This window comes from Falco cherrug, chromosome 7 (assembly GCF_023634085.1).
Source record: "Falco cherrug isolate bFalChe1 chromosome 7, bFalChe1.pri, whole genome shotgun sequence".
Classification (NCBI taxonomy): Eukaryota; Metazoa; Chordata; class Aves; order Falconiformes; family Falconidae; genus Falco; species Falco cherrug.
In genome coordinates, this window is record NC_073703.1 from 35,983,581 (window position 1) to 36,092,210 (window position 108,630).

General features: G+C 42.8%; 3 protein-coding genes across 29 annotated transcripts; 2 read left to right on the forward strand and 1 right to left on the reverse strand.

Moving 5' to 3' along the window:
- The first annotated feature begins 2,122 nt into the window (after nt 1–2,122).
- On the forward strand, nt 2,123–10,322 carry CKB (creatine kinase B). Of its 2 annotated transcripts, none has more exons than XM_055715421.1 (8): nt 2,123–2,260; nt 3,136–3,348; nt 4,478–4,632; nt 5,513–5,645; nt 6,558–6,729; nt 8,335–8,458; nt 9,182–9,371; nt 9,956–10,322. In XM_055715421.1, exons 2-8 carry the CDS (start codon nt 3,156–3,158, stop codon nt 10,132–10,134), a joined length of 1,146 nt encoding a protein of 381 aa, XP_055571396.1. In that variant the 5' UTR covers nt 2,123–2,260; nt 3,136–3,155; the 3' UTR covers nt 10,135–10,322. The 2 variants fall into 2 exon arrangements, with proteins under 2 accessions (XP_055571396.1, XP_055571397.1); XM_055715422.1 differs by lacking the exon at nt 3,136–3,348 and adding an exon at nt 3,813–4,000 and having other exon boundaries at nt 2,129–2,260.
- A 21,883-nt stretch (nt 10,323–32,205) lies between these two features.
- Nucleotides 32,206–95,773, reverse strand: MARK3 (microtubule affinity regulating kinase 3). Of its 17 annotated transcripts, none has more exons than XM_055717301.1 (20): nt 95,632–95,768; nt 87,379–87,417; nt 82,685–82,876; nt 76,806–76,859; nt 69,345–69,393; nt 68,542–68,607; nt 65,967–66,037; nt 60,454–60,510; nt 59,306–59,542; nt 59,099–59,218; nt 58,312–58,411; nt 57,941–58,053; nt 57,000–57,153; nt 55,325–55,542; nt 49,928–50,031; nt 45,072–45,173; nt 44,098–44,355; nt 41,745–41,771; nt 36,938–36,982; nt 32,206–34,714 (listed from the first exon to the last, which is right to left on the reverse strand). In XM_055717301.1, exons 1-20 carry the CDS (start codon nt 95,680–95,682, stop codon nt 34,369–34,371), a joined length of 2,403 nt encoding a protein of 800 aa, XP_055573276.1. In that variant the 5' UTR covers nt 95,683–95,768; the 3' UTR covers nt 32,206–34,368. The 17 variants fall into 17 exon arrangements, with proteins under 17 accessions (XP_055573276.1, XP_055573280.1, XP_055573272.1 ...); XM_055717305.1 differs by having other exon boundaries at nt 44,098–44,271; nt 45,072–45,236; XM_055717297.1 differs by having other exon boundaries at nt 45,072–45,236.
- Nucleotides 95,774–95,796: 23 nt separating this feature from the next.
- Nucleotides 95,797–104,354, forward strand: LOC114015518 (translation initiation factor IF-2-like). 10 transcript variants are annotated; one of them, XM_055717316.1, is made up of 7 exons: nt 95,797–96,719; nt 97,347–97,434; nt 97,553–98,332; nt 99,485–100,438; nt 101,994–102,177; nt 102,412–102,503; nt 104,039–104,354. In XM_055717316.1, the coding sequence occupies exon 1, from the start codon at nt 95,797–95,799 to the stop codon at nt 96,706–96,708; it is 912 nt and encodes a 303-aa protein (XP_055573291.1). In that variant the 3' UTR covers nt 96,709–96,719; nt 97,347–97,434; nt 97,553–98,332; nt 99,485–100,438; nt 101,994–102,177; nt 102,412–102,503; nt 104,039–104,354. The 10 variants fall into 10 exon arrangements, with proteins under 10 accessions (XP_055573291.1, XP_055573300.1, XP_055573293.1 ...); XM_055717325.1 differs by having other exon boundaries at nt 98,268–98,332; XM_055717318.1 differs by lacking the exon at nt 99,485–100,438.
- The last annotated feature ends 4,276 nt before the right edge of the window (nt 104,355–108,630 follow it).

Sequence of the window (108,630 nt, forward strand, 5' to 3'; positions counted from 1 at the left end):
AAAACTCAGTGAGGTAATAGCCACTTCTGACTTACTGCATGCTAGAAATTTGTCAAATAGTGGTAAGGAAAAGGGGGTGGTGGGTCCACTGTTTATTAAACATGTAAATTGGATGTATTTTGGTTTTGAGCCTGTGACTCTCTTTCCGTGTCTTCTTTTCAGAAAAAAGTTTTGTGAAGAAGAGGTGTCTGTTTGTGTCGGAAGTGCTGTAATGAATGGCACATTGAGACTACTACCAGCTTATAATAATGACTGGTATTCCCTGTTCTGCAAGACTGGGAGGGAAAGAGCATACCCAATGAATAGAAATAGATCCTTGGATTTTGGTTTTTGACGTGACCTTGACTCCGTGAATTTACAGAACAATTATATTACAGAGCAGTTGGTTGCTTCTGTGTTTGTGTGGCAATAGATTATGAAATAAGACAAAAGGAGCCTTCAGTACTGACCCTGATTTGCTTTTTTTTTTTTTTTTTGTGAAGAAAAACACCACAAAAGTATGGTGTAATATAATCAAATGCTCTAAGTTTTCTTTCTATTGTTCTAAATTAAAAATAAAACCTGAATGTTTTGCATTAAAAAAAACCCCAAACCAGAACTCTGTTTGCATCTGAGGTCATCCAGCAATATTACGTGTATTTTGAGGACTCTGGGTATGATTTTACACTTCCATTCATTTAATACTTGCTTAGTGATGGCATTATTTGCAGTTTACACTGTTCTGAAGCAAGAGCATTGTGTGAAACCAGTAAAACGTACGGGAAGATTTTGTGAGGTTAAAAAGACAAAAGAGACCTAGAGAAAGGATTTGTTCTTTGATCCGGGAGCTAAGAGACCGGACTTGCACAGATGCCGAGCCCGTGGCTTCTACTGAAGATCTGTGTACTCAGCATCTCAGACTATCAGACCTGGAATAACTTGGAAATCTGGACGGCAGCCAAACACAACACATTTTTATTTGAAGCAGCCTGTGCTTTTTATTTTCTAATTATTTCCTCTATATCTGTTTTACTTTTTTTAAATCCTAAGCAGTTCTGTAAAGTGCACACTTCTTGTTGTTGGGGTAAGGGTACTGGTTGTGGTGCTGAAAGAGTTGTGGTGGGAGTTTCAACCGATGTCTCCTGACATTCACGACTGGTGTCAAAGAGAGCAACCCTGTGACTCAGATCCGTGTCCACACGGGTAAGTACAGTGTTTGGACAGGAGGATAAACTTGGGTTCTGTTGTGAGAAATACACGTCAGAGAAAGATAAAGAAACCATTATGTAAAGGTGAAAGTCAGATCAAGATAGTCACGTCGTTAATGTATTTATTTCTGCAAACAATGGGATTCTCAGCTGCATCTTAGCTTTGCGACAAGCCCAGCTCATCCATTCAAAGAGACCAGTGGAAGTCACTGTTTTCGTGAATTGCAGGTGAGCTTTAAATGGGTCAATTCCCAACCTTCCTGCTTTTGTCGTCAGGGAGAAATTGGCCACTCTCCACTCTTAAAAACATTTTTTTTTGGCACATGAGGAGGAGACTCACTGTGCCTTACTCAACCACCCTATGTCCTTTCAAATTAAACTGTAAATTGAGCTCGTGGCTTCCCAGGCACTGGAGGCGAGGCACAGGGCGAGGGGCTGGCCCCTCCTCTGCCGAACAAGGCGCCGCTCTCCGGTGCCGCGGCCCAAGCACCTGATCCACAGCCATGTCGGTGGCTTCTGCTGAGCCAACTCGAGGACAGTTAATCGCTCACGCAACTCAGGGTGTGCCAGCTCCGACAACACAAAGCCCTTATTTTCAGGACAGCTGGTTATTGCTCCCGTTGCTGACTCCTCATCCAAGGTGCGATGCCTGAATGGCACCAGGCCGCACGCCTGCGTCACTGCGCAAAGGCACCGCCACCTGTGGACAGGCCTTGGCCGATGGCACGCAGGGACGTATTTCCGCAAGCATGTCCGCATTCAATGAAGCCACCGAGGTCGCCGTCGCCGCTCGGCTGCAGGGGGCTGCCCCGGCGGAGCGCCACGCCGTCCTGCCTCCCCGAGGCCAAGCAAAATGGCGGCAAGTCTCGGCCCTGCCGGCGGCGGAGCGCTCGCCCCGCCCTCCCGCGCCTGGCCCAATGGAATGAATGGCCTATAAATAGCGGCCAATGGGGCGGCGGGTCGCGCTCTATATAAAAGAGGCGCGGCAGCAGTACCGCGGCTCCACTTCGGCTAGGGCAGCAGCGGGTCGCTGAGCGGGCGCGGAGGTCCTTGCTTTAGCTGCGGAGCCCTCGGTAAGTCCCGGGGCAGCCGAGCCTTCCTGCAGCTTTCAATAAGATTATTTTTTTAATTATTATTATTTTTCTGCTACGTGGGGTGGAGCCGGTCCGGCTGAGGAGGGGGAGCGGGGGTGCGGTGGGGGGGGGGGGCAGTGCGGGGCAGGGGCGCCCGGCGTGCAGCCGGAGCTGGGGACGGGGTGCAGGTGCTTACCAGGCTTGCCCCCAGCTGAAGCGGGCCCCGCTCTAAAACCAGATTAACCCGGTATTTAGCAGGGTAGTTACATATGCTCCCCCCAACCAGGTCCCCTGAGGGAGCCGTCTGTTGTGTAATGGCTTGTTGGATGCTTCCCACCCCTCCATTCCTAAGTCTGGGAGCAGCCGGGGCTCCGCGGGCGCGGAGGGCGCCGGGCGCTACCGCTGCTGGGGCCGAGGCGGGGCACCCCCAGCCCCGGCACGGCAGCGGCGGGAGGAGGCGCGACAGCACACCGAGGGCATCGCGGTGCCGCCCCGCTCACCTGCCACCCGGCCCGGGGTCCCCCCCCGGCCGCCCCCCCCGCCCCAGAGCCGCCGGCGGGGTCTGCCCGGCGCTACCGCGGCCGCTCCGTGCGACCTTGGGCGCGTCCCTTGATCCGGGCGGTGCCGCGGAGGAGCGGGGAGAGCCCCTGCCCTTGTGGCGGGGATGTTTAAGGACGGGGCAAGGCTGGTGGAGGTGAAGAACTTTTTTCTTTCCTCCTTCCTGGCTCATGTGGGAGGTGGTGTAGCAGCAGAGGTGTGAAAGGCACGGGTGGAACGACAGCCAAGGTGACCTTGCCTGGGTGCCTGGCTTTCCCCCGAACGGTGTGGAGGCCTGCGGAGCCCCCAGTGATAGGCTTCCCCTCTTTCTCCCCTAGTGACTGCGGTAGGGTCAGACATGCCCTTCTCAAACAGCCACAACCTCCTGAAGATGAAGTACTCTGCTGATGATGAGTTCCCTGACCTGAGTGTTCACAACAATCACATGGCCAAGGTGCTGACCCTGGACCTGTACAAGAAGCTGAGGGATAAACAGACTTCCAGTGGATTTACGCTGGATGATGTCATCCAGACTGGGGTAGACAACCCAGGTAATGGCTGGGGACCGTTAGATGTGCGTGACAATCTGTTCTCCCTCCTTCCTGGAAGTGCTTCTTGACAATGGCACCCAAAGCTCTTGAGCTGCTGAGAGGCAAATCTCATAAAGCATTGAGAGACGGCTCTGAATGTGTGACTGTGTAAAAAGAGGCCTGGTTCTATCAAGCCATGTTCTGTGCTGTGATCTGACATATCAATTCCCAGACGCTTCAATTATGTAACTGCTCTGCTAAATACTTTCAGTCTAAAAAAAAAAAAAAAGAGGGGGTAAAAAAAAAACCCAAACCAAATGCATTCTAATTATAACACAACCCGGGGGGGGGGGGAAATATAATGTTGGCTGTTCTGGTCTATTCCTATTCCAAACTGGTTATGTGATGTTCTGTAGCACTTCTATGAAAAAAGGGGGAGCAGACGTGTTTACATGTTAACATTACAGTATTTATTTTTACTCTAGCAATATCAAAATGGCCCAACTAAATAATCAGAGACTGCCTCCTGATGAGGAGTACCCGGACCTGAGCACCCACAACAACCACATGGCTAAAGTTCTAACCCTGGATTTATACAAGAAACTGAGAGACAGAGTCACGCCCAGTGGCTTCACCCTGGATGATGTCATTCAGACTGGGGTTGATAATCCTGGTAAAATGCGTTGAGAATATTCTGTGTGAGCCAGCTGAAGTAACTGGTGCTTTTGAATATGGTGACTTAAAACTAATCATGTGGAGGTGGTATTTGAGCATGCTACAGCAATGCAGCTCTGTAGCAGAAGGAACAAAAAGTGAAGCATGCTTGCTTACAGCAAAGCATGATTGTTTAGACATAGTTTTATCTGGTGGTCTAAATTAGCTAGTGAAGTTGGATGTGCTGTGCAGATCTGTCCTAAACAAAGCCTGACAAATGAGTGTGGTTTAATGGCAACAGCTGTGGGTTTCCATAGTACTGCGTTTGACTAACTGGATGAAGTGTAAAATGTAGGGTCTTTCCAAATCTTTTTATGTAAGAATGCATTTCTAAGTGACTAGACCTACCACTGGAGAACTTGCTTGGTTAGTGCTGTGCTGGAGTACAGCCAAACATCACCCAAACTTAGCTCTTCTGACTTTATTACCACTCCAGGCCATCCCTTCATAATGACAGTAGGATGCGTAGCCGGTGATGAAGAATCCTATGATGTGTTTAAAGAACTCTTTGATCCAGTTATTGAAGACAGGCATGGTGGCTACAAACCAACTGATGAGCATAAGACCGACCTGAATGCTGATAACCTGCAGGTACAAACTCTTCATCAATTACTGATGCCTACTGGTCTGAGGAGTGGATAAAGTTGTTGACAGCTGCCTAAACTGATTGCTCAGGCTCTGGCCCCTTCACTTGCATGCGGCACAGATACATGGGCTGTGTGTCCAGTGCAATCGGGCTTGAGCTTGCTGCTGTAGGGTGTTAGCACCTGGATAGAACAGGGCAGCTGGCACCCAGGAGGAGCTTGCTCCGTGTGCTGCTGCTGCAACGTGGGCCATGAGCTGTAGGTTGTAGTAGTAAAGCTGTCCTAGGAGTGAAGGACTGTCATAAACTTAACGGTTTCCACTATCTGATCTTTGACCTTAAATATCAGTTGGTGGTATCATACTATAGAATAGCCATTGTTATGGCTAGGAGTAGGGGGTTCTGCATATTTCATGGATTGCAAATGTTACTGTAGACTCTAGGAATTCCTAATGCCATGTTGATTGGCTAGGCGTAGCTTGTCTTGAAAATAAGAGACTCTAGATGACAGTAGTGAATAATTCTAATTTGCAAGAGTAAACACCTACCTGAAAAACAAGCACTTGCCTTGTGTTAATACCTCTAGATTGCAGATTGGAAGGGGTAACAGAAGCCCAGACCGTACTCTGAAGTGAACAGAAAACTAATGGTCAGGTGGTACCCCTGTTTTCTAGCACTACTTAGTTGCCTTAGCCTCAAAACAAGGGTTGTGTTACACAGATACTTGAGCTACTGCTGAAGAAAGTAGCCCTGGAGTAAGACACTGGCTTACAGACCAAGTAGTCAATATCAAAGTATAAGGTGCACACTGAAATGCATGGGAGCTATATGTGTTCAGAGTAGGTATCTTGGCAGCAGTGTTGTACTCACTGGTTTCCTAATTTTTAGGGAGGTGATGACCTGGATCCCAATTACGTGCTAAGTTCCCGTGTCAGAACGGGTAGAAGCATCCGTGGATTCTGTCTTCCCCCGCACTGTAGTCGAGGAGAGAGGCGGGCTATTGAAAAGCTCTCTGTTGAAGGTAAAGTGAGAACTTGGTGCCTTTGGGGAACTGAAGTCCTTTGCGCAAGCGCTGTTCTTTGCAGTTTGGAAATGGAGGCAGTTGGCAAAAGCTGCCTCCCTCAAGACTTGGTCTGAACATAGAGCCTTCCCTGAAAAAGGCTCATTACGTTACAGCTGCCTCAGCACTGCAGTTTGTAGCTGAGAGCAAGAGCGCATGTCAGAGGGAAGCTGGACTGCATTAAGTTGACCTTTGCTGATCTTGAAAGCTTCTTCATATGTGTGTGGGGAAAGAGGTTGGTTCATCATATTTCGAACCTGAAATGTAACAGGTATGTGGCAACTTCAGGGCTTGAGTCATGGTTGCAGTATTTTGTGGCTGTTTTTTAATTGACTTTCATTAATGTTCAGCTTAGAGGTGTAGTCTTGCTCCAAATGTGCAGTTGACTAGAGTGAGATTTAGTTTTCAGTGGAACTCCTCAGCTGCGGGGTTTTTTTTATTGCCTCCCAAATTCATCAAGTGAAAGGAAAGGATACACTCAAGGTGCAGTTCTGCGGACTTTATAGAGTGTAGTTCCAAAACCTGTCAAGGACTGTTAACTTGCCCTTGAGTAGAATAATACTGTTTGTTATATTCATGACCTTGATTCTCCTTGGAAGAAAGCACTCGACTTCTACAGTTAAGCAGCACTAATGATTCTATACTGCATGTAAGGGAACAAAGGCTACTTGTATAAGCCTGGAAGGTGCAGACAAATCATCTGATACTGCCTTAAGTTCTGTAATGCCACAAAGGCATTGCCGTTGCAGATGAAAGCAAGGGAGGAACCAAACCCAGCAGATCAGACATTGCTGTACTTTGTATGTGGTCTCTAAAGTGCTGGGAATGTCTAGCCCCTTTGGTCCCATCCTAAAAAGTGACTCTCTCTTTCAGCTCTGGGTAGTCTGGAAGGTGATCTCAAGGGGAAGTATTATGCTCTGAGGAACATGACTGATGCAGAGCAGCAGCAGCTGATTGATGATCACTTCTTGTTTGACAAGCCAGTTTCTCCTCTTCTGTTGGCATCTGGGATGGCACGAGATTGGCCTGATGCCAGAGGTATCTGGTAAGTATGTCTGGAAGTAAGGAATCATATGAAATGCCTGCAAAAAAATCTTGTAGTTTTGGCTTGTACTGTTGGGCAGAATGGCAGCTTTTGAATTCATATTATTGAATCTAATGAGAAACTTGTGTGATATCCTCTGGGGAAGTTGCATCTAAACCAGCATAACTTGGACAAGTGTTACCATGCACCACATAGGGCTGGTAGGAGGATCAAGCCAGTTTGGCTAGCCTGTAACCAGAGGCTACCCATCCAGCACAGGTTAGCGAAGCACCAGACAATAATTGAATCAGCTTATGAAAGTAGATCACTTCTGAAGGACTAGTTGTGCCACTACATTCAGCTCTTGTCTTGGGAGCTTAATGTAAACTGAAAAAAAAAAAAACCCAAACCAAAAGAACCCACCAAAACAAAAAATAAAAACCCACACACAACGCTACAACACTGGCTTAGCTCAAGCTGGATACTGGATGCATAGCTGTTCCCTTGTAGTCTCATCACTTCTGCTTGCAGAAACTCGCTGATGCTGGACTAGTATGGCTTCACCTGTACTAGTGATAAGATTTTCACCCCCTGCCCTCGGAGACTAGGTGACATGAGTTGACTGATGCAGACATGTGGAATAGAAGGATTCTGCTTGTCAGATGTAGGTCTCCTGTATAAAACGCTGCATCTCAGGAGCTTCTGTAGCATATTTAACTTGCTCCCTTGTAAGCTAAGGGCTAGGTTTTTATCAGCTGGTATCTTATTACTGCAGCTGCTTCAATACAGCCCAGAGGAAGCATGCTTTGTTTCTGTAGGTCACCTTTAAGATTGCATCATTTACCTGCAGATTGCCAGCACTAGATAGCGCTGTCATATGAGCATGACTAATCTACAGGCTTGAAGTGTAAAGTCTCGGTGTTGCCTGCATAAATAACTTTCCCCAGGTACTGGTTAATTTTTGATCCTAATCAAGCTGAGAAATTATCAGCATGACAAATATTGGTGATAGTACTTGCTGCCAGCTGCAAGCTAGGACAAGAGGGGCTCATTGGTGTTCAGAGATTTTTACAGCATCTCTGAAAAGCCTGATTGATCTAAAATTAATAGTGAAAACTCAACTTAGTTCTCTAAGGTACAATGTATTGTTTAACAAAATCTGACAAAATTCTGATAAAAGGCTTTGCTGTACATTGTCAGCTTGGTGTCATTATGAACATCACTGTACAGGGCTGCTTTGAAGTCTGTACCAATCACTCTTCTGCAAACTCTGTCAAACAGATGAAATCTCTTAAATTTGTAAACTTGGGCCACAAGTGAGCTAGGGGGATGACTGGATTTTACAGTTCAATGCTGTAAGGCTGGCTAATGTCATGTTATTACTACTTCTGACCTGTTTAGATGCAGGCCAATTCAAACTACCGCTTGAAAAGAGCAAGGTAGAGACTACTAGTTGAACTCTATTAGGTCCTGTGTGGACAAAAGAAGTAAGATTAATTGCTTTGAAGAAGCAACTAAGCGAGCCTCTTGAAATAAAAGCTTCAGTGATGAGTAATTTGGTGCTATTACAATTATCTTGAAAATGTCAGGTGGGACAGACAGCAAGCTGTGTATCTTGTCTCCTAGGCACAATGATAACAAGACTTTCCTTGTCTGGATCAATGAGGAGGATCACCTTAGAGTTATTTCCATGCAGAAAGGTGGCAACATGAAGGAAGTATTTACCCGCTTCTGTACTGGGCTAACACAGGTAAATCAATATTGCCTGAGCTGTAGGTTCACATGGCACATATTTCTCTGGTTAGAGCTGAGAATGCAAACTTTCATGACCCTCTGGAGTCCTGCATAGTGGAGCTTCATAGCCTGGGTCTCTGGGAATACTCTGATGAGGTCCAGAGCTTGTGAAGGTTCTGAAACAGCTATACTGGCAAAACATTGTGGCTGTGAAATCTAGAAAAATCCTCTGATGTGGCACCCTTATCCAAGAGTCTAAACTGTACTTAAAGGATTTCTGCATGGTTCTATAAATCAAGCACTGTGATACCCTGGGTGGGAGGAGAAGTTGCTCAAATGTAGATGGGCAAAGCTGGACTGAAGTTTCTAGGTTGAATGCTTTTCCTCACCTTCTAGTCTTGATATGAACTTGAGCCTTACCAGCCCCTTCCTTAATCCTAATGGACGTGCCAGCTCGACATGTACTAAATCGAGCTTCCCAACAGATAGTGACTTCATATTTTGTAGTGTAGCTTAATCTTGCTCCTAGCAGTCAGACAGGCTAAATTTAAGGCCTTAAAAGCCCCTTGTTAGTGGCCCTTTTTTCCTAAAGGGAGGGGACTTATGTGACTGACTTAAATAGCTGTTCAAACTGTTGTGCCTGTTGCTACGTAACTGAAGCTGTAAATGAGTACTAATGGATGACCTACATCCTTCAGGCAGAGAACAATCTCTAAACATCCATTCTCTCTATTTATAGATAGAAACTCTCTTCAAGTCTAAAAACTATGAGTTCATGTGGAATCCACACTTGGGCTACATCCTGACCTGCCCATCCAACCTTGGAACAGGGCTCCGTGCTGGTGTGCACATCAAGCTACCAAACCTTGGGAAGCATGAGAAGTTTGGAGAAGTCCTCAAGAGGCTTCGGCTGCAGAAACGAGGCACAGGTGACAGATGATACAGTGATGCCCTAGTCAGCCTGCCCTAAGACACCAGCAGATGCCTGGCTATAGCCAGAGCCATGTCTGGTTCACATGGTGCAGAGCCTGTCAGACCATCCCAAGGGTACCCTTGTAAAGCACATGGAAAGAACCAAGCCTTAAAATCATATCCTGGAGGAGCTGAGGATGCCAGTGCTCTGCTTATACCTTACTGTATCTGGCTATCTACATGTGTCCTATGTGGTATTTTGAGTGCCAGATAAGGTAGACCTGGTGGCAGCTGTCCCATCCCTGCTTACAACAGGAAATCCTGATTCAGCTTCTGGCTAGAAAATAGCTACAGCAGGTGCTTCTGACCATGGGTTAGATTGCTCATGGGTTAAAAGAATAAAGAGCTGGCCTAAAGCCATCCTCAGTAGCTCGTGTTGGCAACCACGTGCAGCTTTATCTCCCTACATGTAGGAGGAGGCAGCAGTGGCAACTTGTAGAGAATTGTCTTGCTGTGTTCCCACCTCAGGCTAGTGAGGGAAGAAAGGTAGGCTGACCTGCTCCAGCAGTGGTCAATGTACTAACTAAATCTCTTGCTCCAGGTGGTGTGGACACAGCTGCTGTTGGAGGAGTGTTTGATGTCTCCAATGCTGATCGTCTTGGCTTCTCAGAGGTGGAGCTGGTGCAGATGGTGGTGGATGGTGTGAAGCTGCTCATTGAAATGGAAAAACGCCTTGAAAAAGGCCAGTCCATTGATGACCTCATACCAGCTCAGAAATAAAGCACTTTATTCTCATGCTTCCTAACTTATTGGATGAATAATAAAATGTCACTCCAATTCAAGCCCCTGGGGTCAGAGCCCACTTAGTTACACTGTAGAGAAGTCTTCCATCCATCTGTGTTAGAGTTTATTTTTTTGATGGCTGAGATGTTGCTGAAAATGAAATAAACTATTGTTTTGGCCTGAGATGTCTTAGATGTGTTAACTGAATGTCTTTGAGATTTAAGTGACTTGAGTTTTTTTTTCTTTGTTATGCTAGAAGTGGTAGTGGACAAAACCAACCCATCTTCCTGCCTGTGCTGCTGTAGCCTGCTTGAGTTTGTGTGGTTAAAGCAGTGTCAAAAGTGAACCTTTAACTTGATTGCAGTTGCTGTAAACCTGAGAAGTAGTGTTAAATATGAGTCACTGCACACATGCCCTACCTGCAAGGCTTTGACTTGTGCATCTGCTCATGGCAACTGTAAACTGTCATTATCCTGACTACAGCAAACCAGGCTGACTCCTGTACAGGGAGGGGAGACAGATCTGGGTACAAAGGATGACTGTTCTCAGATGGGTCCTCCTGGGGCTGCAGGGCAATGCTCTGAGGTTAGATTTCTGCCCATAATAATACTGACACTGAGCTAGTTTGTGTGGAGAAGATCACATCTTTAATCTGGAGATGTGTAGCTAGTTGGTGTAAACAACTAATTGTTCTTCTGGGGGTAAGGAGTGAGGTGAAACCAATTAAATCCATGCTTCTCTCTAAGCGGGTTTCAGCTCAGCCAGGGAAGAGATGAGGGCTGTAAGCTGCCAGTTACAGGAAAATACCAGATAACGAGCTTTCTTCAGCTGGCCCTTGGCCCATGTACCAGTTGTCCTGTGAACCTGAAAAGAAGCAGTGTAGTCAATTAAAACATGCAAAGTAGTTAGGGTTTTTTTCCACACTGGGTCTGGCTTGCAAGCTCAAGCTGTTCTCTGGGTGTGAGCTTACGGGGTTGTATCAAGCAGGTCTGTTCTCCAGAACGGCTGTAGTCAGCATACACGTGTGTTTGCTGTATGGAAGCATTACGTTATTAACCTACAAGAGCAATGTTTTCCAGAAATACTGATAGCTAGGAACATCAGACCCTTAGTAACAACACCTTCTGCAGCCCATGCAACCTGGGAAACAGCACCTGGTCAACAGCTCTACCCGCTGCTAAAACCTGGCTTTTATGGAGGGAGCACAATGAGAGGCTGATACATAGCTTCACAGCGTGTAGCTTTATATAGGTTTGAGCAGATAACTGAAGCTTTCTTTTGTAGAGGCTGTGATATTTCTAAGGCTGTGATTGCAGGCTGTCACTTAGCTGAAGTGATGATTCTAGTTGGGGTAAGCTAATTAAATTTTGGAGAGGGAAAAGCTGAGTGAACATCTCCAATCAGATTTATTTTTTTTAATGTAGCTTTCTATATGATTCAGATTTAACTGGGTGGGAGAGAGGAGATCACATGTAAGAGTTTTGTTCTGTGCTGAATGATGTTCCTGTACTTGAGTTAATCAGCACAGGGATTTTTCTGTGTGAGGCTTGTGAGAGCAGGGAAGGGAAAACGGTGCAAGAGGCAACCGGTTGGTTCTGTATATTCTTTAGATCCCCCTTGCTGTGCTTTGTGTCACTGTTCACAGACGCTTGGCAAATAGCTGGTGCTGCATCTTGTAATCAGAGAATGTTCATTTAGTGGTGCCTTTCCTCAACACGGTGTCATTACTGCACTCACAGCAATTAATGGAAGGAGATTCCTGAAAACTTACCTATTTTTTTGAGCTAAATCAGCTGAACTAATAAAAACATCTCTTTCCCTATGCATCTTGTTTCTCCTGTGTACTTAGCACATCAGAGCTACATCTGTGTTGTTTTAGCCCCTGGGTCCCTGCAGTCTGAGGCAGGACCTGCAGCTGGCCAAAAAATTACGGTCAAAGCAGCAAGCTAGTCTTTAATGCTTGCATCCATCTAGAAAATATTTCTTTTTAATTGGTTTCCCTTCCCAGCCACCACCTTTGCTATGTTCCCTCCTGTTGCTGCCACAAGGAATAACACGACTGTGCTTTTGCTTCAGCTTGTACAAAGCAATTGAAAATATTTCAGAGAATGAACCTGTCACGGCAAAAGGCTGGACACAGCCACCTACCCCAGCTGGGACTTGTTAAAAACCTGTGATCAAGAGAGAAATTAAACCTCCGATCCGCTTGCCTCAAAAGCTTTGGTTTGATTCTCAGCGTTACTTACCGTCGCGCCCTGGGCACCGCAGGTCACTCAGATACTGCGGCCATACGAGGTAGCTTGCATGGACCAGCTGCTCGCTCATGCCTTGGGCGCCTGAGGTGGTGCTGGGCAATGGCGAGCCGCCGTGGCTCCGGGGTGCCTCAGCCTTAAACTGAAGGGACGACCCGGAGGCCATCAGCCGCTGCTGTGCTTTATACGGGGGCACGGCAATTAGCCTTGCCAGCAGAGCCACCCGTGTCACGTAGCTTCTGGGAAGGATGTGGGAGCTGGCACGGCCGGAGGAGCCTTCTGGGTGGGTGACTTCATGTGCTGCATCACACCCAGTGGTGACGGTGCTGCTGCCCGGGCCAGGAGCGGTGCATGGGCTCCTCCATCGGCCGAGGGTGCTGACGATGGGTGCAGGCTGTGGGAGGAGAGAGGTCAGGAAGCCCTTCAGGCCAAGTGGAGTGTGTTGCATCTCTGGGCTTTCCAGCGACATTTCAGCCTCTACATTTCAGTCACACAGAGGTTCAGGAGCTATGATGGCTGCTGCTTGGGCAGGGAGAGCAGCCAAGCTCCGCCGGCCATATGTGGGCCTTGTGGTGGTGGCCACCTCTGCGCACCCTGCCTCCACAGCCGCCATGCTGTTCCCCGGCTGCCGGCTTGTCACTCAAAACACGCTCTGTCCTGATAACATTTTCAAGGGGAATTTCTTTTTGTCTTTTTGCTCTGAACATTTCCGCTTTCCTCCGGGGAGCAGCCACCTGGCCCCAGCCTGCATGCGATGCCTGTGCGGGGCCATGCCCGTGCCAGCAGCACCCAGCCAGCCCGGTCCCCTTCCCTTGTGGCACAGGCATCGCCCTGCTTGCTGGGACCCTGGTGTCCTTAGTCAAGAAACCAAGATTCTTGTGAAACCTTTTGGCTCTCACATTACACTTAACCAGCAACAGACTGCCTGTAAATGCTCCTCGTTCCACTTCCGTGCTATCTGCTGGGAAATTATTCATGGTCTTTCACCCGCTTGCAGACTAAGCCACACAAAGGCTGGTGGTAAGCCCAGCGTTATGGCGCGGACCCTGGGCACCCCGCCACGCCGTGGGAAGCTCCCCGGCCTGAGTGAAGTGGTCAGGCTCCCCATACACCCCCTTGCACCCCCAGCCAGGCAAGAGGACGGGGCAGCTGCTTCCCGAGGAGGTCTGGGTGCACCAGGGAGGCTCCTGCTTCCCAGGATGATGTGGCCAAACCCTGCGATTCCTCTCTCATGAAAACAAAGTGTGGAGCAAAGTGGCTTTGCCTGCTGGCTGCCCGGTGAGAGTGCTGCCTGGGGCGTGGGAGGCTGCTGCTCCAGTCCTGCTGTCCACCGGGGATCCTCACCTCGCTCCGCTCGGCTCGGCCCAGGGCAGGGCAATGCCGTCCACCGGCTTTCCACCTTGCCTACCACAATTCATCCATCACTAGGCCAAGAAGAAAAAGGAAGGTGCTATTGCCTAATGTCTCCGGCACCTATCTGGGAGGGAGGAGGTTTAGGCTCCAGCCTGTCCTCAGGTGAACATTACCATATTTTTTGCGCAACATGAAATAGCTTGAGCAGGAGAGTTTGAGTGATTTTTTTTTTTGGTTTTTTTTTGGTGTTGTTTGTTTTTGCTCCACCCACCCACCCACACACAAAAACTGCGGTAGCGTGGTGGGCGGGCATGCTTCGGAGAAGGCAGACGGCATCACAGCCTTTTCATCTCCTGTTTGCTTTGTTTTTTCCCCTGGGGAAGCAGCCTGCCAGCAGGCTCCTTTGGCTGCTCCACGTTTCTCTGGCTAGTCTGCCTTCCCACCTCCCCTAAAAAAATCATAGTTACAAAGCTGGAAATAGCCCGGGTGACCGCCTGGCCCAGCCCTCCACTTCTGTCAGATTTTATTTGTCTGTCCCTCCCAGCGAAGGGGGAGCCAAGCCCAGTGATGGAGGAGGACACCCCACAGCCCGAGATGCTTAGATGAGAGGTTAATCAGGACCAGTTCTCTTGCATCGCTTGCCCCTTTCCCACTGGTTTTAATGCGTTAGGATCTATTTTCTTACACAGAAATTACACTCCTGATCAGCTCCGTTCCAAGCCATGGCCTGCTTGCCCTGCGTTCCTGGCCCCACGGCACCTCTGCCTCATGGGCTGCGAGCTGCTGGCCACCACATGGGAAAACTGGTGGTCAGGGGTGTCCTTGGGCTGCAGAAGCATTCATAGGTGAAGGCACTGGGTTTCCCCTGCCTTTTGAAAAACCATCTCTTTTTTTTGTCCTGTCCTCCTGCACGGAGCCAGGTTGAGTGTGCCAGGTGAGAAGCTGTATCTAGTACACCCACAGCGTGGGTCTAGTAATTCAGTTGGCAGCATGGGCTCCCACTGGGATCGACAATTAACGGGGAAAATCTGCATTACCAGACAGGGTAAAAATAAAGAGAGATGCATCCAAACCTACAAAAGATTTTTGTTTTCTTCCCCCAGACAGTAAGTAAGACTATGAGAAACCATATAATACATATACATGTGTATATTTATATATAATGTTTGGTTTTATATATAAAAGTGTGTGTGTGTGTGTGTATGAATACAAACTTTCAAAGGGCAAAATGTCTCATGCTCAACACCTGACAAAATGGATAGAAAGGGTAACACTTAGAAAAATGTGAATGTTGAGGTTTTTAATGAATGTCAAAAGCTTTAGCTAAAAATATGGAATGGGCAACCCCAAGCTTTCTATGGTGCAATTACAGAATAAAACCAGAATTGAAGATTAATTTGACAGGCGCATGTGCAAGCCCCAGATCTATGTAAAGACCTCGGTTTCTCACTGTGTTTAGTTCTGTCCAATTGCTCTTTCCAGATCCATTATTGATGACTAGAGAGTAAAACAGAATAACCTGTGCTGAGGAGACCTTGGAAGTGTCAGCTTATAATTTTGCAGTGACTTATCATGATGGTGTTTTATGGTAGTACTCGAGCACAGCAAAGCTTTCCTGGATTACTTGGGAATGAGTGACACTGGAAAATAAGTGAATTAACTCAACTAAACCAGCATGTTCTTTAGCCTGGTCGGGCAGAGCAGTTAGTGCATACATTGGGGACAGGGGTTTTTGCGTGTAAATAGTGGCTGTTTGCAGTTCAAATGCTGCTGCACGTTCAAAGCACAGTGAAACTGGAGGGAAGACCAAGAGCAGGTTCAGTGCTGGTGCCAGCCCTGCCCATGGGAACCGACGGAGGTTGTGCACCAGCTTCAGCACAGAGGGGATTTCTCCTGCTTCGCTGCCCCAGCTGGCCAGGGACAAGCTGGAAGTGACCACAACAGTGAGACACAAATGAGATGGCTTTAGGGCACTGGGTGGTGAAGTCATCTTGGGCAGGAAAGCTGGTGTTTCAGTAAGCGTGGGCCAGGCTGTGTCCTTGCTGCCTGCCTGCAGAAACTGGCTGGTCTCCCTCCACGGCTGTGGTGAAATGCCCTGAATCATCACTACTCACCGCTCAGGCTGCTGATGTTCCCGGGCTGCTGGGCAGAGCACGCCTGCCATTGCCGGGAAGCCAGCAGAGCCGTCCTGTGCTGTGCTGGTGGTGCCAAACCAGAGGGCCATGCCAAGAGTGAGTGACTGAACATGTCCAGGTGGGCATGAGAGGCGAGAACTCCAGTGGGAATGGACACCAGGAGGTCTGTGGGACCATGCTGCTCCATGAGTGGGCTATCTTCAGCAAAGGGCATCAGGATACCATCGGATCGGATCGCTGCCGTAACAGCCTCCGAGTTGGGACTTGTCTGGGGAGAGACGGCTCCAGGGATACCCGTGGGAACTTCTCTCATGCACAAGAAGAGGATTGCAATGGACGGGAGTATTCCAGGCCCCCAGAGCGTCAGCTCCTTGCCATGGAAGAGTGATGAATGGCTGGGTTTTTTTATAAGTCATTGTTTTAAGGCAAAGCATCGCTGAGCATCTTGAGGATGCTCTTTCCTCAGGAGCTGGAATAATGGAATAAATTCCTTACTCCCTTCCCTCTGCCTCTGGGATGTGGCCTCTGCCCAGCCAAGGGGACACACTGATGCCAGCACCGCTTCCTTTCCTCTGTCTAGTGGGTGGCACGGGGTGCTCTTTGCTCCCATGGAAGGGTGATTGGTGGGGCCCCAGCAGTGCCCCCAAACTTGCATCTACCTAGAGGGTGGAAAGGACCATGAGAAACCAACAGCTCAGCTACTCCCACTGCTGAAAGCCTCAGGAGAGGCTTGAGTATTTCTTACAGCTGTCCTGGAGGCCAGAGGAAAGCAGAGGAGGGAATGCAAGGCCAGGCATGCACGAATGCATGTGCAAGTGCTTCCATGTACCCATCTGCCCCTGGCACTCAGCCTCAGAGTCCACCGGGTGCTCTGGGCACGTCCCCATTCTGCCTGTGGCTCTCTGGAGGCTGATCCCCAGCCTGCACTGGCTCTCACAGCATCCCAGAAGGTCCATCCTTCACCTCTATCAAACCCTTGTGACGCTTCATCCCAGCAGCAGGAGGTAAGTGCTGGGGAAGTGTACGCTTCCCCGCCGCAGTGATGTCCCAAAGGGCCGTGTCCTGGCAGTGTCCCTGGCCACCGGTGACCATACAGACCATTTCTCACTGCAAGGCACCTCCTGATTGCATTAACGTGGAAGAGAGTCAGGTTGATAGCATCTTGGAGGTGAGAAAGTAGGGGTTGCACCAGCTGGCTCTCCGCAGGGCTGTGTGAGAAGCACCCACTGCAGCAGCTGGTGTGTATCGCACCTTGCATCTGAGCATCAGCCAACCTTGTGCAACAGCTGAACTGCCCACTAGTTATCTTACCAAAGCGCTCGCTCTGACTTACTCATTCTGTGGGGTGCTATGAAGTGGGGCAGGGCTGAGGGCTTATCTAGGCAAAAGGCTGAGCTAACCTCACAGCCAGCAAGCGGGGGACAGACCAATAGAGTTGTAAGCTTTATTTTCTGTGACTTGGTGGTTTGGCTTTTTTTGGAGCTCTTTTTTTTTTTTTTTTGGTGGTTTTCATTTTCAGTGAGCCCTGTGGTTTGCAAAGAGACTTGTCAGCAGGGTGGAGACTGTGCAGCTTAACACGGAGGGAGCTGCCTGCTTCGGTTTGCAGGCAACAGCCTGTGTCACTGCTGAGCCAGAACAAGGTGATGAGGACAACAAGGGGACAGAGAAGGTCTGTCTCCACTGGACCTGCCACTTGCTGCTGTGGGGCAGCACCCCTCAGCATGGGGGCTGGTTTCCAAGTATGTCAGAGGGGAAGGATCCCTGAGGCAGCACAGAGCTCTGCCTTGGTGCCTGTGCCTCACTTCCCAGCTGAAACACAAATTTTGGATAAAACCAGGCCCCAGTCCCAGTGGGGAATTGTCAGTCTGGCCCCAGCAGCTGCCCCTAGAGCATCCAGCCTCTTCCCCACCCAGCAGTCGCAGATGCTTGGCAGCATTTCATCCCGGTGGTTACTTGTGTCCTCACACAGGCAACAGGATTGCATGTTTCGGGATCTAGCCCTGGGCTGCTACCCAATGCTGAGAGATGCCACGTCCCACTCCTTTCCTGGGGGGACCAGGATGTCTCCAGGGGCTGAGCACCCCTCCCTGCAGCCCCTTCCTGCTCCCCTCGAAATGCCTTTGCATTGATTTGGGTGGTCCTGATGCCTGGACATGACAGCCCTGAAGGCATGGCTGGGAAGACCCTTGCACGTAGGTTAAAAGACAGTTTTAAAAGCAGACAAAAGTTCTATTTTGTTTTTCCTCACAAGGAATAAGAGGCCCTTGAGCAGTATTTATGAGCAATGACACCAAGCGGAGGGTCACCTGGAGCCCCTGAAGAGCTATAAGACAGCAGATGGCCAGTGTATCTTTTCCAAATACTTTTATATAATCACCGTCAAAGCCAGCAATGGCATGTCTTTGTGGTTAGTCTATGTGCCCTTTCAGCCTTTACTTTCCTGTGTACCTGTACACCATCCATCTTTTTTGAGATCATTTCCATTTCGCTTGCCATTGATGTGGCCACATTGGGATTTTTCATTCAACTTAGTTCAAGAGTGAAGCCTCCATCAAGAACAAGAACTCTAGAGAGACATCATCTCATATAGGAGTTGTTTAAATGCCCGGCTGATGGGCCTTTCGGCTCAGTTTATTCACCTTTGGCTAAAGCCAGCCTTGAGCGAGATTACACAGATTACCTAAAAGGGATTTGGAATAAACACATCGAAAAAGATATAGAGAAACAGTGAAATACATTTATAAATGCAAGAGCTATTGGAGGCTGAATGGGCATAGGAACAGTTACTAAAAAGACTCGCAAAACTAGGAAGCAAGGCAAAAATTTTTAAGATACTAAGAAACATCTCCACATGGGTACCTGTGAGGGGGGAAACACTTTGTTGTTTGCCAGTTCTCTTAGTCCCATGACACTTTCAAACACAAACATCCACCATTAAACCCTTATTAATCCTCCCTTCTGTTTTCTGTGCGGGTCATTTCGCATTACTTAATACTGAGCTGAGGGGAAAACCTAATAAGACAACCACTAATCTTTGAACTTGGCACATAATTCTCTGTTTGCTGTTTCTCAGCGTGTTCTTTCTTGTCGTTCCACCCCACTGAGAAAAGCCCTGGCGTGCCAGCAGGGGTACCTGTGGGCAGCAGCAGCCAGCTGCCGGCAGCGGCCAGCCTGTGCTCCCACCGGGACACGGTGGCTGTGGCCGAGGGGCTGCAGTTTCCAAACGAGCTGTTGTGGGAGATATTTTGGGACCTGGAAATGAGCCTCTCGGGAAAGGTAACTGGTGGTGAGAGACTATTATCAAGCTGCACTAAGACTGTGGGATCCTTGGAAAATAAGACAAGAAAATTAAAGACTTATATATTTATTTTAAGCAATGGCACTTACACTCTGCGTGAAGCGTGCAGCTTAATCATATTTTAGAAACAGCTAAAAGCTTGGCAGTATTTTCTTTCCTTTCGAAAGCAGAAAAGCCTCCTGCCACCCCTCAGGCAAGGGAACACGATGCTAAGCTGGCAGAAGGAAACCTCCAGGGCTGGGCTTTGGGGGCTCCAACAACAGTGAAACCCCAGACTCTGATATGGAAAAGGAAACAGGATCACTCCTTCAGCTTACTCCGGGTTTGTGCTAACACTACTTTGCACTTGTACGATGTTGCATTTAGCAAAGCATCATGCAGGCTTTTATCATTAGCCCCATTTTACAGCATGGAGGAAGCAGCTTTGCTGAGGCTGGGGACAGGGTGGCCAAGGTGGCTCTTGGACATAGCCCTCTGCCTTCCCACTCACCCTCCCCAGAGATGAGGGTTAGCCTGGTCACTCTTCTTCTCCAAATGGAATATAGGAAGAAAAAAAACCCCTGGTTTGAGGTGGTGATTCCTCCCTTAGCTGAGTTCTCTCTCACATACAAACTCACTCACTGCCCTGAGCAAGGATTTCAACCAAGTATTTTTGTCCCAGCTAGCTGGATTGTATTTATGCCGCTTTTAGTCTGTTCCTTCCTCAAGATTAAAGAAACCACCACAACAACAAAAGTAAAAATAAAGTACAAAGGTCTCAAGAGCTCAACCTTTCCTCTCCCTGCTGCCTCTCCTGCACAAACAGAAAATTCCTGCAGAATTTCTCTTGGGAATGGAAAAGGCTGTAAAAAGCACGTTAATGGAGGTAAAGATTCCAATGGTCCACTTGCAGCCGGAGACCCTGCTCCCCCCTACGGGTCACCTCCCACCAGTGTGGGGAGGGCACCAAAGGGGACATCACCTTCCAACCCAGCTCAGGGCAGACCCTTGTGCCAACCCAGCCTCTGGCAGCAATAAACCCCTGCAGCAGATGTGGCCAACTCCTGGTCCTCAGCCCCACAACTCCTTGTGCCAAGCTTTGCCCCCCAAGTTTTGGCCAATTTGGAGTGTGGGCCGCCTTGTGCCCTACGCCCTGGGATGCAGGATGGGTCTGTGCCACCCCAGGTAGGCTCGGAGGGCTTGTGGGGCAGCAGGAGGCATTGCAGAGAGCAGGGACCACAGCGAGGGTCCACCTGAAGGAGCCCAAACAAGGAAAGGGGGTAAAAGCAGGGAAGAGCCAGGGAGAAATCTCCTTGCAGGGTAAAACCAGGGCTGGGAAGCCTGGCAGGCTGCATTCCCTTGTTCTCATGGAAACAGGAGCGATGCCCTCCAGCTTGGTTGTTTTCTTAGTTTATTTTTAAGGGCGGCTCCTGTTTATGTTGGCGAGCGTTTCAGCAGCCCCCTTCCTGGGGGCTCCCCCCGGCAGGACCCCTGGGTGGCCTTCGAGGAGCAAGGCAATGGGGCGGCATAGGAGGGAGGGTGCCCCTGCGCTGGGCAAGCGCTATCTAATCAGGGTGATGGCCGGAGCCCCATGAATGGCAGCGCTGGCAAGCCCCAGCCCGCGCGCCGAGGAGGTTCTGACGAGATGGTATTAACTCCTGTATCTGTTGCAGGTCTAAGTCACACTCGGCAGAGGCCAGGAGTGAGAGCTGGTGTCTTCTGACTTCCCCTCTGTGCTGAGCAGGCAAGGAATCTTCTAAAAAAACCTCCCTTGGCCCAACCGCAGGAAATAGCCGCTTTTCGAGTAGTCGGGTTGAGCAAGAGACTTCCAAATCAGGGCATCTCGGTCCCCCCACAGCCTTGCACCACCTGCGCGTGAGCTCTGAATGGGGAAAGCTCTTTTCTCCCTGTGCTAGAAACAGGTGCCTGTCTGTTCTATTAAAGGATATTGTTTAATCTCCAGCTGGGCTGATGTTCATGCAAGCTGGAAGCTGCAGCCCAGCAGAAATCCTTGGCAAATATCATTGGGACCTCAGGTCTGTTTCGGGATGCTCGTGTTTTTGTGAAGGGTGCAGCTCTGAAATGCAGCAGGGTGTTGCTGCAGAGCTGATGGGTCCTGGGGACTGAGCCCCCCTCCCAGTGCTTGGGTGGTGCTTCCACGGGGCAGCCCCCCACAGGTGGGGGCTTTCAAGCTCAGGAAAGGGGGACATGGCAGCAGCCCCTTGAGGTCCTGCTGGACAGCCTCCACCACGGAGGATGGACAGGTCAAGTGAGCACCCACCAGACACAAGGAGCTGGCAGCAGGGGACTGTGCTGCTTGCAGTGAGCAGGGTCACAGCACACAAGTGCACCTACCACTGGGAACCCCAGCAGCCGGCTGGATTTGGGCTAGGCTCAGGGACACTTAGCCTAGCAGGTGGTGAAGGCTGCCACCACCATTAGCCATGACCGAATGCTGCCAGCAGGCCAGGCACAGCCCTCTGTCCAGGATTTGGTTACTTCCAACGCCATTGTCCTCCAAACCCAGGCGGAGTCCACAGCAGTGGTGTGCAGAGGGGTCTCCACTCACCTTTGGAGCTGTATTTCCAGGCCATCCATCTGCAGGCGACAAACCCAGGGCTACCACAGGTTGCTGTGGTTTGGGGCTGACCTGTTTTAAACCACAGATTGTCCTTAGCATCACTTCAGAGCTGACCATGCTGAATGGGGCCAAACCTGACATGATGTTTCCTGCAAAGCATTAGGGTTTCTGCTGACATGTTCACCCTACTGAGGTTCATCTTGGCCCACAGGTTCACAAAAGCCATAGCTGACATCGTCCAGGAGCAGTCAGCAGGGAAAAGAGCTCCCTTGCTTTTTCCTACATGCACAACAAAGCATTGAGCTTTGCCTTTAGCTCAGACATGGGCAGGTCTGGCTGCCAGCATGCTGAGCCACCTCTGTCCCTCCTGTCTTCTCCTCCCAGCTCCTCAAAGGCAAGGAGAGGCACAGGCTCATCACAGCAGCAGATTACTTTTTCCACAGAAACAGAGGACTGCTTCAGCCGACGCACTGTCATTGTGTTGAGCTCAATCCCATCTGATCTGATTGTCACTGTTGTTATTTCCATAACAGTTTTTCCTCCAGACTTCCAACATGTTCCTGTTCTGGGAACACATTACTTCAGCCCTGCCTGCTCCTGGGGCTCAGAGGTTTCAAAAGGCATCTGAGAGACCTGTCCTTCCTGGTAAGGAGTGCTCCTACCCTTGGATCCTCCTGGGACGTCATCTGCAGCATGTCTTACGTGGGGAGGAGCTGCCTAAGGGAGCAGGACCCTGGCAGGGGCCATGGTAGGAGGCATGGCCCATCGGTGGCCAGCCCAGGAACCGCTTGGGCTGGGGCAGGAGGGAAAGTTCAGCTCCTGGGTAGCACTGAACCAGAGGGTGGCTTCACTCCTCTGCCAAGGGAGAAAACTTTGCTGGAATTCAAGCATATGACAGTCTAAGCAAGCGCCAGTGCTCAAGGTTTTCCTGGGTTGAGCAGGCTAAGAGATTCACAAACCAGCTTGCTGCTTCCTTCAGCGGTGGCGGTGAGATGGTCACAGTTATCCAGCCAGGGAGGCTTCAGCGTACATCCCCCAGCTCCCTCCCTGGGATGTGCACAGGACATCTCTGGTCCAGCTGGCACAGGTGGCCACCCTTTGGCCATAGCCAGGGCTGTCAGTGAGCTGGACAGCCTTTTTCAGCACTGCTTCAAACAGATACCAGCTCCTCACAGTGAGGATCCGAGAGGCTCTCTGGGTCCCCAGAGACATCACTGGCAGACCATCTCCCTGAGTTGACTCTGAATATTTATGACATCCAGAAAGGATAGCAGCATCTTGTACACAGACAAATAACAACGGAATTGATGCGTTGTGCCTCCTCCTAGTTCTTTGCTGAGCTGTATGACTATAATACAAGCTTGAAGGTCCTCCTGATAGTGTCCTTGGCTGCTGTGAACCCCTTCCCTTTGCCTTCTCCAGGAGGGAAAGTTTCAGCAAAGTTCACAAAACACTGAAAAATTATTGCTTTGCTGAGAAAAAAATTTGGGACTTTCTCAAACTACTCTGCTTACATCTACCAACAGAGAGCTTTTGTTGTCCTACACGTCAGCCTACCCACACTCATTGCGGCGGCCAGGAAGAGATCTAACTTGAGACTTGGGAAAGTCTGACTCCTACTCTTCCTGCCTTGTGACAGACACTTGCACAAGCTGCACCACTCCCCGTGTGCGAGGCCAGGACCTTCCCTTCCCTTCCTCTTTCGCACAGGGTCTAGGCTGGGACACAGGGAAGGTCCTTCTGAGGAGTGGCCAGAAGAGCCCCCAGCCAGGCAAAGGAGAAGTTGATCTAGCAGCTAGACAAGAAACCAGGGCTAGGAAGCATCCCAGACCCAACCCAGCCTGGATTCAGGCCAGAACAGAGAAATGAAAGCAGCCGAGATAGGAAGAGGCTTTTTGTTATGATTAGGCAGCAGCTTGTCCTTCACCCGCCGCCTTGCCTTTGTCCTGGGGCAGCATCTGCCCTGCCAGCCACAGCTACTGCGATGTAGGGTAAGACAGCAGCAGACCAGGGTGTTCTTTTGTGGAGAACCATTACTAGAGAAGGATGTGCCACTGGATGATCTTATTTCTTTGGGTACTCCCCCACACATCCCAGGCCGGACCCTTGCTGCGGGCAAGCAGCAGTGACCACTGGTGACCATGCACTGGTTGCACAGGGATTGCCCCAGTGGGGTGCAGCGGGGTGCAGCGGGGGGGGGGGGCCTGTTGCAAGCACTAGACAGGGATGTGGAACAAGCAACTGTCCTAAAAACTGACCCAATCCTCCAGCACTGCCTGGTAGGAGGGTGTCGAGGGAAGGAACTGCTGCTAGAACATTTTAAAATCCATTGATCTATCATAACTACCTGAACACAGAATAGAGGCAGAGATCAGATCGCTCCAGCCTTTCCCTCTTCTGGACTCTGCTCCACTTCTGCTCGGCCTCCTGCTTTGGGAGATGGCCTAGTTAGGGAGCCCCGACACCCGCAAAAACAGATTTTAGTACCTTTTCCTGATTCTCAGCCCACTCCGGGATTTTCCACACGGCAGCTGGTGAGTGGGATTGCTGGCAGGCCTTTTTGTCTCCGATGGCATCAAGGCTGAGCAGGGCTGCGTTCTAGCTTCTACTGGGTTTAACACCTCATTTCCTTTGCTGTCTGCCCCAGAAAGGTGGGGAAAGGAGGCTACGTGCCCTTTAGGCTCAACAGCAAATTGTACAGCACCATGCAAGCACAGGCAGTTTGCCGTGCTACAAACCGAAGAACTGGTTTGGGAGCTCAGAGTTGTTGGTGACTGCGTTTTCTTTGTGCATATGCCGATTTCTAAATGGGCACAAGCTGCTCATCAGCACACCAGAGAGCTGGCGGAGGTCCTCTTAAGCTGCACAAAGTGGCTGCTCATGCCTCAGCCCTTTGCTCTTGCACCAGAAGCCAAGCTGGAGGGTGCTCTGCAGCCAGGGTGGGTGTCAGGTACCCCTTGGAAAAAAGGCTGAGGCCTGGGTCTCCTCTCATCTCGGTACAAGCATGAATGTCAGGTACTCCAGCACAGGCAGTCACCACCAGGACTGGTGATGCCTCCTCTCTTGCACTGCACTTACACAACTGTAGAGCCTAGCTTTATAGCATAGGAGGTATCCAGAAAATCCTCTGGCACAGCAAGTTCAACATGGCCAATACTGCACAAGAGGTCCTTGCCAGCATGACCCACATGTTGGAGACGTCCCCAGTCAGTACACCTGTCTACATGGTGATTAAAGAAAAGGCAAGTTACAGCAATGAGCATTGGTGGTGCATGGCTCAGTTTGCTGTAATTTTCAGAGCTGTCTCCAGCACTAAAGTAATTTCATTTGAAAAGACTGACTGACACTATTGCTTCCAAGACATTGCTGTGGACATGGAGAAGTGGAAGCTCCAGGATTTGCCACCCTGGCAGGCTGCAGGGTGCTTAGGCTGGGTAGAGGCCATGGCTTCAGGTATCCCAGCCCCACCACTGGGGTTCAATAAACATTTGGATGTCATACCAAAAGTACACACGAATTTGAGCAGATGTTGGTAAAAAGGTTTGAGCTGTTGGAAAAGCGATACTGAACTCCTAACAGAGATGGCCCAGCACAGCTTCCCCCCTGCCCCTCCTTCCTTAGTCCTCTTCCCGTATTTGGTGGGAAGCCACTTTCGAACTGAATCAAGGTCTCCCACCTCTCAGGCCATGGGGCTTCTGCAGGTTAAAGCCGTGTAGAAGTGGATCTCTCCAGAGCTCTGGCTGGAGCAGGCCAGTGTAGCTTAGACTTGCTAAATAAAGGCAAGAAACTACCATTTTCTGTCTCCAGGCATATATAATCCTTGCTCTAATAAGCTGCGAAGGTTGAGCCCTGCTGGCAGGAGCAGAGTCCCAGCAGTGTCCCGCACAGCCCTTGAGAGTCAGTAGGGGGGAATCAGACCCCTTCAGAGGCCAGAATTGAGCCCACAAACTCTGCAGTACCCTGCCCACGAGGTTACTCTATCACCAGTGAATTGAGTAGCATAAACCCCCATTTTCTGCAACCAGCTGATCCTGCAGAAGAGGTGACTGCCACCATGGTCCATATCCCCAGCCAGGACACTTGCACTTGCCGTAAGTAAAGACAAAAGGGCCTGTTACAGCAGCGAGCAATTAGCATAACCACAAATTTCAATGCAATACCATGCTGATCCAGAGCTTTACCTCCCAGGATTTTGGTCTTCCATTTAGCAGCATGTCTATCTTTGGTTCAGTCCAAATTTAGGACGTGTTTCCATCGCCTGCCTTCCCTGAACTCAGCTGCTAAATCAATGTAACTCAGCTTTGCAGTGAGATGCTGAATGCTACTGCTTCCGAGACAGAAAACTGGGAAAAGGCATCATCCAAGTGACAAAACAAGGCAAGGATGAAACATTCTTTTTTCTCACATGTTGTTGTAGGACAGAAGGGGAGGGTAAGGTAGAGGTAACAGTAAGTTAATGAGAGATACTGGCTGCTGGTTAAACAAACAGCATGCCTCCCCATAAACCTTGGCTCTCATCCCTCTGCTTTACTTTTATCCTTGACAAATGCTTTTGTCACTGCCTTTACTTTTACTGCTTTGCAAAGGTGGTTCCACATTTCCCTGCTTCTTCAGCGAAATCAAACAGATGTGAAATAGTCAAGAAAGAAAAAAAATGTGTCTTACATCATGCAACACTCACCCTGGCAGACCCAGCTAATAATGTCAGGAACAGAAAGAAAATTGGAGAACTATCTTTGGTCTTTTAAATTACCCAAGCTATTAGGTGCACAAACTAGAGCCCAGCTCTCCTTTGTGCCTAGCAGAATTCACCCCTATTCCATCAGGATTCACCCCAAGTGTGGCTCTGACTTAAAAGTGACCTTTTAAGGACAGCTGCCTCTTGACGGGCAGATCTGGTCCCTGCTGTGAACTGTCATGGTTTTAGGCTGGTTTCCCAGAGAAACAAGCCTTATGTAGCCATGCACTGTGTGCGAGCGCCTGTGCTTGTGCACGCTCAATCTGTTCTCCCTGTAGCTGTCGAACCTGCAAACCAGCTTCCACGAGGGCTGGTGGGCAGATCAGAGAGAAACATCCCTGCAAGTGTCCCGCAGGCAGAGCTTGGAGGAGGAACGGCCCTTTCATACAGCCCCTGCGAGCTGCAGCTTCGCCCCTAGAGCTGTTTGCACCCACGAATACAGTGCAAGACAATATGGGAAACGGCACGCTGAGCCCCAGACGCAAATCCGTGTGAGCCAGGGGCCACCTGAGGTGGTGCTCACCGAGCTCCTCTTCTGCCACCAGCAAGCTCCCACCACCTATCCCTTTACACCTTGCAGTATTCCTTGTAATGCCTCTCCTAAGCAGAACCACAGCAACACAACTGGGACAAGCTTTTCCTCCCACTTATGGAGGCCTCCCAGTGAGAGCAGGCTGCTCCTTGAAAAGCCACAGCAACGGGACACTCCTGCCCCTGGTCATTCGCACATCCAGCCCACAGAGCAGTCTGGAAAGCACCTAGGAACTGAAGTCACCCAGAAGAGATGACTGTCCTTCCTCCTCATGCTGGAGACTGCTCTGAATTCAACCATTCGTTACAGCTTTGCACTTACTGGAGCTAAACTGCTCTCCAGGTCTGCAGAATCGCTTCAGCAACTGAACACTGGGGAGCTTTGCCATGCTCTGTACCACAGACCAGCGCTGAGACACTTCAGGGGCCCTGGAGCACTTGTACTCTTTCCCCAGCTGGAAGAGCACTTACAGACCCAACGGGCAGGGATTCGCAGAGCTCCAACACTGCAGGAGACCTCAAAAAGGGACCGTCCTTCGAATTGAGACTAGCTCAAAGAAATGTTCAGCCAGAAGGGTTCAGCCAAGGCTCATCTCTGGAGATAAGGAGAAAGCAACAAGATGCCAGGGACAAAGAGGTTCATGAAGGGGTCAGTTAGATAAAACTACTGAAATATATATATATATATATGTATATGATCCAACAAATTTGCTCTGGTGGCTGCTCCCAGACTGGTAACGAGAAACAGAGCTTCCCAACAGCAAAATTCTGCTCTTGCTGCTACTACCTACCACACAGCCATGCACGAAGTGCTGACCCTGCACATGCTGCTCGGCACGACTCCACTGCAACCAGTGCTTTAGGGCATCGCCTTGGGAGGCACAGGAAAGGGCTCGGCAGTAGCCGATGGGTCTGGCACCGCAGGATGGAGGGGACAAGTCACAGGGCTCCATCACACACAGAACACAGAACACAGAGCAGCCCGAGACTGACCAAAACAAACAGCTTCTCCATTTCTACTCACCAAATCCAAACACCCCAGCAATAAACGTTAGTACCAGTCACTATTAATCCCCCAGTGACAACACTTTGGTTATAATAAAAGTGAAATCTGCACCAGAATATACCTTTTGTAAAAAAATAAAATACCCTGAGCAAGTAAGGATGTTTCACTTGCCTACTTGAAGCACAAGCAACAAGATTTGTTTGGAGATTCAAACAGACTGCAGGCACGGAAAATGCCAAGCATAAAGCTTTACAGTGTTGCTTAATACAGTGAAATATAAATGGCAAGTGACCCCAGATTATTTTAGAAAAGGCTGGCTGCAATTTACAGCCTTGATTAGACTGATTACTAAAGGATGAACAGCAAAATAGTTTCAGTAATCAAATTTCTGAACAGGAAAATGCAGATTCTTACTCTTTAAAAGGCTGGAAATGAATTTAAATATTCCGTATGACTTTTGCCCTTCGCAGCAGAAAAGCCTTCTGCCCAACACGGTAATTTTCTAGGAACAGAGATGGAACAAGGCTTGAAAAAGAAGTGGAAAAGGGTTTTGCAGCCCTACAGGTCTTCCATGGTGAAGCTAAGGGTTATTTAACTACACCTTATCCTCAAAAGCGATAAACCATAATGTAAAGTTAAATGTAGCATTAGGGTATTTTTCAACCCGAAAGACAGGCGACTTCCATCAATACCTTGTGGCGCATTTTTCCCCCTACTGCGTGTATAACAATAAGTCAAAGTTGTCTGAGCGGATGGTAGCACAGATAACCGATGTGAAATCACTGCTCTGCATAGAGCAAGCAATCCTCGGAGCTCTTTTCTAAAAATACTCCGGATGAACACCAACCAGAGCAGCGTTTCTGCATTTGGGAGACATCCTGTGGCCGCCGCTGACACTGCAAGGTCCCCCTGCAGCTCGCCCTCCCTTGCAGAAGCGGCCAGCCAGCCCACCCGCCCGGGCCATGCAAACACCTGCTCCCCAGTGTCCCCGGGCTCCAACCGGCAGGGTGTTTTTCCCATCTGTGTGGAAACACGTGTGAAAGCACTTCATTTCATGCCTCTTGGCTGGGTAAGCTGGGGGGTGGAAATAATTTTGTGCTTAGGAAGACTGTGTTGTTTGTAGTTGGCTAGAGCGCTCCCGCTGTGCTCGTCTCCGTAAGAGATGCCTCCAAGCAAACAGGACTTTACCTTGATAGGCAAATGATTGAACCAGTATTCTACTTCCCATTTTTGCACCCCCGTATGTTTTAACACAATTCTTTCCGTGGTATTTCATTATCTGATTTTATTCACCTAATACATTCAGTGTGCTCAGCAGCTACAAGGAAACATGGAACTGTATGAGTATTCTGGTTTTATGCCCTGCATTGCATAAGGCTAAGCCTGTAACATAAGGGTATTAATGGGATGAGAACAACATTTCTATGCCTTGAAATTCAATGCTGCGGTTCCCACAGCAACCCTAACCATGGCCACTCTGCATGAATTTTACATCAGAGGCTCGGAACACACAGCTCCCAATACTCAACACACAAGCGAAAACCAAGCAAAAGCACTTTTCCCGCCTGTGGCAGATACCTGCTAAGTCACAACACTACAAGGTGTTAATGGCACTTGTCGGTGAAGATGAACTCCCAGCAACTGGCGATTAACGCCCTGAACACGGCTCCCATGCAGATACTTACGGGATTCATAGTGCTGGTATTAAAGCAGCTTCTGTTTCCCGTTATTGCTGGACCAGGAGTCCGGTGTTTGTACCAAAGGTTCAAACATTCATAGAAGGCTAAAAAAGACCAGTTAAGGGTCTTTCAAATTCTTTCGCTTCACATACCGTACTGTCTCAACTTCAGAAGCATTGGGTGAAGAGACAAGTCCTCCATGGTTTTGCTCATTTTACCCTGCCCTGGTGCTTGGAGGCAGTGCCTGGTCGTACATTAAGAAGTGTCCAGCAGAAACGGGAACATGAAAACCATCGAGTTATCCAAGTTTAAAGGTTGGCTTTTTCCTGCTCTTGTCAGAAGAAGCACACACACGGAGAACAATTACTGTATCTGCCTTGTGTTTCTTGGGTTTCTCTAAGCATTCACTGTCACTGCGACCAGGCCACTGACAGGCCTTTGGTATGAACATATGTAAATTAAAAAAAAATATAAATCTTACCAATTGCACTAGGTTGAGCTTTTATTCAGAGCTTATGCCCCTTCCTGCTGCGTAACAGTTGTGGTATTTTTTCTGAAGCGATGGAGTAATGGGCAGTGGTAAAATCCAGAAAACAATTCACTGCTACCAGAGGGAAAAATTCCAGTCAAGGGTGGAATTTTCACAACCACACTTCATCAATGTCAGATCAAGGGGTTAATCAGCAGCACCGGTGAGTTGTAATAATGTGAGCCTATCATTACATGAAAACTCCAGGGCTTTTCTATGAATACGTATAGAAATGAGATTGTATTGACAGTTGGAAATGGGGGAAATTTGCAAATCAACGTTTAAAATTACACATCAATTTACAGTGGGATCAGCTCTCCAAAACTGTATTTAGGCTGCAATGTGAATTAGAAAACAAAAATTTTACATTAGTACGACTCCCTCAAACAGCAGAAATACCATCTACGACCATGATTCTCTAAATATTTAACTCTTAGGCTACCAAGAAAAGACACTGTCTTCGATAGCTGATCGCAGACTGCACAGCAAGAAATACCCAACCACCCCACCCTTGAAATACGAAGAATAGTCCAGCAGGACACCGCGTGAGGCACCCGAGCCCATCAGGAACCGAAACCAGCCCAGCCAAGAGGGTTTTAACTCGAAGTAGCCATGATTAGAGCTGCTGCTCCAGACCAGGGCTTAACAGAGAAAATGGTTCCCAGGGCTGGCTGCAGTCCTAATTAAACTGCAATCCACCACACGGTGTGTGACACAGCAGCTGTGGGAAAGGCTGATTAAAAGCGTCTACACATTATCCCAATAGGCCCATGGATGTCTGAGCTTTTAACCAAATTGGTGTCTATTTAAAATTCCAGATCTGCTTCAGTCTTTCCATATGACTAGAAGGACTCACTGAAGCTCTGACTTAATTTAACATAAAGTGTTGGGTTTTTTTTAAATAATCTTGACAAAAAAATGCAGCAATTAAAAAAAAACTGGGGTAGGGTATCCCACTATATTTGATCTTGAAATTTCACTGTAATACACGAGAAAAAGGTGAACCTTGCCCAAATCTGTACTAAAAACCTTTGAACCCAGAACTAGCTGTTCCACTGACCTACCTTTCTCCACTTCTTCTCAACATGGTCAAGGACCTTAGAACTTGTAAAGAGGTCAGATTGAAGTGTTTCAAGAAAGCCCAAATACAGGGAAGGCTTGCATGAGGAAAAAGTTTATCTGAATTTGTTTGTAGCTGCTTGGTATTATTTTTTTCTAATGCACCTATCTTTATAAACACTTGTTTAAAGCAGTCAACCCCCTGCAACCCCAACTCTTAAGATATTTTTCTCTGCCAGACCCTGCAACCAAAAGACATAGTCAGAGCTGGATGACGTGGGTTTTAGCGATGCAAATCTTTAGTCGCAAGCCCATTACAAACACCCCCGAACACACCATTGGGACCACACATTCCATGACGCCAGTCATGCCATTACATAAAATCACTTCTCAGTTGCTAGACGCACATCTCAAAATGCCTAGGCCTGCTGCTATCTCATCACCGTGCACTGACCTCTATTTGGTTTTAAGATTTGTCTCTTAAGGACAGAAAAGACAGCTGTAGTTCTGCAGAGTCATAGCAGCAGCAGTGCTGATAAACCTACACAGATTCCCAAGGAAGATGCGCAAGTAAAAGGCCTGTGTTCAGGAAGAAGTTCATCCCCGGTTTGGCGATCCGAAGAAAGCAGTCTTCCTTTCCAGACATCTTCTAGAGGCTTGAACAGTAAGTGTGGCAGTATGCTAAAGAAACACGGGTATATTCTTGCAACTTGGTAATTTTACAAGGCATTTGGGAAGTTAGCTGTTAAAAACCTGTTTCTGATTATAAGTAATTTTTTTTTAATGCCTCAAATACAGACTTACTCCTAAAGAACCTTTTGAGAACACTAAGAAAAATACTTAAGTACAATCTTTAAATATCCAAAGTATGATACTGGTGGACTTTTTAGAAACAATTACATACTTAACAGGTGAAGTAGGAAGAGAGTATTTCAGAAAACATTTAATATGAAACCTTTTGGAACTTCCATCGAATACAGATTTACATCATTTTATCAGAACACTTTTTCAGTTCAGACAACAAAGTGCACTGCTGGGTGAAAAAAATACATTTGGAGGAGTGCTTAAAACAAAGGAAGTGAAAGGATAGGTGACCATTCACCTGAGAAAGTACAATGACTGCCCTGAAATGTCTTATTGCTATTACAAAATGGAGTTTTCATGGAAAAAACCATACTGAGCAGCACAGGCATGGGCAGAGCACTGAAAGCCAAATGAACTCCGGTAGCACCTGGAGTTCTCAAGCCATGGTATGATACAGAATATACAGAGAATAAAATGCAAATTCAGGAACATCTACTACATTTAACAACTATGATTACCCTTTAAACTAGCATAATCAATACCAATGCTTAGGGGGGAAATGAGGGGAAGTCTGCTGCCTTCACAGACTACAGATCACAAGAACTAACTTGCAAAATGCTAAGGATTTTGCGTTTTCACCTCGGGTCAAATCTGAACTGTGTACTATGAATAACTATTAGCTCACTGCAAATTTAAAATGCAAATTTAGGCTCCAGTTTAAAGCACATGTTAAGTACATGCTTAAGTGCTTCACTGAAATATAACCATAAAACATCAATACAAAAAGTCAAGTAGATAATGCAGGATATTATCTACAGAAGTCCTCGATGAAATAAACAAGTATCACTAGGAAACAACGCATAAGAAATCTCTTTGTTCTAGTTTGCAAAATCAAATCTGGCTCACCACAGCGACTGTTAAAAAGTGGGGACCATCCCAGAGTAGCTTCGCGTCCTACAGAAAGCTAGCTGGCCATCAGAGAGTTCATCAAGGGAAGTTTTCCACACTGCATGTTAAAAGAGCGACAGTGGACTCCCTCTGCAGCAGAAGCTACAGACACGACTGGCACAAAGCCATAAAAAGCAATACAACCAGAGCCAAGTGGAAGCAGGCTGGAAGAGAGCTGCAAGGAAAAGTTTTAACCGCTACTGCCTATGGCTGTAGTTTAGCAAGTTGGATGTTAACGATAAAGGAGTTAAGTAGCCAATTTGATTCCCACTTTTGGGTTTAAATACTGTGTGCGCCCAGAACACAAAGGACAGTGCTGCCACACGTGCAGCAATACCTCAGACGGCACAGACTTGGACGTGGCGACTTGCCTCAAAATACGGTCATTATTTGAGAATCCTTTTGTGCTTTCTATCAGTCTGACCTCACCTAATGTGGAGAACTTGGTCTGAAAGAAAAAGTCACTAGTCAGCATTTAGCACATCCTGCTCATTCTGTAGAGGAACAGTGGAACAACAGAGAAGTGTTCTTAGCTGCAATCAATACTCATAAGCCAAAAGGACAAAGATACAATTTTAGTAGTTGAGCAGAAGCAGAAGAATGGAAGCGTTTACCCAAATTTTAATGCACAAATCAACTACACTTTTAAAATTTGATTCAGACTTAAATAATAAATAGCTGGGCAAAATATAATGCAAGACTTACTCAGTAAAAGTGAATTTTTAATAATCTCATGAGTTCTACTTAGAAAACAGGACTAATAATGTTCACAACCGTAAATCCAAACCCTTCACACACTGGTGGTTTTTTTGTTGTTTTTTTTTTGCTTAACACAGCAGTGAACTGTAAACCTGCATTTACTGGTTATCGCTTCAGTTATTTTAAATATTAACTCAAGTGTTTCCTCCTTGGCCATTTCAATTTTTAGCACCAAAATTAGCCCAAAAAGAGGTACTGGTACAGCTTGATGTTGTAAATGGATTGTTTACATATAATACTTTATATATTATACACACATACTGTACATTCACACGTCCACACAAACAGGAGGCATATTTAAATGAATATATTCTGTGTTTCAATTTATGTCAAAGACTTAGGAGCAATGGAAATAAAGCAGAAGGGGTAATATTTTACATAGTAGGCAACTTTAATGCTGTAGTGCACTTATAAAAAAGTCCAACTCTCCCTCCCAGCTCAGCAGCTTTTTTTTTTTTTAATATCACTATTCAGAAGGATGCAGAAGTTATTGCCTAAATGTTATTCTATACATTTCCATCGGAATTCTCAAAAACACTTGAAATTGCTAACTAATTTACAACTTAACTATTTTTTCCTGTTACAGCTTTAACTCATTGGCAATTTTGGAAGCAATGTTTTTAAAAGCTATGGATGTTCCTGATATCCGCTTAAAGCGAACTCCATTCAGGGACAGTCTTGGCAGTTTACACACCTCCATCTCCCACTGTACAAGGTTTTCCGCATGCCCATCCCCATGGACACAGAAAAGCAAGAAACGCTCTCTTTGTTCATAGTCACAATTATTGGCATCCAAGACCTTTCGTATTTCCCTCATCATATCATTGGGATCCATGGAGCTGGTGGTTTTCATGCTCCAGGTAAAACGCAGTGACCGGGGCTTGGCTTCCTTGTTCTCATCCTTCTGATCCACAGCTACATTGCGGCTGAAAGACAGGAATTTATTAGTTAGCAGGGCCAGCTACCTTCTCCACGCTTCATGTTAGTAAAGCAAACTAAAACTCAATGCACACTACCAGTATTAGAGCAGCATCTAGAGGCTCCGGCTGCGAGCAATGCCCCACTTTCCTAGCTGCTGTACACACAAGGTAAAGCATTAGCTGCTGGGGCCGAAACAAAGGTATGGTACAACGCATGACACAACTGGAAGTCACTGGAGTCAGGAGCACAAGGGGAAGGACCTACGTGCATTACCTATGAATTGATTTTAAGGCAGGTTCTGCTCAAACCCCTATTCTTGGGCCACACGGACAGCTGAAACACCTGTTCTGTGCTAGAAGTTTCTGGAACATTCAAACAGTGGCGACTTGCACCAAAAGGGTGCTTAGCCCAGGTCATGGGAGTGCCAGGCCATGGGAGATGCCCGCTCAAGCCCGTGCAGAAAGATCCTAGGGGTTCCTCTGTGTTGCGACGGAGGGAAGACACAGTCACTCAATATGAGTGATCAGCAGACTTCCCTCTGTGGCAACACCTCTGCACCTCCTCCTGTGCAGCATGTTGCAGACCAAGCACTGGGAGGGCCCGCGGAGTTGCACAGTAGTTAGCTGCAAGCAGGAGGAAGGACAGCAGGACCAGGGGCCCATGCCAGGGGTCACCCACCTCCTGCCCCAAGGTCAGCAATACGCTGCCCAGTTCTGAGCTGGTTCAGTTTCACTCTGGCTTTTCTGAACTTGTACATGTTTGAGAGGATCACCACACCATAGGCTACTGGGGTTACCTTCAACAGGGAGGAAATACTTTATCTCTAAGTTGGTCAGTAACTTGTTTAATACCAACAACCACCAGAAGTAAAGTGATGAAATCTTGCTGCTACAAGCTATGCAGCTCAGTGCCTTTGAGGCTGCAATGTGGGAAGGAGAGTTTGAAGTCACTATCAGACACCTCCTCAACCTTGCTGGTAAAGACAGCGAATTAGAGGGTTACGATTACTGTCACATTTCTAAAAGATAAAGCAAAAAACATTGAGGCTGCATTTCCCAAGTCTGCAACTTTTTTTTTTTTTTTTACTAAAAAAACCCCCTCTTCCTTTGGTAATGACAGTTACACAGAAATGTTCCAGAAATTTCTAATTTGCAATGGCTCTTCTACTTCAGTTAAAATCAGTGGTCACGGAGCTGAAGAATAAGGAACTACATTTGGATCGCCAGAGAAAAAATGTGACAGATTTGCTCTATGAATATTGGCGTGCTGTCAGTCACCTCTTCAAATTCACTTGTCCTCAGAAAAGAGAATGTCATGCTTAAGCATTTTCGGAAAATGCTTAATCTAACTGACCCCAAACCACGCAGTTTAGGTCTCACATTGAGCTTCGAAGTTCATTTTACAATATTAAGTCAAGCTGCTCTTTACAACAGTTGGCAATGAATTTCTGGTTACACAATGCTTTTGTTCTACCACCATTAAGGAGGCAATTATGAAGAAAAATAAAAAGTGATAACAAGGTCAAAACTAAATATATTTCTCAAAGATAAACCTATTTCATAATTTTACGTTCTATTAGAAAGACTGCCAGTAACTGCAAGTCACAGGATTATGATGTCAAATTCAGCTATGTGATTTGCCAGATGTTATAAAATTCAGCAAGCGAATTAGAGTGCTTTGTTTTAACTTTAAGTTTTTATTTTAATAAGGCCGTAATGGGAGAACATCAGCTTTTATTCAATGCTCATTTTATTTTTGAAAGCTTTTTCTACTTGAAAACAGCTGCCAAAACCAGCACAATTTTGATAATTTCTACTAATTTTTTTGATATGCAGATTTTGGAAGAAGAGTATAACATGAAAAATACCGTTTAACTAGCTGTGATTTTGGAGATGAGAAGTATCTTACCACACTTCAATGGTTATTCCACATGTTTGCAGCCTCACTAGAGACCACTTACCTACACATCTACAAGACAACAGCAAATTTTAACAACTAAAATGCAAAAACCACACCACACAAGGGAAAAGGCAAGAGGAAAGATGAAAGTTTAGAACCAAGTCAGTCAGTGCTTTACTAGCCGTCTTGCAGACAGAAATGCTTCTTTGTTAATTTCAAAGCCTTACACAAAACAAAAGCTGCTGCCTGAAGCCACTATGCCACATAATCAAGGGGGGAAAGGTTCAAACTCACCTAAGGAACATTTTAAACAAAAATTTTACCCTCACCTTGAGCCCTCAAATCTCCCGTTCCTCTCATATTCAGTCGGGAGCCTCATTGAAAAGAATGCAGAAGCAAAAGGAAGTGGGAAAGAGAAGACAAATCTTACACTACAATATACAATATCTGAGTAGTTGCTAAAAGATACTGCAATCATACCACAGGTGTGTTAAAATACAAAGCGACAAAGATGTAAAGAACTTCATGGGTTAGACCAAACTCAGAATGTAACACATTGCCAAACCAAATGGAAGTCTAAACGCTACAGTTTTTAAGATGACCATAACTCACTCTTACAGGGTGTGTTTATATATATTAATACTGTAGAATTCAATGAACAAAGTTTAACTTCTAAAAGCAGAAAATGTGAAACAAAAGTTACAAAGCATATTGAAGTTATTGCATTATTTAGTAAGTACCTCCTAGAAGAGGAATAACTCCCAATTATTTTTAGGCTAATGATCTTTAGAAGTTTTATTTGGGAATACAATATACTTTTGAAAAAAATACTTAATTTACAGACAAGTCTGGTCACCCTGCATGCACATCAGATCTGAGGTATTAGGTGTTTAAACAATACCAAATACCTTAATGCAAAAAGAACAAGAAGCATATACATTTTAACAAAAGTTTAGAGGCAAATCCAGGATTCTTGAGCTGTGGTAACTCCATGCTGTTAATTCCCACACCGATGCATCTTCCGCATCCAAGAGTAAGCTTAAACTTTCTGTCTTCTTGCATCGCTTAAAGCCACATTGCTGATCACTACCATTTTTTAACAGCCCAGTATCAAGCAGAATTAAGGGGAAAATAATCTTCCTCTACCTTCCCATTATTGCGGTACCATGGTTCAACATCTCAGTGTTAATTCTGCTCAGAGGGAAGCTGCCTTTGTAAGACTCTTACCAAGACTACTCTAAGCTAGTACACAGCTTAACTGAATAACGTGAATTATTAAAGCACTTTGATTGACAAGTGTCTAGGGACAGGAATGTAAGACAGCTTATTTTTTTGATGCACAGCAGTATTTACACGAGGGTGTGTGGAGCATTACCAGACTTAATTTCCTCCTTTCCTTCCTTTTGAGGGTCATGGTGAGGGACCAGGATTGCGAGATGACCCTGTGCAGTCCCTGCCACCAGGAAAGACACTGTGGCAGTGCTGTGAGGAACGTGGTGGCAGCACTTGCTGCATAGGCTATGGAGCCTGCTCCTTGTTCAAAATTCACACTGCTATTGCAATAGAATTCAGTTAAGAAAGTGGTAAGTCACACAACTATGAGCTGCTTGTCACAACAGCATCTAATCAGAACCCTCCCTCTGAGGAACTGCACAGCGCAGTACGACAGGGTCTCTGCTAGGAAATGTTCACCACTGACTAACGAACAGCTGTCACAAACAAAAAGGGTAAGGGAAGCAAGAAGAAAACAACTGACAAGTCCTCAACTAATTCACAGTGGGGTTTTAATGGTGGTTATATTCATGAGATCTTGTGCTACTTGCCTATGGAGGATACAGGAGAAGGTAGAAAAAGATTTTAAGGCCTGCATATACAATCCATGAACAACTCAGCAACTCTGTAGGACCAAGAAGGTGGGATGGGAAAACCATCACGTGTACCAGCTGAACAAATCCATGCCTTTCAGATGATCTGGGCAAGGCTTGTTTTACTGGGCAAAGCAAGCAACTAGTTCAAAGACACTGCTCAACCGAAAAATTGAGAGTACTTGAATTTTGAAGAGCCTACTGTGTTCCTACGAAGTGAAAGATGACAGCTTTGTTAAGAGCTGCAAGCATTTAGGGATTTCTGGGTTTTGTGTGGGTTTTTGTGTTGTTTTTTAAACTTGCCAAAGGTTGTAGAGAAACAGAAGCATAACCAGTTGCCCCAACAATTAAGCCATACTGTTGACTGGAATCTGTCCAGAAACGTCTGCGAGGAAAAATCCCTGATGATGTTCTTAGACCCTTTTTAGGTTGAAATTCAGCCAAACTGTTCAGTTTTTAAACCACTATACTCTCAATCTAAGAAAGGTCATTATTTACCAAATACCTGCCACTTTCAAATAATAAACACTCTTTCACAGAAGCCTCTCAGAATATCCTTACTTTTCCCATGTTTTTCCATGCATCAATGTTCCATTCATTTAGCACAAGAAACTGCATTTGGTGACGTGCATCTTCAAATATGAGCCATCATGCCAAGCTTTGGAGGGCTGTACCAGTCTCTCTAGATGCTCCTTTCTTCACAAAGGACATGGTTATGGTCCAGTTCCACAGCCCAGCACTGGTGCTTTGGGAACTGTTACTCACTGTACTGCCAGTATTGTTTTGGTAGCTCTGCAAGTCAGATGCAGCCCGAGGCTTCCTCACTGCTAATACAACCCTCACTTCTGCGGGAGCTGCAACTGGCTACTTTATGCTCTAGATGTTCTGCTTTTGCTTGTATGTTTACGTAAATTAATTTTATGAACCAAGATGCTCCTTGGTCTTGAGAATGGAACAAATATATAGGAAAGTTATGTTTTCACTTGTCATGCAATGCCTACACACTACCTCATTTATGGTTTGTGAAAGGCTTTCAAAAATAAGAATGTTTCCATACATCTGAGTCATGCAGTGTTTTCTGTTCTTTACATCTTTGTACACTCTGTGTTAAAAATCCAAGTAGATACAAAGAAAACTGTCTAAAAAAGATGTGGAAAAACAGCAAAAAGTGGAAGATGCTAAAATAAGATCAATTTATGGAAATGGAGTGAAGGTGCTACAATAAAATTCAGATCACAGAAATTGATTTTTGCTGTCAGAAAAGAAGTTACACTTCCACGATATGCAGAATGGCAAGCACAGGGCATGGTGCAAGATATATATATATTTTATACCTCTGAGTACCAAGTACAGTATTAGAACTCAGTAGTTTAAAAAAAAAAAAGAGCGAAAGATTATCTACTTTTGTTCAGCTCCCTAGAATGATGCTGCAGTACTATATATACACATGCTGTTGAGTTACAGTAGTTCTTTCAGTATCAGTGACAGTGAGCTTAGGTAAGATTCACAGCATATAACACAAGAAGAAACTGTCAAAACTCCCAACATTTTCAATTTCATTTTGTACCTACATGCAGATCAAGTATGGAGGGATACCACACACGCTTAAAACAGAATTTAAAAAGCACAGTCTAGTCCTGTGTAGGTGGTGTAAGCCTTAGCAAATCTCTTATTCAAAGACATATTCATGGAAGCTATAGCAGCTATTTCCACAAGAGTCTAAGATTCCTGGCCTCAAGTCAAAGGAAAATGTTGAAAAACATCAAAATATTAGCTTTAAGTCTCAAATTTGAACAATAACTTTCTAGCTTAATATTGTACTCATACTAGCATTTTCCATCTTTCTTCAGAGCAGCAGTGTAACAAACTTACATGCATCCAGTTGCGGAGATTGCACAGATCACAATCCCTTTTTTAAAAGCAACGTGACTACAGAGGCTCAAAAGCTCCCCCTCACAAAGCAGTACGTATCCACAGCTCACGATGCACGATAGGTTAAAACTATTGCTACTGCTCAGTTTCATCTGTATGCTGTGTTGGATGGTTTCTTTCCTTAAACTAACAGTTGGTGCATGTTCCTTTTCTCAAGTAAGCTTGTGACAATGCCAGCCAACCCAACCAACACCAGTTCTAAACAGTCATTTTTGGAAGAGCTCCGATTATTGTTGTTATTCTTCTTCTTGTGGTATGGAATTTACTTGTTTAGTTGGGTAGGGACATTTAGACTCAGACTGTACACAATAAACCCAAATTCAGTCAGCAATTTACATATCTTGGGTCTCCCTAATCTAAGTATTTCCTTGAAATGGTCTGACAAACTTCAAACCATAATCACATGCACAGACTTGCATTTTCAAAGTTAAAACAGACGTCTGTTTTTTGGTACTGTCTCCCTATTTTTGATCAGTAGTTGGAAAATGGAAGTACCATCCCCTTTAAGAAACTCCGAGATATGATACAAATAAATAGAGTATTACAAAGTTATACTGGAAAATCTACCTGCAGATCAAAATTGCATAACCAACTTTCATGAGTCATAGCGAATTAACGAGATATATAGCAAGCTGAATCATTCTCAAATTGTAAAACTAAATTCAATCTTTTGGGCGTGAAATGTGAATCAGACTTCTGAGCTTTTCCCTTTTGTTAACAAATTTGCATAGACGTTATACTTTTTGTTTATAACTGAAGTGCTCTATTTGCAGTTCACTTGTAATTCACTTCAGCAAAGGCATCCCATTTTAAAATACACAGCCACTACTGCACCTTCATTCAGTCTTTCATGCAAAACTCTTGAGATTCACAACTCTGTTCAGTTTGCTTTCCATTGTATCAACTGCAGAAAACACTTCAGACTGATTTTTACAAAATATCATAAAACAAAAAGATAGAGAATGTAAATTTAGCATCACTTACCTTTATTTGCTTGCAACCTTATGTTTTGTTTATACTTTCATCATTGTTATCAAACACCTCATTCTTCAAACATAAGCATGCTAAGTGTATTAGTACAGAGAACAGAATTACTTTGGCACTACCAACTCTATCAAAGAAAGAAGAATTCACAAGGCATGCTTAGCATCTTGTTATACAGGTGCCACAGATTCTTAAGTATCATCATGAGTTAATGGATTTATTCTATGCTTTCCTCTCAAGAGAGAAAGTATTTAGTCCTCAGCAGAAAGTTTAGTTTTCAGAAAACCAAGGCTAGAAAGCCAAATCTGTTGTTAATTGCAGGAGCCACTTTTTTTTAAATATAAATAAATCCTACCTTTTGATAAACCTGAATGACATGTTTCTAAAAGAAATTAAGCCAAAATAATAATTAACAAAAAGTTTTGTACAAAATAAATTGAAAAAGCCATTTAGAGCGAAACATGCAAAAAGATCTCATTTAAAATGCACAATGAAATTACACTACATACATTCTGAGATTAGGCAGATGATTTAGGGTCTAAAGAGTCAAACTCTTAGCATTGCTACTTCCAAACTTAATTTTTCTGGGAAACATGGCACCAATAGTTATTAGGAATTAAAATACGTACTGGTGTCGAAACACAAACTCACAATCTACAAGGTCACATAAAAATATGTTTGGATCTTCTTCATATATTCCAAAGAGAAAGCAAAAATCAGTAACTCTTCTATAATTAGATCTTGAGTATCTTCAGTTAGGTTTCTTCCTTCACAACATTAGGTCAGCCATGTTGTGCCAAAAACTGCCTTAAGTATTTAGTTAATTTAGTGCAGAAGCTGTTAACAATGGCCTACACCAGAACATAAGTAGTTCATAATCAAAAGGATTCTGATTCCCCACAGAGAATGCTAGAATAAATTAACAGGTTTTACGGGTTTTTTAAAAAAAATATTTAAAAAGAAACATAACCATGTCCTCTGATGGCACTATCCACCTCCTTACTAGTTTGTACAGCACCTAGCGTAACAGAGCCCCAACTGTAAGAAGTCCTCCAAGTGCAAACTTAACCATCTGTAACAGTGCTATTGTGTTACAACTGTATGTTATTTAATCAAGTCCAGATGGAATTTAAACTATTGTCAAAAGCAGTGCGGAAAAACTTCAAGAAAACCACATTGCACTGTGAAAGCTGAAACACTGAGGTAATGGTAGAAGTTTGAATGCAGCCTAAACAAGTGAGCGAAAAGCTTGCAAGTTCACAGTTTGAGCGTCCACATTTGGAACATCAGACAGAAAATTCAGTCAGGATATTACGAACAAAAGCACAGACAGAAAGATGTGCCAAAAGGATCTGTCTGATTAAGACTTCATTTGAGAAAAAGCAGATGACTTAATTCTTACAAATACCAAAATTATTCTTTTATCTGTCCCTATGTTTTAATTTCTTATCTGTTATAATTTCATATAGCACAGTATTCCCAAGGAAGCGTTAGCTAGAAGACAGCTGAGCAGGGTAAAACATTTACCAAAGGCTAGTCTTCGCGTTATTGCTTTTCACAGAAAAAAAATCTCACATTTTAAATAAATTCATTCCCTAAATTGAAATCAGCCAGTTGTGAAAAACTAGAGTTTGGTTTAGCATTATTTTATAGGAATGGAAGACTATGAAGAGGATGCTGAGAGGGAGGCATGTATAGTCACAGAACAGACAGGAAGGAAATGGCTTGGTGCTGATGTGACATAAAACTTAAAAGAAAAGCAAGCAGGCCAAGATTACAATAATGTATTTCAAAAAAGTTCACATGATGAGAAGGATACAAAAGCATGGAGATTACCTTAAGAAAAACAAAGCCTCACTTCTGCAAACACAAGCTGTGGATATCAGAGTGGTCTGAACTACACAGTATGTGAACTGACAAATTTTAAATGTAGAAGAAAAAGGTGGTTTTCAAGTTTAGGGTTTGTAGGAACTAATTTAAATCATACATGGATTTGAAACTAGAAGTCCAATTAGAATAAAAACTTAGTGCAGGAACACCTGCTTAAGCTAGGCTTTGGCTAGACCAACATACCTGCACACCGAAACCCGAATCTGCACATGAACTAAAGGTCAAAATAGGAGTCAGTTTCTCAAGGTTTGACCAGACTCCTGTCTAAACTGAAACCATACTCCTGCCACTATTTTAATTATGACCTATGCTAGCACTGCTGCCAAAAGAAGCTTTTGTCTCCTGCCTCTACTCTTTCACCTGCAGTATTTGTGTACTGCCATTGTCCACTGGCAGCCTAAGTTATCAGAAAACATAAGCTGAGCTTCTAATGAGCTTCTATGTCAAATATCAAGACTGGAATCCTAGTTTATGCTGTCTACTGATAGACTGTACAGTAAGGGTGAGCAGCTTTTGAACTGGAGTTGAAATGTTCAGCTCTGCAGCATTTGTATCTCAGACATGAGAATGAAGAGCACAAAGGAAACAGCACAAACTGTCTCGCTTTTTATCCCGTTTGATTCAACTGCTAAAAACAAATGGTTTCTGTAACCAAAAAGACCTACAAAAAAAAATTGTAAGCCAGTGCATTTTAAGCTGCAGAATTTGTTAAGCCATTAATCAGAGAATATGGATAAAACCACCTAAGCAATCAGCTACTAGGTATTTCCACCACCCGATGACAAGGAGATGTTGCATTACCATTTCAAGAGACTTACCTTCTTGTTAGTTTTGAAGTTAGTTTACTAAACAGGTTAGTGGAACCCCTGGTTCGAGTCTGTGAGAGCGGTGTTGCTTCATGGGACAGACTGGGGGAGGCTGGCGGTCCATTGTAGGTAGCAGTACGTCGCTCCCTGAGCTGGCCGTGGAAAGTGCTCCGACTAGCCGTTCCTCTGGGGAAACGAATACGATCAGGTGTGGTTGCACTGCTAATGCTGTGAGTTGAAGCAACAGGAGTTCTTTGATCGGGAATAGTGCTAGAGCAGAAAACAAAAAACAATGCTAGAACTTCTTTACAGAAGCACTACGGTTCCGCAGGAAACACAAAACACTACTACAGTAAAGCATAAACAGACACTTTTATATAGGCCAGGGTTGGAATATCAACGCTATTACAGCACTGTATGGAATCAAAACTTGTAAGAAGTTAGGATTAAAAGGCTGCCGAAACAGAAACCTACATAGGCAGAAAAATGGAACAGGAGTGTCCTGGAAAAGACCAGATAAACTAGGCATACAATGTTTCACTGAGAAGACTGATAAAAGAATAGACGAGTAAAGTTTCCTCCCAGGAAAGAGAAGCAATAGGTAACTTTAGTGTCTCTCCCTCCACATTCTATATATACATCTTTGAAAATCTTACTAATTTGAAATCCTACACAAAATTTTCTACAAGCAAACCACTCCGAGTAGCGAAGTCCTTCAGGATACACAGTTAAAGTCTCCAACAGACTATGACAATAGGGAATGTCCAATACTCCTAACACTAGGAAAAAATTAAGGTTCATTATTGCAGGATTATGTCACAGACAGCCTGACACACCACAAGACAAATGTAAACAAGACTGAAAAGATGAGGAAACACACATCTTGTGGGCAATGTATACTAGAACAATCTAGGACTAAAATTCCACAGCACAAAGTTAAGAAGCAGTGGGTATAAGTTAGTTTCACAACGATTTCAGATTCTTACATAGGCCTGAAGTTATCTGCGCCATTGTCTATTGGAGGCAACATCATCTTCGTGTGCACAGAGGCTGACATGGACATCGACTTCTGATGTCGCAGCCGAACACTGGAGAAGGATGTAGTACAAACTGAAGCAGGGCTAGCTGCGTAAGCGAACATTTCTGTCAGGCTGTGAGGGGGTTTGGGTTCAGGCAGAGGCAGAAAGAAGAGCATGATGGACCAACAACAAACTACTGCATAGAAAAAAAGCAAACTTTTCCTTCTATTAACTGATTTATCAAAGAACACGAACTCTAACAGCCCTCCTTGATGTAAAGAGCAGTAACTACCCTACGCTCCCCTTAAAAAGCATCCTTACTATAGCACTTGACATCTATGAAGTGATCATGCTCTTACCATTAGCATTAATTTGGTGTGATACCCTCCTTGATGTACAGAACCTGAATAACCCAGTATTCTGTCCCAAAGAGTAGTATAAAGCACTGATGTAACTCATACTGGTCTTAACATTAAAAAAATGCATTAAAAAACCCCACCAATTGCACTTTCCACAAGACTGATGATGGCTTCATTACTGCAGCGAAACACTTTGTTTTCAGAATGTGTCCATGTTAGAAGGAATTGCTGTAAGGTGGGCAAGCTGTCAAATTTCGATCTACATCTGATAACTGAGGGACTTCACAGGCACAATTGAAAACAACAATATCATGATCTTTAACAAGTCCAGAGAGGCCCAAACAAAAAGGCTACTATTAATCAACCTGTACATGTAGGAGGCAATGAATAACACTTGGTGATCTCTAGAGAAAGAGCTATGACTGCTGAAAAGCATTTCATATTGCTTGGCCATGGACCTTAAATTCTCTAAATTACCATTCAGGCTTTGAAGGAAGGTATACAGTGCTGTCTTAGCAGAGCGGCCAGTAAGCTGCCAGCTGTATAATATGTTAAAATAGAAGCATGAAATCTTTTTCTTTCTTTGGGACACAATAGTCTTTGCAGCCTTCACACTATCTGATAATGGTAAGTATGGAAGAAAACTGAGAGGCCACAAGATGTATTTGGCCTTTCAGCCTACACCACCATGTGTCATTCATCTTAAGTTCACTTTAAAAGTATGGCAATTCTAATTCAAAAATATTGTTTGAGGTTAAGAAATCAGTGATTGTCAGTGACAGTTTCATGACACTGCATGTTCACTTCCAAGCTACTTCATGGTTACACATACTGAAATTCGAGTCCTGTTATCTCATTTTGGTATGTCAGACTTTGGAGAGGAGAATGTCAGTCCAGCTACAAGTATCAGCTGACCCACTTCTCAGGCTTAGCTCTCACAAAGCACTAGCAGAAAAAACACCTTGCAGTTCAGACATCAGAACTGCTGGCTAAAACGGTTAGCAAAATCTACTTTCTGTTTTGAACTTCTCAGAATCTAGAGAACTTCATCTGAGTCATGCATGCATCTCCTTACAATGCTGAATCAAGCAGGCTGCCAACTACAAGCACTACTACAACAAATCCTGCAACACAGCCCAGCTTTCACATTGCACCCGGGTATTGAGAAATTGTAAGGAAATGAACACTCATCTAAAAAGCAATACCCCAAAATGAAGTAATCCCCAAATAATTGGTCACTAGCCTCTCAAGCACTTCTAGCTCCTCTCCTCTCAATTTGTTGTAAAAGATAAAGAATCTAGTTTCACAACACATTAGACCCACGTTCCATTTAGTCATTTGCCTCCAAAGATGTAATAACTAAAGGTTTCAATAAGGCAGGAGAGCACATATTAAAGCATTTATATATCTTACTCTAAAGCCTTGCTAGAAATCATCTTCCTTGGATTACTAGCCTGGGAACACAGAAACAGCGTGCTAACATTCACCAATTAGTGCCAAGGCTTATTAAAAATCTGAGGCTGTTGTAAATCATGTGTTACAAATGATTTCAAGCAATTGCCTATCATTATGAAGAGCGTTTCACGAGTCCCCAAGTGCGTTAATTAATGCTCAGACTTTGGAGGAAAGCCAACCGAGTCATCTCCTGCAGAATGCCTGTGTCAGCCACACAATATGCTGAAGTAGGGATGTGAGACTTAAAAACCCTTTGCTTCTACCAATCTGGCACGGGGTCTTCAAAACTACTTTCTCCAACATCAAGTCCACTACCTGGACTATTGATTCTTCAAAAGCTTCCTTAGTTTCAGAAATAGTGCCTTCTCAGAATTCAATGTGCAACATAGAAACTAACACTTTCTCTATGGAAAGTAGACTTCAAATGCACGCATCTTGCACGCATCGTCTCCCAAGTTTTCACTGGGTCACAGCTACAGGAAACCTAAAATCCAGTCTCTATAATTACTCCTGCCTTTAACACGTCACCAACAGACATTTCAAAAGCAGAAAAAGCATTTTTAACAAAACTCTGGATTTATACAAAGCCCAGGTTCTATTTCAGATCTTGTAACCTTGACAAGTTTCTGAAGTTACTTTCTGCCAAGTTGGGTGTATAATTAGGGATACTACAGAGACACCTGAAGGCAGGCAGAATTCATTCTGAAGAGCCAGTCCCATCAACAGCCATGTTGATTTAGCCTGCATTAAAGGTCCCTGCATTTCATGTGATCAGTTAAGCCTTTGTCCAGTTACAGCAACAAAATATATTCAGATGTAAATTCTGAATTCTGTGCCAAATCACAGTAATTCTGAAACTGTGCCAAAACAAATGTGCAGTTTAGTGTTGAAGCATTTCAGACAATGAGAAGTCTCCCAACTGTAAAACAATTAACAATGCATTCTTATTAACTTTTCTCATTTTAACCCTCTATAAAGACTAACAAAGTAGTAATCAAAAGTATGCAATAAAAAGCCATGAAGATTTTTTTTTCCCTGACAGTGAGAATACAAATGCTCAGACATTTCAAATGACCCAAACAGAGGGCGAGTCTGTAGGACAAGTAAATGAAGTTTAGATACCATATTGACAATAAAAGGTAAAATAACGATAAGCAATTATGGATATAAAATAGAATGAATATAGTTGCCAAGTAACACTCAATATTAACTTTGAGCTTCATGCCCATATGTGACAAAAAGCAGAAAGGCAATAGTTTGAGAAACTCAAAGCTGAGGGGAAAAAAATAACTTCAAAAGACATCTTCTTAGGAATATGAAGTTACTCCTAAATTAAGGGGACATCTGTATCTCAAGCATTCCTAGTAAGCAATATCTAACTTTAAAAAATGTAATAAAGAAATTGTAGACAAGATAGTGCTAAGATATTAGTTTAAAGATGAACAAATATGTTATTAAAACAAGAAATCAAGTGATCAAATCTGACCAAAACTATTTTGGACAGAAAGATTCATTTTCCAAAGAGAGCTTGGAAAGAAAAAAGCTATTAACATATCAAATCAAAGAAAGGATGATGAGCTTTAATCTAAACAAACTTGGTAACATTAACAAGGACTAACCAATGAAGGCTGAGACAGACACACTAAAAGACAGTACCAAATAGCCGTGCTGTACTTCACAAGACAGTTGACTGCAGGCCCAGGTGGCCAGCTAGACTTTTGGCACTCTTCAAACTTATACTTGACTTTTTCCTTAATCACTTTCAGTTTGCAGAAAGCTAGGAGGAAGAGACAGGGTCAAAGTCATGTTCTTTATCCCTAGGCTCCAGGAGTCAAACAAGGGACAAAACAGACTTTCCATTCAACATCACAACTTCATCACTCTTCCTTATAAACTGCTGAGAGGATGAGGAAAAATTCTGTGCAAAAATGGCAGATCTTTCACCAACTTCAATACGAGCTAGAAGAAAAGTATTTTCTTCCCACCCTTTACAGTATATCACAAAATTAGGAAGGGGTGGAGAAAATCAGGAAGAGTAGGAGGGAGGTACACATTCCTCCAAGCTTAAGCATTTTTATTAAGTACTAGCTATCTGGGTACTCTCCTGGCAATGGTCAGCTACTTAATCATTGCCAGCTTTCAAGACCAGTAAAACTCCGTGAACAACAGTTGGTTGGATCTTAAAACACCTCAGCCAGCCAGGAAATTCATTGCTATTCCTCACAATTGTTACTCTATACCTAATGTCTACATTCACAATTATATTTATTTTCTACAGCTCTCCTCGATCTTTGTTACACAGGGAGGAAGAATGGCACTAGATGTTGCTACGGTACTAACCCATGAATGGTTAACTCCAATTCCACTGCATGCTGCAGTCAGGCTCTCATTCAGCAAAGTAAGAAGAAACCTGTTATTCCTCTGACTGTTTTCACTCAGAATATGGAGATATTAGTGCTTCCCTTCTCAAGATGAGTTCTGTAAATACTGGGAAGCAGACTACAAGAATATCAGTAAGGAACGTTATTAGTCCAAGACAATGGCCTATCACAGTTTCACCTTTGCTCAGGAAAAAAAAAAAAAAAAAAAAAAAAAAAATCGACTTTCTCCCTGAGACTTAATCCCAAAGTATAGATTAGAGTGAAATGTAAAAAGAGAATGGCCCAAGAACGATGGACTTTGTAGTTTGACCTGAATAAGCCTCTTCTACAAGCGTATGTTGTTTGGCCACAGCAGTTAACAACTGATTTAAGATGAAGGCTGTACAAATATGACATGTACTTAATCAGAAATTAGGAACTTCCTTTTACATTCTAAGTATAAAGACTGTATGAATTAAGTATAGAAAAAAAAATCCCAACATACTTACAAGTGCTCCATAACCAAACATCTGTACTCACCTTTCATTAAGAATTACACTAGAATATTACCGATTTTTAAATTAGACATTACAACTTTTTGGAAGTGTGAAGACGAGGGACAGACACCATAGGAAGACATTTCATATACCTGTTCTCCTTGCCATTTTGTATCACTGAATGTCTATCAGCAGTGGTTCTTTCACTACAAACGTAAGTGTTGCGCCGCGTCATTGCTCCAGGGGCAGTATTATTCTACAATTAAAAAACATAGGCTTGTTATTCCCCACAAAAGGCTTTTCTGGGGTTAAGTTTACATACAGTTGAAGTCTGTTTTACTTCATGCTAGTTCTACATAGTTATAAAACTTACAATAATTAAATAAGTTAATACACAGACACTTTCCAGTATTTTTAAGCAATAATGGAATCAGAAAAAATAATTCTAACAAGCTGTTCTTCTCTTATGTTGATGGCTCAAAATTAATTTTGCTCAAAGTTTTTAATTACCAATGTTCTAAATTACAAATTCTCAGCACGTATAGCATTCATCTACGTCTGGATAACTTATGTCTTTATGGTCTATTTTTTAAATACTTTACCACTTGTAGATTGTAGAATTTTCCTTTAGTTAAAATCATACCCTTAAACAAGACAGGAAAAGCAAAGACTGAAGAAACAAATGTGGTAAAATTCAGTGGGAAGGTAAACATGGACTTTTTAGTATTAAAATACTATAAAACTACACAATTTTTAAAAACAGGGAAGAATAAGTCAAATTAAAGAGACAAATTGCAGAGAATTTTAATAAGACATTTTAAAAAATATACATCTAAATACAAGCATAATACATTGAGGACAAGTGAACCAGGGGAATTTAAAACTACAGACCTTACTTTAGAGGGGAGAAAAGAAATAGAATTACTTTGCCTCTGTCTTTACAGAGAAAGAGGGTGGAGATATGCCCAAGTTGGCGGTCAATTTTCCAGGAACGACTGAGAAGCTGGGTAATTCACAGATAACAGAATTATAAAACGTTAGATGCAATTACTGTAGGAAAAGCATGGTGGTCCAGATAAACATGCACCCCCAGGTTGTAGAGGAAGTAAAAGCCGGCAAGCCTTATATTTTTTCTTCCCACCCCAAGAACATAACACAGGTAACTGCATATGGTTGGAAAGTGGAGAAAACCTTTAAAACTTTTCTTTAAAGAAAAGGATCACGGGGCAAAGCAGGAAGCAAAATAGACTATTAACTTTAAACATCACTGCTGGGGAAAGTCTTGGAGGAGGCTAGCTTAAGGGAACAACTGGTCAGCACCTGGATAAGCACATGTTGAGTAAGGATGGCCACTAAGAATCAGGCAGGGGACATCATGCTCAACTAACCTTTTGGAGCTCTTTGAAGAATTACTGCTATGACAGACAAGGGAAATTCAGCTGATTTTAAAAATAGCATTAAGAAAAGGTTTCACATAAATGGTCACAGTAGAGAATCATGGGAAGGATAAAAAAAAAAAAAAAAAAGGAAAAAGTAGTTCAAGCACAAAAGGAGAGTAGCCAAACCTTTTTTGTTTCTGAACCTGAAATAAAACTGTTAAAGTGGAGTATTCTCAATAACCAGCAAAAGCTCTTCCAGTGCCGTAAGGCACAATATCTGCTATATGGGGTGTCTCAACTAACATGATCCCTGAGCTGCAGATTTGACAATGAAGCCATCTTGTCTGTTTAAAAGATTGGTGGCCAGTCACGCATCTTTACATGAATATACAAATAAAAATGAGAAAGTCGACTGTGCAACCTTCTGGCGTTAAAAAGTACAAAGAGTATCAAGAGTATTGTAGATTATCAGAACTATTAATTAAATCATAAGATGTAAGTAGCTGTTTTGTGGGTTCTCAGGTATTCTTCACTGGATATTCCTTAGGGACAGGCACGTGCCAAGCATGAACAGAAGTCCTTTTAGCCCCTTCTTTGTACCTCACTCCTCACACATCCCTGCCTTCGAGTGTGTTTATTTAAAAAACCCCGTAACCACATCATCCCTGATTCTTCTACTTTCCTCTGACATTTGTCATTGTACAAACTCTCCTCTCTTTACTAAACTTGCCAGCAATGAAAGCTGTGCACCTAAGGTGAAGTTTTGTTTATATGTTCTTGAGAGGTCACACTGCAAACCAATGGTACATTGAAGTACTGCATGTTAATATTTGCAGATCATTTTGTCCTGTGTTTCTGAACATATTAAGAGAATGAAGCACCTAGAATATCTGGCAGTTTTTCTGGTGAGAAACACACAATAATGGGTGGCTTCCTTCTTTCCACCTGCTCCCTTAGAACATCAGGTATTTGTTTCCCTTGAGAAGATACCACATAACTTTAAAATGTACTGTGATGTTATACGTCAAGAAAGACAAGATGACAATCTGTGCTGGATCAAGCTTTGAAGACTATGCGTTTTCAGCTTTGGGAGTGGACAAGTTTGGGTATTCATATCTGAAATCAGAGGACTCTAAAGATGCACTTTCCCAACTCCTTCTGGAATGCAAAGAAGTATCAGTATACATTTTTTTATGTTTGGCTCAGATTTCAGAGGTTGTGAAAGGAGATCTAAGCATTTCAAGCTCTCAAGTTTCAGTTTTAGGAAGAATACAGCCTTTGTACTGGGGCCTTTACACTTTTTAGCGTAAGACCTTTCATGATGCATCAAGGAAGTTCTTCAGCTACAACTTTTTTGTTCAGCCAATCTACAGACTATTAATCTCTGGACATGACTAAGTTGCACAGGTGCACAGCACAGGAAGCCCCAAACTGGTGTCAAACAGCACTACAGACCCTGATGGAATGACAACCCTTAGGGTCAGGGCTAGCTGCATAAGTTCAATCCTCCTGCCGTCATCTGCCTTCTTTGCAGGTGGTGTTGACACTTGCAAAAGCACATGTTGAGACTTCTGAGCACATGCACAAGGTTCAATCACGGCACAAAGGATGAATTTGTGGTACAGAGTCCTCCTCTTTCCTAGTTTTGTGTCCACTTTTAGGCAAGGCTATATTCACATTAAGAGAGATACCAAGGTGAGGACTGATCAAAGACTTTCAAAGAATCAGCTTCGGACTTACAATAATGAACCAATCTATTTACTTAAGAGCACTAGTATGTTTTTTCGTCCCAAATGATTTTCCAAACATACCATCTGTTCCCCTATTCCAGTTTTCTTAAAGCTATACTAAGGGCTCTGGGCAGCCTTATTACAAGCATTGAGGAAAAATCCAAAGCTGTGACTATTAAACAAGGAGTTATTTGTTGCTGCTAACTATGCAACCCCTGTAGCAGGTTTTGATTATGGATTTGATATTTGCCTGACAAACTTGAGGTTTTTGACATGCACTTGTTTAGCTTGCAGAACTAGTTTGCAAGAGTTTAAATGCTCTGTCAACTTTAGAAGTACAGCTTAGAATCCCTTACTTCAAACCCAGACTTGGCTATCTGCTCTAAAATCACAATACTTATCCTTAAGTGCATGCTTGTAAGCTTTGTTATTTTATAAGAGTGGCACGCAACTGGCTAAGGGTCTCCAGTGAGGACCAGTTCTACTACTTTTGCTGTATCTGTCAAAGTAATAATTCATTTTAAACAGTATTTTTCTACCTCTTCAGTGATTTTTTTTCTCATCATATCACTGATTTTAGGACTGTGCTCAGTGAGAACACAAACTCATTCCACCTCAAACTTTCTTCAACTTCAGGACAATATGGTAACTTCAACATTCTTTTTTTCCTTCTAGATGCATGCCAACACTGTAAGAAATAAAACTCCCTAGTAAGTTCCAGGAATTGTGTAAGAAGTCAGTGCTTCCCTCCATCCCCAAACGTCAGAAAGCAAAAGACTATATCCAGCAGGGAAAAAAAAAAACCAAACAAAAAGGTAAAAAACAATCAAACAGCTTCCACTGTCTGACAGGAAGAGCTATAAACAGAGAATTTTAAACATTGACTGAATGACATGACAAGTTTGATTCCATCTTCACCACCTTGTACCACTGTTTGCAAAAGATCACTTGGATCACTGTGCACTGCATCAGAAGAGAGAAGTATCCTATGGTTATAAGCTCAAATTTTATTGCAGCTATAGTAGTTTGAAATTTGAAGTAAGGCTACTGGAGTAAATCCCCAGGATTTGGGCGTGATGTAGAATAACAGATCAAAATGCTAAAGGTACTAAAGGTAAAGAATGTTGTAACTGTGATATGAGGCTCTTGAATAAAGCACTACACAGTACTGAAGTCCAATGTAGGACAAAACTGATTTGATTATCCTATCATGTAAGTATAAACAAAATCTGAATGGTTTCTGGACTGATCAAAAACCAAGGGAAAAGGCAGGGGACCACAAAAATCAGAGAAGGGTCCCCCACAATCATGAGCTTTTGTTCACATTTATGAGTAACAGCTGCTACCATAGAAGATGTGTCTTCACATGTAATCTCTCTGCCAAAACCCTCCAGCCAAGTCACTATCAGCCACTGAACCAACTGACAATACAGTGCCAATAAAGTAAAACAAATCTTATTTTACTTCTTTTGCTTCAGGTTGTTAAAAAGCTGTGAGCTCAGAAAGTTCTAAGTAATGGTGCTAAGTATATGACCAAATATTACAGCTTTGTGGGATAAATTGTTTTTTTTAAAAAAAAAAAAAAATCACTCCATTGTAAGTTGAATAAAGGACTGGGAGGTTATTTCTTCTGAAAAGGACTTTTTTCAATACAAAATCCTGACGTTTTAGAAATTAAATGTTACACGATGAGAGTTAATGAAATCTGCTTATGAAAACAGATTTCCAGCTTTGCCTCAGAGGGAGGCACCACAGAGTATACAAGTTAAAGCCAAACTGTACAAAGGATTTTCCTTCTTTTGGCACACTGCCTACTGCTCAACCCTGTAAATTTACTAGTTATGCACCTTGTTTTTGTTGTTTCTGAGGTTTAGGGGCTGGCGGAAAAAGCCCACAAGGACAAAAGGCAGACACTGCTTTTAAAAATGGGTTGAAATACACTTTGACAGGTTTTAGAGCTACATTTCTTTGATAATCTTAACATACACTAACTATGACCTGGAATAGCATGTTGAGAACAAAGATTAGGTGGCTTCTTATACACATGAAACTATAAAAGAGGATAATGAAATTAGAGATTTCACTCTTCTGTACAAAGGCCACAGAAGAGTAATTGGTGATATCACAACAACTCATATGAAATTTCAGGGGACAGCCTTTGGGTTCAGTTTCTTTTTTTCTTTTTTTTTAATTGATCTTTAAATACCCAAATTATCTCTGTTCACTAACAGATATCCTACTAACTACTTCAGGAATATAAAAGAGGTAACTTGAGTAGCTGACTGATGCAGGGGAAAAAAAAAAAAGCAGCAGTATAAGATATTTACATTTACTCTTGATGAATGAGAAGTAAAATCAGCACCACTAATAAATCAACGGTTTGACACTTTTTCACCCTTCAAAAACATGTAACTTTTGATAAATAAGTGTTTCTACTTACACTAGGAACCGCTGAACTTTTCTTACGTTCAGGAATATCAGCCTTATTGGGATTGCTGGCATTTCCAAGCATTGGACTAGCCGGTGCAATTCCTCTTCCTGCAACAGCACTACTGCTGGATTTTCTTGACTGAATTCCTTCCTCTTTGAGGTCACTGTCTGTAGTACTAGTCTGGCTTCTTTTGGGATATGCCACTACTGAGGGGATGGATGGTCCAGCTTAACATACAAACAAAAGAAACAAGTTCAGTAGCTGTTTTTCACTACAATACAAATGTATTCACACATGAGAATCAATGTAATTAACACTGGGAATCAGAGCTGCAGAAGCTCATTACTGAAGTTATCGAAATACTGTATTTTAGAAGACAGTAAATACTACTTCATTCCCATGAAATAATTAAGAATTTAATGGAGGTTTCTGGTGTTTTGAGTACTGACACTGGTTTGGCCTGCTAGGGAACACCCTTTAGAGTCATCTCTAAGAGACTTAAGTAATTACCCACTCATTCAAATCAGATGATCCTTCATTAACATGAAGCTGGCACATGCCATTCAAACCAATTTCTGATAGAACTGGGCTCCTCAGACAGGTACCTGGTGACACAACCCTTGATCACCACCAGCACTAATGGCCAGCTGACAGTGCCCCTGTAACAGCCCAGAAGCAAGGGCAATTTGCCACCAGCCTCCCTGGGTGTGCTGGGAACAAAAAACTGCTCCAGCATACCTGAGAATGAGGCAGTCCCTTCAACAGTCCCGAGCTCTCTCTTGCTTTAATAGGCTCCTGAACACTGGGAAAAGCCTGTGGGGATGTCAGGATTGTGTTTTCTGCTGTCAGTTACACTTCCTCAGAAGAGGATACATCAAGATACATCAACTTCGTAGTTAGTGTTTTAATAAAAATGAATCAAAAAGTGCATACATATATACGCACACACACATATAAAAATACAAAAATATATAAAAGCATCACAAAAAAACAGCAACCGTCATCCCAGGAGAATCCCCCAAGGAAAGCAACCTCTGAATGCACTTGAGGTATTTAAAAGTAGGCCTAAACAGGCTCCTTTTATGAGTTAGCATCTGAGCAGGAAAATGTTTAAGATAATTAGAAAACCCTGAGCTACTACCTTGCACACTCATTAAAGAGAAGAGTTCTAAGTTTGTCTGAGTCACTATTCTTCAGAAATTTAATTCCTGCAGAATTAAGTAGTCAAGTGACACTACCCTCAGGAAACAGGAAACAAGAAATATTGGCAAACTGACATTTCTTCAAGTTTTAGACACAAGCTGACCTACTAGTGTCAAAAGAAACAAAAGCTGAACAGACATACAAGAGCATGGGGGAGGAGTGCTGTGCTTTTCATGAAAAAGGGGGTTGCCACATTCTCTTCAATTTGTGAAACAAGAGTTTCCCAGTGTGGTCAGGAATGCAAGGGGCAACACAAGGCAGAATAAGAGAATTAAGTTGGTGTATTCAGCATTCCATTTTGAATGCTTTATTACATAACCAATTTTAAAAAAAATCAGTTCTTCAGTAAATTATTTAACCACCATGCTGTGAGCTACGCTGTTGTCATCCTCCTTACCTTTGGGGGATGGAGACAAATGCAGAAACCAAACAGAACTGGAAGTCACTATATTCTGCAACACTGAAAACAAGAATTGCTCACCATGATCACTGTACCGCCGCTGTTTCTGGCTAGAAGATATGCTTCTCTGAACTTTGTGATGAGGAGATTGTCCAGTGCTATTATTGAGATCACTACTTGGCCTAACTTTGGCAAGTGAAAGATTGCTGCTGGAGCTTGAATCACTCGCATCCAACTACAATACAAATGAGAATATTAAAACAAGAAGTTCACACAAAACAAATCAAACGTCCACCACATTACGGAAGCAGTAACAGGGAGGCAGAAGGAAGATGGCTCTGGTACACAGGAAAATTTGTGACAGCAAGGAAGTTGCTTAGAGGTCCCAACTTCTCTAAAGATTCTTGTGTAACTGTCCTAGGTAAAAACTCAGTAGAATTTGCAGTAGTGGTCCTCAAAAGACCACCAGAAAATGAAAATTCATCTCTACTTTCAGTACTCTCTCCTCAGAGTTCTCTAAGATTTTAACAGAAGGAGAGGATACTTTTCATAGAAACCACCACACCAACTCCTCAAGCAAAGAAACCAAGAGCAGGTTACTGATGCCAAGCCCTCTCAGCATCCTTTGGAAAGGTAATCTGCAATGCAAGACCTTTTTTTAGCTTGACTGGTCCTGCTCTTTGGTTCTCTCAAAATATTTACAGCTGGCTTATTCACACTTGAGCTCCTAGACTAGACAGGACAGTAACTGGCATACGAAGTCCTTCAGAGGACTAACTGCTGAGCAAGCAGAGTAGTTTTGGGGAGCCTAAAGGCAAGAGCTTATTAAATCAGATCAGGGTGAGAAGAAACACAGCATCATTAGGACAGTTGACACTGATGATTAGATTAATGTGCTTTTAAGTGTAATGGGACTTTGTGCAGGAATGCAATGCCTATAGTTACTGACTTAATTTTTGCTTCTAACTTTGCTAAGGACACCAATTCCTTTGTTTCTTTGCATTTGTAAGAATGACACTTACTTCTGATGATTTCCTTCCTAGCAGTAAGTATGTAGCTGTAATTTCATCATACTTCATTTTACTAAGGGATTCTTGAATTTCTTCTTGAGAATATCCCATTCCTACCATAATATCTAAAAACAAACACACATTCTGTAAGTAATAGAAACACTCAGATGTTTAGGCTGGCTAAGTTCAAGAGAAAGAATGGAACATTTAAAGAATTAAACAAAACAATTAAGTGTCAGAACATAAGCCTGATGAAATATCAATATTAGAAGATTAGTTACTTATTCCAAACAGCAAACAAATAAAGAGTGATGGAAGAAAAAAAACTACCAACCCACCCACATCATGCAAACAGCATCATATTTTGAAAAATACTCAATTACCTATTCTTTTCTGGTCCGAGATGTCTAGTTCTGGTTCAACGAAAGGTTTAAGTTCATCCTCCTCATGCCCTGCGTTGATCCACCTGTCCTTCATAATTTGCTATAAAAGAAAGGCTTTTTAGTACAATACACGTAGCAGCAAACAAAAGGAGCTAATGAAAGAATTCCCTTATCTACCAAACACTAAGGCCTTTTCTAATTTTTCCTTTCTAGAACAGGCCCCAACACCTACTCAGTTTTGTTTTGCTCCAGTCAGAAGAATCAACTTTGCACATCAACCCAAGCTGCTTCCCAGTCAGCTGTATTCTAGCACACAGCTGAAAGCTAAAAGCCACACAGACCAGAAGCAGCGCGACAATTCTGACAAGTAGCAGGTCTGGCTTTTCTCCTCCATGATGGTACAAAATGCAGGCAAAAGTCAACCACATCATAACTTAGTAGCCAATACTTCCAGTTAACATTTGAAAATGCAGAAAGTGTGGAAATCATCCTGATGGATCATCCATTAATGCAGGAATCCACAAGGTAACCACGAGGAAAAGTTATATGACATACGCAGTGTACTTTCATATTCATTTTGATAATAGCTGTGGAGTCAGGTGTCTTGTAACCCAAATAAACATAATCTTAAAAAGAAATCATATGCTTCACTCAACAACCTCCCCTTCCCAAACGAACTCCAAATAAACTGTTCAGGAATGCTATGACAGTAATAAGTTACAGCTCAAAAATACAGTTTGCAAAATAGAAGACTTAGCTTTCTGATGCACCTTATTTGTGCCATTACCTCTAGAGTGCCTCTTTTTGTTGGGTTTAGCACCAGGAAACGTTTGAGGAGGTTTTCACAGTCTGTGGACATGTAGAAAGGAATCCTGTATTTTCCCCTTAGCACTCTTTCTCTAAGTTCCTTGGTAACAGAAGAACAAACAGTAAGTTGTAAGCAGCAAATCAATTAATACTACATAAACATGCCCAACGTCCTACAAAAACGCACCTTTAAGTTCTGTCCATCGAAAGGAAGAGATCCACTCACAAGAGTATAAAGAATAACACCTAAACTCCAAACATCTACTTCAGGTCCATCGTATTTCTTCCCTTGAAAAAGCTCTGGAGCAGCATATGGTGGGCTGCCACAAAAGGTGTCCAGTTTATTTCCGACTGTAAACTCATTGCTAAAACCAAAGTCAGCTATTTTAATGTTCATATCTGCATCTAGCAATAGATTTTCAGCCTGGAAGAGAAAGAATGGTTTGCAAAATGAACTTAAAATACTTGATTTACAATGCTATTGTCCATTTTTACTCATTCTTAAAAGGCAAAAAGCTGAAATATCTGTTAACATTCCCTTCCTTCCAAGGTCTTTAGGTATATCCCTTAGTTCAAAAATCTCTCTACAACAGCGTCAGGCTGTGGAAGCTGTTACGCTGCCTGAAAACTGTGTTATTACCATCTATCTGTTTTCTCCACAGAAACGCGTCCCGAGTTATTTTAACTTATATTTTGATCTATTAAGATGGAAAGATGTAGTTGTGCTAGCCGTATTTAATGTGGCATTTTTCCAAAAGCTTGGTAATATACATAATCTTTAAACTTTTTTCAAGTTCTTTTTTTTAATTGGTGGTGTTTTATCTGTGGTTTGTTGGCTTTGAATTACAAAGCTATGATATATTGAACAAGTTATTTGGCATTGCTATTAATATGAAAGGCACAGTTTAATGAAGGGATATACCATTTCATGCCAAGCTACAAAGAAGCCATACTTCAGCTTCATCATCACAACTGGTAATTCGTTTTGTTTGAGACCAAAACTTGTCATATCTCTATGAAAATAATTTAAAAAAAAAAAAAAAAAAAAAAAAGATCTCATAGCTTAACACTGACTTGCATGGGATTTTAATCTGACCACAGGGTGAGAAGCTATCTTTCAGCAGCCATTAAATTTCTGTATTTAAAAGCCTTACAAATCCTCTCCCCTTTATTTGAAGTTGTTCTATACTATAAACATTCCCCAAAACTTGTTATAATACATGCAAGAAAAAATAAATCAGAAAGCTTAATATACACTACATTTTATCAGCACAAATATTACACCCACAGGTACAGAAGCTGACACACACACTTCACACACTTTTTCCTACTCACCTTGAGATCTCTATGAACAATATGCTTTTGATGGCAATACTGCACTGCAGATACTATCTGGATAGAAAACAAACCCAATTATATAAGTGACATCTCAAAGAAACAGGAGTTTTAATCAAAAGTTCAATATTTACTACTAAAGTTGACATGTACTTATCCACTCAGAACTACTTAACCAACTACTACAGTGACCAGCATATTTGGGGAAAAGCTGCTAAATAACTTGGGTGTTTGTTATTTGATCTATTTGTTTTCTACTACACTTGAAAGAGGATTTTGTTTTTCCTGTGTGGCTAATTATAGACCAGTAGAAGCAATGACTTTCAGAAAGGTTACTGAAGTCTCTCCATACCAATGCTGTATACAGCTATAAAAGCTTTCCCTCTAGACTGAAGTTTTCCAGTTCCTCTCCAAAGGTGATTTTTCATGCTGCAGCATGGAGAGAAAAAGGTAAGAAACGGTCTGGAGAAACTACTGGGAAACAGATTGTTTATCAAAATTTATGCAGTGTGAAGCAACTATGCATCTGACTGAGGTCTGCTGTCTGAGTGCATATCGTTTATTGTATTTTGTACTGCACAGGAGCAGCAAGCACAATGGAAAAAAAATCTGTGTCTCTCAAGTGTAACAATTTCTTCAATCATAATTTGTAAATATCATTAAGTTTTTCCTGCTTTATACAGCAAATTATACAAGCTACTCACATAGCACAATGTCCTAGTACACTGCTTTAATCATAAGCACTGCTGAACTCTATGTCTTATTGTCACATGACTGCAAATGTGGTCAAATACATTTTACTGTCATGCATATGTGGTCAGAATTGAGGCAGATGCTATGACTTCTTAAAAATAAGTGGAACTGTACATAATTTACTGTAATAACTATGCTTAATGATTGTATTTCCATTCTTTGTTAAAGATCAAGATGATTTCCAACATAGAAAGATAAGGTATCACTACTGTTACAAAAATAACTCATGATCAGACTGACCAGCTTAGCATAACGATCTTCCTGTACTGTTAAGAAGCGATGGCTCTCTCTCCCAGCATTTTGGACAGGTCAAAGCAAGATTCTGGTGGGTCAAAGAACTGACCTACCAGTCAGTTTTACATTTGAAACTTGAGCACCAGTGTTACGATCTTTGTGCCCCTGTATTATTGAATCATTCACATGCAAAACGCCACTTTAGAAACCAAACAGTCTATGACAAGTTGAAATATTTCCACTCTCTACACTTTCATTCTGTTTTTACTTGTTCCTTTATGTATTGGCTCCCTCTTTCAGACTCCCAAGTTCAGCTTTTTACAGTTACTGAAACTGTGAAAGTGCTCCCATGTCACCACTTGTATCACCCTTTCAATTTTCCTTCCTTTCTTCTCTGCTACAACTACTTCAGCACCAGTCACAAGCTCACTCTGCAGGGGCTTCCAAGGCTGACAGCATGACAAACACCTCAAGCTTTATTCGGGACTGCAGAGACTCAGCACTATACCACTCGCTCCTAAACTCCTTTCACTTTGACTGTCTAAGGGTTGAAGGTCTAGCGGATGATCAATCAGTAGTTTCCTTTGGAGGCGCTTTTGAACTACTCTGCATTGCAAAAAGATAGCACAGATTGCAGAAGTGAGTCCAACCTAAATGGAAGGGAAATAATGCAACATGTATGACATCAATAATTGAAGAACAGCAGTCAAAAACTGAATAAACAACAGCACAAAGCATGGCTGCACTGGATTGACTCCCTTGTCTTCCACCTTCCACCACTTCCCATCGACAGCCCCCTACCCCCAACCTACTTGAGCATGAGAAGTTTGCTGGTGCTTGGCAGGTGAGCAGAAGAGAAGAAACGGAACACCTTTTTGCTAGAGGTGACAATTGGCACATTAACATACATTTCTTGGGAGGGATTTAAAAAAAAAAAGGTATAATCACACGTTTTAAAAAACAAGTTAGAACAAGTTACCTCTAGACAGAGAAACAATTCTTCATAAGGATTAAGTGACAAGAGGATAGAGAAATGACCTCTCAAGGTCCCTTCCACACTGCCACAAGTATTTTGTTACTTAATTGCAACATACAAGACTGACTTTGTGGACTTTTTTATTCTCCAAGATCTGTCCTAACATCTACCAGTATTAAAAATTCTAGTTTCTGCAAGGAAACAGGGGAAGACTGAAGGAGGCTGGGTCTTACTGGCTGCAGTGAAGGAACAGAGGGAACTCATACACATGAATTTTGGGAGGCCCTCTACACTGAGTCTTGGCTTCCCATTTTTGCATTAATTTTTATCCAGACAGGCAGATTTTTATATGGAAAAAGGATGGTAGGATGGAATCAGAACTGCTTGGAAGCCTGCACTAAGGGAAGAGAAACGAAGTGACATTAAGAATGCAAAATGTTCTGGATTTGAATTTCTCACACATGGCTGCACAAAAGGAGTTTGAAATGGAGAACTGCAGAGCACAGCTACATTTTCAGTGTTTGTACCCTCTCTCGTGTTACTTGTCAAGCATGACTGGAATAATGCGATCACTGTCTTTTACGTTCTTTTTTCCTGCTAAAACCCTTAAGTATGCATAACAAAATGGACCAAAAACGCAGTATTTTTTTTAACAAGCAAGGAGGGGAGAATTACCAAATTCTGTTCTTTGCCTGCTAGAGAGGAAGTACCTCCTCAGACAAAACACAAGTGTTTGATCCAGAAATCACATCTACTGAAAGAAGAAACATGATCTGAAAACAAGATATAATACAACCTATTGTAAGAACTAAGTTCAATATCATGGCACAACTGTTTCTTCAGTTTGAAGAGAGCCACCGTCTGTTAAACCAGTTAGCAAATTAAAAAAAAAAATCCCTATTATGTCATGTCTCTATCTAACATAAGAACAGCTGCATTGAATCAGATAAAAGGTCTACAGAGACCATTCTCCCTCCAACAATGGCTAAAAGCTGTAAGAAGCTATTTGGGGACTACAGTAAGATGAAATTAATATTATGACCTGTAAACCCAGTACGATCTAGTTTCCTTTAACTGTCCCACAGCCAGAGTCCTAGTGCCTTATAAATCCCAAGCTCTGATCAAAACTGCCTGATTTCTGTTCTCTGTGCATCCCCTTCTCTCTAGCAAAGTGCAATGAGCTTGTGGTATAGTTTCTCTTGTCAGGTTATTACTAGAATTACTGGGTTCTTTTCCCCCCCAGGCAGTCATGCTTTTGAAGCTCTCAAGAACCACCCATTTTTGAGATCAAGATCCTCTAAAATTGGTTGAACTTACTAGGTGGGAAGTCAGCTGCTGAGGGAGGACAGAACACAGCTGCCTATGCTACGAGACAAGACTTACAAGAAGAAACTGAAAACACTTATGTGTATTCCAGTGATTCAAATGAGGTCCCTGTATTACAAACAGCATTTTAGTCTACTAAAGTACAAAAAAAAATTTCAAGCTGAGAATCTGAAGTACATAAAATCAACTCTTGATAGGTCAAATACCCAGCTCAGCAGATAACTACATTTTAAATTCATTCCCTTCATATTGCTTTTCAAAAACAAAGTTAGACATATCCTGTTTTACCCATATTATCCCATAAAATTAAGCACTAAGTGTACCTGTAAAACTTGTTTGACTTGTTTTCACTTAAAGAGGAGTCAAATTGTTTCGAAAAAAATAGGTAACTATTGAACAAATGCACAATTTCAATGGAATTACTGCAAGATCTTTTTCCACACAGCTCCTGATAAAAGAAACTGAGGACACAGAGCAGAGCACTGTACCAGTAGGAGTTTTCAGTATTGACATCTGAGAGAGAACAGCAAATCCTCTCAAGTTACTCTTGAAGCTCTTCAAGTGACATTACAAACAGCAAGGCAACAGTCTAAGATTTAGAAGAGATGGCTGAAACAGGAATGATCGCTCCACAGCCCATCATATCTACTCCAACACAGCAGAGAAACATATCAGAAACCCTCAATCATAAAGGAAAGTTCTCTACCCGCCAGAGTATGCAAGGGAGGGAAGCAGCTCTAAAGAGACATGTAAGATTTTGTTGAAGATGAAGAAAAATTTTCCTTACTATCAAGCTGCAGAACTCCAGTAATCACAAATCATTGCTGGGGATATAAAGTCTGCAGCAGCTTTTTTTGGATTGCTTGGGTTTTTGGTTGTTTTGTTTTGGTTGCAGTTTTATTTTTCTCCTCCCCCAAAAACGATTAAAGAGGGTAAATAAAAGATTTGAAGACAAAACAAAGGAACAAGGATTTTACAGAAATACTTTTGTTGCCTCCTTACATTGGGTTAAATACATATCTGTTTTTCTTTACTTTCATTGCTACTTTTGAGCTTATTGCCTATATTGCTTTCACACAATTCTTACTACATGAGACAGCGGGAGCAAAACAGTTGTGGCAGTTTCCTAGTTCCCACATTTTTCCTTTTGGTCACACTACCCACACCACAGAAGTATGAAAAGTTTTCTTTACAAAACATTTTGTGAAAGTCATTAATGAATTTGCTGCAGATCTATTACGTTAAATTTCTTCTACTTTTGTATGGCTATGCCTAAGAAGTGAAGCTATCAGAGCCTCCCCTTCCAACAGTGAAACTGACTTGACAGTGTTGCAATTCACCTGTTTAAAACCCCTACATATCATTTAATAAAACACTCTTTGTCTCTATTCATTATTTTAAAGTGTCATTAAGCAGGAGCATAATTTTTATATTTATTATTTTTCACAACATTATCTAGGTTATCCAAGTGACCAAAGGGACGGAAATAATGTAGGCATTTACAAACTGCTGCACAAAAGCAGAAAGAGTACCTCAGACCAGTCAGACCTGCAAATAAAACTCTAGATGCTACAAGAGCAGATATTTGGATTTAAATTAGTTACACAAAAATATTTGGTTATATTTAATACTGCTTTACTGTAGAATAGAAATGCTTTTTATGCATCAATGAAATTACAACATCTTTGCAGGGCCAGTTTATCCATCATAAAGAAAGCTAAACTAACAAGATATTACTTTTCTGGGATTTTTTAGGACAATTATTAAAACTCCATCTTTTCATGGAAGTGGATGGATATGAACAGATCCCTGTTATATGCCCTGCCTGCATTTTGAAACTGGCCCGTTTGTTGCCTGTTACATTTGAGTGACTTCCAAAAATGTTACAAACCAGCTGAACCAAGGATATATGAAATCAGCCCAGAGGAATTGCATTTCAAAATGGAATACACTTCCAAACCAAGCAGCCACTGTGTTCTTGCACTCCTGGACACCCTGGCACACTGCACTAAGGAAACGAGCACCACTGAATGGACTAACCCCTTCAAAGTACTACTGTAACCCAATTTTTTCCTCATTCAAGGGCTACAAGTCCACAACATGCTGAACACTGCTAGAAGTCAAGCGCAAAGGACAGCTGTTTTAGTCATTTCAGCATTAAAAACTGGGGGGGAGGCGGGAGGGGTGGGGGGATAAGGTTGATGTTTAGGAATGTTATACATACCTGTCTAAATTTAGCTCTAGCCTCCTTTTCCTTCATTCTTCCATGTGCGACCAGATAGTCAAACACTTCTCCTACAATTCAATAACGAGATACATTAATGTCAATTTCAGAATCTAGAGATTCCTGCCTAGCAGTTGCCCACAGCAGCTTCACTGGAATGACTGTACTTCAAGCTTATGATTACAGGTTAGCCCAACAGACCAAGGCACAATTGCCATGTAATTTACTACACCATCATCTCTTATACAAGAAAATAATGAATGACTGGATATAGGCAAAAAACCAAAACCATTTCCTAGCAGTTCTTTATGATAGAAACTGAGCAGCATACTTCTGTTTTATAAATAAAGATGACATGCACCACTTCACAGACTTTCTCACAAGGGTTTCTTTCTTTTGCCCCACAAAAAGTTTCATATATGAGAACACCTGATGATGTTTCTCAGTATTGTCACACCAGCACTAGAATTTTTCATTGTGCATGTGTATAAAATTGTTCTAACCAAAAACAGAAATCTTAGCTTTAACCTAGCCTTGGAAGAAGTACCCACAAGGAAGGTCACAATAATAAGCGTAGCAGGACACACTGATGTAATCCATCACACAACCACCAGATCTATAAGATACACTCAGAAGGATTGCTCCTGAACAAGCCCAATGTTGTCTAGCTGTGAATGACTAAAGAAGATTATTGAAGTAGTACTTAAAGCAGTACTAAAGACCTGTTGCATTTTGCTTTTTTTCCCTTTAACCAATCCAGCCATTTCGAAGCACATCAATACAGACTACAACATTTGAGCTTTAGGTGCAGCCAACTGGCCCATGGAACACTGACAGGTTTGAGACAGCACAGATTTTCTTTACTTAAAGCCAATAGTCACATACATAAGAAATCTTACAAACACAGACTGGTACACGGTTTCAAGAACTCTGCTAATATACAAAATAAAAAACGTAGAAGTGGATCAAATATCTAAATATTCTCTACTGAGGAAGAAAACATTGCTTTGCAGACAGCCACCTCACAAGGGAAGAGTTGAGTAACTTCACATTTATTTTTGAAAAGAAGCAACTCCACCAAATTGGAGGAAAAACCCCAGAGTCATACAACAGGAAAAGCAACAACTGAGCAATCTGAGGCAATATCAGAACTTTCCTAACAGCTTTATTTCCCTCTGTAGTGTATTATTTAATACTCAGCTTGGCTAGCTCTCAGCTGTATGTCACAGCTGTTTCTTCAAAAACCTTGAAGGAAAAAACCTGAACACTTCTCCATAATTCAGGGAGAATGGCACCAAATTTATCCCATTTATGCAAAGTGTTGCAGTTGTAGCAACAGTTTCTTTCATCCTGTAGCCACAGAGTTCATACGTATCATGTGCAACCAGTATCTTGATAAAGAGGAAATCTGGGAAACTGATGCCTGCCACTGAGATGACCAGCCATTCCTGTCTTGCACAGCACTGCACAGGCAAAGGGTACTACTCACAGTATCCCTCCACTACCCTAAGAAAGATCCTCACTGCTTTAAAGAATCTCTGGCCTTCTTCCTCCTAGAAGCTAATCACTAGATGGCAACAGGACTTCACTTTTAAGTCCATCAAACAGCCCCACAGATGCCTCCAAAACCACCTGTATAACCAATATTTTAAGAGTATTCTACCAACTCTGTTTCTGTTTAGATAAATCTTGGCTGAGCATTTAGGGAGCTGCTAGAAGAAAAGATAGGCAGGTAGAGAATCATTACTTAGTTCGCTGAACTTCAGGTAATCTAACATCAGAGTCAGAATTCAATGCTGATTTTCTCTGAAAAGAAGTCTCCGTGCCTCCCTCCCAAAACTAAAGAAAAGCCACAACTATGTGAGATTCCCAGCTGCTGATGCTAAAGGGTCACACTGACAAACTGAGCATTATTAGGTTTTAGTCAGCAAGGAGTAACTTAAGCCCAAATACCTTAATTCTAGCCCTGGTGAAAATACCTGACACTGCATGATGCATGCTTCCCACCTTTCTCAGCAATCAGCAATAAATGTTTGTTCCTCCTAGAATGGCATAAGGCTAAGCCTAACAATTCTTGGCGGCAGAAGGTCTGTGATTAATATATATCAAATGTTATCAATATCTAAAAAACAGAAGTTGCAGTGCTCATGCTTTTGAAAGCAACATTTAAAGAAACACAGAAATGTTTCACCCGAACATATTTTTGCTAAATATATGAAATAGGATGCCAGAGGTAGGGAGTGGAATGCAATAAATTGAGAAGGTTGGCATTTGTGATGGACAGGAACAATCAATGGCTGAATAAAGATTTCCATTACATTTGAGTTGTGAAAACAACCCAAATGTTACTAATTTGCAGTAAGTTCAGAAGCTGGTTTTACAAATTATAATTACTTATGATGCCCGAAGAAGCTCTAGAGAACACTAAAGATTTTGCTTAATATTTTACACTACCATTACATCAATATTTGCTGAAAAAGAAAGCAAAACTTTAAAGAAAACTTTAAAGAAAGCAAGTGCTTTTTCCCACTTGGCAATTTGTTTGTACGTGTCATCACAGCAGAGAGGTACTTACCTCCACTTGCATATTCCATTATTAAATAGAGAGTTTTTTCTGTTTCAATGACTTCAAAAAGCTTCACTAGAAAAGAAAGCCATTTATTAATCATTTAACTAGCTGCAGAGGTATCATGTTAACCCCACAGAGAATTCTGTCAGAGAAAAAAACCCCAAACTATTTGCTTGTTGCTTGACAATATCAGACTACTCCTCTAAAGAAGCTTTTCCCATCTAATGTTCCTAAATGGGAAATACTGTAACACATTTAGTCAACTCATACAGAGCACTCTGTCAAGAAAAAACACTTTGCTTCTGTTACATGAGAAAAGCAACTAAATTAAGCAGAACGTCCATGGATTTGATCATCAGCAATAGCCATTTTTATGCACTGAACTGGCACACATGATGACAAATGAGCTTTCAGTCAGTTTGCTGACAGTCCTTGAACAGTACTACATCATTTAAATGTACAATCCTGAACATTTTCTTGACCACTTCTTGGCTTTGTAATGTACTTATTTTTAATGACAGCCTGATTTCAGTCAAAACCAGTATTATATTCAAAAGGAACAAAATTAACAGTTAGTTATGCAAATAACTGTTTTGTGCAATGGGACCAAAAAAGAGTTGGGTTTTTTTGGTTGTTGGTTTTTTTTTTTAAAACACAGCTCTGAAAAAGTATTTATTTTACAGTATTTACTTTACAGTAAATTGACACCCTAGTGCAGAATCATCTTTTAAACTCATACCTCAACAATTGTTAACAGTGAAAAAGCTAAAATTTCTCCAGCTGGAAATTATGTGAAAGAAACAAGGTACCTATATTTGGATGATTTAAGATCTTCATTATTCTTACTTCTCTAAAGAGCTGAAATAAACATAAAACATGAAATAAGTTAACAAAATAGGTTCTTCCTAAAACCTGGTCATTTTGATATACTTATTTAAAGACAAAAGGCAAACATTACTATTAGCATTTCAATGCAGTTCATGAAATAAGCACTTATTTGGAGGGAAGAGTTAAGTGCCTGCTTCTTTTAACACCTCTCCCAAAGCAAGTCAACCCTCAAAAACCTGAGAACATCCACAAAGCTCAGGAGAGAAGTGATCCTAGTTCTGTGGTGTGCAGACTTTTCGGGCCAGAAAACCGTTACGAGTCCACACAGCTTCTTGCTGGCCAGAACATCTCAGGTGATCTTTCACCCCCTTCACAGAAAATACTGTTTCCAAAGTTTTGTGAACCCTCACCAGAGCACCTTTTGAAGACCACTGCGGAATGTTACCAGTATAAATTCAACATTCTTTGGTACTTCATTACAGCCATGGAACTACTGTGCTACAACCGGAACTCACAGGTGAGAAACCAGCGGCTTATATCACACAAAAAGTGTGTCACCCAACTACATCAGCAAGGAGCAAGTTTTAAGGAGAGGTGGGGAGGCAAGGCTCCCCTCCACCCCCGGCTCTTCAGAAGCATTCCTGCAAGGTGACTGAGGCACAGTAGCATGTAGTCCTGGGTCTGTCACCACAGCTCCACTGACTCATCGCCAGACATCCAGCCTCCAAGCCTGCTCAGCCAGTACAACACGCTGAACATACTTGCCAAAATTAATAGGGCAGAACGCAAAGAGTGTTTTCCTGACCCCAGCAGAGAGAAGAAACACCATTACTTCAGTGGTACAGTCTCAAAGGGATCAGCCTGCTCCCACCCTCTTCACCATCCACCTTCTGATGCAACAGGATGGTACTGCTTCCCTTTATGCAAGCACTGGTGTTAACCCAGACTGACACACAAGGTCCAGAAATGAATTTAACAGAAAAATCTCACGAAACACAACTTACCCGAATAAAACCTTCATCTCTAAGTCTTTTGTGAGAAGCTCCCTTGCCCACCCCAGCACATCTGTTTTGGCAGGATGGATGACAACTGCCCATTTCAAGCTGCAGCATGATGTCACATCATCGGTGCTGCATCCAGAGACTACGTACCGACAGAAAGGATCTTGCTCCCCGCCCCAACACTAACACTCATGTGAAGAGGGTTTTGCTTGAGTAGAGATTTGCAAAGAGTTCAACACTGCCTGTCACACTGAGTAAATTTTGCCCTCCTACAACTGGATGACAATATAGGAATGGCAAATGAAACTGGTCTATTACTGATGAGCTGTTAATTATTTTCACCTCTAAAAACTCTTATGCAAAAAAGACAAAAAGACAAGTTAATTCTAAAAATGCCATTGATGTTTCTACTGCAATATAAAAGATTGCTTTTAATGAAGTTGGTTAAAAACAGATGAAGTAAAAGTAGTCCCACTTCCCCCAGAAAAGACCCAAGATAAAAAATTATTATAAAACAACCTTTTAAGTGCAAATACTATTGTATTTGGAAAACCCAAAGAATTCTAGGCAATACGCTGTAAGGCTGTCAAACATGTAGCTGTTCTCCCTCTGCAGCTCCCCCCATGCCAGCCCAAGACTCCAGAGGGCTGATGTTCTTAAGCCTTGATTATTTTTTAACAGCATGCTTCAAAATGCAGAAGTAATCAAGAGGTTTTATAATAAACCTAACATCAACTTCTACAGGCATACCAGTAACGTTAACAGATCATATTGAATTTAGTATAAAGAGACTGAAGCAGAACAAGAGTCCACAGCAACACAGACATGGGAGACAAGAAAGAGTTTTGTAAATAAGAGACAACAGCATTGTTATTAAGAGTAAGGAAGCAAAAAGTGCTGCTGCGAGACTTGCCTCAGGTCAGATTTCAGATAAAATGAAGACATTTAATATGTCTACATGTATTACTAACGACTCAAAAATCTGTAGGTGTACTTAATAAAAGCAAAAAAAAAAAAGTGAAACATTGGAAACAAAGAAAACAACCAAAGATTCAACAAAACTAAATCCTTGTGCCTTTGTCTTTTAACAAAACAAAATGCAGAGGGTGGGAGTTAAATAAATAAAGGGGAGTTGGTGGTGTCACAATTTGGAGACCAGCTGTTCTAAGCATTCTCTGCTTTCTGATGTTTCTAGAAAGGCTAAGATTTGGGGAGTAAACCTCACTGCACTGCCCAACAGCCCTTCCCCCCCATGCTACAGCCACACCTGTGAATGGTACACTACCTGAACACAGAGTAAAATCAAAGTTTTCCAAATGCTTTTAAAAATCTTATTATCATTATCTAGGTTTGCCTGACACTTCACCAGATGACAAGCTGCTTCAATGCAATCAGGATTCATCAAGTGAGCTTTTGGCCATGCAAAATAAGTTTCAAAAACTGTGCATGCGTGTTTCCCTCTTCCCCCAGAGAAGTAAGTAAATTGCCTTTTTCTTTTTTTTTTTTTTTTAAAAAAAACTATGTTATTTCTGGAGCTTTTTCATATGTTATTATACAAGGTAGACTACTTCACCATCTCTCTCAATCATCAGAAATTTAAAAGCACCTGAATCCATAGCATTTTTCTTACTCTTCATTCAGTTAATCTGAACTGGTCTACAATATATTCTGAATTCTCCATTAATACTTTTAATCACAGTTTATATAACTGAAAGCCTCTGGTCAGCTTTTAAATTTCTGAAGACAGTTTGCTTAATTCACTCTCAATTGATTGTTGATATCTTCCACTCCAATACTCAGATAAAGCCTATTGGTTTAGATTCTCACCAAGGGCAACTCCACTGCTGCACAGGTAAAGACCTTGGCTGTTATTCAGCCGTTAGCCTATTTATCATCATGTCACACACACCCCAAAAAAAGATGCATTCACAGGATTAAGTATGGGAATACAGGCAGTCATAATTAATGCCACCAAACAAGAACAGTCAGCTAAGGGTAATACAGAATAAGACAGTAAAAACGAGGCTAAAATTCACAGTATCATCATCATGTAAATGAATATATTCACTCCCTTTTTTTTAATAAATTATGCTGACTTGGCTGGAGCTACCTACTTCCTCTATTATACACTGTACATTCTGATGGTCTAACGTGATAAAGGATCTAAATATAACATTTGTCCACAAGATGACTACTCTGCATTACTGACATAAATGAAGCATGTCAAAACGTAGCTTCTACATATAAGCCATTTGTTGAAGTGAGTGACAAGAAAACAAGCTTTTTAAGAAAAGACTATTTTTGTCTCAGAGGAAATTAAAAACATAAATACTTGAGAATAGGATATAACCACCAACAAATTCTTTATTACACTTTTAGTTAAGATAAATACACTTCAGACTGTGCTCCCCTCATCAGTTTAAATGTTGTGTGGCACTTTTGACACAGGCAGCAACTTCCACAGGGGTATCTGGAAATGCTCGACATTGTATTATGTATTATAATCTATTTCTGATAGAGGAATAAAATGTGAACATCATACAACTTTCACACAGTATGCTGAAAAACAGTTTCCCAGATTTCATTCCCCCCAAATATCATGTGCATCAACTTCTAGCAAATGAAGTAGTAATTATCATCATACAGTAAAACTCACTGCAAACAGCCAGGTATGATAAAAGCCCACACATGTGCAGTTCTCTGCCACAGAAATGCAGAAGTAGGTGTAACATCAGAAGAGGCAATGTGAAGGTTCTCAGTACAGAACATTTTCATACTTTTAGGAACCTGCTTGTCATAATGAGACCATAAAGGCAGACAGGCAACTGAAAACAATGCTTATCGGTTTAATTTCTAATATTGAGCTTAAAACCTACTCCAAATTTGTTGAACATCTCATTTTCCATCAACAGGAGCTCTACAAGTGTTTCTAGGCAAAGACAAAGATCCTTAGTCTGCCAGACAAATGGCGTTCAGCTTTGTTGTGGTCTGTCCTGCGACTGTAAGCTGTGTTAGATATGGGGAAAGAATCACGTTTGTTTAATTCTGCTAGCCAACAAATTGAGGACAAAAACCCCACAAACCAGCAATGGAAGCACAGACACATACTGAGTAATAACCTTGAATCAATTTTACTTGAACTTTATTATGCTCACACATCCAAAACAATAAAGGAGTAGGGGGAAAAAAGCACACATCTTTTAAGCCAGCTCTCTTCGAACAAAGCAAAAGACAGATTAAAAGTGTTCCTCCATTAGCTATTGCAAGGGTTTCAGTAATAAATTATTTTAAAAATACCAAAAAAAATCTGCTAGAAAAGCAAGTCAGTACACTTGTCAGATGCAGAGCACCAGCATATCCTGGCCTCCTCCCCCCAAAGGGGAGGCTTTCACGAGGTGTCCCAAGCCAGCTCAAGCTAGACCTCTGTATTGGGTTCCTCCTGATAAAACTGCTCACTGAAATATGCTCTACATAGAATTAGGAGCCTCAAGCAGAAAGCCTTTAGACAATACAAGTTTGCCTCAGACAAACCACAACTTGAAAGCAGAAAAAAATACCTTCACAACAGAAAAGCCTGGGCATTTTAAATATCACCCTTCTCTTGCAGCTTTTAAAATACTGATTAACCCACGATCAGAATGGATATAGTCCATGTCAAAACTGATGTTTAAGAACTCTAAAAAGCATTAGCAAAAAAATGGCCCAAACAAGTGGGAAAACTTTCGTGCATAATAAACAAAAATATTTGGCTGAGGAGCTAAGTTCTAAAAGAAAAAAAAAAAAGAAAAATGAGAAGTGATTTAGTGCTATTACATGGGCTTGGTAAAAAAAACCTTGCATATAATGGAATTGCTAATTCAAAAGAAAAAAACGAAACTTTTTTTTTTTGTCTAGAGGGATGTGAACTACTGTAGCATCAGCATTTGTTTCCACTGAGACCAATATTCACTGGAACTGACTACACAAGTAGATTTGTGGAGAACTGTGATTATGACTAACACCACCAACATGGGAAAAAAACTCTAAGAATTCCCTTTTCTTTCAAAGCAGGGAAGTACCAGTCACAATTTCCTCTTCACTAAGCATGAGCAGCAGAGTAGTAATTAGGTCCTAAAACAACAGTTAAGAGTAGCTGCACGTGGCTACCACTGACTTCCTCAGCAGCAGACAAGAAACCTGACTCTTCTGAAGAGCTGCGCTGCTGAATATCGAGCTGTCAGGACTGCAGCCGCCTGTAGCTTACTGTGAGGGCATACCACGAATTACTGCTCCAGAAAGCAAAGCAAGTCTTTAACAAGGTTAACTTCTTCCCTGCAGCTGAAGTATCACTACTGAAGATGTAATACAAAGAAATCAGAACCAGCACCCTTAATCACCATTTGTTTCCCCACCTAAGGCTGACTAGGGTATGCAGCTACACTGCAGCTGAAACACTATATACCACACCCTCTTCTCAGCACAGCCACCATACCTCAAATATTTTATCGCTCTCTCCAGAAGTGCAAGATCAGAAGCATTTCCATCTTAGCTTCCCCTGCATCTACAGCTCGCACGAGCAGTGGGCTTCAAATGCACCGAGGCTACAGCACTGCTGACAACATCAGGGGGAAAAGGGGCAAGGGTTTGCAAAAAAAGCCTTGATCAAGCAAAATTGGTAAGTAATACACTGTGCATTCACTGCTATGACAAACAGGCACTTAATTTTAAGAATATACTTTCGAGTTGAGAACACTGAAATATCCTGCTAATTTTTTTCTGTGCTCATTTAACAAACGAGCTTAGAGAAGAGAGCCCATGAGCAATCTCACTCCCCAAATCTGATCTGACTTCTACCCTGCTATTTCATACTATTCTTCCAGAGTCCCATTTAAGAAACAAGTGGTAGACAAGACCAATTTAGAAATTACACTTCATAGTCTAGTTACATAAATTGTAAATAAAAATGAAGTTACAATGGAGACACGAGTGGGCACTGAGCAGGCTGAAACCCAGAAACCAAAAGGCCAACAAAGCACACTTCCAGCTTGTGGCTTTGCCAGCTGAACACCTGTTACTTGTAAAAAGGTTTGCTTTGTACCTTAAAATGAGCTCAAGCTAGTATTATGGCCCAATCTCAAAATAACACCATTTGAAAAACTAAGATTTTACATTTTTGCCTGAAAAGGTGACCTCTCTACCTTTCTCTGACCATTCTTCCTATGCTCTGAACCATCCCTTTCACATCTCACAGCTTTTGTTTCTCCTCTAAGTGATTCAAGCACTTAATTTTTTTCAGGTATTCCAAGTTGCACAGATCTGCCACAGATCAACTTCATCTAATCCATCATATTACCTAATTTGCATTTCATTTCCTCCCTGCTTACCCAGAAATTGCCAATAACCTCAGGGATTAAGCAAAAAAAAAAAAAAAAAAATCTAAGAAAACTGGAACCACATTATCTACTTTTACTCCGTCCACATTCAGTAGGAAGCTGCTACCTGCTCAGATGACAGAGCTTTCTTCCTGCATATTGTTCTTTGCCTCTCAGCAAACCATACGATGTAAGAACTTGTGTGGCTTTCCAATTTACTTTTGCACCATTAATTTTGATAAAAACAGTTTGTCACATGACCTTTTTAGTATTTGCATAAAATCCAAATGTGTATATTCTCCAGTTTACTCTAGTTATGCTATTTAATTTTGTTTGCGGGTAAGTTCTCTGTATTCTCTCATTCAAACAAATATTGCAAGGAGCTTTTTGTTATCAAAGTGCTCAAAAGTAAATAAAAAGCCTTTGACTGCAGCACTTAAAAGGACAGAGTCTAAGAAGTCCTAGGTAAAAGTAACATTTAAATGTACTTCCTGCAGGCACTCCAAAGCAGACTGGCCTGCTTGATGAAAGAGCAAGATTTATCACTACTTTCTGAAATAGATAAGGCAATACAACTGTAACAGCACATTAAGCATTTGAGGCTAGAGGGAAGAAACCAAAATAGCCATGCCTCAATTTGTTCCATAAAACTGCATCACCTCTCCTGCTGCAAACTACATTAAAGGTATAGACACTGCTTAGCCTTCAGTCCAGAGGCAGTATTTTCAAGGCTAGTTTAGGAGGACAAAACATAAGCTTTGTAAGTTTAACAGTGACCAGCATGAAGGAGAAAAGGGGGCGTGACACCAAACCACAAATGTCCTCTCCACAGTTAGCTGTGCTTGGGAGACACAGGAAGTGGCTAACATCACTGTTTTCTCAGTTTACAGCTTTGTACAAGTTCACCTTGAACAACTGCAGAGTTGTCAAAAATATCTGTTAGAAAACTAGTTATTAAACACACTAGTCAGATGCATGCAAGGTATGCAATGCTTCACATTCTCCAGCACAGGCATTCAGGGTTAACAGAAGGAGGTGATAAAATGAAACAAGTTACAATACAGTTGAAAGATGAAATGTAAAAACCTACCTTTTGTAGACTAGTTGGGTTCAGCTGTGTTTTGTCAATTATTTTTATGGCAACCTAAAGGAAGAGTTCATAATCAGTATTTTCCGTATGAACAATGCAGCAATATTACAACATGGTCAAATCCAGTAACAGAAAACATGCAAATTACACAAAACTCACTCAAGTTTCTTCAGCAACTTATGTACTTGTATTTGAACTAAAAACGTTTGGAATTAATGCCTGAAGTGTAATTTGCTTCTACTGCAACAAACTAAACAGGAGAGTGGGAAAAAAATCTAATGTTTCAAGCATATTAAGGCAAGAAGCTCACTTAGTCTTCTGCTTGACATTAAGACCATCACACTTACTACAGGGGAAGCTCCAGCAACAGAGTGCAGTGTGCCTACAGATAATATTTACGCAGTATGATTACAGAACAGGTTACACAGTACTGACTGGGCATTGACAGTTTATGAAGATGCTTCTAAAAGCAGAGATTTCAGAGCAAATGAAAAGTAACTCCACAGAGATTTTGCAAGAACCAAGTTCACCTTTGGAAAGTCACTAATTGTTTGTATCAATTTGCTCCCTGACGGATATGAAAAGTATTGCTTGTACATCAACAAAAACCCACTGGCTGTAGTACAACAATTTGGGCAAGTTCATTCCTTTACTGGTTCTTTTTTTTTTTTTTTCAGTAAATACTGCACAGAAATACTAAAGAACAAAATAAAAATTCCACAAAATAACTGAAAGAGAAATTCAGCACCATGGTAACTACTCAGAACCTGAAGATTTCAGGCAATGAACAGGCAACAGAGACAAGCTTCAGTGCAATGCAGTTTGGATATAGGATGAGTAAGAACAGGAAACTGGAATCTTTCTAGAGTTACATGCCAATTGGTATTTTTCCTTTCCAAATTAAAGACTAAACATACCAGAACAAACTCTACAGAAGCCAAGGAGATGGTGCCTCTCAAAGAGGCAAACTGCTGCAACTCAGCCAATTATAATACCTCACCAATACAAAGCGAGGGCTTTCAATCCTCCTTGAATTTTTGGCTCAAACAGTAGGTGCTGCTGCTTCCCATGCCACAGCTTCCACTTCCCTGCGTCTCTTGGTGCTGTCTTTGTCATCTCATTAACTTGGAGTTGGCCACATATGGAATTAAGAACATCTTACATCAAAGCAAATTTATTTCCCTATATTCAAGTGCAAAACCATGTGGATGGATCATCATGATGGAGAGGGTAAGAGGGGAACACAGTGTTCAACACTTGGGTGTATCACAGAATCATATGATGGATATGGTGCTTTCTGAAACTGAGATTTAAGATTTATTTTGAGCACTTCTAGATGCAAGATACAATGAGGCATCACCAAGAAGCCATCTAAGAATACTTTTGCTTCAGGGAGCATCTTCTCCTAAGGTATGCTACTGAAATTAAAGATCATTATTTCCCAAGGCAAATTTCCATTGCAAAACCTTGAGAAATCACTTCAAAAATACAAACAAGGAGATAAACACATTAAGCAACAGGCATTTTTATGTTAGCAGCTGTGTACGAAACCAGAAAGATTTTTATCTCTACTGTCACGCCTGTTGAACTAAACTATTGTCACAAAAATAACAAAGTTACTTATTTCCCACAATCTCTTATAAATCCATGCTGGATGTAGAGTGACCACTGCCCTCACCAGCAGCAGGTAACGTTACCTGAAAGTCACCTGGTGTCCCAAGACCACCCATGCTACAGAAGATGGCTGTTGGCTTGGTAAGCGCATTCCACTCAGAACAAGTTGTATTGTGTTCTGAGCTGTAGTATTCTGGTCAATCTTTGAAAGATGTAAACTTGTTTCAACCCATAAAGCCTTAAGCTATGGGGTTTCTGCAAAACACAGCTCACCTCTCTGACCGTGCATTTGTGTCAGATGATCAGAGAGGTCTCTGCCACTGGCAAGCAAATTCAGCCCTGGAGATACAGGGAAGGTACACACCTCAGTTTTCTGAAAGGCAGACTCACAGGCCTATTCAGTGCATTAATTACAGCCTTGAAGGCAGGATGAATTTAGAGAATTCCTATAAACATGCATACTGAGAGTACAACGTGTTAACACTGATTTTGAGAGCTTGAACCCATCATCAGAACAAGGAGCAATTTCAGGTGCCTTGATAAGGTCTGCAAACCACAATCAAAGGGAGTCTGCCCTCAAGAATAGCTCTGAAGAAAAAGAAAATCCTCCATTTTACTAAGTGCAGTTAATAAAGCATCAAATTGCCCTCTAAAGCAGAAACTTTGTTCTCTTCACACAAAGTGAATCTGGAATGGTTTCAAGTATTGTGTGCTATGGCCAATGCTGGAGGAATGCAAGTCCACCTACACTGCTACACCACTGCATCAGCCATGACAGTGTGAGATTATTAGCAGAATTAGAATAAACTTTACTTTCACCATTCACAGTAACATGACTTAACGTATTCCCCCCTACATGATTTGAATGGGAGAGTTAAAGCAATCAGAAGTTGAGACACTGAGCAAATTGCCCGAACTGCTACTACTCAATGTTTTCTCCCTCTTAAATTTCATTTTTTCCAAGGGAAGAACAGAAAGACGATGACAATGGATCCTGAAAGAATCCTGTCTCAGTAGGAAACTTCAACTTCCTGGCTATTAACTGAACACATGCCTTTAACAAACAGAAGGATGCATTTATTTCTGGCTGCAATTCCAACCACCTCGGTAACAGCAAAAGGTAGTTTTATCTTTTAGATTAATTTTGGCAAGTACAGAAAACCTGTCAGAGGAAATATCCTTTGATAAATTACAACAGAAAATACATGGCTTAAAGTCAAAGAATTAACAAAAGCAGATTTACAACTAAGATTCTTGGTTTTCAAAGGGCAGACAGACTACAAGTAATGCTCTCCTGGACAGAGGATCTCAAAGGAACACGTTTCCAAACATCAGCTCTAGTGCAGTGAAGCTAACCTGCCCTCCATATCTCTACAGCGAACAGAAGGCCACACAGTCCTTGGCAGGACAATTCAACCCCCTCAAGTTAGGCTGATGTTCTGATTATCCCCTGAAGAGCTAAATATTTTTGTAATTTGAGGCTGGGCTCTCACCATACATCCTGCAGACGCAGTAAAGATGGAGATGAAAGAGTCCTGGAATTTAGTTACTAGGGTTGGAAACACGAAAGCTCTATCTCAAGCAACAGGAAAACTCATAGGGAAGGACTTCAGATGTAAGGAGATGAGCAACTGCCCTAGAAAAATGGTTGAACAAACATACCCTCCTCCCAAGAAGTGACAGAAAAGTGCTGATCTGCTGCATGATTTAGAAGTTAATCAGTGCAGAGATATAAAGAAGGAATTGCCATAAAATGAAACTGAACCGGACACTTAGAAGAACATTAAGAATAGCCACATAGCAAGAATTTGAGGGTTCAAATACAGCAAAGATACAGCAAAGACGAAAACTCATTTAAGCGTGACTCCCAAAATTAAGCATTTTATTTTAGGTCTTGGTACATAAGATGGAAAAAAAGAATATGAACAAAGACAGGACAGCCAGCAGGAATGAGTGTGTAAAGCAGGAAATCACAAATTCAGGAAGATGAGTGCCAACTGGCTGAGGCCAGACTGAGAATATTACCCTAGAATTCTTAAGAGTTGCATGTTTAAAGGAGAAAAAAAAGAAAAAAAAATGCATTCTTGTAGCACAGATTTCTAACATCAAGAACAAAATGGCAACACAGGTTTAGACAACTTTTTTTTTCCTAGTAGAGTGATTTATCACAAGATTTTTGAGCTTGAAACTTGCAAGCAAAAAATAGGGAAATAGACAGAAGGGTTAAATACAACATATTTTCCTACAGTAAATTGTGCCCTATGGAAACACACAAGATATGACCACCTGGACTATTGTAAAGCCTCATCTAGGAAGATGCATGGAAATTACTGAACTAGATAAGCTGAAATGTGCACACAGCTTTTTTAATTAAAAAAAATGGCTAAAGAGATATCAGGTTGGAAATAAATGAGTAAGAGTTTTTCAAGGACAGGACTTGGGATCAGCCCTGTTTAATATCTGTATCAGTGGCCTTGGCACGGGAAGTCAAATTAAGTCTGTTGAAGGAGTTAAAAGGCACCATCAAATACAATGGAAAACTGATATAAACAACCTTGGAGATGAGTTAGCGAAGAAAGAGAGACTGAGTACAAGGTGCTGTTGCTGATCACAACCAAAAAAACATCTACGTGACAGCCATGAAAAAGGTTAGCACAATCTAAAGATTGATCCGATAAATACTTCTGTAAGGGCAAGGATAAATTAATGACACTGGGGAAACTGTTATCCAGAATATTGTGAACAATTCTGGTCATACACATCTAAAATATGTAATTATTATCTATGCTGTACACTTCACCTAGCAAGAAAAGAAACTTCTACTCATCTCACAAAGAAAAAAAAAATGTTTAAAATACCTTCAAGATATTTCCATAAAAATAGTTTAATCGTTCCCTTCAAAGGAATGCCACTTATTCTAGATAACCCAGGACCAATGGCCACGTCTTGGAAAGTATTCATGCTCTGAACTGACTGAATGACATCTATTCAATGACAGTTAAAAGGAACTTAATACTTGAACCTTTCCAAATTTGGCCAAAGATTTTACACTGTCTGTTGAAATTTCAAACAAAACAAAACAAAAAAGCCAGAGGTCAACAGTTATGTGCAAGTAAAAGAAAATGTGCTTTAATTTTTGCAAAGCAATGTGTGCTACGATACCTATCTCCAACTCTTATACCTATAATTATAGCAAAGAAATATTCACCAAGTACTTGCATTTCCTGTGTTAAGTATCACTAAAAAGAAGAGGGAAGTTATGTGGAAAGCAAGTAGCCAAAAACTTAGTCTACAAATGAGCACTAACTTCAACACCAGAAGACAACTGTTTATCACTGTCAGCTTAAAAAAAAAAAAACTTCCCTCCCAACAACTCTTGTTGATGTTTCCTCTATTCCTCCTAGTGCTACTGAACTCCACATTATCTCAGAAAAAAAAAGAAATTCCCTTAGAGTGCTGCAGTCAGCCACATAGCCTTCTTCAAAAGTCCTTGCCCAGTATCAGCAAACATTTACTTCATTAGACAGGTTTGGCAAGAAAAGGTCAACAAGGTGCTTCTCGCTTTTTCAGTACATAGAGCTGCTATTAATAAAACAGCACCAAGAAACACCTTGCAACAAGCAAACAGGACTACAGCTCACCAAATCAGAACCATCATTAAGTGCAAGTTATAAATTACATTGCAATGGGATGCAGAAACTAATTACAGAGCTGAGTTAGACACTATAAAGCGATACAAGAAAAAGCTTGTCTCTACCACACACCACTTCCCAAGGCTGCCCTGCACTGCATATACTAGCAGAACTCCGGGAGAAACATTGTTTTTGCAAGAAAATACTGCATTTGGGCTACTCAGACCATAATCAAGAAGATACATTAGTTCTCATTCCTGACTTCTCCTCTAATATGGCTCTGCACTACAGAGACACCAAGAAGCAGTCTTTCCAGGCAAGCTTATTTAATTGCTAAATACTGAGCTCTTTTTTGAGAATGGAGGATTTAGTAGAGAATTCTAGCAGCAAACTTTTACACAATTCATTTGGACAGAAACCTGTCAAAAATACAAATTTAAGAGACCATTTTCAAGAGAAATTGTTTTGCAATCATTACTTAGGAAAAACAGTCTTCCGTTTCTCTTCTTTTCTACATCAGTGGCAATATCTCCAGTGAAATGTGCTAAATGTTCACAGACTTAGATGATGCTATTCTAAGACAACCTTCACACCTACTGCAGTTCACTACTGTTTACACCCATTCCACTTTACCTCTCTGCCAGTTAGGATGTGCCTTGCCAGTTTTACTTTTGCAAAGTTCCCCTTTCCAATCGTTTTAAGGAGTCTGTAATTTCCAATATGTGGCTGCTCATCTGCGCAGGAAGCTATAGAGTTCCTGCAGCGAGCTCCAGAGCGCCCAGTTCGAGAGGAGACCTCCTGCCGTCCATCTCCATGGGACGTGTGCTGCAATAAAAACATACACAGATAAGGCAGAGAAATAAAGACAAACACATCAATGATGAGAAGCATACAACATTCAAAAACATTAGCAAATCCTTTGAAGAAACCCTCAAAGGATCCAGCTCAAACTTCAGATTCAAGCTGAACCTTGTTCTGATGGGGTCAAATAAAGAGGTTCCCAGTTCACAAAACAATATCTATTTCATCACCTGGTAAACACAAAGTGTAACATCACCTGAACTGCAGCAATAGTTAAGCGTTTTTGAGTAACTTGTGTGGACTGCCGAATCAGTTACAGAACATGGAGATGTTTGATATTATTTCTCATTTGCATTACTATGCCTAAATAGAGCAGGAAAGCCTTTGGAAAGGAGATATGAACAAAATTTTTCAAAAGCACACATAGTAAAATGTTCGCCCTTATCAGACAGTTTAATACTACCAAGAAAATAATAAAAGGTGGGGGTTTTTTCTGTTGTACTAGACTCCTGTTCCTACAAAATATTATGACTGAAAATACCCAGGATGGCCGGAAAACAAGTGAAGAAATCTTACCTAATGTATAGAAACCTCAGATATTAATAGGCTGAGCACCAGTTACAGAGATCTGAGACACTGTCCGCAGTCTGCTAAGTTCCTTTCAGTTTCCCAGAACAGCTATTAATTGTAAAGATGAATGGGTATACCTCATACCTGTAAGTCTTCATTAGATCACACGGTTAATATAACAGTAAAGTATTTTTTTAATTTCCTGACCGCCTGTTTATGAAAAAGCAGGTCCCTTCATGTTCTCAACTCATGGTTGAGGTCTATACCCCAAATTTACTAATTAAAGTATTAGTTAGAAATGCTCAGTACTCTGCAAATGTGGAGTAAACATCTGGCTACACAGAAAATGACATGCTAAATTCACAGTCATCCTAGAAATCCCAGATCTCACTCTTCTGCTACTACTCCTCTTACTGAAACCCAGCAGGGACAACCCAAAATCTGGCATACAGCAACACAGTCTGAAAATCACTGTCGCATAAGGATGCAAGATTGTAGCTCAAGAGCTAATAACCATGGTACAAGCACAAATGAACAAACCCATGCTTGCATGACACTTGGCAAGTTCCACACTCTATTTAATAACCTGATGTAACCTTGTGACCATATACTCTGGCATCTTAAGTTCCTTGATTTGTTAATTTGAGTGCAACAGCTGTGACCAAATTATTTTTAAAAACACATTCACTTCACCTAAGAAATACTACTGATGGAAGTCTACAACAACTATTAGAAAATTGTTTCAAAAGTTACCATTTTAAAAAAATACATACATACACACTGTGCATATAATGTTTTAGTATCAATCTGGCTTTAGCTTCTCCTACTGCCTGGCTACTGCACTGTTGCCAGGTTTGTACTTAATTACTATGCTCACATACACCTTCACTTTAATAAGTTACTTGCTTAGGCTCCCTGAACATGCTGCTGTGAGAATAATTAAGGAGACATTTTTGTAGATCTTTTCAGAACCCACTCCTATTTTGCCAGCATCTTTTTGTGGGGCTCAGGCTAGAACTGGATATGCCATGCCAACAGTAGGTGCAGCAGGACTAAACACAGAGACTGTATCTTCTGGTCAACACCCCACTGACTTAAACGGACAGAACTAGCCTTCTTGGCAGAAGACCATCTGTATCTGACCACCCAACATTGACCCTAAGACTTTTTAGAGAATTATTGCTTCCCATTCCCTTTCCACACATGACTAATTCCTGCTTCCTTACATGCATGATCTCACATTTAGCTGAGGTGAAATGCAGAGTCTCCATACATGCAGGTTATTACATGTTCCTGATGATTGGCACATCCTGTCCTATTTAATATTCTAACAATCTTTATCCTGGTTTTCAGGAGCAGTAGCATACATTTCTTCCAAACCACTAATAAACTGACACATGAACAGGAAGCACACCCGTAACAAGATCCAGTAAAAATTCAATGCTTAATAACAATTCATTGTCCTAAATATCTCAAGACCTGTAACAACTGCATAAGTGCTTATTAGCCAACAATTCTCAAGGAGAAGGATGACAAAAGCAGTCACCCAGCTGAAGGACCTACAGAAGTCGGTGAAATCCTCTATTAACAGCTTCACTGTTTTGCACCCGCTTAACACCAGGCTGGCGCTGGTTGTTCAAGCCATTTTAGTTACCCCTGTGTGTACTGGCACAGTAATGCCAATTCTCTGTACTTCCCTGAACTGTGACTTCTAACAAACCTTGAAGCACACAGAACTCCTCCGTCAGCTCCTTTGGTACCTTCTAGTGTCAAATTATTCAGACCAGCTAGAAAAAAGCAGCAACTGCTGATGCTAGATGCTAACATCCTCCTACCTTGCTACCCCCAGCGATCAGGGACTGGAATGTCCTGTACAGGGCCATGAGGGTATTTCTTGGATATATTAGAGGAAGGCTCACTTTTAGTTCAACTACAGCATCCCAGGACCACAGCTGTACTACTTACATTGTGTTACACTGAGGTGATAACCCACCTCAGAAAAAGCAGGGTATCAGAACTACTTAGACTACAGCCCTTTCACACCTGGGCATGTAGCACAGGCACACAAGCTGGCTTCAGCAGGAGCCAGCCCATCTCCAAGTACGACTTAATAGCTTAGGCTCTTCAGCAGACATTCAACAAGTAGGTTGCTTTTGGAACCACACAGCTGACTCTGAAAACAGAGTATTTGCATCTGCGCTGTCTTGTGCTTGAACTAAAAAAAACTGTGTTAGACCTGAGCTAGCTAATGAGGCAGGTGAGATGCGGCATCAGGTACCAAGCATTTGCAAACCAGAGAACCTGTATGCAGGTTCTTCAGAACTAATCTTACTCATATGTTATTTTATATAAATAATACTAAGTAAAATAAATGTTTTGTTGTATTAACTAATTCTACTCCACATAGTAAACCACCCCAGTTAAGATATATTGAGAGCTTCACTGTCCTCTGTTGAGAAATGACTTCTGTGTCCTTTCATTTTTTTTCCATGCATTCTAGTTTTGCATTTAAAGGGAGGAATTAGCAGCTGTGAATTTATTTGGACTAGCATTGATAAATTTAACACAATCTCCTTGTACAGTGGTTTGCATTTCCACCCTAATCCAGAATATTTCTTGTCAAGAATATGACCTTTTTTCAGAGGTGGCTTTTGAATATCAAGCTGTGTTTTCCTAAGCAGTTCAGTTCTCTCCAAATGACTTGCTCATATCCATGTTTCACTCTGTAGAAATCTGTCTATTTGCAACCACATCTAGTTTGGACTTCATTTCACTTCACATAACTAAATCTATCAGCAAGTTCTTCCTCTGTCAAATAGAAGATTATCATATTGAACAGAACACAAGCTTTCTAAGCAGAAAACAGATTCCCAGTTTTAACATGAATTTTCTTTTGCTTATGGAAATAAATGAAGAAGAGGGCTTGGTAGCATACGGTACTAAAAGGCATAAACTCAAAACTGAGTAAAGTGTTTCTCCGACCAAAATGATTTTCAAGAAGCCATGATAGGTAGATGGGAAGCTAAATGGTGTAGGCAAAAAGAAGCAAAAATATAGATGGTCCAGAAAAAGTTCAAGTCACGCACTGGCTTGTACAGCATTACCTGTACTGTGCTACTTCCCAGGGTAGTTTCTTCAGTAAACATTAACAGCTCCAATCTCAGCCCAGAGAAATAGTAATAGCATGCTGTGCTCTCTAAATTGAGATGCAGGTCATTTGTCTTTTTCCCAAGCAGACCCTCAACTCCGCAGATTTGGTCTTCCTCACCCCCTGACCCCCAAAGATTCTGTTCAATGTCAGGCTTATTTCCCAGGTCCACGTTTATATGACTTCAATAAGAAAGGGAGTTTGTGTTAAAAACACAAGCATGTGTTTATTTGTAGTAAGTTTCCATACATTGTGGTAGGTGAGCTGTATCTCCTGGACATGCATTCTGCATAAGGGTAACACTTGTTCATGACACTCACTGTGGCTAAGGGACTCCCAAAATACCTGTCTTTAAGCAAAGACAGACCATTATACTGCAGACAGGGAACTGAAGCATGGAGACTGGGTTCTTTGTGTGGCTTCAGGCTAGCCAGAGTCACCATGTCTTTTAAGAGAAAAGTCTCCTGAAATCCACTCATGACAAGAAAACACTTGGTTCCATATCTTGACATGCATGAGGTTTCATTTCAAAATCTTTTAAATACTTTAAATGGCGGTTTGGTGCATATAGTGGAGGGTACCCTGAAAAACTATCCATTTTCAAGCCAACAAGACAATCTCTCTCAAAAAAAAAAAAAAACACAAACCAAAAAAAACCCCAGCAAACCATTCTCCTCCACCCAGCCCCACCCTGGTATTACTCAACCCAGAAGGAAATGGCGTAAAACATCTCCATTTGTGAGAGACCTTACTGCGAGGGAGGGACTAAGCCCAAGACCAACTATATTTGGAACAACGCAAAACCCACCTTTTCGCAAAAGCTTTCCCCCAATGATGAGCCGACATCCTTTCATAGCCAGATAATGATTAGCATGAAGAGAAAGAAAAAGAAAAGAAAAGAAAGTAAAAAGCAAATGAAGTATGAAGGTGCTGGTAACTGAAATCTTTTTGGTAGATGTTAGCTTTATCCAGTATCTGTATGATTAGAGAATATCTTAACATTAGGAACACACAGGGCAGAAGATTACTAGTATCAAAGTTCTTATACTGGTTAAGGTGGTCCCAAAAGATAAGAAAAACCTGGAAGAGACAGAATCTGATATCCATCCGAAGAGCTGAAAAACATTAAGCAATTAGAATGCCCAAGACCTTCAAAAATCCGTGTTTGTTTACAGCAAGTAGGAAGCTTTCTTTCTAAAACAGGGAGGATAAATAGTATCAACATTTTTTTAAAAAAAAGCATTAATTTTATGCAATAGCGAGAACTACTTTCACACCAGCCAGATTAACTAATAAAATGTAACCTTACAAAAGTCTCTAGGAATGTTTGTTACTTTAGCTGTTACCTCAACTTTGTATGAAATGCTACAAAGTGATACAGAATTTCTTGGAAAGCTGTCAGACCAGTAACAATGATGATATCCTCATTCGATTCAGCATTTTTAATTATTGTAAGAAAAAAATTGTACTTAAAGCCTATTCCTTACAATGTTAATGATCTAACCATTCTAGGACATGATGAACATTTGAGAAACTAAACTGCTTCGCTACCCGAACCTGGGCACACAACATACAAACACATGGCAATTTCTGGCTGCACACTCCCCACCAGCACTCTATTTATAGAAAAACTTACCAGGAAACATATCAGAGTTTTTTAAAAACACAAAAATATTTTTAAGTGAAACATGTGAAGGCAAATTTCACTGCACCCCTTCCTAACAATGTGTTCTATTTTATTTCCCATTCATCATTAACACTTCAAGAACATACAGACTGCTGAGTACTACTCAGTGTAAAAGAAAAAAGGTTAGCCCTAAGGATATTCACAAAGGTGGCATCTTATTGCAGGGATATATCCATGAAACAGCACAGCAGAGCATCCTGTAATTGCTGACGAAGGAATTCTGCTGAAAGTCAAAACACAGATTTACGGTTCTGGCAACCACCAAGAGGTGTCACAGCAAACACTCAACCACAATTGTTGATATACCAGTTACTGCTCTGGGAATCCCTAAGTTGTCATATATTATAAATTATGACATTATTCTCCTATATTATAATAGAAAGACATCAGGTGAAGATGTCCTGTACTTGTCCTGATTTTACTTCCCTCCCAGCACTGACCAGAGCATAAACAAGGACATGGAGAAGGTGGATTTTGTCAGATCCAGTATGCCCATGCAGATGTTCGCATAACCAATTCTTTGGTTCCAGCACATACCATTAAAAGGCATTTTTAGACTAGCTTGCTACATAATCAATCTTAAGAGTGAACAGTCATGGCTTCCATCTCATGAAATTTTAAACACTGTCCTACAAAGGAAAATGCTATCCCATGTGGCACTAAAGTTATCAATCCATGGAGGCAGATCTATTCACTGCAGTGTACTACAGCCCTACCATTATGGATGCTGCGATCGAATGGAACCACTGAGAGGGTTGGAACTCAGCAAGGGAGACAAACAGACCTCCTAGAAATATAGCTGGTAAAGGAGAGAAAACACTAATTTGGATGCTTCCATTGCCAAAAGATGAAGAATTCACTGTGTAATTCTCAGCATACCATGAGTACTCATTTCATTTAACTGGTATGACACTTCATAAAGATGAGTGGCTAGTTTAATTAGGTCGTATTTGTCAAACAACCAGTTTAAAGGCAGAACCTGCAGACTGAATGCAGTACTTGGCACACACAGGCTATACCTCTTGACACACACTCCTAATTGTTTCTAACCTCAGCAGGGAGGGCAAAATAAAGGAAGAAAACACGAGTAACACTCAGGACAAGGCAGCTACAGCTGAAACCAAGTAATGCAACCTCCTACACTGGGCAGCCTGATGCAGGTGGACAGTATGGACTGACATACTGGAGACTCGCTTGGCAGAGGAAGCATTGCTACCCAAAGCAACAGCTGCACATTCAATTCTGGCCCCAGACCAGTGGTGGGAAGAGTAGTGACAAATGCACCACTGCCCTGAAGATCAGAGTGGGAGAACGCCGATAGCAAAGCATTAACAGCCTTCAGCAAAGGAAGGATGCTCCCCTTCACAGACATACAGGGTCTGGCTCAGGAGTCCTTCCCATGTGTAACTACTACAGCTCCCACCAACGTATTTGACATCATTTGGTTCATACTCTATACAGTGTATGAAAGAGAGTGAAACTGTAATTCCATGATTAGCACTGAACAACACAACAGTGAAGAAATCCTGCTTATATAATCAAAAAGATAAGTCTGGTGCCAGTTAGAAAAGCTTTTTAAAAGCTCTTTTGTTGCTTCACATTATCAAGATCTGACATTGATCATATCTTTCCAGCCAAAGTTTCTTTACTGCTGATTAAAATGGATATTTATTGACATCAGCCTGGGGAATAATAGCTGAAGAGCCAACCATATTCTATTCTTCACCAACAATACTGCCAACTAAGTTGTTTCCAGAATCATCACTGTCAGTAATTACATGCTAAACAAAAAACCCCCTCACAGTTGGTTTTCAAAGACCACACTGAGCTTGCAGATAGAAAACTTTGTTTAGGCTTTAACCCTGCAGGAACAAATTTTATTTGAAAGTTAATTTTTGTTTATATATATACACACATACACACACAGAGCTCAACAAGTTGCTGCTTTACGGGCCAAGAATTCTTTCTTAACCCAAGGGTTTCACTCAGGAGACTGACTGGAGTGTTATCACAGGTGTACTTAGTACCTTTCAAGTTTATGTTTTAAGAGCTGTAAGTATCTATTCATCAAACGTTCTAAAGATTTTTAGTGGCAGATGATCTCCACACTAAGGAAAGCCAACCTTGATATGCCATGAGCCTAAAAAAAAAAAAGTGACCTCCATTTTTGATCTGGCAGCATTACTTGACTGAGAAGAAGAGGAAGTTGCAGACATGTGCTACTTGTATATCATATGAAATGGAGATCTGAAGAGACAAATGCCTCCACTCTTAGAATTCCTTTGACCTGAATCACCTGAGGCACACAGTCAACAGGAATTGTCAACTTACATCAACATGAATGTCTTTTGACTACAATTAAAATGGAGAATCAAGCAGGTGAGGATATTAGGTGAGCAGGTAAGAAAGCCTAGGAAGAAGTCTATGAATTTTAGTGTACGAAACCCAGTATTTTCTCTTGTTTATATTCTTTCAATAATTTCTGTTGTGCTGTTTTTCAGACTGCTACTTCCAAGGTCATAATTTAAGTTACATTCAGTGGTGCTAATAAAATACATGAAATAAGTCTGACTTTTTAACAACTTCTGGAGTAAGGTCCTGCAGCTTAGGTTTCTTGAGTTACTGAAATAATGTAAAGAGAAAAAGAAGTTTGTTTCAAGGAGCAGAACACCACAATTTGTGAAAGATGTACCACAGCAGTTACATACCTCTGTCTGTAGTTGTGGCACAACTCCAGTTATCTTAGCCCTAGGGTGCTGTGCTATGAGTGGCTTAAATCAAACCAAAACAAAAATAGTCAGAAGTATTTCCAGCCTTCCCCACCTGAACTGGACATTCCCATCCTCTCCTGCTGTGTCAGTATTTGCAGCCACACAGAATGGGGATAAACCCACTTTTCTTAAGGGTTCATTTCAATCAAATCAACAGCTGACCAGACTCATCATACAGCCCTGCAGTAATTAGTGCTGGCATAAACCACAGGTGGGAAGAGGCAGCCAAGGCTGATACCCCCCAGCAGCCACCTATCAGTTCAAGCTGACAGCGAAACCAAACAATTAAACACAGCACAGGCTGTTTAGCAGAGCTGAAGAATTAAACTTCTCACTTCAAAATGTGAAAATATTAGCAGTCAGTGACTCGCAATGTCACACAACCTAATCAGGTATTTTTTTTAAGTACGAACACAGTACTGGACCCATCAGGCATCCCAGGCAGTAAGAAATGCACAAAAAGCATTTTGCTGCTCTAAGTTTGGAATAAACACATCCCAGATGAAGTCCTAAAACAAACATTTTATTTCTAGTTATTTTCCCACCTTCACCTAATTTAGTTCAAATCAGAATACTTATGACAACTGGTGAAGAATATGGAAGAAGGTAGATGGTCCCTGTAGGATAAAATCCATCAGAACTCTTGGCCACAGGCACAATTCCCTCCCCAGTCCCTCCCCTAAAAAAACTAACACATGACAGTATTTCATGCTACGGAAGAAAGCATTCCAATTACAGATCTATTTGTAATAGGAGAAGACTGATAAATAATATATAAAATAATGCAAGCTTGCAGTCTGCAAATGCTCTAATGCATTTCATAGCTGATTGGTAACAAACCAAGACATACCTCACTAACCTTCATAGTATCTTAAAAGTAAATTTTTGAACCCAACCCTGCCTTTACTAAAACTTTTTAAATAAATTAAAAAAAGATACTTGCTGCACAGAATCCTTTTGTATAGGCTTGTACCAGCACAGTTGCCATCACACTGGTATTTTTCAATAGCAAATTTTTCACATTAGGCACAGTCATGGAAATAAGAGTATATTTTAGTCTCGCTTTTCCTCAAATTACTTAAATTTTTAAGTCAGATTGGCCTGTAGTACCAACACATTCAAAACAGTTACCTTCCCCCTTCAAAAAAACACAGCTGTACAAGGAGCACAGAGGTTCAAATTAAACTGTTTATTCTAGATTCTAAGAATTCTAAGATCTTTCTTTTCTCTTTCATGCTCCTAAAAAAAAATTAATCTACCAACCTCTACCACCTGTATTTCCTTGTTTCTATCTACAGTTCATTATCATCTTCCCACTCTGTGGGAAATTTTTTAATGAGTAGCTGTCCTACTACCCCCCAATCTTGTTCCTTCCGCTCCTACTACTTTGTCACTGGTTGTCCTCCATCCTGCCATATGCACATTCCTCTGTGCCTCCTCTTATGTTTTCCACCACCTATCTCCCTTTCCCATTATATTTCCACACTCTCTCCTCCTCCACCTTCCTTCCCTTTCTCCTCATCACTAGCAAAACAGGTTACTCATCCTTCTGTGAACTAAAGGTCCTCCTTCTGAGTCCACCTTGTCTCCCAGTTTTAGACAAAGGGGGTCTCTGCTGCCTCTGTTGCTTTTTCTCTCACATGCAGGACCTAATTCTGAAGAAGATACAAAAGACCTGATCCTCTCATTCACTTTTGTCCCCTAAGCAGCTGGCAGCCATTGCCACACAAGACATGGCCAGAGAGGAGCTGCTCTATCTTTGTGGTGAGAAGCCAGCTCATCACAGGCCAACAGCCAGCTTCCAACTGTCCAAGTGTGAAGTTCCTATGATCACAGATCATCTGGGATGCCTTTCCTCTCAAAACCAGGTGACTCTGAGCCAAATTCTTTAATCTCAAAGGCACTAAAGGCTTGATAGCTGCGAGTGGCTTTTGGGGAAAGTGACTGTGACAGTATTTCCACTTCAGCAGCACATGTCTTGATAAGGAGGGGTATACACTGCCTTAAAACAAAAATATTCAAGTACTGACAATTAGACCTTGTCTATTCAAGAGGAGTTGCCAACCACTGAACGTGGTTAACTGCAAGCACAGACAATAATTTATGCTCACTGTCATTCTGGAGGCTAACTTCATTTTCAAAACTGCAAGTATAGGCACGGATAAGCTATGATCAGCACGCTTCAACCAGATTCAACACCAGCCAAGCTTTTATCAGCAGTGGTAACCTTCCAAGCAGAGAAAAGGCATTAAGGGGGTCTGCAACCATGGCCCAAAGGCTAGTTAAATACTTCAGCACCTCTTAAGCCTCTTCTCACCTGAGCTTCAGAGTCCTATGAATATTAAGTAATGAGACTTCTCTTAAGTGAAAGAGAATCAAGGGCTCCATTTACTTGCCAACACAACAGACCCAGCTTTGGGGTAGAAGAACGGTTAGTTAAAGCATCAAAATCATCACATTTGTATTTTTTTAAAAAAAGAGACACATGGTATTCATCTCTGTAGGGGTAATTCAGACAAACTAAATGTCAGATTTAAATTTAGTTTTAAGCAAGCCTGAACAGAATGAGTTTTGGGGAATTTCTAGATAGCCAATGATCAGAACATCAGAGACAGCTTCTTGAGGGATACAGTATTGTACTGAGGGGCTGCTTCAATGGATTTGGCAAATACTCTTGATTAATCACTCCCTGTCAATATCACTACCTACAGGTATTTCTGTGGTCACCAGCCCAGAATACAGCAGTTGAAAAATATGCCTTAATCTAAACCTAAGGCAATTCATCTGCAAGCAAGACAATCCATGTATGTCAAATTATGAAGATTACTAAAGAGAAGCGTTAGACCAATATTTTGAAGTGAGAACAAGGTGCCTTAAGTGGAAGACATGTAAAAATCTAACTTCAAGTGCTCCAACACACAGCTTGTGAATAATGTATTTCCTCAAGCACATGCTAAGTCTTTCCACTGTCAAGTTATCCATCATAAAGTCTGAATTAATTACACTAGAGAACCTGATCTGAAGACTTTCTACAATGATTTACTGGGTGGCCTTCACACATATACGTGGAGCTCGAAAACCTTAGTCAGGTTCGCTTATAGACTAAAACAATTACACAAATAAACTTTGTATAATACTTTGTAGAGTACACCACAATTTCAACTCTCCCCATGGCATAAGAAGGGCCGCATAATATTTTAATTATTTTCTTCCACAAGGCAGGAAGCTCATTGAGATTTTACAACCAAATATGCTTAGTTGGCTTTTTGCTCAATACAGCCCTTAGCCTGCAGGTTGCATCTAGTGCTAAAACAAATAAAGATCACAGAAGTTAGAAGTGCCTATTATGTCAATAAAATCTAAATCCCTAGTAATGCAGTAATTGTTCCATGCAGCATGTTTTCTAACGCTTTGTCTGGTCTTGTTTTAAACAATGGGGCTACCATCACTTTTCTCAGACTATTTATGGTCTGGAACAATCCAACAGTTTTTCCTGATCTTTAACCAAAGAAACATTAACTTTTTATGCCAATCCACAACATAAGAAGCCCTCATAAAAAAGCCTCCTCTGTCAAGCTTAGCATCTGCCTCCTAAAGAATATCAGATAGCCTTTACAGAAAGCTGAATACAAAGTTCACTGATCGACTCATTTCAGACCACCGCTGAGTGACAACTCCCTTCTGTTTATCATTTGGGGACGTGTCAGAGCCTATGCAGAAAAATGGTTTGCCAGGACACACCGGCATCAAGTTAGTTTTAACTTAAAAGAAATATAAATACAGTTCCTGTCTGCAGAAAGGGAGTCTCCTACTGAGCTTCGTTTGTGGCTATCTGCTCATGTCATGTGGTAGGACTATGGGTGGTGGGTTTTTTTCTTTCTTCCTTTAGTATACGACCTGTGCGACTGCTAACACAGTGTTTCACTCAATCTTGTAAACAGTGTCAATTCCTAAACCCTCCCTTTACTAAGGAAGGAAAAAAAAAACAACCACAAACCGGCAGGGGGGGAAGGAAGGCACAGGCTCCCTTGTCTGGAGGATAATTCCAATAAAGAAACCCTTTTAATGTCATCTGAACAGGTGACTAGTCTAACAGCGTCATTATCATCGAGAACCCTGCAAATTAAGCAGGGAACAGGCCTATTATCTAGGTCACCGAGCCCACCCCTACCAAAGCTGAATTACTCCCCATCTGTTTACCTGAGGTTTATTCGGCTGCTTTTAGGAGTAAGTTTGCACGTTAGGACAAGACAGCAACCCCCCGGGACCCCCCTTCCCCACCCCATGACCAACACCGCAGCCCCGACGGACACACGAATAAAGCGTTAGGGGGGGGCTCCGGGTTGGGGGGATGCCCGCCAACGCTACTAACTAGATAAACCGTGCGGGGCCGGGGAGGGGGGTGGGGGGGTGTCGTTAAAAAAATAACTAATTTAAAATAATTGGCTAATTTGGGCGCAGTACAAGCGGTAAGAGGTTAACTGTAGTCTCCCGCAGGGCGATGACCCCCGGCCAGCCCGGGCCCGCTGCCCCCCGGCCGCGCCCCGCAGCCAGCGGCGCCCGGGGGTGCGCGGCCGGTCCCCCCGCGGCCGGCGGTACTCACGTTCTCGGTGTCGCGCTCGTTCACCGTGGGCAATGGAGTCCGAGTGGACATTTTACTTCACTCGGGCGGCCGCGCTGCCCGCGACGGCGGCGCGCACACACACACACACGGGCCCCCGCGCCGGGCTGCGCGTCTGCTCGGAGATGGTGGTCGCAGGGAGCCACCATGAAGGACGAGGTGGCTGGCGGGGGGCGGCGTCGCGTCGGTGCCCCCCACCCTCCGGCGTCGCCCCACGCCCGAGCTAGATCCCCCTCTGGGAGCGGAGCGGCCTCGCCCCCTCCGAGTCCTCCGGGCTCATCCTACAGCCAGGCCGGGGTCCGCGGGGGTCAGCAGCCGGGAGGGGGGCGCTTCATCAAGCGGGGAGGGATGGAGCCGGGGGAAGGGAGGCGGCGAGGGAGCGGCTCGGGTGGGGGAAACGCACGGCGGGCGGGCGGGGAGGAGGAGGCAGCGGGGCGCCGCGCTGCCCGGCTCCTCGCACCAGCCCCTCTACGCTGCAGCCGGGGCACGGCGGCTAGCGCAGGCCCGCCGCCGAGGGGGCTCCCCTCTCCTTCCCCCGCCGCGGCCCCGCTTCACCGGGCCGCCGCTCGCATCCCGGCCCGCCTCTACCCGCCCGCCCCAGGCTCCGAGAAAGCCGACACCCGCGGGCCGCGGCCGGGCTGGGGAAGCTGGGTGCCCGCCCGACGTCCCCCTGCCTGCCTGCCCCCCACCCCTCCGCCGCTCCCTGACGAGCCAAGATGGCCGCCCGGCTTCCTCCGCGCCGAGCCCAGCTCCGACATGAACCGGAAGGGCCCGCCCCCCGCCCGGGGAGGCCGGCGCCGGCGGCTGGTTGCTAGGGGCGGGGCGCGGGCGCTGCGGGAGGCCGGCGGGCCCGCGGCGGGGCCGGGCCGGGCCGGGCTCTTCCTCGCGTGGTGCCCCGGTCCGCGGCGGAGGGGTCGGTGGGAGCCCTGCCCGGTCCCCCGGGCACAGCTCTGCCGCCCTTCGCCCGCCGGAGCAGCCCCGGGGCGGCGCGGCGCGGCCTGTTGGGGGGTCTCCGAAAGAGGCCCTCGGGGAGCCCCGCTGCGGCGGGGCCGGGCGTGAGGGGAGAAACGGTGTGAGCCGGGGCGGGGTGTCAGCTGTTGGGGAGCACCGTGGGGCAGAGGGGTTACAGCCGCGGAGGGGGGCTGGAGGAATGGCAGCATCTCATCCTGGGGGAGCCGGTCTCCAGCCGGAGCAGGGACGCGGGCACCGACCCAGGTGCCCGCCCGCGGCCCAGGGCGGGAGCAGTGCCATGTGGGGGCCAGAAGAGCGGGTGCCGTGCAGCGGTGTGCAGGGGTCGGCCCCCAGGTCTGCCAGAGCACCCCCTTCCTTTTCTTGGCCTTCGCCAGCCCGGGAGGTGGTGCGTGGCGGGCAGAGGGGCTCAGGCGTGGGGGGCTCTGAGGCTGGCGGTAGCTGGCCAGGTGCCCGTACAGTGTCACAGCCCTGCGTTTTCATCCCAACTTAAAGCTTTGCTCGTTTGGTGGAGGGGGGCAGAAGCCTGGGCCATCAAAACATGCTTTGTATATCCAGTAGTTACTCTGCACAATCATTTTTAAGTGTACAGGGAAGATCGCAGCGTAGTCATGAGTAGATCCAATTGAAAATGAGAAAGAGAAGTAACTTGCCTATAGTCAGTATATAGGTGATTTAGAAATAAATCTGTGTTGGTTTTTTTTGTTGGTTTTTTTTTTTTTACACAGAAAATACGAACCCCTGCAGGAGAAAAAACAGCTACCTCTGGTGGGATTTGTAGAAACTTGTCTTCTCTGAGCATCTGACAGCCTAGCGGTAACATTTCATCTTTCTAAAGTGTAGTTTATCTGACAAACTTCATGCCTCATAAATATTTACTAGCTTAGCCTTGAAGTCCATCCTACAATGTAACTAGTATTTTCCTCGCTTTTAGAGACATGAGCGAGAAAAGATAGCTTTTGAACACTACCAGGTAAATGGCTTGTCTGGTACGTCATCATCAGGACTCCAAGATGCTCCACAACACCTGACTGGCAGGAGAAACCCACTAGACTTGCATGGAGTCTTACCTTTCTTCCTCGTTCTCAGGCTAATGCCTTGCTCTGTGTCAGCAACAGGAATTTTGGATTTGAACAGTCACCTCTTGTGCAAACAATCCATATTTCTGTGTGTACATATACATCTGTGTGTGTATATGCTCAGACGGTACATACTGGTTGCAAAGCTGCCCTTTCCGGGTAGCAGGCAGGAGGACCCTTTGCACAGAAAAGGGAGTGGGATTTGCCTCTGTCTGGCTTGTCAAGGTCAGTCACGAAGTCTGAAGCAAAGCCAGGAGGAGTATCCAGATCTCCTGACTCTCTGGTTTTGCCACAGGGCTGCTGCTTCATCCTTTTCTTTTCAGTTGCCAGTAGAATATGTTGTTTACAACGTGTTTGTGAAAAATTGTAATTGACTTATGACAGAGTCAGAAAAAGGGTAAAAAATAAACTGAGGTTTGCTTGGCTTGTTAACCAGACCAATGGTCTCACTCCGCACTTTTGGGCACTCCAGCCAGCATGAGGAGGATGAACTGCAGGCATTGGAGCCAGGGAGTAATTCGCAGTGTGTGAGCAGTGCACTGAGCTCAGTAATGCTGTTTGCACCTACAGGTTTGCCTGTCCTGAGCCTTGGCAAAGCTGAGATCTGTGGAAGTTCTGGGCACAGGCATGAAGAGGTATTAAAGCTAAGCGTTGTGTTATACGTACTTGCATTGCTGTCCAGGGAAGCAGTAGTCACTCAGATAAAACCTGAACTACACAGTGGTGGATGGTTAGGTGAAAATCCTGGGCCTGTTGATACCATAGGAATTTTGCTGTCACCCTCAGTAAAGCCCACATTTAATACTCACAGTCTACATTAAAAGGCACTGGGGAGAGGGTGCAGGGGGAAGGGGAGTTGTGGGGAAGGACTGTTTGTGTATTTCAGAGTCATGTTTCTGATTGGCAAAGTGACTTTGAAATAAGAAGTTTTGAAGAAATGCTTGAGACCACAAAAAGAAGAGCAGCCGATTTTGCTGTTTTATTGCCAATAAATGGCAACATTGATTAGTGCTGTTTTTTCCGTGTAGCAAATCTTGCATGGGGAATGACAAATTTTATTGTTGCTGTATTCTGTTTCTCCCATTTAAACAGATGAGTTCATTTCAGAGTGTGTTCATTTTCTTCTTAGAAATTGGACCATAGTAAAAAAAACCTGATTGCATGGTTTTCTGTTTCTTTGTTGTCCGTAAATATTCTGCATATTATCAGGTACTACTTAAGCTGCGTTCAGAAATCAGAAGGTGATTTTTTTCCTATTAAAGTCTCTGAAAACTCAGAAAGCAGTCTGATAATCAAATCATGTTTTCTGGTTCTTGTGCTATCGCTAGTGATAGTGACAGTGATTTCGTAAGTGGGACTTAAATGAATGTTTGTATGTTATCTCCGGAACAGGCTGCAACTGGGCTTTGAGCTGTATTGGCTACAGTGCTGACAATTGTAAAAACTTGTTTTTGCCAGTAGAGTTGGAGAATATGACTCAAAGACACAGAGGAAGCAGATCTGCTAGTTAAGGTGCCTTTTTTATGTCACTCTTTTGGCTGTCGCCACACACAGAAAACAAAAGAAAACAATATGATACAAAACAACATCATTGTGGTGAAGAATTTAGATATTTTTTTTTTCTTCTGGACATTAAAAGTCACACTAAGAATCTATTAACAATGCACTGCACAGGTAGAGTAGACCCTAACTCTAACAGCATTTGTGATCAGGGAAAAAAACATTGACATTAATTACAATTGCTGGACAAAACATAAGAATTTATTTTAATGTATTCCAATGCACAGGTTTTGAGTCTTGTGGAAGAAGGATTGCAAATGCAGAACTAACGAAGGAATTTCTTTTCCCCTCACCTCACTTTAAAGGCTATGAACTGAAAGGCAGCAGTTGGTAGAGGCAAGTAGAGAACCAGCTAATGTAATTGTTATAGCTGCCTTGTCGTGCGCTGCAGCTATGATAGTGTACAACAGCTGGGAATCTTCCCAAATATTAGATCATTTTAGTTTATACAAAAATAGCAGTTTAGACTGATACTTGTTAGCCCTGGTGTGAGTTGTTGGTGTTTCTTTAAGCCTTTATGAAACACATTTTAAAATGGGTTACATCCACAGGGATGTAGCCAGTATTATTCATTCTTATTCCACTCCTTTATTGGGTTTTTTTTTATTATTTGGGCTTTTTTTCTTTGTTTTTTTAATTTGTTGGGGGGTTTTGTAGACATTCTAGGATATTCTATGCAGTGGAATATTTCCAGGCCTCTTTTACTATCAGTGTTGCCTTTAAAACTAATTACTTGTGTTTGAAATCATTATTTGTATTTGTTTTTAAAATTTTAACTTCCACAGAATATATTATCTTAACAGTGTTTTATAATAGGAAGAATGATTTTGAAAATGGCAATTACAAAGCTATTGATAGAAAAGTACTGATTACTGTATGCAACCTGAGTCAATAGTCCATGCTTAATTATAATGAGGCCCAAGTGCAACCCACTGCAAGGCCAAGGCAAATGTGTGTTTTGGATGGCAGAGAAAACAACAGAAAGATAAAAGATCTTCCGTCTCAATTTTATGTCCGGCAGAGAATGAGATCTGAAAATGGGAGAATATTTTGTGTGTGGTGACTTCTTCCGTTGATCTGTGCCCATTTAACTTCTAAAGTTGCCTTTCCTTATAGGAGAAGAGCAACTCCCTGGGGACAGCAGAGTGGCTGTGGCAGTACAATTGCTCTGCATTTCTCAGGTATCAGAGGGGTTTGAGCACTGGGCTGCAACTATGAGAAAACAGGAGCAAACCATGGTGGTTCCTGGGCTGCACACCTCATTTAATTCCTTACTTGTAAGGCCAAGCACACTGTGCTCTGCCTGCAGAGCCATGTCTCATGATGTGTGAGATGTGAACCTTTGTGATGGGATTGCTATCAAGTCCTGAACTGCGCTAATTCCACCACTATTTGTCACAAATGCCTATATGGATCATAGGCTCTGGGACAGAATCACACTGCTCCAGAGAGCTGGGTGAGAGCATTGCTCTCATGGGTTGGCACAAGGTCAGTGTTTAGAAAAATTAGAGAATTGAAAATATCTCCTTAGTTTTCCATAAACCTGATGCCTTGGGGGTTACAAAGGAAATGCAAATGAGAAGTAGCCAGTTGGTGATGATGCTAGCTCTGAATTTGACTCTGTATGTTTGAAGCTAAAATGGGTGTTTTATAACAAGCCTTTTCCATTCCTACTAGTGCATGACCCCAGCAGAGCTGTGTCTTAAACATAAATTCTTTCAGATGCTTTGCCATCTGAGTCAGGCACGTTACTATTCCTTCTGTGCTGTTTCCTGTGTGGTTGATACTGAATCAAAGACTCTATTCACAATGATGGGAAAAGAATAGATGACTCTACCACACTTAATGTTTTCAAGCACAAATTAGTAATTGGTGTGCCCCAGGGTTAGTGGGAAGTAATTGTTTTGTAGCAGTGAGATAAATTCCAAGGGTTTTGGGCACAGGTTATCTAAAAATGGTTTAGCCCACGCTTGTTCAAAAAGGAACATCTAAAATTGTTGACAGGCTAATGGAAAATACACAGCTTGGCTGAAATTCCCAGGGCCCACAATAATCCCCAAGAGCTGGGTTTTGCTTGGGGAGACTTGCCAAGGAGTTGTTAGACAGAACTGCCTTCTCTGTCTCCAACCCCAGAGCATCTAGCATCCAACCTGCAACTCACACCTGTAATAACCATTAGTATGTTCAGTGGTCAGCAGAGCCTCTCAACCACCATCCCTGTTGGTTATACCCTTCCCTCCTCTTCTCTGGGAAGAATCCTTTATTCTGAGACCTCCAAGTGTGTCACCATTTCAGGTGAAGGCCCAGGTTCATGCTCATATGGTCTCCAAGGCTTTATCAGAACCAAGCCCTGAAGTGCCTCTGTGTGGATTTCCCTGAAGTAAATTGTGTTTGATTTAGATTGTATCTTTCATTTAAATATTGCCAGAGGCAAGCAATCCATGACCAATCCAGGAAAACCATCCATGTGACTTTTCCCCCCTCAACATCAGAAACATTTGTTTCTGCTCTGGATATGCCTACAGATGACAGCTTCCAGCTATGGGGTCTACCCTGCTTTTGTATTGTGGAGGATCAGACTACTCCCAGCCAGGACTCAGCTCAGCCCGCTGCCATCTCTTAAATAGAGACGAAAGAGATTGAAATCTTGGGGTCTGTCACCAAAAGGCATCCTATTCCAATTTGTAAGCACTAGCATGCATGTTTTCTCTGATTTATCTCCACCATATCTATCAGTTTGTGCTGCAGATACCAGAGGTGAAGATGGTATTCCAGCTGTAATAATACGAAGCCCAAATACAGACATGATATTTGCTTATTTTGCTGATGCCACGGCCAAAGAACCTGTTTAGCCCTCGCAGATACTGTAACAGTGAACTCTGGGAGCTTGTGTTCAGCTGTGATTCACATGCCCTTCTCAGTATGTCTGACCCTTCCCCCTCCACATGCGTATCTCCTGTCTTGAAAGTATGCTTTATTATTCCTACAGGTATGATTTTTACCTTTGGTCATACCCAAATGTGTATCATTCACTTGAATGCAATTTTGCAAACTGGTTTGCTCTGCACCAGTGACTCATCTGATTTCCACCTCTCTTATCTATCTTGGTATCATATGCAAAGCCTATCAATAATCTTTTTGTTTCTTTTTGCAGTCCTTGATAAAATATCAATTGGTGCAGATGAAGAACCAATTGTGCAGGATTGCAGGACCATATTGCATTTTTCTGCTGTTAAAAGATCACTGGTAAGTAGTTGTCACCTTGAAAATACACATGATGCACTGGCCATCCCAGGGTGGGAAGGGGCTAGAGGGAAAATAATTCACAAAAATTAACTGATTACTAGAGTCTTCCAGTGAGCAAAGGGAAGGGGCGCAAGGACTGAGGGCTTGATAAATGGTTGTAGGGGGACACCGAGCCAAATGTCCGAGGGTAGCACCCAGGGAGCAGTACTTGCTGCCCTGGTGCCCCAAGCACCCTTCCAGGAACACAGCATCCTTAACACAGCAGTGTTTAAGGGATGATTAGTTAGACAGCCATTTTATGTGTGTCGTGTTGGGTTTGTACTGTTCCCGTTTCTTAATCAACATGTCCTGCTGTAACAAGTTGAAGACCTTAAAGAAGTTCGGGTGTTTTACATCAGCTTCGTTACGTTTATCACTCAAACTTGCAATCTCCCTGGTGAAAGATAACAAGTCAGTTCGAAAAGGTCTCTTCCCATAAATTCCCGTTGATTGGCATTAATTATATTTCCCTCCCTTAATTCTTTGTTAATCTAGATCCCTGTGAGTCATTCCATTATACTGCCGGGACTCCTGTCAGGAGACAGGCCTATAAATACTTAGATCTTTGTCTCTACCTTTTCCAAAAATTTTCCCAACATCTGTTTTCCTTTGGAGCTTCCCCACTGCCCTGAAAGTTACTGGAGATCACATGCAGCTGTAGTGCTGTCCTTCTGCATTGAAGGCATCCTTGATAATCACCCAGACAAAGCCAGTCGCATTGTATGTTCTATTGAAACAAGGAGTTTTCGGACAATGAATTAACTCTACAATCATAAACAACCTTTGCAAAAGCACAGGAAGATATATTTCATTTGCATGTTTGAGTCTCTATATCACAACCTAGTACTATGGCTACAAAGGATCTTTTTTTAATTGCATGGATGATTTTAAAAAAGGATTTATAGAAGACCAGCCAGGGGAATTCACAGCACAGATGGGTTTTGTGTATGGTCCCCAGCATGGGGCTTTACAGCACCTTTGTTCTTCTAGTGCTAAACCACCTTTTGCCTTCCATTCTCCTCAAACAATGACAGGAACCCAGGAAATTAAGAAATAGCCCCATACTTACTACTGTAACTGTAGATGTGTAGTAACATCATAATTTTTTTTGTTTGTTTCAGAACAACAAGGAGTTGACAAATACATAACATATTTGGGCTTGTTTCTTAGGAAAAGATGATCTGCTGCCTTGAAAATACCTGCTACAAGGTCAACAGCTTCAAATTGAATTGGAGAAATATCACATTAGTGCTGTTGCCCCAGTCCTGATTGAAATTCACATCACACAGGAACATAAAAACACTTTTGGAGAGAGGATGTTTCATCATCTAATCACAGGACAGTTTTCAAGATGCATAGAAGAACAAAGTGAATTAGAAGGAATGTTTTAATACTATCAAAATAAAAAGCAGGAATTAGGACTATCATCATTTCAAACACACACAAATAATAAATTAAAGTCCTGTATTCACCTGCATCTCTATTTTTCTGAACAGGTATCTGAAGTTGCTGGTGAAGACCAGGTTCCTCCCAGCTGCTGCCCCTGCTGCAAGCCTGGCCAGCATTCCCTGGGAGGAAAGACGTGCTCCCAGCTCAGACTTTGAAGGAACAGGACATCTTTGTCCCAAAATAGTCAGGGCACAGTCTCTGCTTCTTCCTGGCCAAGAGTGCCAGTCACAGCTTAGTCTTTTTTTCACTGATGACAATAAACATTTTGGGATTAGGTCTGTGGTCTGTATGAATCCCATAGCTCTGTATGACATGCCTGAAATGCCTGGCGCTATATAAACCTAATAAATGAATAGTCCCTTTTGGCAGTGTAGTCTGTGCATGCTGCAGGTATTCTCCATGGAGAAAATTCAGTCTGCTGCATACAGCTGAAGAGTTTTCTCCATGTATCATGGAGTTTCCCTTTGAACAGTTTACATCGATTTTCTTTTCACATACTATACAGCATCACCATTTACAGGCAAACATCTACCTACAACTGTATTACATTAATTTACCATTCATTGCTTTTCTTCCCTTTTGCCCTTCCCTTTTTTAGCCTGGTACTTCTCCTCGGACTTGTTGGACCAAAGTCTCCTTTCACCATTCGTAAAAATCATAGAATCGTAGAATGGTTTGTGTTGGAAAGGACCTTAAAGATCATCTAGTTCCAACCCCCCTGCCATGGGCAGGGACATCTTCCGTTTGACCAGGTTGTTCAAAGTGCCATCCAGCCTGGCCCTGAGCACTCCCAGGGATGGGGCACCCACAGCTGCTCTGGACAGCCTGTGCCAGAGTTTTGCTACCCTCACAGTACAGAACTTCTTAATATCTAATCTAAATCTACCCTCTTTCAGCTTAAAACCATTTCCTTTGTTCTATCACTACATGCCCTTGTAAAAAGTCCCTCTCCAGCTTTCTTGCAGGCCCCCTTCAGGTACTGGAAGGCTGCTATGAGGTCTTCCCAGAGCCTTCTCCTGGCTGAGCAACGCCAGGTCTCTCAGCCTGTCTCTGTAGCAGAGGGGCTCCAGCCCCCTGATGACCTTTGTGGCCTCCTCTGGACTCGCTCTGACAGGTCCATGCCCTTCTTTTGTGGGGGGCTGCAGAGATGAACACAGTACTCCAGGCAGGGTCTCACCAGAACAGAGTAGAAGGAGAGAATCGCATCCCTCAACTTGCTGGTCACGCTTTTTTTGATGCAGCGCAGGGTACAGTTGGTTTTCTGGGCTGCAGGTGCATGTTGCCAGGTCATCCCCAAATCTTTCTCCTCAGGGCTGCTCTCAATCCATTCTCAGCCCAGCCTGTATTTGTGCTTGGAATTGCCCTGCCCATGTGCAGGACCTTGCATTTGGTCCTGTTGGACTTCATGAGGTTCACACAGGCCCACCTCTCGGGCCTCTGAAGGTCCCTCTGAATGGCATCCCTTCCCTCCAGCGTGTCAACAGCACCGCACAGTTTGGTGTGATCAGCAAACTTGCTGAGGGTGTACTCCATCCCACTGTCCATGTTGTTGACAAAGATGTTAAACAGTGCCCGTCCCAGTACAGACCTCTGAGGAATGCCACTCGTCACTGGTCTCCACTTGGACACCAAGACCACAATTCTTGAAGGGCAACCATCCAGCCAGTTCCTTATCCAACGATAAGATACTTATCCATCTGTAAGATCCATGTCTCTCCAGTTTAGAAACAAGGATGTCATGCAGGACGATGTCAAATGCTTTGCACAAGTCCAGGTAGATGACATCAGTTGCTCAAATACCATCAAAAATACTGTCGGAGCAGCCACAGCCAGGATTTTCTGGCAGCAGGACAAGCAGGGAGCCCTAGGAACCCTGCTGCTTGGGGAGTGCTGCTTTCAGAGGCCTCTGCACCCTTCCCCTGCCCTCACTGAATGCCCACTTCGCCACCTACCTTCTCCCTGGACCCGTTGCTAGTCTGGCAATGGAACGGTAAGTCTTGCTGGCAGGATTTACTATTGCAAATACAGGATCCCGTTGAACTAATAAATGCTTCCCGTCATTGCCTGAGATTGCCAACAGTAACATTCCCTGCCCCATTTATAGGAGACGCTGAATATGGCAGTGGTACTATTAACACCTTTAATGTTTCTCCCATTAACATTTTCTGCCCATAAAAGCATTTTCGTATTTTTCTGTTGGTTCTGCTTTTACTTTCTTCTGTGGCTACTGAAGCTTCAGCCACCTGAACTTTAAGGAGTCAGTCCTTTAAATTTGTTTTAAAACTTTCACAATAATTATAGATTCTTCAATCAATTTCAAAAGAGCAAGATAATGTTGGAGAGAAACACAGGGGTATGACTTTGAATGCTTTGGGAACCTTTTATATTTACCCTTTTTTCAGTAACGAGATGGAAAAAAGGAAGAGAGAACCAAAACACCCATGGAAAAGAGCCACTGATGACTTTTAATATAAGACTTTTCTAAGATTTGTTGAGCATACGAAAGATTCCTCCCCCTGGAAGCCAGCAGAATGGAGACTTTGCAGATTTTTAAAGACTCAGTAAATGCTTGCTCCTATTTTTCAAACAGCTTTTGCTGAAGCACTCTCATGTGCGTACATTAGCAGATGATATGGTTTCAGCCCCAGTAAGCAGGGAGATGGGAGCAGTGCTGTTTCCTGCTGCCTTGCCCCACCGGGAGGGGAAGAGGACAGTGTTGGAAGGGCCGGGGCTGGGGGGGCAGCAGGAGGCTCCCCAGGGGGAGAGGAGGAGGGGAACACACATGTAGGACACAAAGGAAGATCTGACAGACTGGAAAAGCACATGGACCTGAGGGATGGGGGAAGAGCTAATGGCTGGAAAAACACCTAGGCACTAACTGTGGGAGAATTTTCTTTTTGACTAAATCCGCTCTTCTCATAAGAGGGAGCGGACCGAGAGGCCACTTTAGGTCCCACGCTGGGTATGAACCCGGATGGTTTGAGCTCTTGTTTCCTAATACTACCTGGCTTCAGTCAATATTGCAGTTGGTTATTGCAGGGAGGAGCCTCCAGGACATTCCTTAAGAGAAGGAAAGTAATTCTGCTTCCTTATATGAGGCAGATGACCTGCTAGGACAGCTGTCACCAGGGGACATTGCTGAAGGTCTGAGGCATCACCTGCAGCCACCTGAGACCAAGCCTGGTCTCACCTGGGACCAAAGTCTGACAGCAGTGATTTGAGCAGGGATGTTTGGAGGACATTCAAGGGCTCCTTCAGCAGGGCTGCCCTTTAGAGGAAAACGTGTTGTTTCCACAGGGCTGTGTTTGCTCCCTGTTTGCCATCTGCTGCCATGTCCCATAGCCCTCTCCATGGCATTGTGCCCTTGGACTTCAGGATCTCACTCAGGGCTTCTCCAGGAAGACCCAGTACAGACTGGGAGAGGACTTGGGAAATGCACTCTGCCCTTGGCAGATAGCAGTGTGGGGCAGACACAGCCAATGCACCTCAGCAGCGCTGGCAAATGCTATGTAAGCATCCGTCCATCCACACACACACACGCCTCTGTGCCTCTGTGTGTGCATATGTACAGCAGGAAACCACCCTCTGCTCCCTTCATAACAGACCCTCCCGGTATCTGCAAGTGTGACGCATGCTCCTCTTGGGAGTCCATGGAGGCTGTAATGTGTAACAGAGTAGGATTGATCATGTTCTGTAACACCCAGGGAAAAGACTAATAGTATTTTCTAAAGCGCTGCATTGTTTTTGGGTTCAGCTATATTGCTTTTAATATTTTATGTATGTGAATATGATGTACTGCAATGAAAACGCTCTTACATCTTTTTCTAGTAAGTGTGTCTTTCAAAACAAGGAACAATGTCAAATGATGGAGAGGAGCTCTCAGTCTGGAAGGCACAAGGAAATGCATAAAAGATGAAGTCCTATTTATGTTTCTTGCATGCACAAAAAAAACCACTAACCCACCTACATTAAAGAAACGCTATTCAAGCTACAAAGTAAATCAGCTGGCATGTGGCCTCTATGTACTTGCACGTTAGGATCCAGGCTTTAATTACAGGACTGCACGCTGCCTTTCCAGCGGCCCCCGCATGCCGGACCTGCTCCGGGGGCACAGAGCTGTGCGTGGGAGAGGAATCCCCTTTGCTTTGCTGCCTGAGGTGGCAAAGCTGTGGAGGTGAGGGGGAAGGTGTCTCCCCAGGCGACTGGAGCCTGCAAAGCTGAGTTCAGCAGTGACTGCAGGACTCCTGGATGCTGAAGTCCAAGGGAAGTTTGTGCAATCAGCTGTAAAGGCAGCATGGAGCCGGCGTGCTGGCCAGCATAGGGAAAGGAAAATCTCAGAGCTGTTCACCAGGATACGCCTGTGCTGTGTGGTTAGCTGGGTTTATATTGCTCTACCAGGAGCAATAGAAATGCATTAGTGCAATGGAGCGGGCTAATTTCCCCTAAGCTCAGCAGTTAAACCGCTTTAGGGCTTGCACAGGGCTGCTTCAGGTATCTCTCCAAGCAGGATTTTTGCTTAGCCATTGTTATGCAGGTGGGAACCGTCCATTTCGTGTGTGGAGGTGAGTCTGGGTGGGGAGCCTTGAGGAAACAGTGAAATGAGAAACATGCAGAGGCAGCCCTCCTTCGGCATCTCCTG

Bases quoted from the DNA above. Each gene is read 5' to 3' on its own strand.
- LOC114015518 (XM_055717316.1), top strand. From the start codon at position 95,797: ATGAAGGACGAGGTGGCTGGCGGGGGGCGGCGTCGCGTCGGTGCCCCC.
- MARK3 (XM_055717297.1), bottom strand. From the start codon at position 95,682: ATGTCCACTCGGACTCCATTGCCCACGGTGAACGAGCGCGACACCGAG. The intron at 58,054-58,311 runs GTAATTGAGTAT...GTTTGTTTTTAG, and splicing joins CTCGGACCAGAAAAGAATAG to ATATTATGGTAGGAATGGGA. The intron at 55,543-56,999 runs GTGAGCAATTCT...TTGTATGTTAAG, and splicing joins GCGGCGGTACAGTGATCATG to CTGGACCATCCATCCCCTCA.
- CKB (XM_055715421.1), top strand. From the start codon at position 3,156: ATGCCCTTCTCAAACAGCCACAACCTCCTGAAGATGAAGTACTCTGCT. The intron at 4,633-5,512 runs GTACAAACTCTT...CCTAATTTTTAG, and splicing joins TGAATGCTGATAACCTGCAG to GGAGGTGATGACCTGGATCC. The intron at 8,459-9,181 runs GTAAATCAATAT...CTCTATTTATAG, and splicing joins TCTGTACTGGGCTAACACAG to ATAGAAACTCTCTTCAAGTC.